This window comes from Strongylocentrotus purpuratus, unplaced genomic scaffold (genome assembly GCF_000002235.5).
Source record: "Strongylocentrotus purpuratus isolate Spur 01 unplaced genomic scaffold, Spur_5.0 spur5_contig_837, whole genome shotgun sequence".
Classification (NCBI taxonomy): Eukaryota; Metazoa; Echinodermata; class Echinoidea; order Camarodonta; family Strongylocentrotidae; genus Strongylocentrotus; species Strongylocentrotus purpuratus.
In genome coordinates, this window is record NW_022145543.1 from 1,318,881 (window position 1) to 1,458,820 (window position 139,940).

Consider the following 139,940-nt stretch of genomic DNA (forward strand, 5'->3'; position numbering starts at 1 on the left):
ACTTTGAAATTGGGTATTTTGTGACAGAAGGTGGCAGATATTTACCTCGCATCCATCCTGGAGCCACATTTCTTGCTCTTCGCTCCAGTATGAGCAGCCTGAGGAGAGAACTCGGAAACCGTACGGGAGTGAAAAGTTCCGGCTCGTGTTTCCCGCCGCCCACGACAGCTCGAGTTCGTCTGCGGAGGACAGATCTGGGTAGTCATCGAAGAGCTGATCGCAGTCAAGCTCGAGCAACAGGGCATAATACTTCCGGGCGTTGTTCCCGACGACGGAGCTGCTGTAGAAAGCCTGGTGGATAACTGTGTCAGTTGTGGCTAGAGTGTGATGCAAAGGCAATAAACGCGAATGGTGCTCGTTAATGAATTTAAAGCAAAGCAAGACATTATGATGTATTTTAATCGCCTGTTTTTACCAATATTCTGTTAGTAAAGAACAAAAATGAGGATTTGACAAGAACGAATGATATGCCCTGAAACGTCACATTATTTTATTAAGAACTATAGTTACTTTGTTGATCATTCTAAGGGGTTGTTTCAATGTTGTCAAAGGTGATACAAATTATTTCACACAGAGTGTTTGCAACGGTATACCTTGACCATTTTGAAAGGGGGTGGGGAAGGGTGTTGGTTTTATAAAGACCCAGTCTGCTAACAAGTCATCCAGTATCGTGCCAATGGGTGACAAGCGAAGATATGTACTCCAAATATTTCCAATTTTGAGGACGGACAATCACAAATATTTTCAATCAGCAAAGATATATGTTTGTTAATACATAATCTATATTAATTTAATAATGCAATATTAAAGAATAATAATACGATAGCAACACTTTTCGAAAGATCAACCTAACGCAATTTAAATAGCCCTATGCATCACCAACTGAAATGTGCGAACATGGCAAGGATGTTTTATGTAATCAGGTCATGATTTCTTTGAGACATACAGTAGGGTATTGAAATTGCCCTTGATTTGAATTTTTGAAAATAGTTGTAATCATGTTATAATACATGATGGTAAGATTATCCGGTTAAATCACGAATAAGGGGCAAAAGACTTCACTGTTTTACCATGTCTCTAGTCACTATGTTATCCTAACCAAAACTCGTCACGGCTATGGCAACAAGTATATGGGTGGAGAATATTACATTTGGATTGTCGATACGATTATGAATACATACCATTTTCATTTCTATCGTAGTAGAACAGTTTTATATCATCAAAGCCGCTTATATTAGGGAAGCCGCTAAACCCGAGAAGCAGGGCATAGCATGACATGCGTTCGACTTGCAACTGAACTGTGAAGGCCGTGTTATTGTAGCTGATGTCAAAGCTGTGGTATGTCACATTGGTAACGTTCACTAGAGCGTCGGAACCAAACTCATTCCAGCTTGGTTCTTCCCCACCTGGTCGATCAATCTTGAGAAGGATAGGCGCGTTAGCGTTGGAGATCGTAATGGCCCCGCCTTCCAGGGTTTCGAAGACGACTTCCATGACGCCGGAATCGCGCGAGATACGGTCAGAACTCTCTTCGTAATTGTATGGATTCGTTGGTAAGGAGGTTGTCTGCCGGTTTAGAAGCAAAAATGGAAAGGTTTTAGCCAAATATGAAGTTTTTCACAGCATTCAGTCATGGTATATTACAATTTGTATAGCCACAGAGTTATTTGTTATAAGGAAAAATCTGTAATATGAAGATTTATATACAGATGCCAAGGGGACAATGCATGGTATTTGCAGAAGAGCTTTAAAAAAAAAGATTTATGCTTACGGGTCTTTTGTCTTTTATTATACTCATCATGGTGATCGTAATCGTCAAAACTTTCATCATCATCGTGTACAACCTTATTATGTTCAATCATCGTCATTATCATTATCACCATCGTCATTATCATCGTTATACTCATATTACATCATCATTATCATCTAACTGTAATAACAGTTACCATCACCATTAACTTTATTATTGTCATCATCACTGTCACAATCCAGCATCACTAATTCATCATTATCATCCTCATCACCATCACCGTCACCATCACCATCGTCACAAAATTCTTCATTTTCATCTTCGTTATGATACTTATGGACATTATCGTCACCATTATCATCAACATCGTCACCATGGTCACAACCGGCATCACAATTACAATCAGCATTAACTCCACTATTGTCATCATCGTCGTAAGTTAAATTAAATTATCGACATCATCATCATCACTATTATCTTCTCCATTACTATCATTATCATCACCATCATTTTAACTGTCGTCACAGCTATCATCATCATCACCTTTACTATTGTCATCACCGTCGTCACCGTCATCATCACATTATCGTCAACTTCATTATCGCAATTATCGTCACAGTGACCATCGACATAGCCGTCATTACAGTTATCATCATCACCATTACTCGCCACCACCATCATGCCATTACCTCTCGCGAAATGATGGCATCGTTACCGCAGATTGCCTCGGGATCATCGACGAGCTCGGTCAACGAGGGGAGGAAGACGCTCCCGGAGTCTTCATTGACACCACGATCGGCCAGATCGCTACAGGTGTTCTTTACGTACGTCATTGAAATTGTGTCTGTGTGAATGGAAACAGCAGGCTCCCGGGGTAGGGTGTTCCGTCCCAGGAGCTTCTTGATGGCTTTCATCTTATTTCTGGCTTCAGTTACCACTGCACGACCCTGTTTGGAGAAAAAAGTATGCATATTCAAATTTAAATAGATTTTCCGCGCAAATACAGTTGATGGGTCGTGGTCTAGTGGACACGTCACCGAGCTATGGATCATATGGTTCGTGGTTCGAGTGTCATCACGGCAGTGATGATTGTGGAGCGCCAGGGGTGTCAAGTTTGACAGACTTAAGTGCGATACAAAAACCTTCTTGTATTATCATAAATATGATTATGATTATCAATTTTATTATCATTATTATGATTATGATTATTATCATTATCCTTATTGTTTGTACAATGTAATATATAAAAGTGCTCACACGGGAATCAATTCGGATTTGGATTCCGTGCGCGGGATTTTTTCTACAGAACGGCAGATAAAGTTCTTTTATGGTCGGTACATCCTAACCATACACAAAATAGTTTGTCAGGCGATTCAAGTACAATTAACGATAGATGAACTAGTAGTTCGACTCCTACCTGGTCCCTTTTCCGTTTAAGGTTCTCCTCTTTCTCGGGTGTCCACTCAGTTGTGGTGGCTGAAAGAGAGAGAGAGAGAGAGAGAGAGAGGAATGTGAGTTTCAAAGTATCATTGTTTCTAAATATGTCAGCGTGTAACCTGTCCCACACAACTGAACTCCACTGTGCTAGTCAGTTCCAAGCGAATTACATTTCCAGATAATTTTCAATTTTGGAAAAAAATAATATAATTACAGACATTTTCACAAAAAATAAAAACACCCGATCGTTATGCCTTTCCGTATCCAACCAAGTTAGAGTTCAATTTCTCATAAATGTGATGAAACGTTGATAGGATACATAATTGTTGCGAAAGTTCCATGATAATAAGTGATATGTAATTTCATGAATCAGTATTCTTCTTATTATTTTTATTCAATCTTTTATTTCTATTATTCTGATAATTATACTTCGACAAACCTTCTTCACCCACACTAGAAGTAGCTGCACTGATTGAATCTTGAAGGGAACTGAAGGTTTGGTCACCGTCTGAGCTCTCAAATTCATCTAGGATCGGTAAGGAGTCCTGGACACTCAACGCTGACCCCTAATTTGTTGATGAAAGGGGGAAAAATTTTGATGTTTTTCTTGTCATTTTACATGATAAAGAAAGTTTCAAGCGTTGAAGGTTTAAAGGGGGTGTAGCATGACGAGACTACATGTCGTTTCCGTGGCCTGACTCGGGGCCAATCGGGTATATACGACTACGGACGACGCGACCGCAGTATTCACGTGCGTGCAACAAACACGAAACCGAAGCGTGAGGGGAAGTTCCGTCTGTTTCACGAACGCTAGCGCGCTGACCGTTAATCAAGTTCATTCGTTTACGTGCAGTTGTCCAAACGCAGTTGTCCAAAAGAAGTCGTAGACGGCGTTAACCGGTATTCGCCATGTTACACCCCCTTTAAGACCATGCCCCGTGATCCAGGTTCGAATACAGGTGCCTCTCTCTACCCAGGATGAGTGAATCGGGTGGCATGGCTGTTGGATTGTATTTTAAAATGCACTGTACTACATTGAAAATTAAATAACAGCTGCTGGAGCAATGGAGGATGATGAAACAAAGCTTTTGACAATGCAGAGCGAAAGTTCTTTGGAGGAACAAAGAATATGTATACTTAATACTTATTTACTTGAAATTGTATAACTGATTTCATATAAGTTTAACATTCTATTATCTAAGATTCAAATACTTTATTGAATTGCATGAACTGAATATAGTGTGATATATGCTAATAACGCAGAATATGATTATTGTGAGATCTATGGTAATTAATTCAAAATCATTCCAAAAAAAACAGACTTACCTGAAGTATATTTCCCATAAGTCCTAGCAGCAGAGAGGTGGTTGCGCCCAGTGTTTCTGTTGACACGGTGTCCTGTAGTTCTTCAGTGACATCCAATATGTTTTCAGCTACAGTATTGAGCGAGGTCTACATAGGGCGATATACATTGATATGACAATCATATTTATGATTAACTACATGCTTTTGAAAGTACCTTACTGAGAGACATGTTCTACCTATATAGGATTAAATCATAATCTTTGTTAAAACAAAAGCCTGCTTTAGGTCTTATAGTAGGAGCTGTCCAAGGGTTTAGGGTTCCAAACTCAGCCCGGCACTAATGCCCTTTGGTCATAAATAAATCTACACTCGCCATATACGTGCACGGACTGCGGGAAGAGCATTATTATTAACTCTGGCGACCCATGGTAAATAAGACCCTATTGTTGTCATTAATTATCAGCATGATTATAATTATAATAAACACAGAAAGCCGAGGCATGCTCCGTCCCTCATTCTAAATTACAATTCCAATGATAAACCATATTGACAAAAAGTCTGTTCTCTCAGCATGTCACTTTTTGAAGAAGAAAAAAACACAGTCCCCGATGAATGACATCAAACATCATGAAAGCATTGTCAAGAGTTTTTTTTTCCATGGTGCATGATTATCGACATTAGGGACTTTTAGATTTGCGTGGACTAATACGTGTGACGTCCATTCAAGGCAGTGCAATAAAAGGACGTCGATCGTAGCAATCCACGTTGTCGTTGTGCAAATCTAAAAGTCCCTAATATCAACAATGTCTACCAAACGGAAAAAGGGGGCTTTCCGCACTTGTTAATTTATGCATGTCTCTTACATGATAATGTGTGCAATTTATATTTATCAAGTCTGTAAATAATATATTTGTATTGCTTTGTATTATGCAGGAACATCGGGGGTATCAGTCTGTTAACTGATGAGGCAATCCTCCTTTTTGCAGGAGCATTTGGTTATGCAGATGATTTGACACTGCTGTCACCTAGCGTGACTGCTCTTCAAGAAATGATTAAAACTTGTTTAGATTATGCCATTAAATTTGATATTCTGTTTAACCCTGAAAAGAGTCAGTTAATAGTTTTCAGCTGTAATGGTAAACCAGTTATGGATCCAGGAATCACGATAAATGGAAGACATATTGATATTGCATCAAAAGTAACTCATCTAGGGAATGATATTTCTAAGAATATAAATGATTTTGATATCTCAAAGTGTGTTGGAGATTTCAATCGACAATGTAATATGTTTTTGTTTAATTTCAAATATGCTAACTCTCACATAAGAAATATATTGTTTCATAAATATTGTTCGAGTTTCTATGGCTCACAGTTATATCCTCTGTTTGATAAATGTTTTGATAATATTTGTAGACAATGGCGGGTTGCAATAAGAAGGGTTTGGAAAATTCCATGGCAGACACACTGTCATCTTTTGCCTTATTTAGCAGGTGTTATGGATCCAGAGTTATGGTTTGCCAAAAGATGTTTATCTTTTGTTGTGAAAGCTATGAATTCCAAAAATTATACAGTGGCACATATAGCTGGAATGGCCAGGTATGGAGCTCATTCTGTGTTGGGAGGTAACATAAGATTCTTGAATGATAAGTACTTCATGGATAACAATGAAATTCAAAAGCAGTGGGCTGTGCAATGCCAAGTGAATGATGAGACAATACGCATAGTTGAACAAGTAAAGGAATTGATCAACTCGAGGGATGATTATTTATGTAAGGGTTTCCTTAACCGAGAGGAGTGCGAGGAAATTATCTTGTATTTATGCACACTCTGATCTTACCCTGTTATACATGTATTCTGTTGTTGATGTTGTTTTTTTTTTCTTTACATATATTGTGAATGTGCCTATTTGTAGAATATATTGTATATTTTTTGTTATTTTTTTATATGTGCTTTTTAAAGCGAATAAAGAACTCTTGAATTGAATTGAAACTGTAAATAATCAAAAACAAACATAACAAAAATCTCTGGCAAGCAGACAAAGATAGTTTCGCCAAATTATGGAAGGTTAGGGCTACCCCTAGTCCTCTTAACTCCGCCAATATCACAACTCTACTCACCAATGCACCTTGAGACAGTTCATTAGTATAGAGTGAGAGTTCTAATGCAGATCCGGCCAATATCTGAGCGTCTTCTAAAGAATTGACAGTCATTGTAGCTTGAACCGAAGCTATCTTGCTTCTCAGCTGTCAAGTCGAAATAGAAAGAAAAATAAACTTATATTGTACCGTCACAAATTTTGGCCATTGAGTTCTGAGACCATATAACCTAATAAAAAAATCCAAGTTAAATTCTCACAATTACTTTATGAAAAGAAGTAAAAGAAAAGTCGTTTTAACTTCATGGACAGTATAGTCAAGCCCATTTTATTCAAAACAGCCAATTTAGTCCAAATAGTAGACAAAACCACTCATGTTGTACCGTTACATGTCTAAGGTCTGGTGCACACAAGCGATTATTCATCTCCCGCCAATTGCGCCAAAAGATTGTTGATTAGATTCACGCAGCGAAAAATATTTCAATAGTCAGTATAGAAATTACATACATGTTGTTGGATTGTACAAGCCGTTCTGTTTGTCCTACCTACACTGTACCACCACCACCACCACCACCTCCACCACCACCACCACCACTACCACTACTACTACTACTACTACTACTTCTACTACTACTACCACTACCACTAGCACTATTACTACTACTACTACTACTACTACTAATATTACTACTACTACTACTACTACTACTACCACTACCACTATCACTACAACTACTACTACTACCACTACCACTATTACTACTATTATTACTACTACTACTACTACTACGACTCTTACTACTACTACTACCACTACTACTACTACAGCATGTTTAATTTGAAATTTTGCCTACCTATGTATAACATGTACCATACCAATCCACTGATTAGCATGACTGATACTCACATATGCTCGTGTTGTTGTCTTCTGTATTTTCTCAACTTCTAATTCACGGATAGCTGATGATGACTTGCATGTAAAATATCAGAAAACAAAAATAAATAAATAATTATCTTACAAACAAATTTGAGAATAGTTTATGTTGATGCCTACTTTAGTAATTTAGTTTCTTAAGGTTGCTTGGTTGGTACTGGTTTTGTATAATCTTGTATAATCTCACTTATGAGGTATATCAGTTGTGAATCATATTTTTCGAATAAATACGATTATCCTAATGACTTACCTGCTCTGTGACGGTAATGTTTTCTGTCCCCAGATTCCCCGAGTGTGTTTCAATTTGTCCATCGATTAGAGTATCTGGAACAAATACAAAATTTGAGATAAAAAATAAGAATATATACACTGTACGTACAATCTTCTCTTACGGTCGAGTGCATACGACCCCAGAAAATGCCATTTAAATCCACTACAGCTTTCTTCAAAGGTCAACGGCAATTTTGATTTGTTTTTTGTTTTTTGTAACGTCTATGATCATAGGTTTAACCTCACTTTATCAATTTAATGGACCAGTTGTGTATCTTTACAGATATGTTCGTATTACATGACACTGACTATATGAAAATGGCATCAATATATCGAGAATTCTGAGTTTAGAATTTTCTTCCGTCCCTACCAATATTATATTTTCTTATCATATTTCTTAATAATAATAATAATACATAACACTTATTAGGCGCTTAATACTGATGTTTCTAAGCGCACAGTGTTCTGATTAAGAGAAGACTATAACCCGTAGAATTAAATTAGAAGAAAAAGCAAAAATACAAAAGTAACATAGATAAGGTAAGAAAAACAGTGGCAATCAACTAAATAAAGACAAATACAAATATGGTGCGCACCTCCATTGACCGACGCACAACTGCAATTTACAATTTGAAAAGATAGGTTTTGAGTAGAGATTTGAATTGAGATACAGAGGGGGCGCAGTGAATAAAGGCGGGCAGTTTGTTCCAGAGAGCGGGGGCAATAACTGAAAAGGCGCGGTCACCATACCGGGTGTTAGTGCGGGGTCCAGGTGTTAACAGTAATGTGGAAGATGAACGAAGTGTTCGTGACGACGTACGGGAACGTAAGGATATGAGATCGGAAAGGTAGCAGTGACTACTACAGCAAAAAAAAAAAACTACTACTAATACTACTACTATTTCCAGAAGTACTTCTACAACTACTACTACTACTACCAATAATACAAACACTAATACAAGTAATAATATTTATAATTAATGATAATTAATAATAAAGATTGGAACAGACTTAAGATTGATAAAGATTGAAACAGACTTGACCATCAGAAGGGGAATCATGGAAAGAAAACTTAACTATTTTGGACACATTGTTAGGAGATCTGAAGGTATTGAGAAGCAAATACTGCAAGGAGCAGTCGAAGGAAAACGGGGTAGAGGTCGTCCACCAATATCTTGGACTGATGATATTAAGAAAGTGTCTGGACAAGGAATGAAAGGTGCAACACGAATGGCAGGTGAAAGAGTTGCATGGCGTGCTCTCGTGAAGGCCACAGCAGCGCTTTACAGCGCCACCTGAAGTTGATGATGATGATGATTATAGTGATAAGAAGAAGAACCAAAGAATGAGAAGAGGAAAAACAAGGAAAAGAAGAAGACAGATTGATGAATTGAAACGAAACAAAAGCTCTTCAAGAGAAAATAAATTACAATTAACAACATACTTGTGAAAGTTCTTTCAAGATTCAGGGCTGAAATATCAATCGTAGCTTTTTCGGTGACACTCACTAAGCTGCCTTCAGCCTGGAGTTTATCGTAATCGTCTAATAATGATGTCACAGTATCATCTGCAAGAATAGTCTCGACTATCTCTCCAGGATCCACCTTCATTAAGAGGTTGAAATTTAAAAGAGATCAGATTTTATATGAACAATTAAAAATGCAAAAGCTGAATCATCGAGGATCTGAAAAGTCATTATCTTTAATGTAATCGAAATTTCAAGGGATTTCAAACTTCCTTCAAGAGGTCGCAAAGCCAAATCGGGCCAGAATTGTAGTGATATCAGACCAACAATTCGCTTGTCTACCATTTGAAGCCAAATTGGCATTTTTGTTGACTAGAAATTTTGAATACATTCAAATTAGTATGCTAATTATCATTATTTAGAACCTTAATCAGTAAGATGTTTTTTAGATTTCCAAATCTCAAATTACTACTATTTGTAAAAGACTCGTATAGCAAGAGAATCAATAGTGTGCATTATGGTTTAGTATAACAAGTATTAGTCCGGTTTACTAACGTTTTTTTTACCTTTTATGCACACTTTTTAAACAACGATTGCCCTTTAAAACCTGTAAACTTGCCCGAGGATTGCCTGACAAAGTAACAAGATATGTATGCAGAATGGATACCAAGTATTGCAGTTCCTTCATCAATAACAAGTTAATGGAATATCTCGTCACCAGGTCTCCTAGAGAAACATCTATACATTTGAATATGTAAGTAAACCGGTCTATGTCACGTGATCAGACTATGATTTCTTATTGGTTACTAGTGATTACCAAAACTTACATAGACATTTCCCGCATCGACTGTCACTGACGCACCATAACGGTCTGATATGACGACTGAGATTCCAATGGTGTTGTTTACTTTACCGACCGGGAGCGGCACCAAAGTGCTCGATCGGCTACCCGTATACAGCAGTTGATTGCTACCGTCATCAACAGCTGTAAAACAACAAAATCATCACAAAACCTAATAAGAAATCATCAATGTATATTGCGAGCGTCGAAATGTATTATTGACATGAATCTCATCTTTATGAACGATTAAGTTTCCACTTGGTTACCACAATGCCACACACGGTCCATTGAACATTTTTACATGTTATTAAGTACAATTTCATGAGAATATGACAGTTTAACTGTTTTCTGTTGCATTTGTGGAGGGTCAGTTCTGTAGAATGACTGTACTATACAATTAACAGCGCCGCCGGGATCAGCGTGGTTCTAAGGTAAGTAATGTCCATTGTCATCCCAAAACGACTGTCTCCCTGACTAACACAGTGACATGCTTTACCATAGAATTCGTATGACGATATGCCGTCTTCATCTTCCCAGTCCATGCATGCAATGTACACGGAGTCGCCGAGATCGATGGATCGAGAATCGACGTCGCAGCCATTCCCTGTCGGGAGTGTGTTCAATTGAGCTTCGATCTCTGTGATGCCCTCGACGCCCCCGGTGTTGGTAGCCGAAAGCCGAATTACAAAGCTCGTTCCTGATGACTGTCGGCTGAACGCCGCTTGCTTGATGAAAATTGCATCAGTATTTACACCTAGAACGGTGATTCGAGACAAAAGGCAATTTAGAAACATGTTTTGCAAATATCAAAGATCTAGGAAATAAAATAGGAGCAGCATGAAAAACTATTGAAAAAACACCAATAAAAGGTGCCGTAGAATCCTCTCTCTAGAAAGGGAGGCGAAAAAGGACATTCCCGCGTGAACCGTCTGGTCTTTATACTGATTCACGATTCACGATGGTTCGACAGTTAGCTATACCAACAGTGCCACTCTACTTCAACAAAGGAAGTCAGCAGCCTCCAACTAATTCGTTAATGTTCATTCTTCTTCTCCATCTTCATCATCATCTATACCTTCTATTCTTCTTATCATTATTTTCATGATGCTATTTCTTCTTTTTCTTTTCTTCTACTTTTCTTTCTTCTTCTTCTTCTTCTTCTTCTTCTTCTTCTTTATAGAAAGTTAAACAATTGAAATGAAAGTATTTTATTCCTGCACTTCTGTATTGTTTCTTTCGATCAGCTTCAATTGTGATTGTGCTTTCAAAGACGTATCCTCCCTATATCTGTAAATAGGGGATGTTTCAACTCAAGGTACCGGTAGCTTACCTGTCGCATAGCTCTCCAAGTCCGGTAAGGGCATTGTATGTGTCCCGTTAGTAACATACACCTCCCATCGGTAAATCACACCGTCGCAATCAACGACACAGTCCGATCTTAAGCGAAGGTCAGCCGAAGGGTTGATCTTGACCGAGTTTGACTCGGGCGTGAATGGCGTTCCCTGGGCTAAACTGAAATTCAAGATGACATGATGGAATGATATCAAAACGAGGGTAAATATTGGTATTTAGAAATTCTCTAAACAGATTTAGCTCAGTACACTGCGTCGGGGCGCAAATTATACCACGATAATGTTAAGTAGAGGGCTAGCCTTGGTCCACGTTCAATGCTACAGCTTCGTACTAGTCCCCAACAAGAAACATTCCTCACACAGAGGATTTCTTTATGTTGGTGATCGGAGGGAAATACAATGACTTATTGATAGTTTATTGCATTTTCTTTGTTTTTCTTAATTTATGGGGGCTGCCCCCTACCCTAGCCCCTGCTGCGGTACAGTCATGATTCAGTGGCAAAGTAATGGCCTCGTAACTGTGAAGCCCCAGGATCAAAACCGTGTCAACGTGCTTTATTAGTGCCCTTTTGTGGGGCATTAATCATTGTTAACGTCAGTTATGACTTAATGACGTAGGTCCCCTAGTTTTTAGTAGCACACACATGTTTTAGCAATCACGCAAAACAGACACTCGTAAATTATTATTCAATAAAATCTGAGAATTAATATTATTATCTAGATCTATAAGGAATAAATCACTGTCAAAATCATTCCATAAATTGGGGTAAAAAAAAATTATTCCACCTTTATGACCAACAGTGTCACATTCGAATCGTTTCACATCTCCATTTTATACTAGGTAACATTGTTCAGATGATAGAAAATGGCGTTAAGGTGGTGAATTCGATGCTAGATGTACAAAACTGGTCATTCCTAAGTTCTGCCAACCATATTTGTATAATTATATTAAATCTTACGTAAATGGAATCGTCACAAAGCAATGAATTGGCTCTGTAAACCATTCCAAGCACTCAAGTGTTGACATAATTTTAAAAGTCTGTTTTATGTCATGGAAAAACCTCTGGGAGAATTTGCTGTGACGCCTTCAATGAAACCATAAATATCTCTGTGGTTTGAGGTATTTTCAGGATGTTTTGCATGCTAGATGGTTAGTTCAATAGAAGGAATATAATAAATAAATTTTCATTAAAAAAACCTTCAACCATGTTACCGGTTCACTTTAGCGTGGCAACTGTCAAAGGGAGATGTTTACCTTATGACGGGTTGAGGGGGATCCCCGCTGACAATCTTTAGCTCGAACGCGACCTCACCGGAAATAGTTCCTTTCTCGATGACCACCTTCATGTCATAGGTCATGTTATAGTCCATCCACCCGGTGTTGAGGTTAAGACTGCTTTGGTCGTAATTCAGTCTACCGGGACCAGTGCCAAAGCACCCTCCCTCAGAGCCCCCATCGCCTGTTATATCCACTGGTGTGTCAACAAGGGTCTTGTCATTGTTGAGTCGAAATTCCTCATAAAAACGCTTGCAGTAGTACTTGAATACACTGATTCCCTATGTTTGTGTGAAGGATATTTTCAGACAGAAACAAGATGTGATTATGAACCATTTCGAACACTTGGCCCTTGTTAGTCAATAACGGTACCCCTAGACAAGTATTCTACAAATCAATCTATGAACGTGGTACAGGCTTGATACTTGATGCAGGAATTTTTTTGAAAATGTATGGTTTTCTTGTAAAGCTCTGTCCACTGGCTGGCTTTCTATGGAACTGAATAAAACTGCCCAAAACCAAATGCAAGTCATAAGTACACGACGACAGTGATTGGTCGAACATGTCGAAAGTCAATTTGCATTTATTTTTGAAGTCGTGTGTTATCGCTTCCCGTAATGAAAGAAGCCCCATGTATGATAGACATCTGGAATGCAAAATGAGGTTAATATAATACCATTAAGATACCGTCCTATAACTATTTTGGCATAATTTTTTAAGGAAAAATCATTATTGTTTTCATAACCCTTCGACAGTGCTTGATAAGCGGTAAATACAGTTTTACATAAGTGATGACAAATATGAAGAATAAGTATGTTTGCTAGCTCAAGTCCTGGATGACATACCTGGTCAGTTACCGAACTGTCCAAAGAAGGGTCTTTAGAATAGAGCCCGGGATTCAAGTTGAAGTTCTGTCCGTGACCAATTGTAGTTGAAGACAGTTGTCCGTCAACGACCTTAGCTTCCAGACTGAAAGACAAAACATGAATGTACTCTCGAGCACACGCCGTGAAGACAACACCATCTAGCTTACTGCTGTCCATGGTGACACAATAGCTTATGCGGTAGTACCCTGGCGGGTATGTATAGGCGTTCAGCTTGATATCGGCTGTGTTAGCTTCGCCGACGTAGAAGGCGTCAGTCGGGTCAAGATCCGTGAGATTCAGAGAGAGCCCCGGAATGAGTTCGCCACTGGTGCTGTTGAATTCCCGCACTGACCATTCCTTGAAGTTGTCATTGATTTTACAACGGATCGTGGTCGTAGTTTTGAGAGGAACATAGTCGTAGGTCTCTACTCCTCTCGGGTCCATCCATTGTGAGTAATCTTCGCTGAAGGCTACTTCTGGCACGTTGCACTCAAGGTACGTCACAGCGAAGGGTTCCTCGATGACGATATCGGTGACGAGATTGAAACCGTGCACGGCGAAAACGTAACTGCCGTTGTCGGCGTACGTATGCACAAGATTGATGGTATTGGTAAGAGGACCTATGTAGTCCGCCGTGGATGACTTCCAATGCCCCTCGCACACCGTTTCACCGTACATGATGGGTGTCTGGTGGTCGCCGTAGTCAATGGCCAAGCACGAGTTGTATCCGATCTGGCCGATGGTGATGGTGAAGTTCTTGGGCTGGTTTGGAATGGTGATCACCCCTGTTGATACGTCTATTGAATGGATTGTCCTAAAAAGTTGGAATGTGGCACTGATGGTGTAACGTTCGCTTACTGGATTGCTCGCAGCAACTCTTACGGTGTGTTCTCCAGGCTGCGGAAAGACATACATGTAGTAATTAGCTTATCAGAGATCCAACAATGTCCTTTACTACCTCCCCTCAAAAAGGGTATCACTGTACATCGTATCGTTACAACTACTTTATACCTCAATCTAATATATACAATGTACTCATTTGCAAGCTTTTAGTATGACAATGACATCTCATGGCTATTTTCGCAAATACGTAAAGTGTAATAACAATATTGATACTATTACTAGAAAGGAGAATTATTGGACTTTTAGTTTTATCTCAATTCTTAAATGGATTTGTTTTGTTTTGTGTTATTGTTTTGTTCGGGGTGGGCATTTTATGCCTCCTACATACCTCTGTATATTGGCGTGAGAGAGTATCTTCAGTTGTATTTCTAGGCACCGAAGCACTGTCACCAAACTCCAGATATTCGAATGTGATATTAGTTCCTGAAAATGAACATTAAAAGGTGAAATCAGCGGAATGAAGAGTGGCACTTAAAGTATAATGGTTCTATTGATGCATTTCAGTCGTACATACACTGCCATATTCAATGATTTTGTTGATATCATCAATACAAAAAGTATCGTCACGTTCTTGAAATTATAATGGTCTTCTTGAAAAAGGTATTAACCTAAACATGTAGACGGGGTTGTATCACTTTTAATGGCTCACTCTTGAAGAAAAAAATTATCCCTAAACATCATTTACTATTTTCTACAGTATAATAATATCTCGCCAATATCCTCGCTTAACATAAATCCTAGGTACAAACTAATCGCAATTATTTCGCTCTTTTAATCCAAAGTCCTATAATGATTATGGGTTTGGAGGCTTCAGCTTCATGCCCTGTCCAAGCTAAACCTGAGTATCACCACCTCCCCCACACCTCTGGAGCACACGAATCACTTGGACCAAAGAGATCCTCCTTGCTTGGACCAATGCCTCATGGGAAAACTAACAAGCCCCGTACGTTCACAAGGTACCGTCGTAATCATAACTACGGCGAGGGTTCACAAGGGACCAAAACAACGAGTATTCGAAGTTAACTTCAAGCTGGGAAAGGCATTCATTTGAACTACAAGCGAGGTAACCTCAACATAGATTGCGTCCGCACGTCACATAACTCCGAATGAGGACTCGGCCCCTATACCTCCTCCCCCGACTCGTAGTTATCGCTAACCTTAAGATATATCGTAGATTGTAACTTCGAGTTAAATTAAAGGTTTATACTGTTCCCATGGTCCGTAACTACAAGAAATGTACGCACTCAATAAACACGAGTTAACGGACTGTTGTGTGATCATCACTTTTAGGACAACTAGTCCATAAACCCTATTTTCCGGTTGACTAACCTTTAAGATAATTTTCACGTTGTTAAGTTGTCGATTGTATTCTAAGGGAATAATTGTCAAGGGGTATTTTATCAGGGATAGTATCTGTTGTCCTACTGGGTAGTTGTTCTGTAAGGTGTTGTAAGGTGTTGTTACCTGACGAATACACTGGTTTGAAAACGATCGGTCTCTCCAGCGGATAGTTGTCTCCGTAATCCGCAATAGGATCACCGTCAGGGGGTATTTCCGGTTGGTAGAAGACGTCCAAATGGATGTCTGAGGAGATTATGCCGTACAGTTTAACCTAGAGGGTTAAAGATACATGAGAAAGTAACCTTCTTTCGAAAACCTCTCATTCGAATTCGCAATAAACAAGCGTTTCTTACCTTTTATGTCATAATGTCGTATAGAGTAAGCCCTTTCAATTTGAAAGATCTTAAACTGTTATCAGATTACAGTGCATTTCAAGGAATGAATGATCCGACCAGTTTATCATTTACCTAACCTTGGACGAGAGTGGCAATGTAGATTTAATGTCTCGCCAAATGATGTGAGTGCTGTGGAAGAGATTTGATCCCTTTACTTTGTGGTCAACGATCCAGTGACCTATACGCTATGCCACTACACCTCTATATCACATCATATCTTACCTCAACTTCGAGTGTGATTGTCGCAACAAGATTTTTTATAGTCACGAGGACAGTAAAGATGCCTGGAAACTGGACCGGATGGGCGTAACTCTCATGGTCCCCCTCGTTGGAGAGAGTCATCACATGGGTACTATTGTCATAGTAACTGCTACTGAAGGAGATGTTTGCGTCCGTGCCGTAAGGTTTGCCGTTCGACGCGAGAAGCTCTACCGTTATGTTGATGTAACCTAGGAAATAAGGGGCATGGTGAATACCAGCGTTTGTCTAGATTAAAATTGCTCAGGTAATCAACTGTCCCGGAAAGAATAGTATACCCGGGCACACTAAGTTTACCGTGCAAGTTGGAGGTAATAACTGTTCTATTATTAATCGTCTTTCTCTTCCATATTAAACACTCTATCACGTTCAAACTCCTATTTACATTTATAAAATAATAGGTAACTGTGTTCATTTAACATGAATGTCGTAATGATTTCTTTATTTATCTCCGTTTCAATGTGAACATATTTGAACGTTTCCACAAAGTATGTATAAACTCAATTATGACATGAAACAAAGTAATAACATTTTTATACAAAGACAAAATATAAATAATGAAGAACTGAAAAAGAACACGTGAAAATTGTTGACCTAAATGCATATAATATAGGGAGGGTCACGCTAAAGAAGCAATGCTTGTATGATGCAAGCCCCTAAAACTTAGTTACTAAAGAGTTTTGGTCATGAAACTGTATAATAATCACTTTCCTGTTATTCATCACGATTTCTGTTACTGTGGAAACGTCGGAGTGGAAATAAGAAATCTTTAAAGGCAAACCTTACCCTGCTCAGGACTGGGATAAGGGTGGGAAGCGGGAGTGTCCGGCAGGATTCTATAGTGCTCCTCGAGTACAGGATTTTGGATGTAGATGGTTTTGGATGCTGTCTCGTTTCCATGGAGATTAGATGCGGTGACCGTAATAGTGACTAAGCCGTTAGAGTCATCGTAGAAATGGTTGAATACCGGTAGAGCCGCTGTACAAAAGACAAGCAAAATAATGGACCATTGTGGTAACAAAAGGCTGGAAAAAAAATCGACATAAGTCTTACTGTTCTCTGTTCAGAGTGCCAACCATGTTTTAAAATTGGGCAGCCTCTCATGACGCCGCCTTTAGTACTCGTTTACCGACATCTAAACAAAGTGAGCGTATTATTAATGGCGGGGTGTCAGCTATTTTAACTTGTACGCTACTTAATATGATGTTTCATGAAAAAACCTCGAGGTATCTGACATGCATATTACTCTGCTTTGTCTTAAAAAGGTCAGGAGTTAATTTGGAAACGTCAATAATGTGTTCCTATTTATAATTTTGTTTTAATAGACCAGTTAATACCCAAGAATGTATTAGGTTCCAGGGAATGCTTAAATACTTTATGGATTAGCATAAAACTTGCCAAAATTTTGCCTGACAAAAAGTAACTAAGGCCATGAAAGCATTCAAGCTTCGTTCTTACGCTCCGATTGTTCAAATAAAATAATGATTTACTTATAAATGCAATGTTTGTCACATTAACACTGGCAGCAGGGTTTCCTGGCATAGGGCCTCCAGCAGTTTACTTTAATAGAAAGAAAAAGACGACGATCGTCTAGAAAATGCATACAACTTATTTCATTTTCAAACTATCTTTATAGAAAAGCTGTCAAACCACCAGATACTTTCGAGGTACTACGTAACACATACAAATTGTTTCCAAGGGTTGGATATACAGATGTGTACAATTCTGCCTTCGAAGTATGACATTTGTCTGCTTGAAAAGATCACAGCTTCACATGGGCGAACTCAATTCAACTTTGAGTTAAACCCGACTCTTTTCATGCTTGGAGTACGTCATGTTGAAGAAAGTGAAAAACATAGGCCAATTTTTACAAATTAAGTTAAACCAGACCCTGAGTCTAAGAGCACGCTTAACAATGAAAAAAACTTTGAACTAAGACCAACTTCAGTTTTAAACAAAAGTTCAAGCCAAGTGTCGGGTGTAAATTTTTAATAGAATACGAGCCGTAGACTTCCTTGGTTAATTTCGACGGAAGGCCAAGCGTCGGGGTTAAAGTTTAGTACGATACTTGCTACTGTGAGCAGACGTTTGTCTTACATAAGCCAGCAGACACGTTTGTTTCTCCATCTCCCCAGTCGATTTCCAAGTCTATGGGATCCCCTGAATCGACCGATAGTGTCATTGAGATGTTAGCCTCTCTCGCAAAGTACGGCTGGTCCGGGGTGAGAGTTATCTCCAGATCTACAAACGGTAATCACAGCAAAGGAAAATATTGATCAGATCAGTGGGAGTGTGTCACTGATTTTGTTATCGGAAGTTTCAAAATATTACTTTAACCTGTTATGTGTAAAACATATATATATTCTGCCAAGTGCAGAGGGGGTGCGGGGGGTCATATTTAGATACTTTATGAATATGCTGAAGCGGGTTCTTCTATTAAAAACAATAGCCCGAATTTTAAAAAGGAGATTTAAATCTAACCCACGGTTTTTTAAACCGTAGATTATTTAGCCTAAGTTTAAATTTAACCCATGGTCTAAACCAGATTTAAACCATGAGTTACCCCTCCTTTGTGAATTAGGGCCAGTAAGATTGTTTTACTACAAGATGAATGAACACATGTACAACAGTTGTAAACATGTTTGCTTTTACTGATTTCCCACAACAAGCATTTGTTTAATATCATTGGGTTGCTTCTGTTTGTTACTGATTGAATAAAATCCTTTTTTGGAAGAAAAATAACCCAATTCATGAAAGGCTTTGCTATATTTATGGGACATAATAGGGCGTACCATCCCAGTTGAATAAACAAAAACTACGGATATGGCCTTTTCGTGGAAATCAGCGTTCTCCGGCTAACCCCCCTCCCCCCTCCAAGATTTATAAAATAATAACAATTCCCCCCCCCCTCCAATTCCGACGACACTGATGTAAGACGATGGCCGATGTAAGTATCAATATTATATTAATATCATTCTAAATCCCGCTGAGTAGGCAAGTGTTAAAATGTTTGTTATTATTTCTGTGTACAATATTACCGTATTTTTTTTTTTATAAATTTTCAAGGAAAATATAAATATCCAGGAAAGAAAGAGATGTAGGAAAAATGCGAGAGCTTGAGAGATAGAGCGAGAGAGAAAAAATCGACAAAGGATAGGAAGAGAAGTGCGAAAGAAGGGGAGGGGGTTGGGAGTAAAAAAAAAGTGAAGAGAGAGCGTGTGTGAGTGTGTGACAAATTGTGAGAGACAGAGAGAATGTTTTACTCACTGAGAATGGGGATCTGTACCTCGACCACACTTTCAGCCGTGATACCTGCAGAGTCCAGTGTGTTGTTTACTGTCACTGAGATGTTGTTCGTTCCGATATTAGGGTATACGTGCTCCAGAATGACAGAAATGGGATCAATAGCGGTCAACCGAATATGGAACCTCTTTGCTTCTGCGGTAAAGCCGGAGGAGTACGGCGTCCCTGCCACGGGTATCGACGTCGCTAGACTGAACGCCACCGCTTCATCGGTATCCGCAGTTTCATACCTAATTATAGCGGTCCCTGTACTAACCGCGTAGCCTAAGACATCTCCGATTTCTGCAGTTGCGGTTCTGTCTGCGAAGGGTATCTCGAAGTAGTTGTAACCGGTAGTGGTAGCTGTCTTGGTAATGACGTGTCTGACCCTGTAGCTTGCACGACTAGCGTCGCCCGTGGATGAAGCGTACCGGTCCGGTTCTGCATCGCAGGTGGACTCGTCGGATTTCGATGCGCAACGGTGTTCGGATAAACAGAAGACGTGCGTGGACGAATCACAGTAGGTATGATACAAGGGATTGGTCGGCATCGAGGAATCGTAGCCACATTGTGACGTCGTGCACTGGTTGTCAGTTAGGCAGTAGGTTTCACCTGCGCCGCTGCAGAAGGGTTCTAGGATCTATTTTAAAGAAATCGTTAATTTTAAGAAAATCGCCCATGGCCTTTGCACCACAACCATCCTCGTAATTTCCAAAATCATATACTGATATCACAATCATCAAAACAGGTATTAGCGTATAGTGTTATTGTTGTTACCAGTTCTAGTTAAAAAATATTCATTATTGTATGTAATTACAGGTATGTTATTTCCCCGTTGGGGGAGGGGGGCGCAGGGGCCATTATTACATTATTACAAGCAGGAGTGAGTTAAGTTGAGTTAATCCCGTGTTTTAAAGTTTTAAAGTTTACACGCATTTCAATGGGATTTCGGCGAACTTGTACATGTACTATTATGACGGTTTCGGTAAAACGAGTCGAGTACTTTTGTCATTTCTTGAGAATTCGTCTGCTTGAATAATCATCCTCTCACACGAATGCTCAAAAAGTATAAACAAAATTACATATTAAAATAGATAATGTTTACCCCTAGTCCCTACCTATTGTTTTATTGCTAAACGCCACCATGCTTGTAACAATGGCCCGTCCCCCCCCCCCCCCCTCTCAAAAAATACTAAATACTAACTTTAACATTCCAGTATAAACATTATCATAATAAATGTTTTGTTAGTACGATTCGTAACCCTTTCCCTATTAATAAGAGTACCACCATTGATAGTCATGATCGGTATCATCATGCTATGCAGCACCATACTCATACCAGAAAGTTAATCGTCCCGATAGCTTCCACGTTGACCTCCACCGATCGGATGACCCCATTATCAAGAAACTCCTGGCCCGGTAAGATCCATACGGTGTCTGATAAAACGGCGTCACTTTGTAGGGTGGACAGGGCATGTTGCGAGACAGTTCCTATCGAGAAGGTATTTGGTGCTGCGGGGGAAAAAAGGTGGAAAAACATGCTAGATATTAGTGGCGAATCCAGGATTCAAATGGGATGGGAAAGTGCAAACGTGGATATCTGCTCGTGTGTATTTCGGAATAGACCTGTTCAGGTTACAAACGTTTAAATTGTATGCGTACTTTGCCGACAAAGGTTGTTCTTGACAACATTTGTTAACTTTGTCCGAGGCTTGCCCGACATAGCAACAAGTTTTATATGTAGACTGGGTTCCGAGTTTTATCGTTCATTCAATAATAACAGGTTAATGGATTAACTCATCACTACGTCCCCAGGAAGGAAACATCCATACATTTGGATATGTTAATAAACGGGTCTTTTAGAAAAAAACATTGACTTAAAGCTAGAGTGCATCTCTTTTAACCTCTCATATTTGCTCTCTTCTAGAAAGTAGGTCATCATGAGAAGAAATACATATATATATATATATATATATATAAATGAGGTACCGCGAAGTATTTAATCCGTTTTTAACACGATCGCTACTACTTTAGAAAATTCATCTCAATGGCACTTTCAATACCCTATTGTAATGTCCCATAGAAATCAAGTCCAGACTACGTAATGCCATTTGTCATTTGTTAAATAAAAAATGATTTTAAACAATTTGAAAGTAAACCCCTAAAAAGCGTTTGGAAACACCAGTAGGATCGCCTATATCTCTCTTGTCATGGCATAATCATCGCTATGGAAATTACCAATATAACATGGGTTTATTCCTTTTAAAAAATTATAACCCATTCGTTATGATTTCTCAGTCATGGAGCGTGCAGTAGATCTAAATAAGGGCCAAGGTCAAAAGTGAAAAAGTTGCAAAATGCACTGCTCTTGTTCGACTATGCACTTTGATTACCCTACTAACCTATGCATGATGCTTCAGAAAGTTGATGGTAGCGAATCTTATCTGACATGTTACCATAGTGCACGAATATCAGACTTCACACATCACACTCTCTTTTTTCAAAGAAAGAAGAGTGCTCTGTATTACAATATTAATGCTAACCAGTTCATTTTGCAACTTTTCACTTTTTTTACCCTGCCCCTCATTCTCATGTACTGCTTACTGGCTGAAAATCACAACAAATAAGGTACCATTTTAAAGAGGAGTAAACACACTTTCCAATGATAATAATCAAAGTGATGCATGATTATGCAATGATAAGAGAGCATTTATCGATCCAACTTTAGTCTATTTTAAGGGGTATAATTATTATTATATAATACTTGAATTCAAATACTTGAATTCAATAAATAGATAAATAAAGCAATTGAATGTATTGCATTTTCCCATCACAATACACTGAAGTAACATCATCCGTAATTCTGAACCTACTCCCAATGTGGTATGAACTTCCGATGTTCGTCGACAGGGTCATATCAGAACCGTCGGTAACGGTGATCGAGCAGGTGAACGATGTCGATGGTTCGACTACCTCCGGGCAATCCATCTGGACATCGGTAATACCCATGTAGGCAGTGATTTGCGCACCGGCGAAGGCACTCTGTGCAAGGGATATAGACAAAAAATAATCACCATCACCATCATCATCATAATAGTAAGTTCTTATAGAACGTTCATGCCTGTCGAACTTGACTCCTGGCGCTCCACAATTATTATTACCCCGGCTTTGCATTGTCCAGCTTCGTATTTGCCGAACTTTTCGGGACGTATTTCTCGGTCCTTCCTGAGGACAAAGGACAAATTGGTGATATCCCTGTGCCCTGTTACCTGATGAAAGAACGGGATAGACCCTTACACTTTCTGAATTATTGTGGATCCAATATCTGGAATAACGTTACGTATTACAAAATATAGGGTTATAGACGCAACATAAATTTAGTTCACAATGATAAAGGGAAAACTTACCTATTTGTAGTTTTCATAAGATTTAAAACCTCATTCATACCGCGAATCACACTCCACACTGAATCCAAAAACAGACTGATTCTTTAACCATTGGGGGGGGGGGGGGGGGTAATATCATTATTTGTCCAGTCTGTTGTCGGTCTGCTGTTGGTCTCATCAGTCTGACTTGGGTATAAGTCTATTATAAAGCTCCATACATCTTTCAAAAGTTGGTGATAACCCATACAGATAATTAATACTTAAACTCAATAAAACAATGATATTAAAAAGCAATCGAAATATTTCATGTACATAAAAAAGTATTTTATGAGTACATTTCTTTGTTTAGTTTACCGGAAAGTGAAAACTGTCAAGCACCTGAAACATTAAACTGTTAGATTTCTTATCATCTAATTTCTGTAGGTCTGCATAATTGTATGAAATTCAAAGGCAATGCAGAGCAGGAGCACACCCTTGACATTGATATATACTCAACATGAGGGGTACCCCCCCCCCCTACATACACACACACACACACACACACACACACACACATCCCCGCGCACACATGCACAAGCACACTAACATCCTCATTTGCAAAGAAAACTCACCGAGTAGCTGTTCTTAGCAAAGATGCTCGCAACATATTGACCGGGGACTGCATACACGTGATTCATTGTCACCACTGCGTCGTCAGCCGTAGCATGCGATCCGTCACCATAGTCGAACGACGTTGTCACTGAAGCTCCTGTGACGTCGGGTTGAAGGGACCGAGGTTGCCCAACAACGAAGACGTCACTGGTGCTGTTGAGCTGCACCGCTGCGCGCGTCAGGACGATGCTGAGTACCGTGTCGCTCTCGGCTCCCCCGCACTCCTGAGAGACGTCACCGCTGCATGTGCGGTCACAGGTGCTCACTATGGAACTGGAGTAGGTATTGTCACTGCACAGACAATAGCGACCCATTGTAAGAGCGGCATACTGGTAGTCGAGGACTGCACAGGCATCCGCGCAGGTATCATGGTCAATATCGTCCGGGTCATAGTCACCAGCTGACGTCACAAAGATGCGATTGCTGACGTCGACCTTGTAGCATCCTTGTATGTTAAACGCCGCTGAAAAAATGAACAAATCGGAAAAAGAATTGTGGATTTAGACTTAGCAAGCTAGGTCAGGCAAGCTTGTAATTCAACTTTCTTCCCATAAATCTACCTCACTCCTGCCCCACTGCCAGTTACCCCTGGACTACAGCTTTTCCGCACATCTACCTCCGGAACACTTTACCAAAGAAACCCCGGGACTATCGCCTTGTGGGACAATTACCACCTGCACAGCTACCCGCCGTACAAGTACTGTCAAGATCAACTTTACCCCCCATATAAAAAATACTGGCGGGCAACTCCCCCCCCCCCCCCCCCCCCCCCTCTCTTAAAATACCTCACTTACACACTCGAAAAGAAGTCTTAACATAAGGATACAGATCTCAAATTACAAGAAGAAAGTGTTCACTGAGTCAAAAACATCAAGAAAACGAGAGTAGTGTTCATTTATTATCAAACTTAATTTTGGGCAAAGAAAATGTTTCAGTGGTAAATAGATTTGCCTCCCCTGAAGCCAAACTAGAGAAGGCTGATGGTTGTGTTGCAGAAATAGGACGGCGCATATTACTTGGAAAATACGGCAATGTCCCGGCGTGATAACATAATGAAAGATAAAGATGTATTATAAGCAAAACAACAAAGATGAGGATGACAATCATCGTTAGTCTTCCCCATAGTGCTGTATGGAAGGCAATACTGGACAGTAAAAACAGCAGAAAGAAATTAGACTTATTTAAAATGTAGTGGTGGATTAGGATGCTAAGAATACCACAGACAGTCTGGAGAACAAACAGATCCGTGCTTGATGACCTACAACCAAGCTGTTCCTTGGAGGCTGTGAACTATAGACTTGGTTGATTTAGGCGGTAGTTGTATGGGGGTAGTTGTCCAGGGGGTAGTTGTCCTAGGGGTAGTTGTCCGGGGTGATTGTCCGGGGGGAGTTGTTCTAGGGGGTACTTTTCTGGGGGTAGTTGTCCTAGGGGTAGTTGTCCGGGGTGGTTGTCCGGGGTAGTTGTCCTAGGGGGTACTTGTCTGGGGATAATTGTCCGGGGTAGTTGTCCTAGGGGTAGTTGTCCGGGATGGTTGTCCCGGGGGTACTTGTCCTAGGGGGTACTTGTCTGGGGATACTTGTCCAGGGGTAGTTGTCCTAGGGGTAGTTGTCCGGGATGGTTGTCCCGGGGGTAGTCGTCCTAGAGGGTGGTTGCCCTAGGGGGTGGTTATCCGGGGTTGGATGTCCAGGGGGTAGGTGTCCTGATACGGATTTAGACACACTTTAAGATAAAGAGTATGTAGTAGGATAAAAGGGTAAAGAAAAGAAGAGGAAGGTAAAGTATTAGATGGATAGAATGTGTGACCATAGAAACATACAAGTCCTTTAAAGCTTATCTGCCGTAGTTTACAGGAGGGATTAGACTGCCCTGCAAGGTCACTGGACAGGTGGTTATCTCATCAACTCAGCTCTCAATTAACATAAGAAAAAGAGGACCATGGGGGACCAATGGTCACCGATTAGGCATTGTTTGGTATATAGAGGGCGCAAGTAGCTACAAGTAGTGCAGAGGGCCTTTAATGTGTTGTGCAAACTTTCATCACAAAGTAACCTGTAGAAAGTTTGCCACGGCGGCGTGACCAGGAGTCGGGGACGACTCGATAGCACCTCACAATAGATGTCCTACTATATAGCTGTAATGGTTAGGGATAATTGGCCTGTTTTTGTTTTAACTCTCGAACCATTACTCTCGCCATATGTGATTCCGATGGATTTGATATATTTACAGCCCCACGACAACTTGTGCATGCATATTTTTACTATAGGTTTTCCCGCCCAACTTCGCAAACTTAGCATCCGAATTAACGTTACGTTCATTCAAGTTCGTGCGAAATTGAATGACTATGTAGATCAACATTCAAAAAGCTAATTGCGTCATTCAATTTGGTTTAGTGGTATGCGATTTCATACTCTTGTCACGGAGAAGTGCAAAACGAGCATTCAATTTAGAAAAGCGTGCAAAGAGCATTCAAATTCGCGCCGGACAGACGGTGGTATGTATTCGTGCATTCAATTTCATGATTAGGCATAATTATGTGACATTTGTGCATTGCTTTTCATTTGATGTTAATTAATTTGTCACTCAATATACTTCTTTTTGAATAATTTTATGCAAAGTTTACTTGGAGGAATGGCATGCGTATTTGTAAGTAGATATATGTCATTATTACACAGGTAACTGTCCCCAGAGAAGGTGCACAATTTGTGACTTCTCTTATAAGCACCTGCTATACAGTATATGAACAGATCCTGGACAGAGGTAGAGTTCAGCTTTAATAGACATGGACATGATGGAAACAATACAATGATGAATAAAGAAAAAGATGTTAAATGAAAAGAAAGAACGATCACGTACTCAATCAAGATTGATAAAACAAACCATTAAAAAAATAACCTCAAAGACATTTATAATGAAAAATATGAAAATATGAATAAAAAGATGTTTCAACGAAAATAAAGAATGTCGAAAGAAAGAGAAAACATAAAATGCAATATTAATATATCAGACAAATGAGAAGATTGTATAATGTGAAATCATGTCAGAAAAGATCATAGAGAAAAAGAATAAATAAATGAACATGAAATACTGAATATCCGAATAAACATCGAGCCTCATACAATGATTATGAGGTCTAGTTTTAATTTGAATGACCCGATTGCGAAAGAGGTTGCCCATAGACGAAAATGAAATCGCAATTCGCCATAGAATTCTCCTCCCGCTCAACATTGGCGAAATTAAATGACCCTTATACGCATTTCCAAATTGACTGAACCAAGCTTTAATTTGAATGTGCATGTTTAGACAATTTGGTGACTCGAAATTGAATGCAACAAGTTTAAAAATGAAACAGGGGAGCAACGAGTGAAGAAAATTTGCTCGAACATGAATGCACGTTAATGAAATGGATTGCTGCTTTGACGAAATTGGCCGGGAAAACCTATATTAATTCTACAGATGTTATATTTGAATCGACTCGATTTTGAATTATTATGCATATGAAATACGTAAATAGACAATATTGAAGTACACGTTAACTACACGTGGATTGACATAAGAGGACAGTGCTTTATGCTTTACTTTGTACATACTATATTGAATTTCAATATGGATTTTTCATTAGTGCTGGGGTTTTTCATTGCTACTATTTACATGACAACTTACATTTGTTAAGGTTAACTTAATTATACATGTAATAATATCATTAGTTTAGTGACGGGCTACCCAGGGGCCCGTTTCATAAAACTTGATATCAATAACAAGCTACAAACTACTGTTATAAGCTACTGAAATCATGGCATGTAATTGGCTGAGAGCAAATTTGTCATAGAAATTTAGCATTTTTTATAGATAAACATTTTTATGAAACGGGCCCCTAGCCCTGTACCATAAGGGTTACCTTATTATATTTTAATGAAAGACGACCAGGATCGTAAATCGCATGAAAATGTTTTCATATTCCTAGTCTGATATAATATACATTTAAAGTGAGAGAGATGGAGAGGAAGAATGATTGAACAACATTTTGTAATTCCAAAAGAGAAAAACTAATTGGATATCAAATGTCACCACTATATCAAATTAACTCGTTACGTTAGATTTCATATATACATTACCACAACTGTTTTTATTCATGAATAAACCACGATCCAATTCATTCGCATGCGCATTTTTGTATGATAGCCTTGAAATATATTTTCGAAAGGTGGGCTCTTTGGAGAGGCAACAATGTTATAAAAATTTCTCCGAATTACATCAGAAAAGATATGAATGACTTATTTAGGATCAATTTTACCGCGTTACAAATATGATATGCTTTTAAAAACGAACTTTCCTTTTTTTACCGACATATAACCAAAGCAGACCAGCAAGGCCGACAAAGATTGAACAAGAAAAATAATCACTTTAACCGGAATGACCAAGAAACGGTTGGCTTGGAGTCGGTTAGTAATCAGTGTGGAGTCGGTACGTGTGACTAAGTTATCATACTTTATAACGTTATTCCTTTCTTTCTGTCCTTTCTAAATTTTCTACCTAGCGGTCTCATTGTCTATATTGTAAGCCAAATCATTGAACATGGAATGACTTCCACGACAATGTCAAATGTCAAATAGTGACTTGAGTTGTAAGAAAGCGTAATACTGAATATGGCTTAATGATTGTTGAATATGAATCGGCATTGTGTCTCTTGTCTTTTTAATTTGTTTGGTGCTGTCTAATAACAATAATTAAAAACAAACCTCTGACGTGATTGAGGCATATTTTCAAATACATCCCGCGTCTGATTTGCTATAATGAATTACTGTATAACAATAACTCACAATGAACAATGCTCACTATTTCTATCGTTCGCGCCAAGTTGAGCCATGCGGGATTACGAAATAATATCATCAAATCCATGCAATATCAAATTTTAATTGTTCACGAGCTCCATGACGTGCGGAGTTTAATATCCCAGAAGGCCAGCATCTAGATAGATCGAACAAACCAGCCAATTTTATTTAATTTCCTGGCAATCAATAATCTCCATGGTGAAATTGGAAGCTTGAATAATGACCCAGCGGCAAAACAAAGTGCGGGAATGACAATAATGGATCTTTTTGTGATCTGACTGCAGAGCTGGTTACCATGCAGGCGTGTAATTAAGGGCCAGGCTATTGACTGGAAATCGATAGTGATTTATCGCGCTAGTGATCGTGAAATCGTTTAATGAAAGAAGGGGTGGAATCGTCATAAATTCAAGATGTTTATATTTCCTACTTATGTTTACATAATTCTACCTTTTATTACTGCTGCGCTATTTCCCCCCTTTTCTCCATACCTATCTTTTCTTTCCTAACAGTAACAATGCTTAAATTCTTCTTCCTCTTCTTCTTTTTCTTCTTTTTCTCCTTCTTCTTCTTCTTCTTCGTCTTCTTCTTCGTCTTCTTCTTCTTTTTCTTCTTCTTCTTCTTCTTCTTCTTCTTCTTCTTTTCTTCTTCTCCTTCTTCTTCTTCTTCTTCTTCTTCTTCTTCTTCTTCTTCTTCTTCTTCTTCGTCCCCCTCTTTCTCTTCCTTCTTCTTCTATTTCTTTTTTTTTCTTTGTACTTCTCCTTCTTTTGGCGGAACTTAGTGAAGTAAAGACAAAAGTTTTCATTCAATCCCTTTCTAACGATCCTGGGTCTGCCCCACATGCATTAGCATGAGAAGGAGGAGGAGGAGGAGGAGGAGGAGGAGGAGGAGGCGTATAGGATGCGGAGAAGGAGGTTTTGAGGAGGAGAAACATTAGTAGAATAACAGCAAATACTTCTACTACTGCTCTTGTTGTTGTGAGTTACCTTGTAAATTTAATTTAAATTTTAAATTACTAAAGGGCCTGCTGCACTATTTTCACGGTACTAAACCATATTAAAATCAGCAATCGTCTCAAATTTATGTCAAATGCATACTGCCTTGAATAAAGAATTATACAAATCGCGTTGTATACAGTTTCTGATGAGCATATTGCTATAAATTTAAACAAGTTATGGCACAATTTCGTGGTGTGAATACACGAACCTCAATCTAACTGTGTAGACCATATCTTCATTTTTTTTTTTAAATTCCGTTTGCTCTTTTTTTTTATTTGTTGAAAATGCAGCCATTGTTCTCAAATGCGGGTTCGTGTTTCATTGCGCCGTATACACCCACTTTTTTTGGAAAGGTCATTAGCAATTGATTCAAATTCATTATTCTCTATTCACTTCACTGCCAGATCGATATCATCGGAGCAACTGTAAATATGGAGAAAAAAGGGCCCTGAGAAATGCAAAGAATAGAAAATGATAAAACCGTTGCCTGGTAACGTTTTATGGCGGCGCTAAAAGTGACATTTCTTTATACATATTTTATGACCATGTTTGTTCTAGGATGGGGGCTTTTAAAGATGTGTATTGCCAAGTATTTCTTGTCTGGAAGCGCTGGTCTTTGAAAGGAAATTTGTAATGTGTTGCAGTTTACCACGTCCCGGGTTCAAACAGATAAAGCGGGAACTGGTTAAGCCCGCGTCCTTAAAAGTTACTGTTTGAGCGTATCTTTTGGCATTAATCATTATCCACTCATACATAATCATAGATTCATTTGTACATTTAAACAAATGTTTTAGTTTGAGTACGGGTAGTAGTAGTAGTAGTAGCGGAAGTAGAAGTATTAGTAGTGGTAGAAGTAGTAGAGGTAGTAGTAAGAGGAGGAGGAGGAGAAGGAGGAGGAGGAGGAGGAAGACAGAGGAAGACAGAGGAAAGACTAAAGAAGACTGAGTTTCATTTAGGCATATCAAATAGCAACATTCGATACATACAAGTTTAGAAATTACAATCATTTACAGGCAAAGCTACCATTATTTACGGAGCTACCAAATACACAGGTGTACACCCCTATCTCTCCTCCCTTATCGAATGGCGAAAAAAGGGGAAAACAATAAACAGTGAAAGGAAGGGAAGAAGGGGTAGAAGAAAGTGAAGTGAATATGATAAAACTCCCTTCCACACCCATGCACTTAAAAATAAAAATTATAGCATGTTTAATTCATATTTAATTGATTTAATAAAAAACATGGACCCACTATTAAACAAAACAACAACAATAAGGGCAGTGCCTATTTTGACTTTCCTAAGGGTAAAAATTACCCTCTCCAATTATCGAATAAAACCTGAAAATAAAGTAAAAACAAACACCAAAAATGCAAATATTTCTTATATCATACCCCGTGAGTACATAGCAAATTAAATTGCCATCCATGGGTATGGCGTACCCGGGCAAAAGGCAAACACTGTCTACTGTTTGAAATCTGGTTTTGTTCAAACATTCATTGAAGCTTATGACGCCATTTATTAGACAGAGGATCAATACACGGGACAGTGGAAGCTAAACATTTCGAGCAGAAATGTGGAAAATCGATGGGTTTGAGACGACATTGTTGCAAATTTACAAATAGATGGTGAGAGAAGTGACAAAGAAAGTAACCAAATATAAATGATTCATAAACCAATGCAGTAGTCAGTGTAATACTGACGCGGACAAATTAATCCGATAGCTAGGCTATCATAAAATCTAATTAATTAGAAAATATATTTTTATATCAGAAACATCGTGAGGAATTTCAATATTTGGATTACTATTTTGTGTTACTATCTGTCTACCCCCATGTCTGTTTATATACCTTTCTTCCTACTGTCTTTGTCTCTTTCTTTCTTTCCCTGCCTGTTTTTCTCTCTCCCTTACTCACTCTTTCACTCTCTCTCACTCACTCTCTCTCTCTCTCTTCCTCTCTCCCTCTATCTCTCTCTCTCTCGCACTTACTATTCTTTCTCCCTTTCACTCTAAAATTAACTAATACTAAAAAAGCTCTCTGTATACTCTCATCTTTAAATTCTTTATCATTTTCTCACCCCAACCTTCCCGATCAACTCTCTCTCTCTCTCTCTCTCTATCTCTCTCTATATATCTCTCTCTCTCTCTCTCTCTCTCTCTCTCTTTAGATATATCCTTCTCTGTCTCTAGATCTCCCCCAATCTTCACCATCTCTTCCTAATAAGCCAACCAATATTAGTCACTTCTTCGAGACACTCTCTGCTGGATATGGTCTCTCCATGATATCATCGATCAGTCCTAGCCATAAACTAATGACAGACCACCTACCAGTCAAGTGTCTTTACACAGGGTGCTATGAAGGATAGCATAAGCACCTAGCAAGATCGATGTATGTATTAATGATCGCGTATGGATGCTATAGGAAATGCTATTCATACTCTTGCAGTCAGCGGTGTCGCAGGACATTTTGAAAGATATTATGGGGGCGGGGTGGGATCGGGCCAAGGGTACTTGGAAGAGGAGCAACAGTATAATCTCAGTGTGCTAACTAAAAATCGTTCCTGCCATACGTTTGCAGTCAGGGGCATAGCCAGTGCGTTTTGAATTTGGAGTGTAATGGATATTCGAAAAGGGTGTTTGGAAGAAGAAATGTAAGGGTATGGAAAACCTTTCATACTTAAAACGACGAAAACGTAAAGCTTAAAATGAGTTTTAAGTAATAACATAAAAACTCATTAAAATGCCAGTAAAATCAAATCCAATTTCGATGTGATTTTGATTTGATTAAATTTTATTTATAGTTGGCTACGTTTTCAATATTAAACCTTTTTCTTTTAAACATAATGACAAAGACTTTAAAAAATTACCCTAAGGTTCAGCTGCATTGTGCATAACAATTAGAAAAGAAGCGAACTCTAAAAAGATGTATACAATTTCCCATCACAGGTTGCTTTACATAGTTAGGGTTAGGATTAGGTTTTACGAAAACAGTAATGATATTGCGTTAAATTTTATATCAAAAGTAAAAATCCATTCTGCTCTGAATTGCTTTTAGTTATCACATCGATCTCAATTCCTCCAAATAGGTTCAAGTTAAATTGTAACTGTATCAAACCAATTGCTTGTAAAATCGTGGGGAAAAAAGGAAAAAAGAATGTCAATGCTTTGTTACAATCTGATACATTGCCAGGATATAAGATATACATTAATTCCTTGAAATGCTATAGAGCGCCGTAATGGCAGCCATGCTAAAGCTAGGGTAATAATTTCTAAAGCTCTTTGGAAGCGCATAGAGACAATATAATGTGATTTACGCTAATCAATGTAATTTTCATAATAATATCTATAATGTTCTTTCGGTAACTGTGTTAATTTATTATGGGCGTTCCCAACTCAAGCTACGCTTTCCGGGTTTTCGCCTCCTTCCGTATCTGAATTAATTACTGTATACTCTATGTTGAAATCATTGTTACATATATCACGTATATATACATTGTGTTTTATATTGTGCTGTTGAGAAGGAAATAAATGTTAATAAATACAAATACAAATATTGTTATCATTTCATTCTAAAATGCTAACAAAATCATTTAGATTGAGTGAGTACTTACCATCAGTTTGAGCGTACAGCGTCTGTAAAATATAAAGAAAAATAAGTTTCAGCAGGATCAATTTAATTTCTTTGAATTAAAGCTACATTAAATATAGCTCGTGTATAAAATATTTAAAATATTTATTGCCACATCATCGGGTTCTTTCAAATGCTATTTCAGAGGATTGCGCTGAATATATTTTAAGATGCGGTGTTGCATATGCTATTCTCCCGATTAGAATGATTAGGATACTACTGAATCGAAATGTAATTCCTTTTTAAAAGAAGATCAATCAAATCATGAATTTCATCTTCAGATTATTTTACAGTGGAACCTGTAAATAAAGACCACTCAAGAGAAACATGAAAAGTGGTCTTTACAGGCAGGTGGTGCTGATGTACAGGTTCCTTCAGTGCATGTTTAAATGTAAAACCATACTCAAGGGGAAAAAATATTGTGGTCTTTATAGACAGGTGGTTTTTCAATACAAGTGGTCAATAAAGCAGGTTTGACTGTATCTAAACAATGTCAATTATGTCATCAATCTCATATATATATATATATATATATATATATATATATATATATATATATATATTCACTTTCTACCCTATTTGCGTTAGCTTGTTCGCGAAGGAAGACCTGCGGGTTAAAATGATAATAATAATGAGTATTTATAAAGTGCTATTTCGCAAAGAAATGTACAGGGCGCTTTGGTTAGTAAGTGAGCCGTTTCCATAGCAGTGAAACCATACTAGGACAGATGGAGTTTTTAATCAATTTTCTCTTTTTGTATATGAATATATTGTTTATCTTGATATAGGCTATATTGACAACATGAATATTCGGCGTAAATATTCATAATTGAATGACACACGCCGTTAAAACTAAAACAACAACAACAACAACATAATACAAACAAATTAATAAATGAATAAAATAAAAACGATATACAAGTTTTGCAAGGAAGAAACAAACTATCTCATAATAGGGGAATCGTAAAAAGTGCCAAACAAATGCTTGAATGTTTTAGAAATATCCCATTTACAAAGAAAGCATAAGTTATAACAAATCGTACAAAATCGAATAAATTATCCACATTTTAAACAGAACCAAGAAGAGAAAAAATTCAATTTGTGAAGCATTCAAAATAAATGTTAAAGTAGTCTATTCTAAACCACTATGAAAGATTGTTATAAATTTGGTCGAATACATTATTTTACAGTCGTCGATTTTTCCTCTGTCTGACTATATAACCTCTAATGGCTTTGTATTAAATGTTAGTTACACAATAATTATTTTTTCATTTTATGGTTATATAACTGCAACTGTCATTTTTATCATTATTATTGATGTTATTATTATTATATTAGGCATATTATCATTAGAAGTAGAAGTATTTATGTTATTATCAGTATTGTATTCATTATCATTATTATTACTATTACATATAATCATTATTATCATTATTAATAGTGTTATCATTATTATCATTGACATTAATATCTTATTGTTTGTTTTTTGTTCAATTGTGAAGATTAGAAATGAGTTTAACCATCCCCTTTTTACAAACGAAATACAAAACAATATTAATACATAGACTAAATGAAATTCTTAAACATTTATTTGTAACGGATTGTCATAAATTAGATATAGACAAATTAAAATGAATAAATAATAATTTCAACTTACCAGGCTCCAAACTATTACGACAACAAAATTTTTGACTCCCATGATTTGATTGTATTCTCATCAACAAAAAATCCACAGATACACATACAAATATTGAATATTCTAAAGTAATATTCCAGACATGATTCTCTTCTGTCAACAAGTTTTTCTTCTACCTATCCCGTATTCAGCGTGAATTTGTCCTGATATGGCCAGAGAATACGGAGAATTCAAGCTATGTTAACTTGCCAGATAGGACGAGCGAAGTGATGACTCGAGAATGAATTGATTATCATGTCGATTTGACTTTCGATGCGTTTACAAAAATTGCAACGATGCTCGTCGACTTGTGCGCGCTATATTCAGATAAAAGAACATCCTCTCTCATCTCTCTTTCTCTCTCTCCCCCATCTCTCATTGTTATGCGCAACGCACACAAATTCACACACTCATCTTTATTTCGATCTCTTTCATTGGCTAAATCCCATTTCTCACTCTCCCTCTCTCTTCCTGTCTTATAGTGATTTTCTTGAAATAAAAAAAAACATTTACAAATTTATAGTTCCTAATATTCTGTTTTCAATGTTTATTACGAAGCTTTTAGCTATGTCGAAAAGGTAATTACTTGCCCTGTAGAGTGATTAAGATTGTTTAAGATTGATAAAGATGAATACTATAGAGGGTTTAGCTTCGTTACAAGAATAATATTCATCTTAAAATGAAATCTGCTTTAGTCTACATATTTACTCTGTCCCCACTTGATGCATAGTAGGCCTACCAATTATATGCATGAGTGGTGATATGTAATAATGTAACAATGCTACGAGCATCGCGGTTGCGAGACCGAGCGTAGGGACCAAGTTTTGGGCGGTCGATTTTTAAGGTTTAGAGGGCTATGACGAAATATCCATCCTAAATGTATAAGATTTCAAAAGGTAGCAAAACATGAAAACGTCGTTGAAATTGTCTTTCTCTAAAGTGTACCAATCACCTGAAATGAATTTAAAATAAAAGTTTACTTGGCATTCTATAGGTAAACGGTTATGTAGTATGAATAAGAACTTTAATGATAACATAATAGGGCTAGCACGGAACCCAGTCGGACTTGGGTTCCGTTAACGCCTTATCTATGCGAGTGTGTACGCGCGCGTTAAATAGTCTTCTCAGACAACAAGACGTTTTACTGTTTTTAATATAATGTATCTATTATTGCAATATTTCAATGTAGAAGTAATATTTGAAGCTCAAATTTCAGCCACATGAAAGCCCATACATCAAAAGCAAAACCTGTTTCGGTGAGTGGTACACTTTACATTTTCATTTGTATATCAAATGAATTAGGCGTTTTAAATCACAAGTTTGTTTACGACACGTACGCACTCTCAAAAGAATCCATTCTACTCTTCGAGAACAAGTTTACCTGAAGCTTTCCAATAAGTATTTTCTCAAGCAGTTCAAAGTAAAGCTATAGGAAATGCAACGTGGAATATAACAAGTTAGATCTTTATGAAAGGAGGTTGATAGTGGTTACGCTCAAGCGATTACTCAAAAAAGACTTCCTTCTATTTCCATAAATTATTTTGAAAGACAATTTGTACAAGTACCCAAAACTATTTCCAAATACATTTCTGACTCAAGGCCGGCTTAAACGATTCAGTGAGATCCATCCGTTAACATGTAAGGAAAATCCGTGGCATTTTTTTAATTCCAGGCACATTTTTCCAAACCTACCTCTCAACAAAGGTTCATTGCACTTGTTGATAGTGCTGTTAAACGTTTAGACACAATTGTGAAATACCATATTGAAAAATTGAGTCTCGCATATTGTCAGCGTGTATTTTGTTTTGTCGTGCTCTGTTGTGTTTTTCCATTATGTTATTAACATCAGAACCAATTGCTGAAGACCTTCAGCCTGTTGTTCTGGTGACTTGCAAACTAATGATACACGCACATATTTGATTTCATTACAGACACTTAATTAACTCCAATCAAATGCAGTGCAATATTATGCGGCATTTGCGAAAGTAGGTTGTTAAATTTGTTCATTCAGTATGTTAAATCTACATTAATGTTTAGGGTGCGATTAAAAAATATACGCATGTGATGACAGTGTCGGATTGAAAGGGTATACCACTACTGTAACCACCCCCATACTTTGGTGGCAATATCTTGCCATGGACCTAGGTCCACGATCTTGCATACCGAAGTGGGCCTACAGTTACAGAAAAAGAGGGCCTTCTGATCGTGTTATTGTGCCCTCTCCTCCTTGTAACAGACTTCTGGATCCGCCCCTGTGCAAAATATGACAACTGCAATGAAATAACCAAGTGGTGGAAGAGAATAGTAATTGATATCGTTGGTAGAACCTTGCAAAATAAGTGGTCCGTGTATTTAAGCTCACATCCGAACTGGAGCGTTAATATTGACGAATCTGGTGGAGCTCACTTGGTAGCTGAGGTATTCGTCGCTATGGAAACCATTCAAACATTTAGCGCCATTATTTGTATCGGGCGACGCGACAACGACTAATTGAGTAGGCGCTCCCGTTGAATATTGATTTTATTTTCTCTGATGCCCCCTTTCTCTCTCTCTCCCCCTTCTCTCTCTCTCTCTTTCTCTTGGTTTGTCCTTCTCTTTCTAACTCTCTCTCTCTATCTCTCTCTCCCTCTCTCTCTCTTCATCTCCGTTTTTTCAATTGTCTCTCTCTCCCTTTCTCTCACTTCTAGTTTCTGTCTATCTTTCCCGATTCTACATCCCAAAACCTATTCACTTCCCTCTCTTGTATTTAATACCTCTATTGTTTTCTCAATCAATATCCTTCCTTCCCTGTTTCATATTTCCCCTTTATATATACATCAAAAAGTCTACCTTGAAACTTGGCTAATATGTCTTTATTGTTTATTTTTCACCTATATTCGTAATATTCATGTAATTCCTTTTTTATTTATTTCCCTTTCCCTCACTCTCAAAACCATCAAAACCATCTTTGTGCTTTGAATCATTGTTCGAGACTGCTTTGTTCGATTTAATTGCGATTTGATTAGTTTTCAAATCCTTTTGTGAATCACTGCGTTGGTTTTATTCCGCCGTTTTATAATTATATGCATTGTTTATCTCATCTATAAATAAAATGGTCTGGTCCAATTAGTTGCGGACGCTTTGTGAAACCCCTACTGCAAATCTATTTACGAAAGATGCATCTATTTATGATCTTCTGCTTTCTTTTTATTTGTATCGTCGATGGTTTAGTACTAGTTTCAAAGTTGTCTGATTTGTTGTTCATTGAATCAGGCGAATAAAGGGCTTGCATCGTTCTTTTCAGATCGTGGATTTTAAAGTATTCAGTTCATTTTGGCCTAGACACCGTCTGGGCCATTGTGTTCTTAAAGCGAATTTTGAAAAACGCATGATGGGTGACTTCAACATAGACTTGTCGACCACAGACGCTTCCCCCTATGACACTATTTTACAAGCGAACCCGCTCATGGGCACCATTTATAAACCAACAATAATTACGAAAAACTCATCAATATTGATTAACAATACCCTTGCCAATGTAATTACTTAACGTAATAACTGTGAATGCTGGTCATACTCATACGTATATATTTAAATATCTTATCACATTCCCAGATTTGTTATTTGTCATAAAGGCCCAATGTCCAATACAGAACCAAATAAAACGTCAATGTCTCGTAAATGTACAGCAGAAAATATATTAATAGATGTATCCCCAAAACTTATCATAAGTGGACTATAAGAAAAATTCCAAATTCCTGGATAATGAAAGGATTTTTTATCTTTTGATTTAAAAAAATAAAAAAATAAAAAAGTTGTGAATGAAACCCTAAAGAAAAAATAGACCTGAATGTCATATTATCAAAGAAGTATACGGGCTGCCAAATAATGCCATCGCCCAACTACTCATACAATTTATTCAGCAACCACAAAGCCTGGATTTGAACCTTACGTTGCCATCTATTGAATCCTCTTACAAAACAAATTACAATACCCCCAAATATTTGGCATTCAGCCCTCACGAATACCAAATATTGTATAACAAAGAGCACCTCAAAACCGTTCCGCTCTTAACTTCTGTATTAGTTTCATACAAAAGTTCTTTCCCTACAGAAAGGGCTGCAGGGAATGCGTGAATGGTCCGGTTCGTTTTACCTCCATTTTTCTTGCGCCCTGACTTCAATAGAGAAGTTTCTTTTCTTATGTGCTTCATACTTTTCGGTATAGCTTTTCACCATTCGATTTGGATTTCAGTGTAACCCCATTTCTGAAGCAACATGGAAGGGAAATATACAGACAAGGTAAGGATATGTTACATGTATTTGATCGGATAAAACCCTTTTTAATCTACATCTGAGATTTCGATGGAGGGGAGGGCATGTGTTATAAGAATTAAGAGAAGGTAATTAATAATGTGGTAAGAATGATGATTATCGTCAAAGGAAAAAAGAAATAAAATCATATTGCATTTTCAGTTACTGTCCAGGAAAGGTTCCAACCCTCTTACGTCCTCTCTCTCTCTCTCTCTCTCTCTCTCTCTCTCTCTCTCTCTCTCTCTAATGTCTTTCTATAAACTCGCTGCAACCTGAGCGATGCAATGTATGTAAGTCCTTCTGTGTGCCAATATTGTATGAAAGTTCTCGTCACTGAATAATCTTAACTGTCTTGTTATCGAATTATTTTGCAACCTTAGTGCAGGGGCATCGCTCGCTATACTTAGAATTCGAAGAATGCTACAATTCGAGCCTGCCATTACTGTAATAACAATACATGAATACATAAACGATATTGTAACATGGATAACATTCCTTACATCAGGCCAAGATGAACGAAGGGTATGATGGTCCGTCCACATCGACATCGCCTCCATCAGGTAGTGATCGTCCATCGAAATCGGACGATGATGTAGTCAACGTGGACACGCATGTCAAGGAAGCTAGTAACGACATCGTTTACGATGGCGACCTCGAGAAAGGCGAAGGGAATTCTCGAGTTTGTTACGTGTGTCGTATCGTCAGTGTTCTGGCGTGCATTGCCATCTCAGTCTTCATGGTCGTCTGGTTCTCGGCAATCGAAGGTAAAATTCTAAACCTAATACCCCGGTCATACCGACGAGCAGGCGCGGATCCACGGGCCGATTCTACCGGCCCGGCCCCCTCCCCCTAGCCTCCCAAACCGGTAAAAAAAGAGGATAGTACCGTAACTTTTACCTTTTAAAAAAACACCCAAACGCCCCCCCCCCCCAACCCTCCTGACCTGGCAATGACATAAATGCGGCCTCAAAATATTTGTGCTTCTCTGACCGTAATTAAATGCCTAAAAGTCCTGAGCTTCCGGGGTTTCCGCCCCCTGAATCCCCCTCACCAATTTACGCTCGCTACCCTCACTATGAACATGACTGACGAAGAAAGCGGACAAAATATACAGTTCCTCGGGTAGACAAAAGAACATCCCTTCACCGCTATTATGTAAAAATGTGTAAAAACAGGTGTCACATGCATATTCACTTTTTACATAATAGCAGTGAAGGGACGTTCCTTTATCTATCTGAGGAACTGTATATTTTGTCCGCTTTCATTGTCCGTCATATTCATAGTGCCTCTACCTGATCGTAAATACTTTAGCCCCCCCCCCCCCCCCCCCCCCCCCCCACTTTGATAAACGTTCCGCGGGGCCTGTGTATATAATAAATACGCATACAACACTGATCTTTATGATGTCTTTAACGTGACATATCTTCTTCTCCCCTTGCAAACGAGAAAGAAAACAAGGTCATTAAAAGGGATTAAGCGACAAATAATGATTGTGATTCAAATTGATGCGTATATTGTTTGAATAAGTAATGTAGATTCCATAACTCTCCTTCCTTTTCCTGTTCCTCTTCTTGCCACCGCTGGGCCGAGGTGCCTTGACTGCCTTCTTGGAGCCTTTCTTAGCAACTTGAGCTGTTGGAGCCATGATGAATTCACCAGAATCTTCTTAGTAAAAACAGCTTTTACAAATCTCAGCCATGCTTAACTGAGTTGAGACATTCCATTCAAATTAAAATACTCATTAAAGAATACACTTCTCCTAATCTGAAAGTAATCTTACAACACAGTGGCAGAATTGCATGGCTGAGATTTGTAAAAATCGTTTTTACAACGAAGATTCTGGTGAAAAGCATTGCTTATTCAAAAAAAATCCTTGCATCAATTTGAAATACAATGTTCATTTTGCGCATGATCCTTTTAAGTTTGATTAAATAACCTTGTTTTCTTTTTTGTTTGCAGGGGGAGAAGAAGCTATGTCACGTTAAGAAATCATAAAGATCAGTTGTATTATGCGTATATTACATTATGATAACAGAACAAAATGTTGATTATCAGAATGTAATTTTGGAATACCTCTATACAAATACCCGATCTTACTGTGCCGATACCACATTATCTTTAGCCCGTTTCAGTATTAGTTTAGAGCCAATAAAAAGTTACTATTCTTTATTCAGTTCAATAATGCTTTTCCTCAAAAATAGTTTCGCTATTTTTTTAGGGTTGAGACGCTAAGAAAAGGTTTCAAATGTACATTACACAAACCCTGAACCATTGCATAATGATGGTGGTTCTCTCTCTCTCTCTCTCTATTTAATCATAAGCATTATCAACTACATATAAAGCAGCAACAAAAAACGTAGGGCTATCTGGGGTAGGTGAAAGTGAGAGTTAAAAGGAATGTCATGCTAAAACGGAGCTTCACCCCCCCCCCCCCCCCCCCCCAAAAAAAAAAAAAAAAAAAAAAAATAGTGGTCCTCCTCCCCAGCATCCACCCCCTCCCCTCCCCCCGCTCATTCGCCGTTCGCCGGCTGGCTGATTTTCTCAAGATTTGCCCCCCCCCCCCCTCTTGCCGCCGGCTGGATCCGCCCCTGCCGACGAGACCGATGCCAGACCGACAAAAGACCGAACAAAGACTGACATTACCACAAATGGCCAAGTATCGGTCGGTTTGATTCGGTTTGGAGTCGGATTTGCTGACTGACGCATTATACCTCAGGGCTCAGTCACATCTATGAAACCGATGCCAAACCGACAACAAAGACTTTCTTTACCACAAACCGCGAAGAATTAGTCGATTTGTAACCGGTTTGGAGTCTTTTTCGTGGTGTGACTGGGATATTATAACTGAGTAACATCTACGAAACCGACAGACCGACAGCAAACCGATCAGAGTCTGGCTTTACCACTGATACCCAAGACTCGCTCGGTTTGAAGTCGGTTTCGCGGTATGACTGAGATATTAGAGACCGTAAAAAAAACATTTTGGGTCGGTTTGACCATTTCCAAAACGATCCGTTAAAGAGGAAGTCCACCCTGTTATTAACTTGGTTTTAATAGAAGCAGAAAATGAGAAGAAACAGGTCAGTGAAAGTTTGAGCAAAATCAGATTAAAATAAGAAAATTATATATAATTAAGTTGCGATCAATCAATCAAGCAACGTATTTTGCGAGGTTACCCTTTATTCATTGTAAAAAAAGGATTAAGAAATGTCTCATTCCCTCTCCTTTCATTTCTCTCTCTCTCTCTCTCTCTCTCTCTCTCTCTCTCTCGCTCCATCCCCTTTCGATCATTATATCTGTCTATCTGCCTCTGTCTCTTTCCCACCTTTATCTCTCTCCCTCAATAATATCTTATCCACCTTCATCTCCCTCTCTCTCTCGTTTCAATCATAGCTGGCCTCACTCGCACTCCATCAGTGGAAATGTCGCCCCCAGACAATCCTTAACTGGTCAGCATGTATCATCTATACGTCATTGCAACAGATACCTTATACCACTCATCTGTACCTGTCGCAGACATCATGGCAATAGTGGCGTGCATAGTACACCAGTAACCGTGCATATTAATGGAAAAGAAAAACTAATTATTATATTCAGTTGGTTTGATAATTAATTGACTGACTAATCAATCAACTGATCGATTGATCGATGGACCGGCCCATTATTGCAAATTATGATGTGGATGTAGACGTTTGTCCGAGAGTCTGCTTGATTTTTTTTGTTACATAAGTTTTGTTTTTCTGTCCAGGGATTTATTAATTTATGGTTTAAATAACCAACTTTTCATTTAATTGATTGGTAGATTGATATACTGATTGGTTGATTGGCCAGTTTTAGGCTACTTGGTTAAATTGATTCATTGATTGATTGTATTGATTGATTGATTAATCGGACCGGCTTAGAACTTGATTAATCAGACCACTCACGAGTTTATTGACGGGTTTTATTGACTGATTGATTCATTGAAGAAGATGGTCAGGTTGATGAACGCATTAGTCCATGACCTCGTTAATTTATATGCATATAACCTGATTAGACAATGATAAACGAACTTATGCATGTAAATGGTATACGAAAAAGCACAAAGCCGGTATAGACTTGATAGCAAGGACTTTCGAAAAAATTAGCCCTATTGTAATTTCAATACCCTATAGCCTTATCCCATAGATATCATATTCAGATTACGTAATACTTAACGCACATTTCAAGAGGTTATGGGCAAGGCTTTTGAAATTGTGTTTGTAGTATAGGCCTATCAGCATATTACCTTTTTACTGTCATCATTGTTGTTTTGTAAGAGGAGATCATTCTCAAATAGATCTCTGCTACACAATGGATACACCTTGGTTAGGTATTGTTTGATTTTATTGTTCTGCATGAAAAACATATATTCATATACACATATGAACATAAAGACGGCTGATTGCTCTATTCAGAGCCAAAGATTTGATGACTCTGTTCTTCTCAGAGGTCAAGTGTCCACTATAGTATATTTGTAAAGCGCTTAGAGACATTTTTATCAAACGCTATATAAAAATTAAATATTATTATTATTATTATGTGCAGTAATCAACAAGGTGATTACTGTCACTCATGAAGAAGAAGAGGCATGGATTAATGATCGACATTTCTAATCATGAGTGAAAAAGAGAAAGAAAAAAATGAAGAAATGGGCTTGGTTAAAAAAAAGAAGATAGATGTAGAGAAATATAAGCATGATAAGACACCCTTAATTTATTTAATAAATATGAAAGAAGCTCTGTATTTTCGAATTTATTTCTTTGTTCGCAATTAGTAGACCTATTACCTGTTTCGGTTAGCTCTGTATCTCCTATACACTGATAGTTCTTTGCCTTTGAAAAACACTATGTTCATGGTTCGTTGATCAGCAGCCTTTCGGGGGCAGTCATGAATATCGTCCAATTGTCGTTGCGTTCCCGTAGATCTTTTTATAATTTGCAAATTGGGTTAACAATTCATGAGTTAGTATAATCATGGTGACTGGGGGGTAATATCAATGATGTTTACTCCGTTTCTCATCCAGAGGGAGGACTGAATAAATAAAATAAAATTCTCCTATTTGCGCCAGCTCGGTGGTTTTGTAAAGGAAAGCGATCAAATTTTCAAATGTCAATGTTCCTGTCCTTGGATACGTTCAATTGGTATCTCATTCATTATTTACGAGCTAGGAAAAGGATGGATGTTGTAGATACATGTATATTACTGTGCACAGAACTGGAATCATACAAGGCTCATCATTCTGCGGTATGCTTGGTAAAGATGATTCTCTTCTATTTTTAGGCACGTTGTCTCATTGTGTGGGAGGGATCTATTTTCTTAATTAGGTGAGGATGCCCTCAAATGTTTTATTCTCGTATTTCTGTACCGTTTCTGTATCATTCCTGCCCCTCTTTATCCCTACTTCTCTCTCCTTCCACCTTCTTCCTTCATCTTTCTCTCTCTCTCTCTCTCTCTCTCTCTCGCTCTTTTTTTTTCTTCTCTCTCTCTCTTCATCTTTCTTTCTATCTATCTTTCTCTCTCTCTCTCTCTCTCTCGCTCTTTTTTTTTTCTCTCTCTCTCTTCATCTTTCTTTCTATCTATCTTTCTCTCTTGCTTTGTTTCTTTCTTACTTTCTTCGTTTGATTTTACCCAATGTCTGTCACATCGCTCATATATTTCCATCGGCCAGACGTATTCAGTGCTTCCGTAAAGTTATATAATTATAACACAACATTAATATGTGTACGTTTTCCACTAATTAATAGGGACTTTTAGATTCGCACGAAGACAATAGGTCTATGCTACGATCGACGTCCTTATAAAGCACTGCCTTGAATGGAAGTACCACGTATCAGTTCACGCAAATCTAAAAGTCCCTAATGAATTTTCATGAACTATACAACGACACATTTGAGGAAGGTGAACTGTTTGACAATTGACATTTTATTCACTTTAACATAAATGTCTAGGCCTTTGCGGCCAAATTTGATTGATTTCAGTGCAATCAGTTATAATGGTATCTGTGTTATAAAATAGGAAATTTGATTTTTCCCGTTATGTGATGTCAAACTGATTGTAATGCTTTATCTGCAACTCGTAATAACTCTTGAATAACTAAATATCAATTACTATTTTTACAAAACTAACTTCTACGTTCTATGTATAAACCTCTTATAGCATCTCGTCGACACAAAGAGTGTTGATCTCTAATTCTTCGATATAAATCTTACAAAATTTAAAGTCCAGTAATTTCGGAGAACTATATTTACAATTACTAGAGCTATAGTTTATTAAAAGAAGAGAATATGAATTCATGTATACATAATACAACGATCATATATTGAATTAATTTGTATATTTGTTAATTATGATAAACATGTTGATTTTGTTGAAAAGGAAATGAATAAACCGGAATTTGGAAAATGAGCAAAACTCTATATTATTGCTTGATTTGTGAACCTCGTCTTTATTATAAATTGGCTCAAAAAAGCCAATCATAATTTGTATATTTGTGAAAATTGAATGGAATTTACCCTCTTATTACTTATAATAACCCCCTCTTCATGTTACGCGCTTTACAATTAACTGACAGTATCATCATTACCTCGGTCAGTGAATTCGAGTACTCTTCTGCACATTACAGTGCACATTCTCCGTTCCCTCCGGAGCATTCCAAATAGTCGCCGTTTTATGGGTGCGCTCATGCTAATCCTACCACAATGATGTTCGCATACGACCCGGTAACCAATTAACAGAGGAGAGGAGTAGTAGAATGCCTCACTCAAGGACATGCACACTTACATGCTTAATGATATTTACGCATAGTATTTAGAAAGATATCGCAGAAGAACTGCCTCAGACTACTACTTCTACTACTACTACTACTACTACTACTACTACTACTACTACTACTACTACTACTACTACTACTGCTGCTGCTGCTGCTGCTGCTGCTGCTGCTACTATTACATCGTCAGTCTCATGTCTTGCGTGGTCATTCATGTATATCTCACTGAAAATGAATAGTAAGAACAGTACTATGCATTTTTGGTATGGCGCCATCTATCTAGAAATGCTATTCCGCGGTGCACAAGGAGGATATAATGTAGGTGCATAAGTGTCATATCCCCATACTGAGCATTGATTTAAAAAAAAAAATCAACTGGGCCTTTGAAACTCTCTAATGGTGTTATAGTTGTCATCTTCAAAAGGTAATTTGTTCATGAACAGAAATGGTGCTACGGCCGAGAAAGCAATTTCGCGGCAGGCGATTCTTGTCCTTGTGATATGAAGCAGATGTTAATGTGATGATCTTAGACTACGAGATGGTGTATGAGGTAAAATTATATCTTGAGCGTGGATCCGTTTACGAAGGATACCGTTTTTATTCATATCTTCTTGTCTATTAGTCACTCGGCGTTCCATTCCGTTGATTTATGATTTCAGTCACGTTCAAAACAAAGAGAGAAATTCTTCATTCAGCATGTTAAGCAATCAGTGCAAAATAATAGTCTTTCAAATATAGCTTTTCTTTTCTTCAAATCGCGGAATCACATATTGCACGAGGCGTTGCCAGGGCTTCCTTTCGCTTGGCAATTGCTTGATTTAGCTTTCTCCTGGGACCCAAAGGCAGCTTGAGATCGAGAATATCTTGGTCCGTCAGAAGCTCCAGGGCTTTCATGTCAATGTCCTCATCAAAGAAGACAGGGATGTAATCCTCGAGATCATTGACAGTGAGGAAGAGTTCGATGGCCGACGATGACGCGTCGACGTCGTCTTCTAAATCGATTTCGAATTCCGCCCACATGGCCTGGTCGCCGCGGAAGACGGTACTGATGGAATCACCAGGTTTGGCCGTCCTGGAGTGATGGCTTCCGTTGTCTCTATCCAATGGCTTCCGTCTCTGTTTGGCTGCTTCTGACGGATCGCCAGTGGCGTCATCGATGCTGTTATCAAGGGTTGCTAGGGCATCGTCGATATCCACCGACTCGCCTTCCCTCGCTAGCGACATCATAGCGTTTGAGTTGCGATTCGGCAGCCAGAATCGCGAATCCTGGTAATTAGCGAGTGTCTCCCCATTCTCAGAGTTTTCGACGCTGCTCGAATCTGACGCCGGCAAACCCGTAGAAGACGTTCCGTCACCGTCGCCTCTTTTCCGATTTGACTTCGATGCTCCTTCTGATGGATCCGAAGCCATCAATGAATCCCGCTTGGTGACTCTCGAGTTCAGTACGTCGGAGAAGCTGGATTCTGAAATACCTTGGCTAGGGGTTTTGATGGTTCCACGGCCACTTTTGTTCTTGCTCTGTTTTTCATCCTTCTTCATCTGCGCCTCGTGTTCTTTCACCATCTTGTCGAGTTTCTTTACCCTCTCATCTGCGTCTTTAATGGCTTTCTGCTTGGCCTTTTGAACAACCTTCTTGTTAGTGGCAGCCTGTCTTCCTGCAACGTCATCCAAGACTTTAACGATCTGTAATAAACCACACACATAAAAGAATTATGTCACTCGTTTGAAAATAAATCTTCCTAGTCGTGACATCTCCGTTGGTAAAGGCGGTCGTACGACACATACTCCGACGACTCCGCTGTCTATATCCTACACTGACCGAATGTAACCCCTGGGCCAAACATTATATTTTAACTTAATAGCCCTTCATACCGTAACCCTAAATGCAACCTATAATCATAACCCTAATCGTAACCATAAAAGTAACCTAAAACCAACTACTTTAGTTTATGCAATTAAAAGGATTTAAGAATCCCATTTTAATAGCTCTTCATATTCAAGTCATTCGTAAAATTAAGCGTAACTTTACGCACAGCTTTATGAACCCCCCCCCCCCCGGTCTGTATAGAATGATATATGCCACAAATATGTTTAGGTCTTTTTAAAAGCAGAATAAATGTAATTGTTTTGTAATCTGAGGGCTGATCGATATGCACATGTGTGGATTGAAGCGGTAACATCATCATTCTCTAACCGAATTTAGTCTCAGTCCTCCTTCTTCGAATTAATTGGTTGTTGCTGGTGCCATTGATATGATAAGTATTGTTGATTATGCTGCTGTTGTTGTTGTTGTTGTTGTTGTTGTTGTGGGTGTTTTTATACTAGGATTAGCTATTGTGCATAACTCCCCCTTAACATTATTGTCAATCTGAGAGTAAAGGTTAATAGTAGTTCCGTGGTACAACAGGCAAATTCAGTGGCACATCCAGTAATTGATCAGGAGGGGGGGGGGGGGGGGGGGGGGGTCGCAATGTATTCGGGCAGTCCATGCATTACACCATTCATTTTGTTTATTGGCCTTTAACCGTGGGGCGTATGCCTGATATCCCCTTTATCGGATACGCCACTTGGAAATATTATGTTTGTGTTTTCGTTTTCGTTTCCTTATTTGTGATACCAAAAAGAACATTTGATGTGTATGGGTGAATCTGGAAGCGTCATAAAAGTATCCCAGTTCCCAATTTTTAAACCATTGTTACATATAAATCATACAGTAGTCAGTACTTATTTGATTTATGTATTTTATTCGATAAAGTAGAATTCTTCTCTTGAGTTTTACCTCGCCATAGCCTCCTTCCATAGCTAAAGTCATGGCCATTTTATAATCATTGTTCAGAGCCCACAGATTGCAGCCAAAAGAGACCAAGTACTCGATGACCGTACTGTGACCGTAGAGGGCGGCAAAGTGGAGCGCTGTGTGTCCTTGTAAATCAGCTTTGTCTGGGTCGCCCCTGGATTTAAAGAAAAATAGGAATACAAGATTGATTTCATTTATATATTGCCTTACTGGAGAACTTACATCACTATCTGGGGCGATTCGACCATTACGTCCCCCCCCCCACCCCCTTCTCTCTCTCTCTCTCTCTCTCTCTCTCTTTCTCTCTCTCTCTCTCTCTCTCTCTCTCTCTCTCTCTCTCTCGGGGGCTCAGTGAGACTTGAAAGACTCAGTCATAGTTCTTTTCACTCATAATTGTCTGACTCTTTAAAGTATTATGTACAACGCTTTGTTTCTCTCAAAGATATCACATTTTACGATCCCCAGACAAAATAATGATTACAAATTTGGCAAAGTGTTTTCCATTAGTATATAAATTTCATAAATTAACACACTGAATGCTTATATTACATTAGATATAGGAGGATGTGATCGTAGTCCTCAGATTATACTCATGAGGATTTATAACTTCAAACTTTATCTTTAGCTTTAAACTCCGGAAGCTTAACAAATAAAGTTTGTCAATATCTAAGAAATCGATTGATAAGATAGCTAAAGCAAACATTGTTTTAATGACATCAGCAACTACTGCACCATTGTATTATATAGATAGATAAATCAACAATCGGACCTAGTTGAGAGACTTGTTCACCTCTCACATCACGTGATTGATCGGAGTTGCCGGCTCTTGAACAAGGAATTATCTGCTTCCAAAATACTTCTACATATACAATTCCCAAGAACATCGTGCGAACAACTTATTAACTCCTTTAGTGAAGCCAGGTGCATGTAGCAGTTACAGCCTCCGGCCCCTCCCCAAAACACAAAAGCAATACAAACAAATAACTGGTATTTCACAGGCGCATCTAAGATTGGTATGGTAGTCAGTATTCACTTGTCACATGACTGTGGGCCTATTATTAATTTCCTTCCCGAAAAAGCTTGGGCTCTGCCCGTTCCCTCCACCGCCTCTCTTTTAAAATAAAAACCGTTTTAATACTCTAATAAGCAACGCTAAGATAAATTCCACTACAAATATTTTGACACGATTTTGTCTTTTATAATTATGTTGACCAGACCCAACATATTTTAATAGACACTACATTATTTTACTGTACAGTCGTGATGGAATAAAATAACCTAGCTAGACCTTTAAACTAAACGGGGTGTATTCTCTACAGGCTGATCATAGGTCGAAGTCCTCTAATACTTCATCTAAGAAAAACATGTAATATCTCCCATGGCTAATACAACACCAATATTAATTTGCCAAGAACTGCTCTCAAATAAATATTGACATATAATGGCGTCAATTCATATTCAAACATAACATAATACTGACTAACTTCAAAAATATACATATAATATAACGGGGTTTTTTTTTTTATTGTGGGAGGCCCTCGCTCTCGTCGTTGTAAAACACATTTAAGGCAAACCATTAAAACGAAATCTACGTTCATAGGCACCGCAGATAATGAGGGGGCAGGGAACACGTTCCACCCATGCTCCTCTCGAATGCTTTTCTACTCACTAGCTACATTAGCCTTAGACAGGGCGCTGAACCCCGCCCCCATTGAATGACAAGGGGTTTTTAAGCAAAAAGAGGAAAGACAGAGAAAGACAGAGGTGTAAAAAAGCATGAACATTAAACCTTAGTTTAACTAGGGGACAAATGCAGCAGACATATTAAAATACAACAAATTAAATGCGCATATAATGACAGAAATATGACAACATTTACATGGTTTTTGTTTTTGTTTTGTTTTGATTTCAGTTTTTTAACATAAGAATTGAATTGTTCAATCGTATTATTAAATATTCTATACATATAGCAAAATGTACAAGGAAAAAATTACTGATTTTTTTTTGTAAAGATGCAATATATCTTTTTGTTAAAAGCACTTCTGCAACGCATGTTGTGGTTTGTAGTATAACCTTCTTAAAGGGGAGGTCCATCCCGGTATTTATGAAAAGACAAGTAATAGTGAATATTTGAACAATATCCGATTAAAAATAGGAAAGTTATGCATTTTTAGAAACAAATTGGCAACACTTTGACTCATCTTGTGAGCTCCTCTCCAATTTGCATTGTAAAGAAAATGTATTTCGTTTTCTAAGTTATTGATGATGGAATGTATTTGTTAATCCAGGGGTTATACGAACATAATATGCAATAATTATACTTGGATGAGTGTATGATTAAAAATTATCATAAGGGGAAATATTTGTTTGTTGCAGTTGTTTGGTTCAGGGCAAATGTGAGGGAACCTCGCAAGATAAGTCAGAGTTGCTAATATGTGTTTGATTGATTGTTCCTTCGAAAATTCATCACTTTCTAAATTTTTTAATCTTTTTTTGCTCAAACTTTTCCTGACCGGTTCCTCTCATTTGTCTGCTTCTATTAAAACAAAATTAATATCAGAGCGGACTTAGTCACATTGCCAGCCTGACTCCAGACCAACCGATTCTCGGCCATTTGGAAGGGGGTGGTAGCGGTGGTAGAGTATGTTGTTCCGTTGCTCGGTTTGTTGACGGTCTCGTCGATGTGACAGGGCATTGGGTGTTACCGTGTTATACAGTATAAATAGGCTAACATGTGGAATCTGGCTAGTCATATACAGACTGACTTTAGGGAATGAATCCGGTATTTCCCATCTGCTGACTAATTCATCTGCTATCACCATGTAAATATTTGAAGATGGATTGGGGAAAATGTGGATGGTTGGAAAATAGATGACACACGGGAAATAATCACAATGGCAAACTAACCAATAGGTCAGCACGTAGAAATAGGTACTGTAAAAAGTCGATGGGATGAATACTGACTTAGTATATATACATGGTATAGCACAGGGGCGTACGCAGGATTTTTTCAAAGGGGGGGGGTTTTAAAATATTTTGCTCCCGAAAATTTGAAAATCGCGCCAGCCGAAAAGTCGCTCAGTGGGGGGGGGGGGGGGGGGGGGGGGGGGGGGGGGGGGGGGGGGGGGGGGGGCGGACACTTTTTTTTTTTTTTTTTGGTCTCAAAATTTCAAAATTTGACATTTTTTTTTCGTTGGGGGGGGGGGGTAAGGTCACCTTATTTAGGTTAGCCGTGGGTATAATTTTTTTTTTTTTTTTTTTTTTTTTTTTTTTTATAATAAAAAAAAAAAAAAAAAAGCCAAAGGGGGGGGGGGGGGGGGGGGGGGGGGGTTTCGGTTTTTTAGGGGGGTTTACATACATTAAAATTCCAAGGGGGGGGGGGGGGGGGGGGGGGGGGTAAGCGGACACTTTTTTTTTTTTTTTTGGTCTCAAAATTTCAAAATTTGAAAAAAAAAAAAAAGCCAAAGGGGGGGGGGGGGGGGGTTTCGGTTTTTTTAGGGGGGGTTTACATACATTAAAATTCCAAAGGGGGGGGGGGGGGGGGGGGGGTAAGCGGACACTTTTTTTTTTTTTTTGGTCTCAAAATTTCAAAATTTGACATTTTTTTTCGTTGGGGGGGGGGGGTAAGGTCACCTTATTTAGGTTAGCCGTGGGTATAATTTTTTTTTTTTTTTTTTTTTTTTTTTTATATAAAAAAAAAAAAAAAAAAAAAGCCAAAGGGGGGGGGGGGGGGGGGTTTTCGGTTTTTTTAGGGGGGGTTTACATACATTAAAATTCCAAAGGGGGGGATTTGTACCCCCAAACCCCCCCCCCCCCCCCTGCGTATGCCCCTGGTATAGCAACAGCATTTCAATCAAATATATTCATGGGCAGTAGCATTGCTAGACAAAATGGGGATGTCCGACCAAATTCGCTTGCAAGTTAGCCGAAAGTTTCCAACAAGTATAAAGAAAATGGTGTTTCCATTTTTTTAAATAGCCGACAAAGCTCGAAATATTGCACATTTGCCGGTATAGAACGATTGAATTACCCCTACACAGTGCCACTGCGTTTTTCTTGCGACGTCCTATAATGTTGAACACAAAATTTTAGAAAAATGTTATTCCCGGGTGTGTTCTTTTGCTTAATAGTTATCTGCTGCTGTTTAACACCCCCCCCCCCACATCCGGATCTGGCTATATTTGTAAACCTTGTGACATTAAACAATCAGTCATTATTCAATACAATAATACCAGCACCATTCAGTCAAGTGCGTTATCATACAGAGCAATTCTAAACACCAAAAACCCAGACATATAATTTCGTATCAATGTTTCTTTCACGTGTGAAACATTAAACATTTAAATAAATGGCAATCTATTCAGGGTTACCGTACTCTTTCAAAATAAATTCTCTAATTTTCATCTGGTGTTTGTATAAATTTCCATTTGCAATACTTTGCATTCTTTTTTAATTTGCTTGTAAAATGTGAACAAATCAGCTAATGGCTGCTAATCACGCTTTGTATTATACCATGAATAAATAATACATAACATGCCATAAAAGATAACAATGCGCTTTTAAAAAAAACACCGTACATGCCCTTCGTACAGTTATTAGACACCTATCCACAATATTTCTTAAACTAATTGTTTAATACAAAGTGTGCTTGGTAAGTACACAATGGAGGCCAAAGTCCTTCTCGATAGCTGTCTATGACATAGCAGACTACGTCTGGCTGTATAGATTTTACGCTCAATGCCTCAGCATATAATATATCGATGTAATTTTGTTTTCATGCATATTGTAAGCATTTATCACATCTCGATCATTCACAAAAATTAATGCAGTATAAAGATTAAAGTTCAAAAGCTCGTCAGTGCCCTGTTTCTTTCCTCTTCACATCTTTTCATATATCATAAAACTATATGTACTTTCAACTATCATGTTTCACACGCATGGTCCATCTCTATGTTTCCCAAGAGCCATGTCACGATTATTGATATATCTATTTTACTGCAAACAAGCTGATTTACGACATCAACGGTAGCTAGAGATAAATATCACACTCCTTTTTATATTGCAATATGGACGATATAATGAGCCGTTCCCATCTTGGTTAAACTTTCATTAAGAAGAATATGAATATTGACCAATTCTCTTTTCGTCTTGAAAATGACATAATATTGAATGAAGTCTGGTGTAAGATTAAATAGATTCATGTCGATATTTTCTTTAAATAAATAGCCCTAAAGAAAGTGGAAGGTCTGTGCCTCTGTGCCCATTTTCTACTTCTAAAGTAGAGAAAAGATGTAATCATAATCTCACTCAAGCGGGTGTTATCAAAAGAAACTTTGATCATATATTTTAATGTTCTGTCTATATGACATCTTAAGGGTTTTAGTGCATGTTAATATCCGAAAGCAATTATAATTATGTCTTTATGGAAAAAACCTCCAGTACACGCTGAATGGTAAGACAAACTATTTGCTCAATATTATCAACGCCCAATACTTTAATGTCGATTAACTAGCATTATATTTTGTATTGGAGCTCATTAATCTGTTCATAGTCGAAAGTGTATGGTTCAAAAGGTTATCTATTCCCTACCCAAAGGGCTCATATTTCAGGTTCATTTCTGTTAATATATCACGAATATCAAATATCATAAATGTTTTTCGATTACAATCAATGTTTCATGATTGTGATTAATGCCCCCATCTCTTCCTCCCCTAGCCCCCCCCCCCCCCCTCTCTCTCTCTCTACCTCTCTCTCACTCTCTCTCTCTCTCTCTCTCTCACTCTACCTCTCTCTCTCTCTCTCTCTCTCACTCTACCCTCTCTCTCTCTCTCTCTCTCTCTCTCTTTCTGACAGAAAGCTATATAACTTTGAAAATGGAGCCCATTTTATCAAAAAACATTATCTTTTATGACATCAAAGGTAGCTGAAAATGAAAATCACACTCTTTATTCTAAACTTCCCTATAAAAACTTATCTCTTATAAGTGTCTAAACGCGATGGTATTTTACTTTGGGAATTTTATTGGGCACTTCTCATTGGGTATATGCGCATAGATAACCCTGAAAATATAGCAAAATCTCTGAGCTTAACATTATGAGTGAATCACTGAAAGACAGTAAAGAGTATCTTTGGGTCCCCTAACCAAATTTCGGTTGAACAATTCAGCCTCGATTTATCAACATCATTTCCTCCTAAAATGGTAGCATTTTAGCTTCAGCTTATGTCCTTTTCTCCATCTCTTTGGGCTTGTTATATTCGAGGGAATATTCTCCACCAAAACAAAACTAATCTTACCTTCGTGTTAACGTGCCTATAACATAAATGCTTTTGACAGGGTCATGATAATTTTCACTTCATTGTGAAGAATTTTCATGTTCAAAGCTTAACCATGTCATTGTCTGTGCAGCGTCATAAATAATATTGTTGGCAGGTAATGTAGTTAATATCTAACGCGAAGCGCCATAAACTCCTTTCGAAAAGAAAAAAAGAGTATCCAATGTTTTCATATTTACATCAATATATTTCACAGTGCCCTCCTACGTGAGTAGACGTATTGATCAAGCATGTTAATTATCAAATGCAATAAAGTTGAATTTAATGTATAACACTTTGACATGGTCGTGATAGTATTACTACTCAACTCTGCCTTATAATATGTATATCTATAACTTTTCCGAACGAATTATAAATCATACGTCAAATACTCAGTATCAATTCTTAATGCTCATTTATAATTAGGATTATTAGAAATATTCTCATTGTACCATCGTATATATAATCCTAAAACCATAGATCTATGTCAACCACATTTCCTCTATACATCTCATAACTCTTTCAGCAGCAGAGAATATCATATTTACTTTGTTCTTCATCAGCTCCTTCCTTTCTCATTTCCAAATCCCCAAAACGGGCTGGTTTTTAATCATTTTAGTCAGTGGCCCCACATCTACATTTCTAAGAAATAGTATTTTATTTGACTTCTTCAAAAATATATAACATACCTATTCTAAATGTGTCCTTAGACTGAGGAATATCATCTTGTTTATATTCCTCACGTTGTTTCCTCTTGATATATAAACCTAATCACTATTATCATTATTATTATCATTATTATTATCATTATTATCATCATCATCGATATTATAATTATTGTAATCATCAATATTATCCTTATTATCATCATTTTGATCATCATTATTTTAATCATCATTAAATATTATGTATGTGTTGTGTGGGTTAGCTGTCAATTCAACATAAATGGTTATAATGATTCGACTCTTGTAAACATGTTGCTGCAGTTGTAACCATTTTATCAGGTCCAAACAGTTTAAAATAAGTTGTTGCCTTAAAAAGGCCACTCCACTGCGATGTATTTGCCTGATTAAGTTTGTTAAGAAACGAATCGCGTCAAAACAAGTCATTCAGTGGTCTCAAATATCAGAAATCGATATGCTGCGAGGACGTGTTGTGGACTGTATGACTCAAACACACGGGAACACATGTAGGATTCAACTTTCTAACGCGAAATCAATGTTTACCGGTTAAAGGGATACTATGAGCGTGCGCGAATTATAAAGTGATGACATGTAGAGCAATATAAATATATATGTGATGATCCCCCCCCCCCACCCACCTTCCCCCTGCTGGCGAATCCAGCATAAGGTGAAGCATGGTACCCCCAGTCCCATCCAGTCCCACCCAACCCCCAATCCGGCTTCAAGACACTGGTAGTATACAACTTGAAATAGGGAGTATCCACGCCCGCATCCCCGCCCCCCCCGGCCCCATCAGTTTAGCGATTTATGGATATGCAATTGACCCAATTTTCCCTTTCCCTCTTTCATTGTGCATACTCTCTAGGTCATTACATCAAACGTTTCATGTTTTGTTCTATATCAATTTTTCAAAGCTAGTCTATGAATATTATCTGCCACAAACAGACATACCGCCCCCCCCCCCCCCAAAAAAAAAAAAACACCCATCACCAAAACGACTTCCCCATCTCTTCATGACCATGTCATTGTGTGGACCTGCCATAGAGGGGACACTAGCATCATCCTCATTGGGGACACGTCTACCCCATAGTGAATAAAATATAAATCAATAAGGCCGTCGATTAAAGAGGGGGAATAGGAGGGAGCTTATCATATTTGTTGTCTACATTTCTTTTCCACTTCCATTTACCTCTTCTATATTAATCTCTCTCTCTCTCTCTCTCTCTCTCTCTCTCTCTCTCTCTCTCTTTCTCTCTCTCTCTCTCTCTCTCTTCTTGCCCCGTGCCCCCTGAAGCTACGCTACTGCATGGTCATTAATACATACCCTCTGCTAACAATCAACCGAAGTGCATCGATGTGACCGTTGGTTGCAGCCCACAGTGTCGGGGTCATGCCCGTCTCATCGGCCCGGTTGCAGTCTCGCTTGGTGGCCTCACGGAGGGGGTCGAGATGCCCTTCTTTCGCGGCTGCGTGGAACTTCGTAGCCATGGTCAGATTCACGAGATCAGTGACGACGATGACGATTATGGTTGAGACAATACGATAATGAGGATAAATGATCGTTATTCTCAATTCTTGGTACCTTACAAGATGAAACGACCTTGTTGAAGCCCAGGCGCAATTGAGACGCGTTGTCCGGTTCCGATCGCTCCTTCTAAAATGAATGATTCCAAGGCAATATTCTATTCTCCTTGGCCTAACTCATCACAGGGAGTGTTGGCACGATGGTCCTCTCAAGAGACTACTATTAGATGCTAATATAACCTCTAGAAGTGCTTTTATATATAAAATGCCGCCAACAGGCTATAGCACGAGTAGAAAATATCAGAAGTCAACAAGACGAGCGATCGGTAGAATAATATCACCCGCAGCCCATGCAAATATACCTCGATTAAATATGAATTATACGGATCTATGGCCGCAGACTAGGAGGGTACAACGTGTGGGCGTCACTCATGTAGACTTCGCCCCCATCTCAAGTCGAACAACCCTTCAATCACCCGCGCTTTGGTACATAGATGAGATATTGAACAACGATGAGATTCAATATTCATAATCTATATAAGCAACAGAGGTCCATGATGTACCCATTAATCAAGACAATGTGAGCATTAGACTTTTAGAGCGGTTCCGTCGTTTGATTGTTCAGATACTTGGATCGTACTCGCAAGTTTAGGACCGGTCACACAAGACGGTTAGGCCATACGATAGACATGACCGATAGGCCTACAGCAATGTTCGCAAGAAAGTCCGTATGGTTTCGGTCATGATTTTTAACTTCGAGGTTATCGTGTAGATATAGTCCATGCGGAAACGCTTGGGCTTTTACTCCAAATGTTTAACCACGAGCGATTGTGTGGTAAGTGCGATTAGGGGTCCTAGATCACTCGAAATAGGTGATATGCGAACTCAATTAATCACTTTGAGGTTTCACCAGCTTGTAATTAAACGACTGCTTGGCTGACTCGTAGTCTTGATACTTGTTGTATCGCTCCTGGGTGACCCTCGTCGTTGTTGATAGATCATTGGTATGGCAAACTTAAAGTATGTGATTAAAACTAAAGAGGTTCCGTATGAACATAGCTATTAGCAATAGTAAACAAATAATACACAGCAGTGAGGCCATTAGTAAGAATTACCCACACAAGGTACCTTGGAACAGTCTAACACGCCTGAGGCGATAGCCGAGGGTATTTTGAAGGTACCGAGTGTGGGTAATTTTACTTATGCCCAAACAAAATGATATCCATTATTTGTTTTATAAAATAATATTTTATAACATGATTTTACTAATGGCCGGTCATTATCAAAATTACGTGTTAGGCAAAATAAATGCCTGGTCACGTGTACGCTCTTAACCAATCTCGCTTGCACAGTGAAAAATGATCCACGTCATCATCTTGTAAAACCTGAGAAAATCGCCCTGCCACTGATGCCAGCAATGAAATCGATCCGAGAAACTGGTGCTGACGGCAAGATTAGCTCAGAGATAGGGTGGAATACGTGACTCTGAAAATGCATTAACTTTGAAATAATTTAGCTGTGTAGAGAAGCAAGTGGGAAAGGTGTGTTGTAAACGGCATAAGAAATAGTGTATTCTGTGATGTTTCAAACCCATAAATGAAAAGAAATTGATTCAATCTTGCGGAAAAGTTATCTGGACTGCACACAAAAATAGGTATAAGCCATATTGGACTACACACACGGGCATGGAAGTTTGGTCCAAAATCATACTTCGAATATGGGTCAACAGAAAGATTTTTTTTTCATAAGACATTCCTTTCATAATAACAATATCTTACCTTTAAAATCAGTGAGATATGCAACACCAATATCTAAAAGCAATACACACTCCGCATTACCTCCGTCATCGTTATCCTCATCATTAGGGACTTTTTGATTCGCACGACGAGAACGTGGACCTCTATGTGTGACATCCTTTTATTGCAATGTGACGTCCTTTTATTGTCAGTGCCCGGCAGTGCCTTAAAAAGATGTCACACGTAGCAGTCCACGTTCTCGTCGTTTAAATCTAAAAGTCCCTATTATCGGCTAAGTGGGACCTGCCCCTTAGGCAAATTGAACCTTTGTACGTCGCCCTCGCCCGTTATGTCTACAATAGTCATTATAGATTTTACGCGTTCTGCTCTTCAAAATACATGAGAGGGTGTTTTATACATAAAACAATGAAGTGATTGAGCATATCAATTAACGTCGTTTTTATCTTACGCATAGAAACTGTCTACTTTTCAATTGAAACACAAAATATTTCCAGTGAAACTCGGATCTTAAAATACGAGCATTTTCGTGTATAGCATATAGATTCAGGGCTTTGTCATAGTGTTTATCTGAGAGAAACGTAGATTTATTGTTTAATGTATCTCCAACAATTTCCTTTTTTTAAATGCAATTGGAGGGATATCAGTAGTGAAGTATATATTCCTTATATGGTGGTATTTTTCTCAGTGCGATAAAAGATCCTTAAAATGTATTTAACCATGTATTCTGAGAATGATGTCATCAAGACACGCCTATTTTTTTGGGGGATAACCTAGTTAGAAATGTCGTTAGATATCACTCCCATCCTGTTCAGAAAATTATATATCTCTCGATCAAACAGTGAACTAAATCCTAATGACCTAATGACCCTAGTCTAAAACCCAATAGACAATTTTCGCAATGTAACTAAATGTAATTAGGCATATGGCGTTATGAAGTGCACCAATAAAAATATATATAATTCACCTGTAATGAATACATGTAGTTGTATTTCACTATTCAGAGTTCAAAATACATATATTACGTGTTGTTAGGTAGGGTAACTATATAATGTCTGTCCTATACCTGTCAACAAAAGTGTATACAGTTCGCATTCGGACTATTGAAATAATTTTTAACGAGGCACTTCAAAAATGTGTATTAGATAGGTCACATTATGAAAATGTCAACCCTAGTCCCAATCCTATATACATATATCTTTGACGATATAAGGCCCGGATCTATCACTGCAGAGACTGTAGGGGCATTCACACCGACAAAAAAAGTGAGTTTTTGTCTGCGTGTCAAAATAACTTCACTAATCTTCGCGATTCGCATCGCAATCCAATTAGCACTTGCGATTTTTAAGAATAATTGCGATGGTTTGCCGGGCGCTGTGTGTGAATGGCATTGAGAATTTAAAAAAAAAATCGATTTATTTAGGATCCCAAGCTCACATACACCATCGAGATTCACGCATGCGCAGTTCGGACATTCTTGCCGTCGAGCGAGAATTCTCCCTGTGTGTGAATAGACGCCCCCCCCCCCCCCCAAAAAAAAAAATCAAATCGATCTTTGCATCGCGATTCAATTCGCACTAAATTGTTAAGTGAGAACGGGCTTACTATACTGCGCAATGTCATTTATTCGAAACTACACATCGATAAGACTGCTGGATAGGCCTACGTGTTCATGCTTTGGCAATGATTGTCTAAAATGCACAACGTTGGACGCCCATGTTTAAATGAACCAAAGGGGCTCATTCAACACATGATTGTGGAGGAACGGGTAATGAGGCTGGTTACGATCACTCATGCAATCACGTTGTCAGGTTTGAGCGCTTTCGTAGATCTAATCTGCGAGGTGTAAGGTTGACACTTCATGGGGCGGGGTTCTTACAGGCCGGTAAATTACGAGTACTCACGCATTTGTGAGTACGCGACGTGAAGGTTTTTGTACTCATCGTACACTTTATCACTTGAAAAATTAGAAATGCTTGTTATTGGGACAATTTATGTATAGATATTATGTATATTGATTAGAAAATTGAATTTATATTGCTTTTTTAAAAATAAGTTTACATGAACTCTTGTCTATCATCAGTTCCTTCGATGGAGGAAACCGGCCATTGACTTTCAAATAGAATCGACCTTTATGAAGGCGCCCGAAATCATGGCCAGTGAATCATGCATGAATCTTTTACAATGATAATGTTAACGAAATGTTGAGTCGCGTATTTAACCAAATACTGTGTAGATCAGACAGCGTGTTTTACGAAAATGCTCAAAAGGTGATAACATTAGTGATCGTCACCAGCATGAACTTGATCCTGTGAAGGGATTAATAATTACTACTCAATAAACACATCATACATAACATGTATACACAACAGAGTTAGAAATCAACTCAGAGCAATTAGACAAAAAACTAATTATAAGAATGAGAGATCAACAAAAAAGAGCAGATAGCATTATAATCTGTTGACCCCTAAATAAACAATACATTTATGAGTAAATCCGTACCAAGGAGTGGGGGGATGATCGGCGATAGCCATCACATACTAGCACTAGCACACGCCCACACCCAAACGCACATACACACACACACGCACACCCACACACACGCGCTCGCACACACACACACACACACACGCACACACGCACACCATGTATTTATGCATGTATTAAAAGTATAAAATGGTCTACGTAAGGGTTACATAAGGATTTATACAGAGAGGGAGTAAAAGGAAAAGCGAAAGAGAAGGAAATGGATAGGGAAGAGAGAAAATGACGAGAAATTAAACTCCTAGACCGCTTCCAATACCTCTTAGGGAAGTCAATTTAAATTTTCAGAGTAAAACCAGAGGTTGAGGTAGGGTTGAGGGGTGGTGGAGGGGTGGTGGAAGTAGGGGTGAGGGGTGGTGGAGGTAGGGTGGAAGTGTGGTGGATGTAGGGTGGAGTGGTGGTAGAGGTAGGTTGGAGTGGTGGTAGAGGTAGGGTGGAGGGGTGGTAGATGTAGGATGGAGGGGTGGTAGTGGTAGGGTTGAGGGGTGGTAGAGGTAGGGTGGAGGGATGGTGGAGGTAGGGTAGATGGGTGGTAGAGGGAGGGTGGAGGGGGGGGGGGTCGAGGTTGGGTGGAGAGGTGTTCGAGGTAGGATTGAGAGGTGGTAGAAGTGGGGGTGTAAGAGGTAGGGTAGATGGAGGGATGGTAGAGGTAGGGTGGATGGAGGGGAGGTAGAGGTAGGGTGGATGGAGGGGAGGTAGAGGTAGGGTGGATGGAGGAGAGGAAAGGTGGAAGGGGAGAGGAAAGGTAGAAGGAGGAGAGGTAGGGTAGATGGAGGAGAGGTAGGGTGGATGGAGGAGAGGAAAGGTGGAAGGAGGAGAGGTAAAGTGGATGGAGGAGAGGTAGGGTAGAGGGAGGAGAGGTAGGGTGGATGGTAAAGAGGTAGGGTGGATGGAGGAGAGGTAGGGTTGATGGTAGAGATGTAGATTGGATGGTAAAGAGGTAGGATAGATGGACGAGAGGTAGGGTCTAGGGAGGTGAAATGGGTTGGTGGTGGAGGTAGGGTGGATGGAGGAGGGGTTGGGTAGATGGAGGAGAGGTAGGGTGGATGGAGGAGGGGTTGGGTAGATGGAGGAGAGGTAGGGTGGATGGAGGAGAGGTAGGGTGGATGGAGGAGAGGTAGGGTTGATGGTAGAGAGGCAGGGTGGATGGAGGAGAGGTAGGGTGGATGGAGGAGAGGTAGGGTTGATGGTAGAGAGGCAGGGTGGATGGAGGAGAGGTAGGAAGGAGAGGAGGTAGAGGTAGGGTGGATGGAGGAGAGGTAGGGTAGATGGAGGAGAGGTAGGGTGGATGGGTGGTAAAGGTATAGTGGATGGAGGAGAGGTAGAGTGGATGGAGGAGAGGTAGGAAGAAGGGGAGGTAGAGGCAGGGTGGATGGAGGAGAGGTAGGAAGAAGGGGAGGTAGAGGTAGGATGGATGGAGGGGAGGTAGAGGTAGGGTAGATGGAGGAGAGGTAGATTGGATGGAGGAGAGGTAGGTTGGATGGAGGAGAGGTAGGGTGGATGGAGGAGAGGTAGGGTGGATGGAGGAGAGGTAGGGTAGATGGAGGAGAGGTAGGGTAGATGGAGAAGAGGTAAGGTAGATGGAGGAGAGGTAAAGTGAATGGTGGAGAGGTAGGGTAGATGGAGGAAAGGTAGGAAGGAGAGGAGGTAGAGGTAGGGTGGATGGCCGGAGGAGAGGTAGGGTGGATGGGTGGTAAAGGTATAGTGGATGGAGGAGAGGTAGAGTCGATGGAGGAGAGGTAGGAAGGAGGGGAGGTAGAGGTAGGGTGGAAAGAGGAGAGGTAGAGTGGATGGAGGAGAGGTAGGAAGAAGGGGAGGTAGAGGTAGGATGGATGGAGGGGTGGTAGAGGTAGGGTGGATGGAGGGGTGGTAGGGTTTAGTGAGGAGAGATGGGTACGTGGGAGGTAGGTTGGATGGAGGAGAGGAAGGGTTGATGGAGGTAGGGTGGATGGAGGGGTGGTAGAGGTAGGATGAAGGGAGGGGCGGTATAGGTAGGTTATAGGGAGGAGAAGTATGGTCTAGGGAGGTGAAATGGGTTGGTGGTGGAGGTAGGGTGGATGGAGGAGGGGTAGGGTGGAGGGAGGAGAGGTAGGGTGGAGGAAGGAGAGGTACAATGAAGAGTGGAGGGATGTGAGGAAAGGTGGAAGGAGGAGATGAAAGGTTGAGGGAGGAGAGGTAGGGTGGATGGAGGAGAGGTAGGGTAGATGGAGGAGAGGTAGGTGGATGGAGGAGAGGTAGGTGGATGGAGGAGAGGTAGGGTGGATGGAGGAGGGGTAGGGTGGAGGGAGGAGAGGTAGGGTGGAGGGAGAAGAGGTAGGGTCTAGGGAGGTGAAATGGGTTGGTGGTGGAGGTAGGGTGAATGGAGGAAGGGTAGGGTAGATGGAGGAGAGGTAGGGTGGATGGAGGAGAGGTAGGGTAGATGGAGGAGAGGTAGGGTGGATGGAGGAGAGGTAGGGTGGATGGAGGAGAGGTAGGGTGGATGGAGGAGGGGTAGGGTAGATGGAGGAGAGGTAGGGTGGATGGAGGAGAGGTAGGTTAGATGGAGGAGAGGTAGGGTGCAAGGAGGAGAGGTAGGTGGATGGAGGAGAGGAAAGGTGGAAGGAGGAGAGGTAAAGTGGATGGAGGAGAGGTAGGGTAGAGGGAGGAGAGGTAGGGTGGATGGTAAAGAGGTAGGGTGGATAGAGGAGAGGTAGGGTTGATGGTAGAGATGTAGATTGGATGGTAAAGAGGTAGGATAGATGGACGAGAGGTAGGGTCTAGGGAGGTGAAATGGGTTGGTGGTGGAGGTAGGGTGGATGGAGGAGGGGTTGGGTAGATGGAGGAGAGGTAGGGTGGATGGAGGAGAGGTAGGGTGGATGGAGGAGAGGTAGGGTTGATGGTAGAGAGGCAGGGTGGATGGAGGAGAGGTAGGAAGGAGAGGAGGTAGAGGTAGGGTGGATGGAGGAGAGGTAGGGTAGATGGAGGACAGGTAGAGTCGATGGGTGGTAAAGGTATAGTGGATGGAGGAGAGGTAGAGTCGATGGAGGAGAGGTAGGAAGGAGGGGAGGTAGAGGTAGGGTGGAAAGAGGAGAGGCAGAGTGGATGGAGGAGAGGTAGGAAGAAGGGGAGGTAGAGGTAGGGTAGATGGAGGAGAGGTAGATTGGATGGAGGAGAGGTAGGTTGGATGGAGGAGAGGTAGGTTGGATGGAGGAGAGGTAGGGTGGATGGAGGTAGAGGTAGGAAGGAGGGGAGGTAGAGGTAGGGTAGATGGAGGAGAGGTAGGTTGGATGGAGGAGAGGTAGGGTAGATGGAGGAGAGGTAGGTTGGATGGAGGAGAGGTAGGGTGGATGGAGGAGAGGTAGGGTAGATGGAGGAGAGGTAGATTGGATGGAGGAGAGGTAGGTTGGATGGAGGAGAGGTAGGGTGGATGGAGGAGAGGTAGGGTAGATGGAGGAGAGGTAGGGTAGATGGAGAAGAGGTAAGGTAGATGGAGGAGAGGTAAAGTGAATGGTGGAGAGGTAGGGTAGATGGAGGAAAGGTAGGAAGGAGAGGAGGTAGAGGTAGGGTGGATGGAGGAGAGGTAGATTGGATGGAGGAGAGGTAGGGTGGATGGAGGAGAGGTAGGGTGGATGGGTGGTAAAGGTATAGTGGATGGAGGAGAGGTAGAGTCGATGGAGGAGAGGTAGGAAGGAGGGGGAGGTAGAGGTAGGGTGGAAAGAGGAGAGGTAGAGTGGATGGAGGAGAGGTAGGAAGAAGGGGAGGTAGAGGTAGGATGGATGGAGGGGTGGTAGAGGTAGGGTGGATGGAGGGGTGGTAGGGTTTAGTGAGGAGAGATGGGTACGTGGGAGGTAGGTTGGATGGAGGAGAGGAAGGGTGGATGGAGGTAGGGTGGATGGAGGGGTGGTAGAGGTAGGATGAAGGGAGGGGCGGTATAGGTAGGTTATAGGGAGGAGAGGTATGGTCTAGGGAGGTGAAATGGGTTGGTGGTGGAGGTAGGGTGGATGGAGGAGGGGTAGGGTGGAGGGAGGAGAGGTAGGGTGGAGGAAGGAGAGGTACAATGAAGAGTGGAGGGAGGTGAGGAAAGGTGGAAGGAGGAGATGAAAGGTTGAGGGAGGAGAGGTAGGGTGGATGGAGGAGAGGTAGGGTAGATGGAGGAGAGGTAGGTGGATGGAGGAGAGGTAGGTGGATGGAGGAGAGGTAGGGTGGATGGAGGAGGGGAAGGGTGGAGGGAGGAGAGGTAGGGTGGAGGGAGGAGAGGTAGGGTCTAGGGAGGTGAAATGGGTTGGTGGTGGAGGTAGGGTGAATGGAGGAAGGGTAGGGTAGATGGAGGAGAGATAGGGTGGATGGAGGAGAGGTAGGGTAGATGGAGGAGAGGTAGGGTGGATGGAGGAGAGGTAGGGTGGATGGAGGAGGGGTAGGGTAGATGGAGGAGAGGTAGGGTGGATGGAGGAGAGGTAGGGTAGATGGAGGAGAGGTAGGGTAGAGGGAGGAGAGGTAGGGTGGATGGTAAAGAGGTAGGGTGGATGGAGGAGAGGTAGGGTTGATGGTAGAGATGTAGATTGGATGGTAAAGAGTAGGATAGATGGACGAGAGGTAGGGTCTAGGGAGGTGAAATGGGTTGGTGGTGGAGGTAGGGTGGACGGAGGAGGGGTTGGGTAGATGGAGGAGAGGTAGGGTGGATGGAGGAGAGGTAGGGTGGATGGAGGAGAGGTAGGGTGATGGTAGAGAGGCAGGGTGGATGGAGGAGAGGTAGGGTAGATGGAGGAGAGGTAGAGTCGATGGGTGGTAAAGGTATAGTGGATGGAGGAGAGGTAGAGTCGATGGAGGAGAGGTAGGAAGGAGGGGAGGTAGAGGTAGGGTGGAAAGAGGAGAGGCAGAGTGGATGGAGGAGAGGTAGGAAGAAGGGAAGGTAGAGGTAGGGTAGATGGAGGAGAGGTAGATTGGATGGAGGAGAGGTAGGTTGGATGGAGGAGAGGTAGGGTGGATGGAGGAGAGGTAGGGTAGATGGAGGAGAGGTAGATTGGATGGAGGAGAGGTAGGGTAGATGGAGGAGAGGTAGGGTAGATGGAGAAGAGGTAAGGTAGATGGAGGAGAGGTGAAGTGAATGGTGGAGAGGTAGGGTAGATGGAGGAAAGGTAGGAAGGAGAGGAGGTAGAGGTAGGGTGGATGGAGGAGAGGTAGGGTAGATGGAGGAGAGGTAGGGTGGATGGGTGGTAAAGGTATAGTGGATGGAGGAGAGGTAGAGTCGATGGAGGAGAGGTAGGAAGGAGGGGAGGTAGAGGTAGGGTGGAAAGAGGAGAGGTAGAGTGGATGGAGGAGAGGTAGGAAGAAGGGGAGGTAGAGGTAGGATGGATGGAGGGGTGGTAGAGGTAGGGTGGATGGAGGGGTGGTAGGGTTAAGTGAGGAGAGATGGGTACGTGGGAGGTAGGTTGGATGGAGGAGAAGTAGGGTGGATGGAGGTAGGGTGGATGGAGGGGTGGTAGAGGTAGGATGGAGGGAGGGGCGGTATAGGTAGGTTATAGGGAGGAGAGGTAGGGTCTAGGGAGGTGAAATTGGTTGGTGGTGGAGGTAGGGTGGATGGAGGAGGGGTAGGGTGGAGGGAGGAGAGGTAGGGTGGAGGAAGGAGAGGTACAATGAAGAGTGGAGGGAGGTGAGGAAAGGTGGAAGGAGGAGATGAAAGGTTGAGGGAGGAGAGGTAGGGTGGATGGAGGAGAGGTAGGTGGATGGAGGAGAGGTAGGGTGGATGGAGGAGAGGTAGGGTAGATGGAGGAGAGGTAGGGTGCAAGGAGGAGAGGTAGGGTGGATGGAGGAGAGGTAGGGTGGATGGAGGAGAGGTAGGGTGGATGGAGGAGGGGTAGGGTAGATGGAGGAGAGGTAGGGTGGATGGAGGAGAGGTAGGGTGGATGGAGGAGAGGTAGGGTGGATGGAGAGGTGGTAGAGGTAGGGTGGATGGAGGAGAGGTAGGGTGGATTTAGGAGAGGTAGGGTGGAAGGAGGAGAGGTAGGGTGGATGGAGGAGAGGTAGGGTGGATGGAGGAGAGGTAGGGTGGATTTAGGAGAGGTAGGGTGGAAGGAGGAGAGGTAGGGTGGATGGAGGAGAGGTAGAGGTAGGGTGTAAGGAGGAGAGGTAGGGTGGATGGAGGAGAGGTAGAGGTAGGGTGTAAGGAGGAGAGGTAGGGTGTAAGGAGAGGTAGGGTGTAAGGAGGAGAGGTAGGGTGGATGGAGGAGAGGTAGGGTGGAGGGAGGAGAGGTAGGGTCTAGAAGGAGAAATGGGTTGGTAGTGGATGTATGGTGGTGGTAGATGTAGGATGGTAGTATAATTAGGACCATTGTAAGTAAAATGATAGTTGAAGTAGAGGTATGACTGTGTCGGGAAAGGGTACGAGATGAAGGAAGGTAGCTGAAAGACTTTAACATACACAAACACACACATGCTCTCATTATGAATATCTAAAACGTTTGAGAAGCTTATTTTATCGGAAATAAAAACAGAGACAGTAGTAAGCATTTTAAAATTACATTTTATCTTTGAGCATTACATTTTGTATTTCAATTCAATTCGTTTTATTAAACCATTTCAAATAAAAAAATCAATATACAAATTAGGCATGTATGAAAATTATTAATACAGTATAAATGGTCAGGGTGCCCCTAAAAGCCAAGGCTTGATTAATGGGGTGCCCAATACATAAAGAAATATACATACAAAAAACATGAGATACAAAACAAACTTAATTAAAATATATAAAAAACATTAAACACTAAACATACAGGCAAAGGGAAATAGAAAAAGGGGAAGTAAGAAAACGTAGGGAGAAAAGATGAAATTACATGTTTATTTGACATAGGTAATTATTATTAAACGTTTGAGTTTGGTTTTAAAGGAAGTAAAATTACTGCTGGAAGTTACATCAGAAGGGAGGGAATTCCATATTCGAGGACCAACAGATTTAAATACATTAAGAGTTGACTGATTGAGTGCTAATGGATAATGGAATTTAGAGTGGTAACGGGTATTATACTGATGGTAATCTTTATTATACTGAAATAAATTCATTATATTAAGAGGTGCTTAATTACATAACATTAGTTTTCTCATAATCAACAATCAATTTGTAAGCATCGAACCAATCGGCTATTTTACATAATTCATTATTGTTTTTTCTAACAAAAACATAAAGTTGCGAGCCGTTCTTAGGATTTCATTTAATTTGTTTCGATATTTCTTATATTTAATTTCAATGGATTTAGTACGTTTTGGCAAAATAATGTATGTAGACGACTCTTTCTATTAATACACTTTAACAATCCTTGATTTACCCATGGGTTTTTTTAGCTGATATTGATAACCTTGTATTTTTCTTCTTTACCATTTTACAGTTACCATTAAACATTAGTTTGAATACTTCAAGGAAATTATTATATGCATCGTCAATATTGTGTACTGATAATATATCAATCCAATCAAATGAGAGTAATTCTTTATTAAAACTATCAATATTTTCTTGTATTACATCACAAAGGGTAATAATGACAAATCATTTTATTTATTAATTGAATTACGTTTATATTCTTTCTCACAAAATTGGTAATTCGATCATAGTGTTATACATATCGTTACATTATTGCAATATGTCATGGGAAAATATCAAAATATTATACGAATGACGTATATATAACATTTGCATTTTCGAGAGTTTCAATGGCATTGACATTGTTCAAAACAAATAGTCTCAGTAAACAGTGTAGAATGCATCACTTAATTCAGTTATGAGTATTGTATTGAGACAAACAATGATATTACCCAGGGGCGTCAATCCGAAGGCTAGCAACTAATTTCAGAAGTGTATGTATACAGAACATAATAATGGAATGTTTGCTCCCACCGATGGATTGACGCCCCTACCCACATCGATGTGATTGGAGATGTCATGAAGACATTTGATAAATGTCTCCTCTCGTCATCATACCTGTCATGTGGGTTGTACATGGTACATAACGTACAGCTACTATGGTTACAGGTGGCAAGAAGAGTATACCTTTATAGATAACTACACTATCATGCAATAGTACAGATAATGGATGACTGTTGGACAGAATGAACATTATTATGCCCAATAAAATAAACATTATCCTCAAAATCGAATTCTTGTATCATTAACCGACTTTGATAGGATGAGGACTAAGCTATTGATACAATTAGAAGGGGGTATATGATGGGGAAGGTTATGATACTCCTTACGTGATTCTTTGCCCCTCCCATATGAGTCGAAGGTGGTATATCTGGGAATACGTACATTATTGTCACTCCCTCATAGTGTAATAATGGGAGGAGCCCATCAATGTAGGAGCACTGCATATATATGCCACTAGCTAGGCTCCTCCCTGTCACTGTATACCTGCATGGGTATGCAGGGGAGGGACCCATTTGAAGATGATGTTCCGCGTTTCCCCTCCCCTTCTAGCTTACAACAGATAATGAGAGGAGCAATTGATTGAAGCTCCTCCCTATCTGTATATATGCATGGGTATGCAGGGGAGGGACCCATTTGAAGATGTTCTGCGTTCCCCCTCCCCTTCTAGCCTTCAACAGATAATGAGAAGAGCAATTGATTGAAGCTCCTCTCTATCTGTTGTGTTAAAGGATGGTTATACAGAGGAGGGGTAAATTCTGACACATTTTGCCTTTTTTATCATCCATTGACTCAGGATGAGGGTATTCCCTACCACTGTCCTCTAATTACTTTTGTTTAACTCAACTAGGAGGGGCTCCGTTCTCCCATACTCACCCCCTTCAATTTAAAAAAAAATGTTGTTTTGACCAAACGCCCCAGCCCTCTAAGGGCAAAGGCCCTATAATTCCAAAAGAGAATCCCAGTATACCTTGCTTGCCACCTGTAGTAAACAATTTAAAAAAATGATTGAAAAAAGGTGCAGGTATTTCAATGCTAAACCATCCACTGTATGCAAACGATAAGGATATTTCTATCCTAAAACCACCAAAAACCAGTGGGGAGAAAAGGTGCAGAAGAACAGGCTACATACTTGCCTGGCTGCACCAAGCTGGTATGTCCTACAAGATTAATGTATCTTCATTGTTATGTAAAAAGCATCAGTTTAATTGTCGTAAAGTGAGAGAGAGGTGATGCACTGACTTGATAAAAACATATAAGCCAATTTGAGAAAACACTATACATTTCTCCTATTCCCCTCTCCCACATATTCTGCTAACATCTTTACATCACATCTTGAACATAGAAATGTGTTGTAATAGTAGAACATTCATTACCAATACGACAAACATTGTTGTATGGTAAGAAACTGTCTACCAAAAAAAATATATACTCTCTCCTATAAATATACAGTGGATGGCACTATACCAGTCATACATTCTTTTAACCATGGAGACCAACACATTTTATTCATGAAAGCTTTCAGCCATTATGTAACCCCGTTTCTCATATATCATATTTCTGTAAAGTGTTTAGAGACATCGCAGATGTGTAGACACTATAGTATTATACCATCTGATGATCACCATTATAGTGCAAAAATCTGTTTTGAGATGAACAAAACAAGGAGCACTAAAAAATTGCCAGTTACATGGACAGGCACCTTGCCTGTTATCTCCCGGTATAAACCGCAAGATGAAGCAGATGAGACTGCTTAGTGGGAACGTGATATTGTATGGCATGGTTAAAAGAATGAATGCAATTTGCGATATAGCTACGCTTGTGACAGTTCCTAACTCACCAGTGGTACACACGTATGCATCCATGAATATGGTACATACACCAAGCCAAGCTAACAAGCAAGCTTAGGCCAGGCTTCAGGAGGACTACAGCCTCTATCCTCATCGAAATGAGGGCTCCAGGATCTATTAACAGGAGAATGTGGGGACCTACAATCAAATTATATTACAGTATATGAATTGTTACTAACAATTATAGAATTATAGAATGATATGGGATAAAAGAGTTCCCAACATACCATGGCAAATTAGAAGTGTCGTTAATACAATATCAGGTATGGCAATCATCCCTTTAAAGATATAAGTACAAGAATAAAGCAGGAAACTTGCGTTGCCTTTTAATGTGTTCATATTCAAATTTAACAATGACATAGCTCTTTCACAACAAAGGATTCAGCTTTTTGTATATATTTTTTGTATATCAATCTACATTATGATAACAAGTATAGCATGATAACTAGTATGACAACCAGCGAAGAACAGAAAGTATGATAACAACTTAAATATGACAACAAAGTATGTAGTGCTCTAACTGAGTTCATGATATCAATTATCAAAATATCAATATCAATATTGAAGAAATAAGAGTTCATCAGTTTTTGTACAAGAGCAAATACTGGAATATATAATATACAAATTGATGATAAAAAACAATACATACAAAATTTCCCACTTGCAAGGTACAATAAAACTTTTCATGCCAGAAATATTTTTTTTCTTTTCTAGTTCTCTCACAACACTAGGAATTAAAGCTTGGCACAATGATGCACAATTGTTATCATTTGTTATGGTATTATTACTCAACTTAATTAACACTTCCACGTCTGGAAATGAAAAAATAAGTTGCTGATGCAAAAGAGTTTACTCACCCACGTCTGGGTTCATACACCCTATTGCATATTCAGGATTAAATTACCTGCTGAAACAAAGAAAGATTTTGAAAAACTGTTTTGTTTGCAATTTAACAAACAGTTCTTCCATGTATAATTCCATATTATTGTGCTGAGACTCATAAGCAACAAGTGACTGAGAATAAATTCTATCTTCGTTCCCGAGATGGAATTTATCTCAGATTAGTGATTTTTTCATTTTCCTTAAATTCCTCTATCTGGAATTCTCTGCTTAAACATTGCAAGTAGGATGCTTAATAAAAAAAATCCAACTGATCAAGCTTTAGATGCAAGACAAATGAGACATTTCGTACAATAAGAAAATTCGTACATTCATATAGAACATTATACATTTCAATGTAATTTGCATAGCCTTAGCAAAAATACTTTAAAAATGCATACATATGAATATCAATTTCTAGAATTTTGCAATACTGCTACAATAGTAAGAAATACTGTTCAATTATATCAAGTTCAAGTTCATTTTATATAATGGCACTGATACTAGTTACCATCCATTTACAGATATATAGAATGAAAGAATACATGGAAAATATAAGCCATAATTATCGAGGTGATCATGAAATAACATCACATATTCAAAACAATCTCATCAATCTGGTTTAGTCATTTCATGCCTTGTTTACACTTTCTTGATTATTTCAAAACGGTTTATTAAACAATAAATGTCACAGCCATGTGACCGAATTGACCAGTTCATGGTTAGTACAATATGTCTGAAATGACCCCGAATATCCACAGATCTCCAAAACATGAAGAGGTCCCACTTCGTACATTTTGAAATATTTAATCCTACAGCGATGGAGGTGATACATGTACATATTTGTTTCGCCTTTTCAAAGAATACTTCAACCTGTGTATCATGGAGTGCACTGCTTGTGCATGAATGAATAATGATTACATAACTTTCATGAGCAACTATCCAGTATTTAGTCTCCGTGTATTTCACAATTTGTTCTGCAATGACCTTTATCTGCTCATGCTTAGACTGCAACCGTGAACTGGCTTAATGCACAATTATGTCAGAGCTACAGATTATCTTACGATATGGTGATTGTGGCAGGAACTGTTACCTATTATCATTAATAATGCAACGTGTACTGTGAACAAAATGGTACTCTTTTCAATAGGAATTTACAGGTTGCTCTAGCATAAATCTGTATTTGATTACTGATTTTAAAGTATTTGTTTCTTTGTTTGTCTTGTATGTGTAACATTAATTACTTGAATCGCTTTTATGACACTGAAAAGGCTATGCTTTAAACAAATTCCAGATATATTGGATTGAGTATATACGAGCAATATTTACGTCCCAAATATAAAGAAAATATGTAATAACTAAATAAAAAAAATCGAAAAAAATCGAAACATTTGAGTTATAATTACAAAGAAATAAAAGGAAAATGGAGGGGTTGGTGCTGTGAATATAATGTAAAATATTCAAAACATGAAATCGATGTTAATGAATCAAAAATAGTCCATGCATTGGGATACTAGCAAAATTTCCATAATTTTGATGGAATCTACATGTATAGGAAAGTTTTAAAATATAATATCTAGATTTAAAAGTCCTAGATTACAAAAAGTGAGAGAGAAAAACAGGGGAGTGGCTATTACTTAATCTGAAACCTAAATAGCAGTTTAAAGTTGATATATTTCTATAAGTATAATTATAGTGTAATGGACAGAGAGAGAGAGAGAGAGAGGTGGGGGCACATTTTTGATTTGAATATGATGTGCAATAAACAAGGAAATCTTACGTTTAAAAGTCTTAACTATAAACAATAATAGAGAGATGGTCGTTCCTTTCAATATACCCCATTCACAGTGGTTTTGAAATTTGTAGCGGCGTTGTAGCGGAGCGGCGACACCGCCATAACACCGCTACAAATGCATTCACAGTAGAAAAATTATCCCGCTGCAGCAGCGGGATAAATATCATGTACCCATTCACGCTGCAGCGGGTGATTTTTATTACCTCCGTAACAAACACGTGTATGCATGGCTCATGACCCGCGAGTGACCCCGATATGACCGGAAATACTTCAGCGCGGGGTTTTAGGGTAAACATGTCAAGTTGCTTTTTGTATCCTCGATCATATTACTTTTTAAAAAACTAGCATTTTTATTGCTTCCAGTCAGAATATTTTAATTTTTTGAAGTGTGAAATATTTTTATTTGGATAATTATAAATCTACATAATAATAAAATCAATTTGAATCCACTGGTTACTTTATTTCTATTTCACTTTATGTTCCCTATTGCTGGAGAAAAGAGGTCAGTGATAGGTAAGTAAACAAATCACACGTGTTTGTCGCGGTGTTATAGCGGAGAGCCTTCACACTGAGTAAACACCGCGACAGCAGCGGGACTGTCCCGCTGCTGTAGCTAGGCGAGCCTAGCGATAGTTTGTCGCGGCGTTATCGCGAGGCGGTGTTATCCCGCGATAGTTTATAACGGGTCCGAGCCTTCACACTGAAGACAACACCGCGACAGCAGCGGGACAGTCCCGCTGCTGTCGCGGTGTTTGAGGCCACTGTGAATGGGGTGTATGTTGTACAGTGTTCAAAAACAGTAGAAAATGAGAAAAGAGCTTGCTGTGAATCCGCTAGAATGTACTATTAAAGAAAATATTCAAATGAGTAAATCGAAATTCAAAATCATTAAGACTAATGTAATACATTTTAGACATTAGATTTTGTCTTGTTCACTTATCAATGTCTTAAATGGATAATAGGAATACTTTTAAATAAACCGGACATGTAACATCCACAAATTAAAGTAAATCAATTTTACAAGTAAGAACTACACAAGTTAATAGAGGGAGACAATGGGAATACACTACTTCCTGAAATGAATCGAAAAAAAAATATTTTAAACACGTAAATCTTTACCTCTAACAAATAATAGAGTGTCAAACAGAAAACAAGGATAATTTGTCTTGAGTCTAATTAACAGTATTCAAAGAAGCAAAATCAAGAAATTTGAGAAATAATCATTAGCAAAAAAAGAGAGAGAGAGAGAAAGAGAGAGGTATCTAACCACTGTATTGGAGTATTCAAACAAGCAAATCAATGTAATAATTATGAAATATAAGAGAAGAGGGAAAGCCATGTGTATTGTTATTTGAACCTGATATACAAAGCAGAAGAAAAAGAAGAAGAGATATAGAGAGGGAGGAGGAATAGAGGGAGATAGTTCTTGTTTTGAACATGGTATTACAGTATTCAAACAAATAAATCTGACGGTTGAGAAGGAAAGAAAAATGATTCTAATTTTAAATGTTATGTTTATGATTTAAAATACCATTCTTTTCAGACTTTACATTTCTAAGAGTGCTCTAAATAATTATGGAAATGAGCAAATTAGATCGTTAAAGTCACGAGTATGAGGTGTATGGCTTAAAGAAAAAAACAGAATCATTCCTTTTCTCTTCGAACTTGGGTTACTGTAAACGTGTGATGAATATCACTTTGTAAAAAGTACCATTGCTTTAATATTCAGAAAATTTGATCGCAACTACACTACAAAAATGAACTCAAGGGAAATGTCAATACCCTTTAGTATGCCCAATATAGTCAGGTGGCTTAGCGAAATTATCGTTACTCGGCGGATAAAAGCGCCATTTTTGGTACAGGGCTTCCTTAGCACCTACTAAACAATATTAGCCTAGAAGCATTCGGTACAAACATAATATAAAGATGTGGGGCGGGGGCGTCATCCCGGAGCCCCTAGATAGTTTATAACGAAAAATAACATTGATTTGTTGTTGTACGAATGTAATTTTTGGTACAGGGCCTTTTAGGACCTTCTGAACAATGTTAGGGTTGGAGCCATCAACAAAACATTTATATAGGTGTGCTTGGGCGCGGGGGCGTCGTACCGGAGCCCCCATAATATATATCATGTAAGATCACATTGGTTTGTGGTTGTACGATAGCCTGTTTTTGTACAGCCAGGGCTTCCTTAGGACCTATTAAAAGATAGTAAGGTAGAACATTTACAGGAATAATAAGACCCTATCCATTCAAATAAAATAATATCGAATACAAGAAATACAAAGATGTGCATTATTTCCGTATTAAATATGAACAGTGATGCCACAGTTTATGATACATTATTCAAACAAATAAATCTAGATAAAGTCATAAACTAAGATTCAAACGAGCAAATAATTAAGAGTAAGACGATAAGGATATAATGATTTCTTGTGAAACTGAGAAAATACTATAACAAAACATGCTAAAACAGTAACTTTTAGTAAATGAAACAAATTCGGAAATCAATTTTTTGAGAAGAACGAAGATCCCAACACTTACGCAGACCCTTTTCAGTTTTGTTAAGATGAAGATGGGGTATGGAACGGGTCTCTAACATTCCTGGGTGAAAGTCATGTAAAAAGCTTTCCAAATTTGGTTCCTTTCACACAGATTCCTATTGGCTTCATTTTACAGTTCTGTATTGAATTATATATCAAACAATAGCATAATAGAAACAGATCATAATTGATTTGAATCTGGCATTAATAATATTAATAAAATAATAATAATAATAATAATAATAATAATAATAATAATAATAATAATAATGGAATCTTGTATAGCGCTCAGGTCAGTCAGACCCTAGAGGTAATTGTATAATCTTACAAACAAGAATCAAATTGGAAATCATAATTCATTCACAGGGCACCATCTCCCAAAGACAAACACCATGAAATACAAAAACAGATACAATTTAACGGAAAGAAAACTAGCAACTGACAGGGAGTGCCTTTCGCCCACAATTTAAGGGACATTGCCAAGTAGGCTCATAATTCAAAGATCACCATCTCCCAGCCAGTGAAGACCTAACATAGCACCATTAATACCTCCCAATAAAAAAGCTATATCTTAAAATGAAAGAAAATTATCACATGAATGGGGGTGCGGTTCGCCGACAATTTAAGGGACAGTGCCCAGTAGACTCATGATTCACAGGTCACCATCTCCGTGCCACTGAAAACATAATCTAGCACCATGAATACCCCCCCCCCTAAAAAAATGTAATATCTTGAAATAAAAGAAAATTTGCCCATTACTGGGCGTGCCGTTGGCCCACTATTTAAGGAAAAGTCCACAGAAGGCCCATAACTCACAGGTCACCAACTCACAGCCAGTGAAGACCTAACCTAGTACCATGAATACCCCCCCCCCCCCTAAAAAAAAAATTAAAAAAAAAAAAGAAGAAAGATGTAAAATCTTAAAATAAAAGAAAATTAACACATGACTGGGCGTGCCGTTCTCCCACAATTAAAGGGACAGTACCCAGTAGGCTCATAATTCACAGGTCACCATCTCCCAGCCAGTGAAGACCTAACCTAGTACCACCATACCCCCTCCGCCCCCCTCCCCCTAAAAAAGAAAAAAAGAAAGAAGTAAAATCTTAAAATAAAAGCAAATAAGCACATGACTGGGCGTGCCGTTCTCCCACAATTTAAGGGACAGTACCCAGTAGGCTCATAATTCACAGGTCATCATCTCCCAGCCAGTGAAGACCTAACCTAGTACCACGAATACCCCCCCTCCGCCCCCGCCCCTAAAAAGAAAAAAAAAAGAAAAATGTAAAATCTTAAAATAAAAGAAATTATCACATGACTGGGCGTGCCGTTCTCCCCACAATTTAAGGGACAGTACCCAGTAGGCTCACAATTCACACGTCACTATCTCCCAGCCAGTGAAGACCAAACCTAGTACAATAATACCCCCCCCCCCCCCCCCCCCCCCCCCTAAAAAAAAAAAAAAAAAAAGAAGAAGAAAGATGGAAAATCTTAAAATGAAAGAAATTATCACATGACTGGGCGTGCCGTTCTCCCACAATTTAAGGACAGTACCCAGTAGGCTCATAATTCACAGGTCACCATCTCCCAGCCAGTGAAGACCTAACCTAGTACCACGAATACCCCCCCCCCCCCCCGCTAAAATAAAAGAAGAAAAAAAGAAGAAGAAGAAAGATGTAAAATCTTAAAATAAAAGAAATTATCACATGACTGGGCGCGCCGTTCTCCCACAATTTAAGGGACAGTACCCAGTAGGCCCACAATTCACAGGTCACCATCTCCCAGCCAGTGAAGACCTAACCTAGTACTACGAATACCCCCCCCCCCCCCCCCCCGCTAAAAAAAAAAAGAAAAAAGAAGAAGAAAGATGTAAAATCTTAAAATAAAAGAAATTATCACATGACTGGGCGTGCCGTTCTCCCACAATTTAAGGGACAGTACCCAGTAGGCTCACAATTCACAGGTCACCATCTCCCAGCCAGTGAAGACCTAACCTAGTACCACAAATACCCCCCCCCCCCCCCGCTAAAAAAAGAAGAAAAAAAAGGAAGAAGAAAGATGTAAAATCTTAAAATAAAAGAAATTATCACATGACTGGGCGTGCCGTTCTCCCACAATTTAAGGGACAGTACCCAGTAGGCTCACAATTCACAGGTCACCATCTCCCAGCCAGTGAAGACCTAACCTAGTACAATAATACCCCCCTCCCTCCCCTAAAAAAAAAAAAAAAAGAAAAGAAGAAAGAAGTAAAATCTTAAAATAAAAGAAAATTAGCACATGACTGGTCGTGCCGTTCTCCCACAATTTAAGGGACAGTACCCAGTATGCTCATAATTCACAGGTCAACATCTCCCAGCCAGTGAAAACCTAACCTAGTACCACGAATACCCCCCCCCCCCCCCCCCCCCCCCCCCCCCCCCTAAAAAAAAAAAGAAAAAAGAAAGAAGTAAAATCTTAAAATAAAAGCAAATTATCACATGACTGGTCGTGCCGTTCTCCCACAATTTAAGGGACAGTACCTAGTAGGCTCATAATTCACAGGTCACCATCTCCCAGCCAGTGAAGACCTAACCTAGTACCACGAATACCCCCCCCCCCCCCTAAAAAAAAAAAAAAAAAGAAGAAGAAAGAAAGATAAAATCTTAAAATAAAAGAAATTATCACATGACTGGGCGTGCCGTTCTCCCACAATTTAAGGGACAGTACCCAGTAGGCTCACAATTCATAGGTCACCATCTCCTAGCCAGTGAAGACCTAACCTAGTACACGAATACCCCCCCCCCTCCCCTAAAAAGAAAAAAAAAAAAAAAAAGATGTAAAATCTTAAAATAAAAGAAAATTATCACATGACTGGGCGTGCCGTTCTCCCACAATTTAAGGGACAGTACCCAGTAGGCTCACAATTCACAGGTCACCATCTCCCAGCCAGTGAAGACCTAACCTAGTACCATGAATATCCCCCCCCCCCTAAAAAAAAAAAAAAAAGAAAGAAGAAGAAAGATGTAAAATCTTAAAATAAAAGAAATTATCACATGACTGGGCGTGCCGTTCTCCCACAATTTAAGGGACAGTACCCAGTAGGCTCACAATTCACAGGTCACCATCTCCCAGCCAGTGAAGACCTAACCTAGTACCAATAATACCCCCCTCCCTCCCCTAAAAAAGAAAAAAAAAAAAATGTAAAATCTTAAATAAAAGAAAATTATCACATGACTGGGCGTGCCGTTCTCCCACAATTTAAGGGACAGTACCCAGTAGGCTCACAATTCACAGGTCACCATCTCCCAGCCAGTGAAAACCTAACCTAGTACCACGAATACCCCCCCCCCCCCCCCGCTAAAATAAAAGAAGAAAAAAGAAGAAGAAGAAAGATGTAAAATCTTAAAATAAAAGAAATTATCACATGACTGGGCGTGCCGTTCTCCCACAATTTAAGGGACAGTACCCAGTAGGCTCACAATTCACAGGTCACCATCTCCCAGCCAGTGAAGACCTAACCTAGTACCACGAATACCCCCCCCCCCCCGCTAAAAAAAAAGAAGAAAAAAGGGAAGAAGAAAGAGTAAAATCTTAAATAAAAAGAAATTATCACATGACTGGGCGTGCCGTTCTCCCACAATTTAAGGGACAGTACCCAGTAGGCTCACAATTCACAGGTCACCATCTCCCAGCCAGTTAAGATCTAACCTAGTACCACAAATACCCCCCCCCCCGCTAAAAAAAAGAAAAAAAAGGAAGAAGAAAGATGTAAAATCTTAAAAAAAGAAAATATCACATGACTGGGCGTGCCGTTCTCCCACAATTTAAGGGACAGTACCCAGTAGGCTCACAATTCACAGGTCACCATCTCCCAGCCAGTGAAGACCTAACCTAGTACAATAAATACCCCCCTCCCTCCCCTAAAAAAAAAAAAAAAAGAAAAAAGAAGAAAGTAAAAATCTTAAAATAAAAGAAAATTAGCACATGACTGGTCGTGCTGTTCTCCCACAATTTAAGGGACAGTACCCAGTATGCTCATAACTCACAGGTCAACATCTCCCAGCCAGTGAAAACCTAACCTAGTACCACGAATACCCCCCCCCCCCCCCCCCCCCCCCCCTAAAAAAGAAAGAAAAAGAAGAGAAGTAAAATCTTAAAATAAAAGAAAATTATCACATGACTGGTCGTGCCGTTCTCCCACAATTTAAGGGACAGTACCCAGTAGGCTCATAATCAAAGGTCACCATCTCCCAGCCAGTGAAGACCTAACCTAGTACCACGAATACCCCCCCCCTAAAAAAAAAAAAAAAAAGAAAGAAGAAGAAAGATGTAAAATCTTAAAATAAAAGAAATTATCACATGACTGGGCGTGCCGTTCTCCCACAATTTAAGGGACAGTACCCAGTAGGCTCACAATTCACAGGTCACCATCTCCTAGCCAGTGAAGACCTAACCTAGTACAATAAATACCCCCCCCCCCTCCCCTAAAAAAGAAAAAAAAAAAAAAAAAAAAAAGATGTAAAATCTTAAAATAAAAAAAATTATCACATGACTGGGCGTGCCGTTCTCCCACAATTTAAGGGACAGTACCCAGTAGGCTCACAATTCACAGGTCACAATCTCCCAGCCAGTGAAGACCTAACCTAGTACCATGAATATCCCCCCCCCCCCTAAAAAAAAAAAAAAAAGAAGAAGAAGAAAGATGTAAAATCTAAAATAAAGAAATTATCACATGACTGGGCGTGCCGTTCTCCCACAATTTAAGGGACAGTACCCAGTAGGCTCACAATTCACAGGTCACCATCTCCCAGCCAGTGAAGACCTAACCTAGTACAATAAATACCCCCCTCCCTCCCCTAAAAAAGAAGAAAAAAAAAATATGTAAAATCTTAAAATAAAAGAAAATTATCACATGACTGGGCGTGCCGTTCTCCCACAATTTAAGGGACAGTACCCAGTAGGCTCACAATTCACAGGTCACCATCTCCCAGCCAGTGAAGACCTAACCTAGTACAATTAATACCCCCCTCCCTCCCCTAAAAAAAAAAAAGAAAAGAAGAAGAAGTAAATCTTAAAATAAAAGAAAATTAGCACATTACTGGTCGTGCTGTTCTCCCACAATTTAAGGGACAGTACCCAGTAGGCTCATAATTCACAGGTCAACATCTCCCAGCCAGTGAAAACCTAACCTAGTACCACGAATACCCCCCCCCCGCCCCCCCCCCCTAAAAAAAAAAAAAAAAAGAAGAAAGAAGTAAAATCTTAAAATAAAAGAAAATTATCACATGACTGGGCGTGCCGTTCTCCCACAATTTAAGGGACAGTACCCAGTAGGCTCATAATTCACAGGTCACCATCTCCCAGCCAGTGAAGACCTAACCTAGTACCATAGATATCCCCTCCACTAAAAAAAAAGAAAAAAAGAAGAAGAAAAAGCAAATCTAAAAATAAAAGAAAATTATCACATGACTGGGCGTGCCGTTCTCCCACAATTTTAGGAACAGTACCCAGTAGGCTCATAATTCACAGGTCACTATCTCCCAGCCAGTGAAGACAAACCTAGTACAATAATACCCCCCCCCCCCCCCCTCCTAAAAAAGAAAAAAAAAAAGAAAAAAGAGATGAAGTAAAATCTTAAAATAAAAGAAATTAGCACATGACTGGGCGTGCCGTTCTCCCACAATTTAAGGGACAGTACCCAGTAGGCTCATTATTCACAGGTCACCATCTCCCAGCCAGTGAAGACCTAACCTAGTACCACGATACCCCCTCCGCCCCACCCCCCCTAAAAAAGAAAAAAAAGGAAGTAAAATCTTGAAATAAAAGCAAATAATCACATGACTGGGCGTGCCGTTCTCCCCACAATTTAAGGGACAGTACCCAGTAGGCTCATTATTCACAGGTCACCATCTCCCAGCCAGTGAAGACCTAACCTAGTACCACGAATACCCCCCCTCCCCCCCCCCCCCCTAAAAAGAAAAAAAAGAAAGATGTAAAATCTTAAAATAAAAGAAATTATCACATGACTGGGCGTGCCGTTCTCCCACAATTTAAGGACAATACCCAGTAGGCTCATTATTCACAGGTCACCATCTCCCAGCCAGTGAAAACCTAACCTAGTACACGAATACCCCCCCCCCCCCTAAAAAAAAAAGAAGAAAAAAGAAGAAGAAGAAGATGTAAAATCTTAAAATAAAAGAAATTATCACATGACTGGGCGTGCCGTTCTCCCACAATTTAAGGACAGTACCCAGTAGGCTCACATTCACAGGTCACATCTCTCCCAGCCAGTGAAGACCTAACCTAGTACCATGAATACCCCCCCCCCCCCTAAAAAAAAAAAAAAAAAAGGAAGAAGAAGAAAGATGTAAAATCTTAAAAAAAAGAAATTATCACATGACTGGGCGTGCCGTTCTCCCACAATTTAAGGGACAGTACCCAGTAGGCTCACAATTCACAGGTCACCATCTCCCAGCCAGTGAAGACCTAACCTAGTACAATAATACCCCCCCCCCCCCCTAAAAAAAAAAAAAAGAAAAGAGAAAAGAAGTAAAATCTTAAATAAAAGAAAATAGCACATGACTGGGCGTGCCGTTCTCCCACAATTTAAGGGACAGTACCCAGTAGGCTCATAATTCACAGGTCAACATCTCCCAGCCAGTGAAAACCTAACCTAGTACCACGAATACCCCCCCCCCCCCCCGCCCCCCCCCCCCCCCCTAAAAAGAAAAAAAAGAAGAGAAGTAAAATCTTAAAATAAAAGAAAATTATCACATGACTGGGCGTGCCGTTCTCCCACAATTTAAGGGACAGTACCCAGTAGGCTCATAATTCACAGGTCACCATCTCCCAGCCATCGAAGACCTAACCTAGTACCACGAATATCCCCTCAACTAAAAACCAAAAAAAAAAAAAGAAGAAGAAAGAAGTAAATCTTAAAATAAAGAAATTATCACATGACTGGTGTGCCGTTCTCCCACAATTTTAGGGACAGTACCCAGTAGGCTCATAATTCACACGTCACTATCTCCCAGCCAGTGAAGACCAAACCTAGTACAATAATACCCCCCCCCCCCCTCTCCTAAAAAAAAAAGAAAAAAAAAGAAGAAAGAAGTAAAATCTTAAAAAAAAAGAAAATTAGCACATGACTGGGCGTGCCGTTCTCCCACAATTTAAGGGACAGTACCCAGTAGGCTCATTATTTACAGGTCAACATCTCCCAGCCAGTGAAACCTAACCTAGTACCACGAATACCCCCCCCCCCCCCCACTAAAAAAAAAAGAAGAAAAAAGGAAGAGGGAGAAAGATGTAAAATCTTAAAATAAAAGAAATTATCACATGACTGGGCGTGCCGTTCTCCCACAATTTAAGGGACAGTACCCAGTAGGCTCACAATTCACAGGTCACCATCTCCCAGCCAGTGAAGATCTAACCTAGTACCACGATACCCCCCACCCCCCCCCCCCGCTAAAAAAAAGAAAAAAAAGGAAGAAGAAAGATGTAAAATCTTAAATAAAAGAAAATTATCACATGACTGGGCGTGCCGTTCTCCCACAATTTAAGGGACAGTACCCAGTAGGCTCACAATTCACAGGTCACCATCTCCCAGCCAGTGAAGACCTAACCTAGTACAATAAATACCCCCCTCCCTCCCCTAAAAAAAAAAAGAAAAGAAAAGAAGAAAAAGTAAAATCTAAAATAAAAGAATTAGCACATGACTGGGCGTGCCGTTCTCCCACAATTTAAGGGACAGTACCCAGTAGGCTCATACTCACAGGTCAACATCTCCCAGCCAGTGAAAACCTAACCTAGTACCACGAATACCCCCCCCGCCCCCCCCCCCCCCTAAAAAAGAAAAAAAAAGAAAAAGAAGTAAAATCTTAAAATAAAAAAAATTATCACATGACTGGGCGTGCCGTTCTCCCACAATTTAGGAACAGTACCCAGTAGGCTCATAATTCACACGTCACTATCTCCTCCAGCCAGTAGTAGACCAAACCTAGTACATAATACCCCCCCCCCCCCCTCTCCTAAAAAAAAAAGAAAAAAAGAAGAAAGAAGTAAAATCTTAAAAAAAAAGAAATTAGCACATGACTGGGCGTGCCGTTCTCCCACAATTTAAGGGACAGTACCCAGTAGGCTCATAATTCACACAGTCACAATCTCCCAGCCAGTGAAGACCTAACCTAGTACCATAGATACCCCCCCCTAAAAAAAAAAAAAAAAAAAGAGAAGAAAAGAAGTAAAATCTAAAATAAAAGAAAATTATCACATGACTGGGCGTGCCGTTCTCCCACAATTTTAGGAACAGTACCTAGTAGGCTCATAATTCACACGTCACCATCTCCCAGCCAGTGAAGACCTAACCTAGTACATAATACCCCCCCCCCCCTCTCCTAAAAAAAAAAAAAAAAAAAGAAAAAGAAGAATGAAGTAAAATCTTAAAATAAAAGAAAATTATCACATGACTGGGCGTGCCGTTCTCCCACAATTTAAGGGACAGTACCCAGTAGGCTCATTATTCACAGGTCACCATCTCCAAGCCAGTGAAGACCTAACCTAGTACCACGATACCCCCTCCCGCCCCCCCCCCTAAAAAAAAGAAAAAAAAGAAGTAAAATCTTGAAATAAAAGCAAATTAGCACATGACTGGGCGTGCCGTTCTCCCACAATTTAAGGGACAGTACCCAGTAGGCTCATTATTCACAGGTCATCATCTCCCAGCCAGTGAAGACCTAACCTAGTACGACGAATACCCCCCTCCGCCCCCCCCCCTAAAAAAGAAAAAAAAGAAAGATGTAAAATCTTAAAATAAAGAAATTATCACATGACTGGGCGTGCCGTTCTCCCACAATTTAAGGGACAGTACCCAGTAGGCTCATTATTCACAGGTCACCATCTCCCAGCCAGTGAAAACCTAACCTAGTATCACGAATACCCCCCCCCCCCCCCCGCTAAAAAAAAAAGAAGAAAAAGAAGAAGAAGAAAGATGTAAAATCTTAAAATAAAAGAAATTATCACATGACTGGGCGTGCCGTTCTCCCACAATTTAAGGGACAGTACCCAGTAGGCTCATTATTCACAGGTCATCATCTCCCAGCCAGTGAAGACCTAACCTAGTACGACGAATACCCCCCTCCGCCCCCCCCCCCTAAAAAGAAAAAAAAGAAAGATGTAAAATCTTAAAATAAAAGAAATTATCACATGACTGGGCGTGCCGTTCTCCCACAATTTAAGGGACAATACCCAGTAGGCTCATTATTCACAGGTCACCATCTCCCAGCCAGTGAAAACCTAACCTAGTATCACGAATACCCCCCCCCCCCCCCCCGCTAAAAAAAAAAGAAGAAAAAAGGGAAGAAGAAGAAGATGTAAAATCTTAAAATAAAAGAAATTATCACATGACTGGGCGTGCCGTTCTCCCACAATTTAAGGGACAGTACCCAGTAGGCTCACAATTCACAGGTCACCATCTCCCAGCCAGTGAAGACCTAACCTAGTACCATGAATACCCCCCCCCCCCCCCTAAAAAAAAAAAAAAAAGGAAGAAGAAAGATGTAAATCTTAAAATAAAGAAATTATCACATGACTGGGCGTGCCGTTCTCCCACAATTTAAGGGACAGTACCCAGTAGGCTCATAATTCACAGGTCACCATCTCCCAGCCAGTGAAGACCTAACCTAGTACCACGAATACCCCCCCCCCCCCCCACTAAAAAAAAAGAAGAAAAAAGAAGAAGAAAGAAGATGTAAAATCTTAAAATAAAAGAAATTATCACATGACTGGGCGTGCCGTTCTCCCACAATTTAAGGGACAGTACCCAGTAGGCTCATATTCACAGGTCACCATCTCCCAGCCAGTGAAGACCTAACCTAGTACCACGAATACCCCCCCCCCCCGCTAAAAAAAAGAAAAAAAGGAAGAAGAAAGATGTAAAATCTTAAAATAAAAGAAATTATCACATGACTGGGCGTGCCGTTCTCCCACAATTTAGGGACAGTACCCAGTAGGCTCACAATTCACAGGTCACCATCTCCCAGCCAGTGAAAACCTAACCTAGTACCACGAATACCCCCCCCCGCGCCCCCCCCCCCCTAAAAAAAGAAAAAAAAAGAAGAAAGAAGTAAAATCTTAAAATAAAAGAAATTATCACATGACTGGGCGTGCCGTTCTCCCACAATTTAAGGGACAGTACCCAGTAGGCTCATAATTCACAGGTCACCATCTCCCAGCCAGTGAAGACCTAACCTAGTACCATGAATATCCCCCCCCCCCTAAAAAAAAAAAAAAAAAAAAAAAGAGAAGAAAGAAGCAATCTAAAATAAAAGAAAATTATCACATGACTGGCGTGCCGTTCTCCCACAATTTAGGAACAGTACCCAGTAGGCTCATAATTCACAGGTCACTATCTCCCAGCCAGTGAAGACCAACCTAGTACAATAATACCCCCCCCCCCTCTCCTAAAAAAAGAAGAAAAAAAAAGAGAAAGAAGTAAATCTTTAAAAAAAAAAGAAAATTATCACATGACTGGGCGTGCCGTTCTCCCACAATTTAAGGGACAGTACCCAGTAGGCTCATTATTCACAGGTCACCATCTCCCAGCCAGTGAAAACCTAACCTAGTACCACGAATACCCCCCCCCCCCCCCCCCAACTAAAAAAAAGAAGAAAAAAAAAGAGAAAAGAAGTAAAATCTTAAAATAAAAGAAATTATCACATGACTGGGCGTGCCGTTCTCCCACAATTTAAGGGACAGTACCCAGTAGGCTCACAATTCACAGGTCACCATCTCCCAGCCAGTGAAGACCTAACCTAGTACAATAAATACCCCCCTCCCTCCCCTAAAAAAAAAAAAAAAAAAGAAGAAAAAGTAAAATCTTAAAATAAAAGAAAATTATCACATGACTGGGCGTGCCGTTCTCCCACAATTTAAGGGACAGTACCCAGTAGGCTCATAATTCACAGGTCACCATCTCCCAGCCAGTGAAGACCTAACCTAGTACCACGAATACCCCCCCCCCCCCCCCCCCCCCCCCTAAAAAAAAAAAAAAAGAAGAAAGAAGTAAAATCTTAAAATAAAAGAAAATTATCACATGACTGGGCGTGCCGTTCTCCCACAATTTTAGGAACAGTACCTAGTAGGCTCATAATTCACAGTCACTATCTCCCAGCCAGTGAAGACCTAACCTAGTACAATAATACCCCCCCCCCCCTCTCCTAAAAAAAAAAGAAAAAAGAAAAGAAGAAAGAAGTAAAATCTTAAAAAAAAAGAAAATTAGCACATGACTGGGCGTGCCGTTCTCCCACAATTTAAGGACAGTACCCAGTAGGCTCATTATTCACAGGTCACATCTCCCAGCCAGTGAAGACCTAACCTAGTACCATGAATATCCCCCCCCCTAAAAAAAAAAAAAAAAAAAAAAGAAGAAAAAGAAGCAAAATCTAAAAATAAAAGAAAATTATCACATGACTGGGCGTGCCGTTCTCCCACAATTTTAGGAACAGTACCCAGTAGGCTCATAATTCACACGTCACTATCTCCCAGCCAGTGAAGATCAAACCTAGTACAATAATACCCCCCCCCCCCCCTCCTAAAAAAAAAAGAAAAAAGAAAAGAAGAAAGAAGTAAAATCTTAAAAAAAAAGAAATTAGCACATGACTGGGCGTGCCGTTCTCCCACAATTTAAGGGACAGTACCCAGTAGGCTCATTATTCACAGGTCACATCTCCCAGCCAGTGAAGACCTAACCTAGTACCATGAATATCCCCCCCCCTAAAAAAAAAAAAAAAAAAAAAAGAAGAAGAAAGAAGTAAAATCTAAATAAAAGAAAATTATCACATGACTGGGCGTGCCGTTCTCCCACAATTTAGGACAGTACCCAGTAGGCTCATAATTCACACGTCACTATCTCCCAGCCAGTGAAGACCAAACCTAGTACAATAATACCCCCCCCCCCCTCTCCTAAAAAAAAAAAAAAAAAAAAGAAGAAAGAAGTAAAATCTTAAAAAAAAAAAAAAATTAGCACATGACTGGGCGTGCCGTTCTCCCACAATTTAAGGGACAGTACCCAGTAGGCTCATTATTCACAGGTCACCATCTCCCAGCCAGTGAAGACCTAACCTAGTACCACGAATACCCCCCCCCCCCCCCCGCTAAAAAAAAGAAGAAAAAAAGGAAGAAGAAGAAAGATGTAAAATCTTAAAATAAAAGAAATTATCACATGACTGGGCGTGCCGTTCTCCCTCAATTTAAGGGACAGTACCCAGTAGGCTCACAATTCACAGGTCACCATCTCCCAGCCAGTGAAGACCTAACCTAGTACCATGAATACCCCCCCCCCCTAAAAAAAAAAAAAAAAAAAAAAAGAAGAAGAAGAAAGATGTAAAATCTTAAAATAAAAAAAAATTATCACATGACTGGGCGTGCCGTTCTCCCACAATTTAAGGGACAGTACCCAGTAGGCTCACAATTCACAGGTCACCATCTCCCAGCCAGTGAAAACTAACCTAGTACCACGAATACCCCCCCCCCCCCCGCTAAAATAAAGAGAAGAAAAAAAGGAAGAAGAAAGATGTAAAATCTGAAAATAAAAGAAAATTATCACATGACTGGGCGTGCCGTTCTCCCACAATTTAAGGGACAGTACCCAGTAGGCTCACAATTCACAGGTCACCATCTCCCAGCCAGTGAAGACCTAACCTAGTACCACGAATACCCCCCCCCCCCCGCTAAAAAAAAAAAAGAAAAAAAAAAGGAAGAAGAAAGATGTAAAATCTTAAAATGAAAGAAATTATCACATGACTGGGCGTGCCGTTCTCCCACAATTTAAGGGACAGTACCCAGTAGGCTCATAATTCACAGGTCACCATCTCCCAGCCAGTGAAGACCTAACCTAGTACCACGAATACCCCCCCCCCCCCCGCTAAAATAAAAAGAAGAAAAAAAGAAGAAGAAGAAAGATGTAAAATCTTAAAATAAAAGAAATTATCACATGACTGGGCGTGCCGTTCTCCCACAATTTAAGGGACAGTACCCAGTAGGCTCACAATTCACAGGTCACCATCTCCCAGCCAGTGAAGACCTAACCTAGTACTACGAATACCCCCCCCCCCCCCGCTAAAAAAAAAGAAGAAAAAAGGGAAGAAGAAAGATGTAAAATCTTAAAATAAAAGAAATTATCACATGACTTGGCGTGCCGTTCTCCCACAATTTAAGGGACAGTACCCAGTAGGCTCATAATTCACAGGTCACCATCTCCCAGCCAGTGAAGACCTAACCTAGTACCACGAATTCACCCCCCCCCCCCTAAAAAAAGAAGAAAGAAGTAAAATCTTAAAATAAAAGAAAATTATCACATGACTGGGCGTGCCGTTCTCCCACAATTTAAGGGACAGTACCCAGTAGGCTCATTATTCACAGGTCACCATCTCCCAGCCAGTGAAGACCTAACCTAGTACAAAAATACCCCCCCCCTACCCTAAAAAAAAAAAAAAAAAAAAAAAAGAGTAAAATCTTAAAATAAAAGAAAATTATCACATGACTGGGCGTGCCGTTCTCCCACAATTTAAGGGACAGTACCCAGTAGGCTCATTATTCACAGGTCACCATCTCCCAGCCAGTGAAGACCTAACCTAGTACCACGAATACCCCCCCCCCCACCCCCCCCCCTAAAAAAAAAAAAAAAAGAAGTAAAATCTTAAAATAAAAAAAATTATCACATGACTGGGCGTGCCGTTCTCCCACAATTTAAGGGACAGTACCCAGTAGGCTCACAATTCACAGGTCACCATCTCCCAGCCAGTGAAAACCTAACCTAGTACCACGAATATCCCCCCCCCCCCCCCGCTAAAATAAAGAAAGAAAAAAAGGAAGAAGAAGAAGATGTAAAATCTTAAAATAAAAGAAAATTATCACATGACTGGGCGTGCCGTTCTCCCACAATTTAAGGGACAGTACCCAGTAGGCTCACAATTCACAGGTCACCATCTCCCAGCCAGTGAAGACCTAACCTAGTACCACGAATACCCCCCCCCCCCCCCCCGCTAAAAAAAAAGAAGAAAAAAAGGAAGAAAAAGTAAAATTTTAAAATGAAAGAAATTATCACATGACTGGTCGTGCCGTTCTCCCACAATTTAAGGGACAGTACCCAGTAGGCTCATAATCACAGGTCACCATCTCCCAGCCAGTGAAGACCTAACCTAGTACCACGAATACCCCCCCCCCCCTAAAAAAGAAGGAAAAAAAAAGGAAGAAGAAGAAAGATGTAAAATCTTAAAATAAAAAAAATTATCACATGACTGGGCGTGCCGTTCTCCCACAATTTAAGGGACAGTACCCAGTAGGCTCACAATTCACAGGTCACCATCTCCCAGCCAGTGAAAACCTAACCTAGTACCACGAATATCCCCCCCCCCCCCCCCGCTAAAATAAAGAAGAAAAAAAGGAAGAAGAAGAAAGATGTAAAATCTGAAAATAAAAGAAAATTATCACATGACTGGGCGTGCCGTTCTCCCACAATTTAAGGGACAGTACCCAGTAGGCTCACAATTCACAGGTCACCATCTCCCAGCCAGTGAAGACCTAACCTAGTACCACGAATACCCCCCCCCCCCCGCTAAAAAAAAAAGAAGAAAAAAAGGAAGAAGAAAGATGTAAAATCTTAAAATGAAAGAAATTATCACATGACTGGGCGTGCCGTTCTCCCACAATTTAAGGGACAGTACCCAGTAGGCTCATAATTCACAGGTCACCATCTCCCAGCCAGTGAAGACCTAACCTAGTACCACGAATACCCCCCCCCCCCCGCTAAAATAAAAAGAAGAAAAAAAGGAAGAAGAAGAAAGATGTAAAATCTTAAAATAAAAGAAATTATCACATGACTGGGCGTGCCGTTCTCCCACAATTTAAGGGACAGTACCCAGTAGGCCCACAATTCACAGGTCACCATCTCCCAGCCAGTGAAGACCTAACCTAGTACTACGAATACCCCCCCCCCCCCCCGCTAAAAAAAAAAGAAGAAAAAAGGGAAGAAGAAAGATGTAAAATCTTAAAATAAAAGAAATTATCACATGACTGGGCGTGCCGTTCTCCCACAATTTAAGGGACAGTACCCAGTAGGCTCACAATTCACAGGTCACCATCTCCCAGCCAGTGAAGACCTAACCTAGTACCACGAATTCACCCCCCCCCCCCTAAAAAAAGAAGAAAGAAGTAAAATCTTAAAATAAAAGAAAATTATCACATGACTGGGCGTGCCGTTCTCCCACAATTTAAGGGACAGTACCCAGTAGGCTCATTATTCACAGGTCACCATCTCCCAGCCAGTGAAGACCTAACCTATTACAAAAATACCCCCCCCCCCCTACCCTAAAAAAAAAAAAAAAAAAAAAAAAAGTAAAATCTTAAAATAAAAGAAAATTAGCACATGACTGGGCGTGCCGTTCTCCCATAATTTAAGGGACAGTACCCAGTAGGCTCATTATTCATAGGTCAACATCTCCTAGCCAGTGAAGACCTAACCTAGTACCACGAATACCCCCCCCCCCCCCCCCCCCCCCCCCCTAAAAAAAAAAAAAAAAAAAAAAAGTAAAATCTTAAAATAAAAAAAAATTATCACATGACTGGGCGTGCCGTTCTCCCACAATTTAAGGGACAGTACCCAGTAGGCTCACAATTCACAGGTCACCATCTCCCAGCCAGTGAAAACCTAACCTAGTACCACGAATATCCCCCCCCCCCCCTAAAATAAAGAGAAGAAAAAAAGGAAGAAGAAGAAAGATGTAAAATCTGAAAATAAAAGAAAATTATCACATGACTGGGCGTGCCGTTCTCCCACAATTTAAGGGACAGTACCCAGTAGGCTCACAATTCACAGGTCACCATCTCCCAGCCAGTGAAGATCTAACCTAGTACCACGAATACCCCCCCCCCCCCGCTAAAAAAAAAGAAGAAAAAAAGGAAGAAGAAAGATGTAAAATTTTAAAATGAAAGAAATTATCACATGACTGGTCGTGCCGTTCTCCCACAATTTAAGGGACAGTACCCAGTAGGCTCATAAATCACAGGTCACCATCTCCCAGCCAGTGAAGACCTAACCTAGTACCACGAATACCCCCCCCCCCCTAAAAAAGAAGGAAAAAAAAAAGAAAAGAAAAAGTAAAATCTAAAATAAAAGAAAATTATCACATGACTGGGCGTGGCGTTCTCCCACAATTTAAGGGACATTACCCAGTAGGCTCGTAATTCACAGGTCACCATCTCCCAGCCAGTGAAGACCTAACCTAGTACCACGAACCCCCCCCCCCCCCCTAAAAAAAAAAAAAAAAAAAGAAAAGAAGAAAAGTAAACTCTTTAAAAAAAAAAAAAGAAGAAAGAAGTAAAATCATGACTGGGCGTGCCGTTCGCCCACAATTAAAGGGACGATTCCCCGTAGGCTCATCATTCACACATCACCATGTTCCAGCCAATGAACACCTAACCCATCACCATGAACCCCCCGTTCCCCAACAAAAAATGTTATATCTTAAAATAAAAGAAAACTAGCACCTAAAGGGTGGTGCCTTTCACCTACAATTAAAGGGACAGTGCCCGGTATGCTCTTCATTCACAGGTTACCATCTCCCAGCAAGTGAAGACCTACACCTAACAACATGAATAACCAAAAGAGATACAATTTAATGTCTCAAAATGAAAGAAAATAGCAACTGACTGGGCGTGCCGTTCACCTACAACTTAAGGGACAGGGCACCGGAGGCTCATCATTCAGAGGTCACCATTTTTTCCCAGCCATTAATGACCTAACCTAACACTATGAATACCCCAAAAAGATGCAATTTAATGTCTTAAAATGAAAGATAACCTTTGGATCTATGATGTTCACCTACATCGTGTTCCCGTCCCTTCTGTTTCATGGTATAGTATTCGAATAACCAACTATAGATTTAAAAATAATTGAATGTAAAGAAAAATAAGGGAGGAATCACAATTCCTGCTTTTAATGCGATATGCAATAGTATTCCACTAGCTATTCAATATTTAAATCAGATGTACAGTATTCCATGAACAAAGAATTTTCAATCATAAATATATATATATAGAGAGAGAGAGAGAGAGAGAGAGAGAGAGGGGGCTACAGACAGAGGAGGGGGGATAGGGGAGAAGGCAAATAAAATTCTTGCTTTGAATTTTATGTATCCTATTCAAACAAGCAAATGTAGATTTGATAAGTCAGAATCACAAATAGTGAGCGAGAAAGTGTGAGAAATTGTGAGAGAAAGGGAGTGAGAGAGAGAGAGGGGAACAGAGGATGGGTCTTGATTTGGAGCTGATATACAGAAAGAAGAGAAATAAAGACCAAGACATAAACAAATAAACAAATAAATCGAAAGATAAAATGATACAGAAAGAGGAAAAATGATATAAAAATAACACGAACTGTCTGTATTCGAACAGGTCTTTTCAGAATTACACTCTTCACACTTTTTAACCTTCGTGATCTCCTCCCAACCTTCTCAATCTCGATTTTGTTTTAGCCTCAATTTTACGGAATGACCTTTAAAGATTAAATATTGTTAGAGGATGTAAGGAGCTATTAGAAAATTCTACAATATCGAGAAACATCCCTGCTGCAATGGAGAGAAGGGTAAATCAAAGAGAGCATTGGACAAGATAAACAGCTGTTAAAAAAATACTGAGAATTGTTGGATATTAACAAAAGACTGAAAGAGGGAATCACAACTTCCGTAGATGTTATATACAGTGTAATACTAATTTGTCTATTTTATTTTTGTTAAGAGTTATAGAGGGAGGGGGATGTATCAATAGGAGATGGGAGGGAGTTAGTATATTCACACATGCAAGTGAGAATTTGATAGGTCATTTTGAAAAGGATAGGGTGTGTTTGAAGGTATTTTTGTTAAAACCTGAAGTAGGGCCTACTGTATTAAATAATTTAATTTATTTAGTAAAGAATTGAGAAGAAAATCAGAAAAAGGTTTGTAATATATTTAAAGACATGTAAAAGGAGTCCTATCCTACTAGACGAACAACAAAAACAACCCACAATAAAAGCTATTGTATAATATTGAAGAGACAAACTGTAAAGATTAGCGGAGAAGGAAAAAGGATAAAAATATTACATTTCACAGAGAGTATAACCAATCATATTAGAGACCACACATGGGATTTACTGGGGCCGTATACCTGAAAATAGTGAACACGATATATTTTGTGTCCGATGTCATGCTACTACGTATTATGGTAACTTTGAATAATATACTAAAATCAACAAATTAAAATACTGTCTCATACTCAACTATTAATGGACAACTATTTTACCCCAGCCACGCATTAAGGTGAGAGGTGACTTAAGTTACGTGATTTCTTTTTTACTTTAAATTGTAAGATGTCGGCAATATGCACCCTTTTAAAAGATAGGATTGAGAACAATCCGCGACAAAAACAGAAACAGAATGGGATTTGTTATAATTGAGTAGAACCTATATATGCATAAATTGGATATAATGTATAAGAAAATTTAATCAAGTAATTGCAATTAGAAGCTGAGATTTAACTTATTTGTTTCAATGCACTGGAAAACTTTTATGATCAATAATGCTTAATGATTAAAGTGGTTTTACTGTTTGAAACTTCGCATTTCTAACCCTTTTTATAAAAAAGAATGTATTCTATTCAATTAAATCATTTTTTTTCATTTTATATTTTTATTCTTAATTTTTCTTATCTTTTTTAATTTGACATTTTTTAATAGTATTTCATTTTATTAGTTTGAAACCATTTTTCGTATAAGATCATTAGTTGTTGGAATCTTCTTTTCTAATTCTTTTGCGCATTTTCTGATATTCCACATAAAAGTACAATCTTTCCACAAGTACCGGTACACATCCTAAAACAAGCCGGTTTGTAATTGCAGTCTAAATTTGTTTTTGGTTTTAAAAATGTGGAAAAAAATACTGGATACATGCTCATGTTCAAATATTCATTTTTATTTCATGCACCATTGATATTTCATGATACACAGGTAAAGTTGTCTCTAAATGGAGATAAAGGACATTCACGTGACCCCTCCACTTTAAGGATCATGTTGGGTCTCTTCATGTTCAGATATTCAGTGGATATTTCGTGCTAATTACGAACTGGGTAATTGGACAACTCCTGCCAAGTGTAACTCTTACAACAAGATACAATTTGAAATATCAGTACAACTGCTTTTATAAGAGGGATGATTGCAAAACCCGATAACTAAGACTTACAAAAGAAGACAACTTCTGAATCCTTTGTTAAAACAATATAATGTAATATAATAATTTCAAAAAGATTTTCGACCAAATATTCACAACTTAGTAACCAACGTGTCAAACTCATAGATATACATACTCCCATTAGGAGGTATGGGGGTAAACAGATCTGGTGAATAGGAACATATTGTCACAAGGTAGACATTGAAATACCTGCATACCTACGACGTGTGTGCGCGTCCCACGGTGAGGCCTGATCTGTGGAATAAAGAGATGAACAGAATGCTGTATTAGGCATCTCAAACTCAAAGACAAATTATGACATTTTGTTAGGTATAGTATATAGCAAGTTTATACATTCATTTCAAAATAAGATTTATTTCAATATTTGTTCAAGATACTTGGAATTTCCAAGTATCTTGAACAAATATTAAAATATTTTTCACCTTTCGGCCCTACATTTACTAATTATAAAATAAAGGAAACATAGCAGTTGCATACTCTCCAAAATGATGAGGACATATGCAAACAGAAGCAAACATGAAGACCCACCATGTACTGCTAGAATGTTATAAAGAACTAATTACTATTTCAAACATACACTGTATGAAGCCTAATAATGAATAATACACATACCTTCTTGGAAATAATTTACAGGCGGTCAAAGAAAGAGAATGGCCTCCGGCGTCTACCCCGACTGACCACACCCAGTCTTTCTTGACCACGATAGTGCAGCGGGCCTTGTTTGAGTGACCATGCACTACCCGTCTCGGCTTCCTCCCTACTATTCCTATAGCAAGGCGTTTACGTCCCGAGAACCTCAGCAGTGTTCGACCCAGTATCCCCCCTCGGTCTCCCCCCTGCTGCTTCTGCGAATCAGTCTGTAGGAAAGAAGAACAAATTGAGTTTTAAAAAAAATCATTCATACTAAAAGTGGAAGTCCACCCTGATATCAAGTTGGTTGTAATTAAATCATAAAAATGAGATAAACAAAGTAGTGCAATATCAAATTAAAAATATGAAAGTTATGAATGTGTTAAGCTGTCATCATGTAAGCTCCTCTCCTACTTGCTCTATACAGATATATATATTTTTTTAATTCTCTTAGTTATTGATGACGAAATAGAAACGTTTCATACAGGGGTTGTATAAAACCAAATTTGCAATGATTATACTTAGGGTTAATATATGATTGAAACATTTCTTAAGTGAAAATATACGTTTTTAGGATTTTGGGGGAAAGGACACCGGGAGGCGGGCTCACGTCACGTGAAACGTCAGAATCGCCAATTGTGTTTGATTGCTTGCTCCCATAATAACTTTCTTATTTTCAATCGATTTAATATGCTCAAACTTTCACTGGACTGTTTCTCTCATTTATCTGCTTCTATTAAAACCAACTTAATATCAGGGAGTACATACATCCCCTTTAATTTCATTATGAGCCAGATCTTTGGTTGCATACTTCTTTTTAACGTACTTAACAACAGAATATGCATTCAGTTTAATTCATTTTCAGAACCCCCTATATATAAGTGGCAAATAACATGTTGCTGTTAAGGCCCTTTAGGGATCGATGATAAAAAAAACATTGAAACCACCTCGGCTCACTTTGTTTCAACTAAAGATAAACAGTTGCTGCTATGTTGGTAAAGTTTGGGCAGATTCACAAGTCTTCAAATTTGAGATCTTTTGTTTAGGTACATAATTATACTTTGAATACATTGTATGCTCGTCTATTTTGGGGGGAGGGGGGGGGTATTGTTATAATTATAAAAATAGGCGAGCGTAGAAATAAAGTAATTTTACTTACCCAGGCTATTATCACACATTGCCTCGCCTCGCGGCAATCCGGGCCGACCTCCGCAGGTTCTGGTTTGCCCGATTGGCGGCACGACGTTGCTCTCTCTCAGCGGCGAGTTGAACAGCGGCGGCAGCTGCGATCTCTCGCTCTACCAGACGCGGTGACCTGCGTCTCGGGTGGAGTTGCTCACGCTCCTCCGCCCTCCTACGCTGTTCATCCTGCTGTTGGCGATTAGCAGAAACGACCTCCGCACGACCGTTCTCGCGATGCAACTTGTTGACTGTATAAACCAAGCAAAATATAAATGGTTAGGATGTGCTTCATGGCATTTCACAGATGACATTAAAATACACGATTCTCCATTGATATTTGTTATATAGATCTACTCCCTAAAAAAAGGCCAAATGGTGGCCCAACTCCTTAACCTGTCACAGTACAAAACGTACACTTTGAATGATCCATCAACTTACATACTTATAAGTTACAGCTATAGGGGCAGTGTAATTAGTCTCAAAATATTTTCGTCATGAATCAATATTCACGATTCTATACATACTATTTTTAACCAGTAAAGGTCTAGGGTCCACAAGACTGTCTTTTAAACAATTGAGAAGTAACAGTAATTTTGAGAGGTTTACTTTGAATAAATACATACCGTGTTGCGTGCAGTAGAGTTCAACGGCGTTTTCGTCTAGCGTGTGACGTCCACGCCGGCTGCAACGTCTGCCATTCCCATGAAGCCCAGTATGTGCAGAGCACTGGACCTCGGCTGGCTGTCTGTAATACAGGAAACATACAACAAGGACATATTACTACTAGATTGCCAATAATAAGAGATTGCAAATAATTATAAAGTGCACATGTTACAATTTTTTAACACTTTTGATTAGGTAATTTGACAAAGGATGACTCTAAAGAAACCTATGTCAACCCATTTAGGGGTCATTATACTTCTTGAATGTATAATCAACTATGGTTGGTAAATTGGGTTTTAATTTAGGAGATTATTGTGTACTTACTGACGGTGTTGCCAGCACTCTCCTTCAATTCCTAAGGCTAGGGGTACCTTCCTCAAACAACGCGTACCCTTCTGGGTATACTCCACGCAGTTATCGTTGTACCGGTTAGCAATCATTATGACACTAAGCAATACGACGACGACGAATTCAATTACGAAGCAAAAACTAAGTAAAAATCTCCAAGCGACTTGTCTAAGACAGAATCTAGCAGAGACAGGCAGATTTCTAGCTCCTCATCTTACACGAAACCTAAAATTCGATTTGCGCGGGCGGTTTCTTTGAATGCATCACGTGATTTGAGCAGACGAACGAATCACATTCACCCAAGACAAAGGCATTTAATAATGGCAACGGGTTCCAAAAATATACTGGTGATAACTGTCATGCTATTGAGCCCACCGTGCTAAAATCTATTGTCATGCTAATATAATGTTGGAATTCCAGCGAACCTCGTACTTTCTATCGTCTGATTTGTAGAGGAATTGCTTGAAGCTATCGTCTTCAGCTGTTGATTGATAGAGCATTATAAGGTTATTCATGTACTGGACATACTATTGTGCTCCTGCATTGGTGATCAGTAGAGTGTGCCCCGTATGACGTGAACGCCTTTCTTTCATTTTGATGGACACGCAACAATAAACCTGCAAACAAAATCGATGTCAGAGGCAGGCACGTAGCCACGGAGGGAGGGGGGGGGGCATTTGCCCCCCAATTTTTTTCTCCAAGAACGGTTGACATTTTTAGACACCTTTTTTTAACCTCGATCGATTACATGTTCATGTATGTGCCCCCCCCCCAAACAAAAAACAAAAAACATCAAACTCTGGCTACGTGCCTGGTCAGAGGAGACAGTTAGAAGGAAAAGAAGAAGAAAGTGAGGAAAGTGTGATAAATATTTCTTTTTTTTATATCACTAAAATCGTCAAACAATCAGACCGCATAATAGACTTACATGTATTTCCCCTATTTCGTCAATGTGTACAATCTGTTGAATTGGAATGTTGTATTGATTTGCCATGAGACAAACACAGATTCACCCTTCTATAATCACCCAAACATCACATCACCTGTGTTTTCTACCCAGTCCGGATTCTACCAATAGACCAATTTGTAATTAACACATGGTACGAGTTTAAATGACCCCAATTTCTAACAGATTTTGGAGATGGCGCTTTTTTGATTTGAGAATAATCGCTGCTAATGTGATAGCGGTGCGTTACGATTCCCCCTTTTGAAAATAATACTTTCACTTGTGTAGGTACCATGCATGTCATGGAATTCACTTTTGATTACGTAATTTCCATGACCTCTATCTGTTGTAGATCGTAGGCTATCATCAAAATAACTGCATACAAACCAGGAAGCTGTAATGAATGGAGACTCCGTCTCGAAAGAATTTCCCGAGGAAAAAATATTCAAGATTAACTTGGCTTAACAAAAAGAAATGTAACCCTCTCCAGCCATCAAATCCATCTACAGCTGTCCTTATCAATGCACAGTTTCCCTCTAGTATTCCAAATATTACGAAATGTTACGCAACGCCGTCTGCTTCCCGAAGTTCTCTATTCACTCGGTCGTAAAAATATGCAGGCATCGAGCTTTGAAGACATGCGTGGCACCGACAAATTAGGTCATGTTCAGTGAAGATGTATTTAGCTATAACATATAAAATACAGAATTCCCGACATATGACCAATGAAACTTCATTTTGGTTATCAAATGTTTTTTTCGTGCTGGGATAGCTCTACTGAAGACGAAACCATTTCAACCAGCAAAATCGACCAAGGAAATCGTGAGTTGGAGCGAATGTAAGGTTTTCATCATCAGGATTTTCTCATCTAATTATTGACATTTTCCGAAAATTTCCGAAATTTGTATATAGCTAGGAAGGTAGTCCAAAGGTTTATCTCCCTAAAGAACTAAATGAAATTGTGTTATATGTTTGCGCATTTGTTGGACGATGGTTAGAAGTTGTCAATTCATCACCACTTTTCACCCCAAGTACGGGCCGGCAACGCATAAGCCGCCGTGCTCGCTGGCCTGGACTGTTGGTGGAACGGGAGGACTTAGAGCCACTAGGGAGCTGTATGGTCTCGGAGAGGGATTAAGGGGATTACGGTAGGGGAAACAAAAGACGCGCGGTGCCACGGATGGCTTCAAAGGGACCTCTTGGACGGGATCTCCATTCATTACAGCTTCCTGATACAAACATACAAAACAAGCCCCGCGAAACGTTTTAAAAAATGTGGGGGGGGGGGGCTAAAGTATTTACGATTAGGTAAGTTCAAGTTCATTTTATTCAAAACCACACAAAACATGATACGATCTTTTAACTAAAAAAGAGACTGGTAATAGTACATTAATCATCATATATTAACTTGATCACATCATAAAATAACAAGTTTTAGCACCCCTTTACAAGTTAAGCTTGTGAGCGGGGCCCTATATAGTCAACAAAAATACATTAACAATAAGGTGAACAAATAGAATGTAACGTAACTGTATATACAAGGGATGAAATTACTAAGCTATAGAATGTAGAAAACACACACACATACACACACACACACGAACAAACAACAAACACACACATACCCAAACACATGTACATAAATTTATACATGCATACATACACAGATCCAGGATTTCTTAGGGGGGGGGGCCCAAATTTAAAATTATGCGAGCCAAATATTGGTACGTAATGGTGACCAGCATTGGCGTAATGGGGGGGGGGGGGGCAGGGAGGGGCGATTTCCCCCTCCCTCCTCCGCAAAGCGCCGAAACTTTGAAGTTTCATTAAATTATTAGAGAAAGAAGACGATTCGTTGTACCGTTCTCGAAAATAATCCTCGTCTGAATTCAGTCCCCCCCCCCCCCTCCCCCTCCCTCCCGCGCAAAGCGCGGAAGCTTTTGCGTTTCATTAAATCATTAGAGAAAGAAGACGATTCGTTGTACCGTTCTCGACTTTTAATCCTTATCTGAATTCAGTTTTTCCCTTCCCCCCTCCCGCGCAAAGCGCGGAAGCTTTTACGTTTCATTAAATCATTAGAGAAAGAAGACGATTCGTTGTACCGTTCTCGACTTTTAATCCTCATCTGAATTCAGTTTTTCCCTTCCCCCACCCGCGCGAAGCGCGGAAGATTTTACGTTTCATTAAATCATTAGAGAAAGAAGACGATTCGTTGTACCGTTCTCGACATTTAATCCTCATCTGAATTCAGTTTTTCCCTTCCCCCCTCCCGCGCGAAGCGCGGAAGCTTTTACGTTTCATTAAATCATTAGAGAAAGAAGACGATTCGTTGTAACCCGTATTATTTCAAATGCAAGAAAATATGATCATGTGTCTCCCTTGTTAAAACAACTACACTGGTTACCTGTTCATAAGAGAATAATCTATAAAGTTTCACTATTTGTTTATAAATCCATGTATAACCTTATCCCATCCTATATTTCTAGTCTGTTTTGTCCCATCCAGCAATCAAGATATCCATTACGTTCAAGGTCAGACCCCCTTCTTCTGCAAATCCCCCGCATCAATTCAAAGAAGGGTCAACAAAATATAATTTTTTCTGGTCCCACTATTTGGAATAGTCTCCCTTTAAGCATTCGTTCTTGCACCTCAGTCGCATTATTTAAGAAACATTTAAAAACCCATTTGTTTTCTTTGTAATTGTCATCTTTTTTTTGGAGTGTAATGCACTTGGAGAGTATATAACTATTATGTTTGTATTTTAAAATGTAAAGCGCCTTGAGCATGTTCATGTAAAGGCGCTCAATAAATACCAATATGTATGTATGTATGTATGTTGTACCGTTCTCGACTTTTAATCCTCATCTGAATTCAGTTTTTCCCTTACCCCTCCCGCGCGAAGCGCGGAAGCTTTTACCTTTCATTAAATCATTAATTTAGAGAAAGTAGACGATTCGTTGTACCGTTCTCGACTTTTAATCCTCATCTGAATTCAGTTTTTCCCTTCCCCCACCCGCGCGAAGCGCGGAAGCTTTTACGTTTCATTAAATCATTAGAGAAAGAAGACGATTTGTTGTACCGTTCTCGACTTTTAATCCTCATCTGAATTCAGTTTTTCCCTTCCCCCACCCGCGCGAGGCGCGGAAGATTTTACGTTTCACTAAATCATTAGAGAAAGAAGACGATTCGTTGTACCTTTCTCGACTCTTAGTTTCTTTAAAAAGGGGGTGGATTTTTTTCTCTCTCTCTCTTTGGAATCCTGAGAAATGTAAAAAGAAGGTTATAGAATATTTTGAATTTCATAGAAAAATTGATCAAATCCCGGGGTCAAATTCCTAAAATTCCTGCTAGCTTTGAAAGCTCATTCAGGATTATTTCATTTTAAAAAGTAAAAACATCGGCCCCCAGTCCCCCTCGATCGACTAGAGCTCACCTGATTTTTTTTTTTTTTTTTTTTTTTTGGGGGGGGGATGTGGTACATTTAGCAGTGTTCCGGATTCGGGGGGGTGGGTCTCCAAGGCAGGAAAAGCCAGCGAAAAGCCGGCGAAAGGGGATTCAGAAATGTTGGCAGTCCTGAGATAGGGTGGGGGGGGGTGCTCTCAAAGGGAGGGAACGAGCATACGCGTACCCTAAATAACACTTAATGGGGGGGAGCCGGGCATCTACTGTACATGATTGCACTTTTTAAGCGCTCGCGCGCTGGCGCACTTTACGTCTGGGCTATAATAATACCTTTCAAAATAACGAAAAATTATTCTGAAGTTTATGAAGTGCTTGTTCGCGCACGTCGCGCAACTACTCTTAATGATCGTGACATACTGTATACGTGTAGGCTATACAGTTATACATACATACAAAAAAATAACACATTTCTCATGCATTATGCTGAAATTGAAACAATCACATTTTTTTTTCTTTTTCTTCCTTTTTTTCTCTCTTTTTTTTTGTAATATCAGGGGGATGATTGTACAGGCCATCCCCCCTACTTCAAGCCGGGGGGGGGTGCATCCCCCCGGGATTTACGCCCCTGAGTATAACAAACAAACAGACAAACAAATTAAACAATGAAACAAACATGCAGTATGTAACATTTTACATTACGAATACATTTTTTTTAAGATGGGATCTATAAAACCGTTTAAAAGAATTAAGGGATGGGTTGATTTTTAGTGCAAGTGGAACATTGTTCCATATTAAGAAGGACCTTTCAAAAATATTGAGTTATAGGAAATTAAAGTTTAACTTGAGGTGAAAGATAATTATATGAATTACGAGTATTATGTCTATGTATTGTTAAATTAAGAAAAAACTTAAACATGCCTAACTGGGGTATAAGACCTTTGGAACACAAAAACATAAAAATTGCATAGTTAAATCTATTTAAATCATACACATTGAGTAATTATAAATTATGAAAAAGTGACAAAGTGGGGGCATTAAAGAAAGCACTGACATTATTCTTAAGGCTTTTTTGTGAAGTAAAAACAAATCTGTTGATAAAGTAGTCGGATAAATTGGACCAAGCCATATTGCAACAATTGATATGAAAAACAACCAAAGCATAATATAACACGATCATGATATATTTCGGAATTATGTTTAATCTATAAAGGATTCCCACACCTCTATAGCTGTACGATGAGAAACGGCACAAATGTGTTCATGATAACGGCTACGTTCTCCAGTAGACTATGACAGATGTCAGGATGCGTGGTGTTACGTAAATAGATATACATCCATTTACACAATAGCGGGTGTGGTAACTCCACATTGATACCTCGTTCTGGGGAATTCCACCTCGGGCGTAGATACCTGGAGGTAAATGGTCCCCCCCCCCCCCCCCCCCCATCTCTCCTGCTGGTAGGAACGTTTATGTGACAAATATTTTGTGTTTTAAAACGAGGGTATTTAAATCCCGGCTTGTTGCTGCTAACGACTATACGTTATTCTAGAAATTAATGTTGTCTAATTTTGAGAATTAAGCATGAAGTATATTGAAGAAAATTCTCTCGCGTCTTATGCTTTCGTTAATTATCTGAATCTGTATGGAAGGTTGATGTTTGTGTACCTAAATGTTCTATGTAACCCTGTAGTTTTATTCCATATAAACAAAAATTGCACTCCTATAATTTCGGTAATCATAGTAATATATCATCATGAAATATTTTTGTATTTCTTTATCTTTTATAATCTTTATAGATCATCATGAAATTATAGTAATAACCAATCTCATGGCGATTTTCCAGCAATTAAAAAACAACAACAACAAAACAAATTGCGAGGTATAAAGTTCCACGGAGTTTAAGCACTCCATTTTAATCAAGCCCGAGACTATCCTTTATTTTAAAGAGCATGTCTATGCCCCTGATTTTTTACGATGAGTTCCTATTATTTATGAAAAATCAATAGACTGTGATGACGTGGTCAAAAATACAGCACCGCCTATAAAGGCAGTAGTCTTAGTTATACTGTATAAATATGTCGCTACGTAAAACACATCTTTTTGTGAACAGCAGACCTATCAGGACCTCATCTCTGGTAAGTGGTAGCATTTTCCTTGTCAAATATAAAGCTCAGTACAGTTACTGGTCACGTGGATACATAGAGAAAATACTGTTTGGAAGCAGTTGAGAAAGGTTGATTATCTACATTAGAATTGATGTATAAGCCTATATTTTTGGAACGATCGAAATGAGACTTAATACATGCAATGTACACTAAATAATTGGAGGGCATACTTACGCATGTTCTATTTACTATTGATATTCAGGCAAGAACTCTAAGTTGACAATAGTTATTACTTTAAAAAATAAAAATTTGAGGAAAGTCAGAAATGGGAACGGTTGTAGATATATTTTTAGCAATACAGAGATGTTAAAATGGAGAAAACTGAATGCATCTATATTTTGTGTGTGTACCATTAATATTAACTGTTACTGATAATGGTGGGAAAAATGCAAAGTGCAGACATACTACGCATCATGTATTTTGAAATTTGTGTCACCCATCACGTGTTCACTGTCATCCTTAAAAGAATCCGGACTACAAAAATATTTAACTTGTCAGCCTACATATTAATCTTGGGAATATGAACATACCATAGGCTCAGGTAGAATTTCAATTCTCTTTCCTTGATCTCTTTTATTCAGGATTTAAAAGTGAGACAGACATGGAGAGGAAACGCAAGGTATCATCACATCCAGATGTGACGGAACATCTCATCTGCGCTATCTGCACTGATATCTTCATTGATCCCCGCATTCTCGTATGTGGACATGTATTCTGCAGGAACTGTCTGGATAGGCTCAACAACGAAAAATGGCAAAATTCTATTGAGTATGTACATTTATTTTCTATTTCCTGTCCCACTTGCAGACATCATACCAAAATACCAGAAGGTGGAATGAATAGACTTAGTCGAATTATACCAATCGTGGGGATCCTAGACCAGGACTTGAGTGAAGAGCCAGGGCCTTCGTGTAAAAGGTCCAAGAGAGCTGCCACATGCAGTGAGCACGACCAAGAACAAAGAGTCATTTACTGCAGTACCTGCCTGGATATGATTTGCTTTAAGTGTTTCCAAGAAAACCATTCCGACCATGTAATCAAGACAAGAAACGAATTTCTAGGAGAGCTAAGTCAAAGGGCCCAAGATGCCAAACAGAAATATCAGGTTCAATTGAAAACCGTTGAGAACAATCTCCGTGAAGCTGATCAGGGAGAACAGCAGCTGCATTCTGCACATACCAGGACGAAGCAATCAATTGAAAACGAGTATAAGGCTAAATTAGCAAGACTGAGCAACACAACAAAGCAACGGAAATCAGATTATGCTAAATTCAAAGTAAAAGGGGAACAATTTAAAACGAGTCTGGCGATTGCTGTTCCAAAGTTGGAAAGCAAAACTTTATTAGAGGATCTAGATGACGATGACCTTAAGTCCTACGTTGAAAATGTCGACAATGTGACGAATCTTCTCCAGACTGATATTGGTGTAAAACATTTAAATCACTGGAATAAATCATATGCAACACCTGCAGCATCTAGACCTCAGTTCGGCTCTGTTCCATCAACCAGTGGCGGAACCGCAGGGCAGGCTTTTCAAATAGTCCCTTTAACAAGTCGCTCTAAAGTTCCAAACAAGGTATTTGGGGCGCCTAGATAGGTGGCTATATATATATTGACGCTATACGTAACTGTTATTTTAGACGAGAGAAGGAAAGTGTTCAGCTAGAGAATGCTAGAATGTATTCATAATCAGCCACGTGAAAGGTAACTACGAATGATGATCATGATGATGTAAAAGGGGGACACAGTTCAAGTTTAGACTGAGCAACGGTGATGTTATACATTTCACTTCGTGAATACAATTGTAGTAGCATTGAAGAGGATATTCATAGTGTATTCTATTTCATAATAATGTTTAATTTGTATTGCATACATATGACACAACTACATGTAGATAAAAGAGAGAATGGCTTATGTTCTGTTAAGTTTCCACACGACACTGTGTCTAAGTGAAGTAAATGTACGGTGTAAAATAAATACGGTGACAAAAATAGATTTTCCGCACCTATAGCCTATACACGTTGTCAGTTGAATAAGAAAGAATGACAACTTTTAAAATACTGTTCAATGTATCATACCGCTATCATTTTCATAGTGACTATTTGGATATACATCCATACTCAGTTGTGTCTTTTTCTTTATTTCTTGAATCATATTGAATTTAATTTGTTTTATGTGAAAGCCCTTTTCATAAGCAATTTACGTCTTTGTGGTCATTACCATATACTTCCTTTGTATTTTTTATACGTGTTATGTATTCCATTTTCTATTGTATGTTTTGTTTTAACATACATAAGGTTTCAATAAATTTAACTCAGTTCGATTGTAGAAGGGTTGTCGGATATTGATCTTAGGCACACACAAATATTATTAAAAATTGGATTTTCTTTTTGGTGAGAGATACTTCAACCTTGTACCCAAAAAATATTTGGATTTTTTTGAGGGTGATTTGGGAGTAAGTAAGTCTAGAGGAAAGCTCAGTTTTTTTGACTAGCTGTCATTAGGTGGGAGTTCATATGGGGAAAGGGCACACAATATCCACAAGTAAAGGTAGGGGGAGCGTAATAAATTTGAGAAAAAATCCAATAGCCAAAAATTTAAATTGAAACAATATTTTTATTCAGGAAAATAACCCTTATTGGTATGATATCGGGCATTCTTTAAATATGATGGTTTCGTTTTCACTGGCTGCCTGCCGTAGCAACAAACATCAAACTCCGTTTCGTTGACGATCAGGCATGCATGAAGTCTTACGTCTTCTTTGTTATTAGGGCAGACAGCCAGTGGAAAGGATTCGTTTAATAAAACTATAGAAATGCAAGCATTACTTTAAGCCCCACTTCACTACTTATGGCTACTTGCGCCCTCTTTATAACAAACAATGCCTAATCGGTGACCATTGGCCCCCCATGATCCCTTTTTCTTATGTTAATTGTGAGCTGATTTGATGGGATAACCACCTGTTCGTTGACCATGGTGGGAGGTCTAATACTCTAATCCATCCTGGCCAAACTAGTACAGAGGGGCTTTAAACAAACAGAACTTTTGTTATTCCTGGCTCATTTCATATGAAAGGGCAGAAAATATTTCTAGAAATGTGATTTTTCTCTTTAAAATTCAGATACCGTTCGCCAAATGACTTTTTAGTACCCTTTCTTCAAATCGTTTTCAATCACACCTGCGTGGAATATGCATCATATGAGTTGCATCAAATTAATGAAAGAAGAGGATCTAAACTTTACTAAGCTATGTGTCATTTATTAATTATAATTGTGATCAAGTTATCATAAAACATCGATAAATTTCAGTTTCGTTTTGTCTTGGAGGCACTGTACAGAAGGAGTGGAAATTGTGCACTGGGTACATATTAATGAGATTTTACAAAGTGCTAATAAAATATATACGTTTGCAAATTACTACTAAACTTTTCGTTGTTTCTAAAATTCTAAGCTTTTCCGGCAAGCTATTCGGTAAGTAGGCCCGACACCATTTGTGTAGTCCCATACATCTTTCTGTGTACAGTGCTTGTTACTTTACCAAGACTGAACCAAATTTATTATGATTTTGATTATTCCACAACTTTGCAGAACGCACCAATACTTACATGCTACATGATCAACTTTTTCTGATCCATTCCACACCTTTTCTTTCACAATGCAATCACATGACCAGAACTCAACTTTATCTTTTAACCTTTTACACTTTCATCTTATTCTTGAAAACGCATGGTCAGATTTTAACCAAATATCTTTATAACTGATTCCCTGTTCAAATGCATTCAATCTTAATATTCTATGTACGTACTTTCCTCATAACCAGATAAACATTAACAAAAATCTAAAATATCAAGAAAAATTGAAATTCATATATGCAAACCTGATCACAAAATTGAGTTTCAAATTCATTTTCCACAATGTCCTCAGGACATGTACGAAGTACAATATACAGACCTTTTTAAAATATACATTATGATATGGAAGAAGGGAATATAGCCTAGTAGCTTACGTCTCGATATTTTGTGTGATAAATTGCTGAGATGTTATGACGGCACTTATTTTTACCCCGACAATTTTGTTGTACTTCTGACGTTTTACTTACACCTCTGACATTTCTACCTGGCACCGAATTCCCGTGCTTTGATTATGTAAAGAAGTCACCAGATTAAGACACATTGAAGCAAAGCGATGCAATGCGGGAGTTTACAGATAGCACATGGTACAAATGACCCCAAATATCCACAGATCTTTTACACATGGAGAAGTTCCACTTTGAGCATCTGAGGGCGCGTTCATGCTTGATTTTGAAGGCAGGATGAGCGATTTGTAACGCTCATCGTAAACGCTCATCGTAATCGCAGTTCCACGGTGCACTGTTCATGCTCACTTCTCCAGGCAATTCTCCTTGGGTGGCCTTCAGCTGGATTCGCAAACCTGTGTGCGCATGCTACGTAGACCCACCAGAGGTCAGTGCGTTGACCCCATTTAAACGCGTTTACAAATTGTAAACGCATCTTTTTGTGAGTTTACGATCGGCGATCGTGATCGCCGTTTTTCGGTGATTCTACAAAAGTGAGCATGAACGCAAGCGTGTTTTAAACTAAACGCGTAACAGATGCCTGATTCTGGCCGTCAAAATCAAGCATGAACGCGCCCTTAGAATAATAACTGCCAAAGTCCTAGATGTGCTTCATGAATACCTTTTGTTTGCCCTCTTGAAAAGAATACTTTCACCTGCGTATCTTAGAACGTCCCGTTGGTACATAAATGAATAATGTTACATAACTTTCATGAGCGCATATCCAGTATTCATCTCTGTGGGTTTTACCTTTTTGGTACAAATGACCTTTATCTGCTCATGCTCAGACTACAACCGTAAACTGGCTTATTGATTTTAGTCAGGACATACCGGTAGACCGACAGCCCACTTGAAACAAAGTCGATCTGGTCAACCCTAAAAATAGCAAAAAGTGCTGTAGTCTCTCTTGGTACGAAACAAATAATATTGCTAGCAAAAGTTCTTGCGCAGAAAGCACTATATAGTCCTCATACTCAGGAACAAAGATATCATACACCTCCATGAAAGCAGCCCCTTCCTTGCTGATTGTCGCACCAAAATAAAGGAATGGGACTACAACGGCAACAACCTTGAGCAATCGAAGCCCCATTAAAAATGGAGCAGACCGCCGACAGGATATTGCCATTTCGTGTGTGGCTCTACATCATACCACAGCACGCAGACAAACCTGAGCGTTTGATATTGTTGTGTTTTAAAGAAATAAAAGGAAATATGCTCCAAAGTGATCAATCACATGTAATCGCAAGCTAAAACTTTTCCAGGCTGTATTTTCAAAGAAGGTAGAAATTAGATGTTTTCTATTATAACAAACTAGTGCGTCAGGGGTTAAACTTGACGATGACGTTTCAAAAATATAAATACTTACTTTTACTCTACGAGGTTGATAACAATGTGCTTGCCAAATCTGAGCAAGAACGTTTGAGGAGGAAAATTTAAAAAGGGGTTCTTACATTTTCTAGGGGGCCATAGTATGAAGACTTAACAGAAAGGCACACGCACAAACAGACTTGTTTGTGTGTTGTTCTCTCTCTCCTCTCGCCTACTTCTTTTGATTTGGCTTACCTACTTAGAGTAGCCTAGCTATGGCAAATTTAGTTTTGTTGGAGGGGTCGTAGAAGCAAAATGAGAGGAGGAGGAACTAGAAATGCAATCGTGTCAGAACGATGTGAGTGCAATGACGACGCATTTCTAAATCCAAAAAGCGTACGGGTTTGCCAAGCCATTATGGAGATACGGCCACAGAAAGAAAGCCAATTCCCAGAACTTTAGAGGGCGCTATTTATGTTGTGCAAAACCATTGGAGCGTGAAATTTGGCATGACTACGTGCAATTATAAGATATAGAAACTTTGAGATTTAAATACAAAACGGAATTTATATGAGAAAGTTATGGCAGTTTTAGATTATTTAGGGGTAAATTTTTAAAGAATTTGAGAGATTTTTGACGGAGTCGGTTTTAGATTTGAATTTTGAGTATGAAGATAGCGTTTTGAAGGGCAGGTTATACGTCGCAGATGAAAAAACATCTCTTAGACTATCTAAAGGAATTTGTTAGAAGTTTGTAGGATCTAGGATAGTGGAGATAGGAAGAAAGATAGAAAGGCCTTAAAATGGACCAGAAACGGACAAAATGGCGCCTGGACGTTTACGCATGAGCGATTCGAGAATCGAAGAACGTAGTGACCTTGATGAGATGTTAGAGACTGTGCCTATGAAGTTTGAAATGAATCGAGCAAGAGGAAGGGACCTAGATAGGAATAACAAGCACTACGTGCAAAACGAATGGGATTCCGGACGACAAAAAGAAGAAGAAGAAGAAGACCAAGAAGAACCAAGAATATTAATAAGAAGAATGTGAACGAAAACAAGGTAATGACGAAGGTCGTCATTGCAATAATTATAGTTATATAACCTAGCCTATATCAACCACAAGGATAGGGATATAGACCATACTCCACCAAGGACCGGTGGAGATTATGTGCCCTACCCCCCCCCCCCCCTTACACTTCTCGGGGTTGTTTTTTTTTATTAAAGCTTTTTCTCGAAAAATTTCCTCCTCAACAGATTAATCTCCTCGAACATATCGAAAAAGTCTACCTTGATTAAAGCTCTTTAAAAGTACAAGTTGAAAAAATGACTCGTGCAATTCGAGAGTGCACCAAGTCTAGGCAAAGAATAGGAAAAGAAAAGCCTAAATGTGTTTTAACAAGTTAACAAAACATTCTCCTTTTCCAGACTGATTGCCTGTTTGACACCATTAACGCGACAGGCGCTACGCGCCGTAACAAGCTAAAAATATATATGTATGAACCCCCCCCCCCCCCTTGGCAGCCGGAATGAAACTGCCTACCACATCTTTTATAAATACTCTTCATAACAAGGTATTAGTTTTGGAGCAAGTCATTTAGAACCCGACCCTTTGTAAATATAACACGATTGCAAAGATTGTTTTTTTAAAAAATCAATTCAAGGGTAATATTATTGTAAGGCCCTTATGCGTATCCTATTCAAAAAAATATGTTAGGACATTGTAATACGCCATTGTAATATTCGCATGTCTGCAATGGTGTTATGTGAACAAATACTCACTGACGCACACACACAATAGCGGGAGGTAACTTCACAACAAAGTCTCGTTCTGGGGGATTCTACTTCGGGCGGAGTACCTGAAGTTGAATGGGTACACCCCTCCCCCCCCCCCCCCCCCCCACCCCCTACCGCTTGTACAACATAATTTATATATATATATATATATATATATATATATATATGTGTGTGTGTGTGTCCTTTGACAAATATTAAGTGGTTTAAAATGAGTGTATTTTGATCCCGACTTTCTGATGTTGTATTTTTTGTCCGTTGTTTCATCAACTTAGGCCCAAGACTAAACGTTATTTTAGATCTTCATTTTGTCCTGTTTTGAGAATCAGGCATATTTTATATTTAAGCAAACTCCTTCGCATCTTATAACTTCGTTTATCATCTTTATCCTATAGTTTTAATCCATACAAAGTGTTAAGCATTTCTAGAATTTCGGTAATCATGGTAATATCCTCATCAAACATTTTGCCATTCGTTTATCTGTTATTGTCTTTATCTTTATCATAGAATTAGTAATGGTATATCCATGACGATCTTTCGGCTATGAAGAAGAAGAAGAAGAATATTAAAGGAGAAAGAAACAACTTTCAGAGTTATTAACTTTCACTGAGTTTATGTACAGCATTACAATTAAAGTAGATATTCATAGATTTTAAAAACTAACTTTATTTTCATTATTGCAAAGTTGAAACTTTGATTCGACAAGGTTATCAAAATTCAATGCTTGGAAACATTCGAAGTAATGATTATATAAATTACAAAAAGCTTAAATACAGCCCCGGCATAGCACCTGAAGAGCTCTCCAAACGCTGCTGAGATGTGTGAGATCACAGTATGGACATGATTTGCACAAGCAGACGATGCCCCATGACATATCACACATTTTCATGCCTGTGTTTTCATCTTCTCGTGAGTTCTTTCTCTTACTTCACTATCGTCAGGCTAAATGTATAATCTATTGCCTCACTATAAACCCCGCGCATGGTTTTATTTTGATGACAAATGCAGCGATACAAAAATAAAGAAATCTGTCGCTTGTAAACAAAATAAGCTGCCATTGTATATTCAGCTGCACACACCGGGGTATGTTCGGCGTTTCAAGAGGGAACAAATGCCGTCCTTAATATCATTCCGGGGGTTTTCAATTTGAAAGTCTGGTTTCTTTGATTGTTAATTAACCCCTATCCTGTGTATTTACAAGCACAAGATTTTAGTTATCAGAATCGGGTCATATCGCCTTTTGAATGGTTTGACATGCCATAACATTTATAAACACTAAATTCATTATAATTTGAGAAATAATAGCTTTACAATTATGTTCATTCTCTATGGGATGTCGTCTGCTTGGGCAGTGTTGGTCCATATAGTGACGTCATTAAAACATCGTTATTTTTCTAGTGAATCTCTCGTATCCCAGCTGCTATGGAGGTGGTTGTATTTTTATTTTTTATAAATCACCCGATATGTAGTTGACCTATAACTTGTACGATGGCCATTTGTTAGCTTACCAGTTTCTAGTGATACATTAGTTGACATATTTGTGATTTTCTTTGAATTTCACCTTTAAAACCAAGACTAGGCGTATCCTTTATTTTTAAGAGCATGTCTATGCCCCTGATTTCAACTATGAGTTTCTATTATTTATGAAAATCAATAGACTGTGATGACGTGGTCAGAAAAACACAGCACCGCCTTTATCAAGGCCTCTATTAAAGCGGTAGCCCAATTTCTACTGTATAACTATCTCAGTACGTTGCTTAGATTAAGCCCGAAACACATCATTTGGTGAACAGCAGACCTATCAGGATCTCATCTCTGGTAAGTGGTATCATTTTACTTGTTGAATATAAAGTTCAGTATAGTAGCCTAGTCATGCGAATACATAGTGAAGAAACTGTTTGGTAGCAGTTGAGAAGGTTTATTATGTACATTATAATTGATGTATAAGCATATACTTTTGGAACAATCGAAATGAGACTCAATTTTGCTGAAAATCACATGCAATGTACAAAAGAATTGGGGGGGGGGCATACTTACACACGTTCTATTAACTATTGGTGTTCAGGCATGAACCCTAAGTTGACAATAGTTTTTACTTTAAAAAAAGGAAAAGGAAATCGGTTCCAAACAGTTTGAGGAATGTCTGCAATGGGAACGGCTATGGATATTTTTTTAGCAATCCGGAGATGTTATAATGGAGAAAAAAATAATACATCTAGATATATTGTGTACAATTGTTATTATTTGTTAAACTAAAAACAGTGTGAAAATGCAAAGTCAGAAATAATAAGCATCCTGTTGTATGTATTTTGTTTATACATCATGTATTCACCGTCATCCCTAAAAAAAATACGAAATGCAAAAATATTTCTCATTCGTAATATTTCGTAAACAAAACTAATCAGCATACAGAGTAATCTTGAAAATGTACACAGACAATTATATAGGCTCAGATAGAATTTAAATTCTCTTTCTTTATTCTCTTTCATTCAGGATTTAAGGTATGACATGGAGAGGAAACGTAAGCTATCATCACATCCAGATGTAAAGGAACATCTTATCTGTGCTATCTGCATCCATACCTTCAATGATCCCCGCAGTCTCGTATGTGGGCATGTGTTCTGCAAGAAATGTCTGGATAGGCTCATGCGAAAAAAGCAAGGGTTGCTACAGTATGGAACTATTTATTGTCCCACTTGCAGACATGATACCGAACTACCAGAAAGTGGAGTGAATGGACTTAGTCGAATTATACCAATCGTGGGGATCCTAGACCAGGACTTGAGTGAAGAGCCAGGGCCTTCGTGTAAAAGGTCCAAAAGAATTGCCACCTGCCGTGAGCACGACCAAGAGCAAAGAGTCATTTACTGCAGTACCTGCCTGGATATGATATGCTTTAAGTGTTTCCAAGAAAACCATTTCAACCATGTAATCAAGACAAGAAACGAATTTCTGGGAGAGCTAAGTCAAAAGGCCCAAGATGCCAAACAGAAATATCAGGTTCAATTGAAAACCGTTGAGAACAATCTCCGTGAAGCTGATCAGGCAGAACAGCAGCTGCATTCTGTTCATACCAGGGCGAAGCAATTAATTGAAAACGAGTATAAGGCTAAATTAGCAAGACTGAGCAACACAATGAAGCAACGGAAATCAGATTATGCTAAATTCAAAGTAAAAGGGGAACAATTTAAAACGAGTCTGGCGATTGCTGTTCCAAAGTTGGAAAGTAAAACTTTATTAGAGGATCTAGATGACGATGGCCTCAAGTCCTACGTTGAAAATGTCGACAATGTGACCAATCTTCTCCAGACTGACATTGGTGTAAAACATTTAAATCACTGGAATAAATCATATGCAACAGCTGCAGCATCTAGACCTCAGTTCGACTCTGTTCCATCAACCAGTGGCGGAACCGCAGAGCATGCTTTTCAAATAGGTACTCTAACAAGTCGCTCTAAAGTTATAAACAAGGTATTTGGGGCGCCTAGATAGGTGGCTATATATTGACGCTACGTAACTGTTTTTTTAGACGAGAGAAGGAAAGTGTTCAGCTAGAGAATGCTAGAATGTATTTATAATCAGCCACGTGAAAGGTAACTACGAATGATGATCATGATGATGTGAAAGGGGGACACAGTTCAAGTTAAGACCGAGCAACAGTGATATTATACATTTCCTTTCGTGTATAAAATTGTAGCAGGATTGAAGAGGATATTCATAGTTTATTCTATTTCATAATAATGTTTAATTTGTATTGCATACATATATGACACTACTACATGTACATAAAAAGAGAATGGCTTATGTTCTGTTAAGTTTCCACACGATATTGTGTCAGTCAAGTAAATGTACGGAGTAAAATATATACGGTGACAAATTGATTTTCCTTTTCAATCTTTAATAGACCGCACACATCGTCAGTTGAATAATAAAGAAGGACAAATTTCAAAATACGGGCCACTCTGTTCAATGTATCATACCGATATCATTTTCAAAGTGACTATTTGAATATACATCCATACTCAGTTGTGTCTTTTTCTTGATTTCCTGAATCATATTGAATTTATTTTGTTTGTTTTTTATTTGGGAGTAAGTAAGTCTAGAGGAAAGCTCAGTTTTTTTTTACTAGCTGTCGCCAGTGGGGAGTTCATATGGGCACACAATATCCCCCAAGTAAAGGTAGGGGGAGCGTAATAATAAATTTGTGAGAAAAAAAATCCAATAGCCAATTGAAACAATTTTCTAATTAAGGAAAATAACCCTTATTGGTATTGATATCGGGCATTCTTTGAATATGGTGGTTTCGTTTTCACTGGCTGCCTGCCGTAGCAACAAACGTCAAACTCCGTTTCGTTGGCGATCAGGCATGCATGAAGTCTTACGTCTTCTGTGTTGTTAGGGCAGACAGCCAGTGGAAAGGATTCGTTTAATAAAACTATGGAAATGCAAGCATCACTTTAAAGCCCCACTGCACTACTTATTGCTACTTGCGCCCTCTTTATATCAAACAATGCCTAATCCCTCCTGGCCAAACTAGTAGATAGGGGCTTTAAACAAACAGAACTTTGTTATTCCTGTCTGATTTTCCTGATTGAGATGTAATATGAAAGGGCAGAAAATATTTCTAGAAATGTGATTTTCTCTTTGAAATTCAGATACCGTTCGCCAAATGACTTTTTGGTACCCTTTCTTCAAATCGTTTTCAATCACTCATGCGTGGAATATGCATCATATGAGTTGCATCAAATTATTGAAAGAAGAGGATCTAAACTTTGCTAAGCTATGTGTCATGTATTAATTACAATTGTGATCAAGTTATCATAAAACATCGATAATTCTCGGTTTCGTTTTGTCTTGGAGGCACTGTACAGAAGGAGTGTAAATTGTGCACTAGGTACATAATAGTGAGATTTTACAAAGTGCTAATAAAATATATACGTTTGCAAATTACTTCTAAACTTTTCGTTTGTTTCTAAAATTCTTAGCTTTTCCGGCAAGTTATTCTAAAAACAATGGCTGCATAATTATGAACATGACCTAAAGAATCATGTTTTAGTACTTTCTTAGTAAGTCTTAGAGTTAGAAGTTTGAGCTAAAATAAAACGAATTATTCTTATAAAATTAGAGGTGCAATTTGTGTATATTCTCAATCAGCACAGGTGCGGATATACGGGGGAGGGTTAACCCCCCCCCCCCCCCCCCCCCCCTGGGCTGCCTGCCAAGTGAAAATGTGATGTGCATAGAAAAACGCCATCATGTGTCCAGACCCACACAGTATTAGTAGATGTTTGTAGATGCCAGGAAAATATCACTTATGGGAGTTCAAAAAAAGCAAAAGAAATTAGTGTTCACTACCCCCCCCCCCCCCCCCCTACTGCGCGAAATATTGGTCGGCGCGATTTTCAAATTTCGGGGGGGGGGGCAAATGAAAAAAACTATTTAGTGCTCACTAAATTATGAACATGACCTAAAGAATCATGTTTTGATACTTTCTTAGTAACTCTTAGAGGTAGAAGTGCTGAAATTAAACCGAATTATACTTATAAAATTAGAAGTGCAATTTGTGTACATTCTCAAACAGCAAAGGGGTGGATCTACGGGGGGGGGGCAGGGATAGAGCATAAAAAGATAAGGAAATCAAGGTTAGTAGGCCCGACACCATTTGTGTAGTCCCACATACATCTTTCTGTGTACAGTGCTCGTTGCTTTACCATGACTGAACCAAATTTATTATGATTTTGATTATTTCAGAACCTTGCAGAACACACCAATACTTACATGCTACATGATCAACTTTTTCGGATCCATTCCACATCTTTTCTTTCACAATGCAATCTCATGACCAGAACTCAACTTTATCTTTAAACCTTTTACACTTTCATCTTCTTCTTGAAAACGCATGGTCAGATTTTAACTAAAGATCTGTATAACTGATTCCCTGTTTAAATGCATTCAATATCTGTACTTATTTCCTCAAAACCAGATAAACATTAACAAAAATCTAAAATATCGAAAAATGTTTGAAATTCATATATGAAAACCTGATAACAAAATATGAGTTACAAATTCATTTTCCACAATGTCCTCAGGACATGTACGAAGTACAATACACTGTATACACAGTCCTCTTTAAAATATAGCCCTACATTATGATATGGAAGAAGGGAATAAGTCTTTTGCAGGCTTATCTTAAAAGAAGGTAAAAAATAAGATGTTTTTTATTATAACATACGAGTGCGCCAGGGGTTAAACTTGGCATTGACGTTTCAAAAATAAAATCATTTACTTTACTCTACGAGAATGATAACAATGTGCTTGCCAAATCTGAGCAAGAACGTTTGAGGAGGAAAATTTAAAAAGGGTTCTTACATTTTCTAGGGGGCCATAGTATGAAAACTGAACAGGAAGGCACACGCACAAACAGACTTGTTTGTGTGCTGTTCTCTCTCTCCTCTCGTCTTCTTTCTTTTGATTAAGCTTACCTATTTAGAGTAGCCTAGCTATGGCAAATTTAGTTTTGTTGGAGGGGTCGTAGAAGCAAAATGAGAGGAGGAGGAGGAATAATGGTAGTATATAGCCTAGCCTATATCAACCACAAGGATAGGGATGTAGACCATACTCCACCAAGGACCGGCGGAGATTATGTGCCCTAACCCTCCCCCCCCCCCTCACACACTGTTTTTTATTAACGCTTTTTCTCGAAAAATGTCCTCCTCATAAGATTAACCCCCTCGAACATATCAAGAAAGTCTACCTCGATTAAAGCTCTATAAAAGTACAAGTTGAAAAAAATGACTCGTGCAATTCGAGGGTGCACGAAGTCTACGCATGTGTAACAAGGGTCTTAAGCAAAGAATACGAAAAAGGAAGCCTAAATGTGCTTTATCAAGTTAACAAAACATTCCCTTTGTCCAGACTGATTGCCTATTTGACTACCTTAACGCGGCAGGCGCTACGTGCCGTAACAGGCAAAAGATATATATATATATATATATATATATATATATATATATATATATATATATATATATATTTATGTTTAACTGAACCCCCCCCCCCCCCTGGAAGCCGGATTGAAACTGCCTACCACATCTTTTACAAAGACTCTTCCTAACAAGGTTTTAGGTTTGGAGCCAGTCATTTAGAACCCGACCCTCTGTATAAATATAACACGATTGCAAAGATTTTTTTTTTAAATCGATGCAAGGGCAATATTATTGTAAGGCTCTTATGCGTTTCCTATACAAAAAAAGGAATATTAGGATAATGTAATACACGATTGTAATATTCGCATATCTGCAATGGTGTTATGTGAACAAATACTAACAGATGCACACACACAATAGCGGGAGGTAACTCCACAACAATGCCTCGATCTGGGGGATTCCAGTTCGGGCGTAGTACCTGAAGTTGAATGGGTACACCCCCCCCCCCCCCCTACCGCTGGTACAATATTTGTGTCCATTGACAAATATTAAGTGGTTTAAAATGAGGGTATTTTGATCCTGACTTTCTGATGTTGTATTTTTTTGTCCGTTGTTTTATCAACTTAGGACCAAGACTATACGTTATTTTAGATCTTCATTTTGTCCTGTTTTGAGAATCAGGCATATTGTATATTTAAGCAAACTCCTTCGCATCTTATAACTTCGTTTATCATCTTTATCCTATAGTTTTAATCCTTACAAAGTGTTAAGCATTTCTAGAATTTCGGTAATCATGGTAATATATCCTCATCAAACATTTTTCCATTCGTTTATCTTCTGTCTTTATCTTTATCATAGAATTAGTAATGGTAACAAATTCTATGACGATCTTTCGGCTATGAAAAAAAAGAAGAAGGAGAATAAGGAGAAAGAAACAACTTTCAGAGTTATTAACTTTCACTGAGTTTATGTACAGCATTAAAATTAAGACCAAGACTAGGCGTATCCTTTATTTTTTAGAGCATGTCTATGCCCCTGATTTCAACTATGAGTTTCTATTATTTATGAAAATCAATAGACTGTGATGACGTGGTCAGAAAAGCACAGCACCGCCTTTATCCAGGCCGCTATTAAAGCAGTAGCCCAATTTCTACTGTATAAATATCTCAGTACGTCGCTTAGATTAAGCCCGAAACACATCATTTGGTGAACAGCAGACCTATCAGAATCTCATCTCTGGTAAGTGGTATCATTTTACTTTTTAAATATAAAGTTCAGTATAGTAGCGTAGTCATGCGAATACATAGTGAAGTAACTGTTTGGAAGAAATCGGGAAATGTTGGTTATGTACATTAGAATTGATGTTTAAGTTGAAAGCCGGATCGAAATGAGACTCAATCTTGCTGAAAATCACATGTAATCCACACAAAAATTGGGCCTTTTTACACGTGTGGTATACTCTATATGAATGTTTAATATTCAGGCACGAGCAACAATAGTTATAACTTTTATTTATACAAAAGGGGGGGGGTTGGTTCTACATAGTTTGGGGAAGGTCCGAATTGGAACGGTTGGGTATATTTTGTTAGCAATACGAAGGTGTTGATAGTAACCGCAGTGACTTGGATGACGGCCATATGTTTTGTACACGAATTGTTTGTACTTATACTATTTGTAATTGACTCGTATACAAAAGTGTGCAAGTTTAAGCTCAGATAGGTCGATTGCTGTACAACATGTTGAAAAAGAGTTAAATTTGTCATCTATATTATTAGGGTTGTCTACGAAGTATTCTATGTCAAGGTGATGTCAAGCCTTAATTGTCGCTTCCATCTGGACCCTCCGTCTCCGTCTTCTTCACTGTCATCGTCATTCTTATCCTGATAACTGGAATAACCTCTTGAATTGTGTACCATGTCTTGCTAAGACTCTTTGCACGGCTTTCTGAAGATTCATGCCATTTTCTACTTTTTCCGTGAGACAAGACATAATTTCATGATTTATTTCAGCTCCTCCAAGGTACATGTTCTGCTGCAAGAACTTGGAGTAAAGATCGAAAAAGGTGTGTTTGACGGTCCATAGAACTTTCACGTGAGCCTTTTATTTAGCTTCTTCTTCGTCCATTCCCTCGGAGATATATGTTTGATATTTTCGTCTCTGAGCTCCTAGGTGGTTGTCATGAGCAAGATTGTCCTTAATCTACGTCGTTACGACGTTATGGCGTCAAGTTGTTATATTACGTCAAACTACGGTATTGTGTTATCAAATAACGAAATATGCAAAATGACAAACTATATTATTATAAAGATTCAATTTCCTTTGTATCAATTCCGAGCTAGACATCATTAAGTCAACATGAATACTTTCGATATGTCAAATCGCTACGCTTGTTCTCTATGCGATAGGACCTATAGTCGCAAGTTGAGGCACGAACAGAATGTACATCCTAATATGAAAGAGCATGTATACGAGACTGAAAATTCCAACAGTGGTGCATAAGCTAGTGAAGATGATTTCTCCGAACCACCCTCTAAAAAGCAAAGAGTTGTAAAATCTAGCGATGATGCTGAAACAAGTGATTCAGAAAGTGAAGGAAAGGATAAATCGTCAAAGTCAGAGACAACTAACATGGAAGAACTTTAGGACATCTTTGTCAAAACAATATCGAAACTAAAGCATGTTATAGGTTGAATATTGGTTATGATTGTATATCAGGCTAATCGGAAGAGAATAACGAAGGATTCTCTGCAGTCATTATTTCAGCGCTGTTTTATTTATTCCTTCTTTAACTTTTATTTACATTTCGGCCCGAGATTAATGATCTTGAGAATTTGAACAAACTTTAGGCTCACACAGCATTTCAATTCTCTTTCTTTATTCTCTTTTATTCAGAATTTCAGTTATAAAAGTGAGACAGACATGAAGAGGAAACGCAAGCTATCATCACTACCAGATGGGAAGGAACATCTCATCTGCGGTATCTGCTCCAATATTTTTGATGATCCCCGCAATCTCGCATGTGGACATGTGTTCTGCAAGAAATGTCTGGATAAGTATGGATTGTACGGCTGTGTAATTTCTTGTCCCACTTGCAGAAGAGATACCGTACTACCAGAGAGTGGAGTGAATGGACTTAGTCCAAACCTAATCATCGAGCCCCTCCAACATCATGAATTGGGTGAAGAGCCAGGGCCTTCGTGTAAAAGACCCAAAAGAACGTCCGCATGCACTGAGCACAGGAAAGAGCAAAAAGACATTTATTGCAGTACCTGCCTGGTCTTCATATGCTTTAAATGTTTCAAAGAAAATCATTCCCACCATGAAACCAAGACAAGAAGCGAATTTATGGGAGAGCTAAGTCAAAGGGCCGAAGATGCCAAAGAGAAATATCGGGTTCAGTCGGTAGTCTTGGAGAACTTATTTCTTGGAATTGATAAGGACATACTACTAGCAAACAATACAATACAATTGATTGAATCTGAGTATGAGGCTAAATTAGCAGAACTGAACCAACACAAATTTGAACTCTTGCTATCATTAACTAAAAAATCAAAGAAAATGGAATCAGGTGTTGCTCAGCTAAGAAACAATGGGGAACAGATTAAAAAGAGTCTGGCGATTGCTGTTGTAAAGTTGGAAAGTAAGACTTTATTAGAGGATCTAGACGACGAAGATCTCAAATCCCACATTAAAAATGTTCACAATGTGATGGATCTTCTCATTAGTTTAAAACATTTAAGCTCTGGAATAGACCTCAAAAACGAGCTTTATCGCAGTATGCCATTGGCTCACGCTAAGTAATAAGGAGTATTGAGAAAATCAAGAATAATACATATCTGCGCACATGGACCCTTAGTCCGGCTTGGGTTCCGTGCGGCCCTATTTCATGCGATTGTGTTCAACTTGCAAAGTCTCTTTTTAGAAATGATATTTGAAGCCTATGTTTTCAATACATTATTATTATATTATTACATGAAACTACTAACATGCAAAACATTTTTTAGTAATTGGTATACTCTCGTGATTGGAAAAATATAATATTTCTTGGTGTTACAATTGATGAGTCTTTGGATTGGAATGTGCAAAATAAATTGGTATGCTCTCTAAATTAAAATTCATGTTGCCTTATGATATTTTATATATATTCTTTACAATAGCCTTGTTTTACAAAATCTAAGCAACTGAAACTATATTTGGGTAAATACTTATAAATCACATCTGAAACAAATTAGATATTTTACAGAAAAAGTTGTTAAGAAATATAACAAAGCCACAAATGAAAAGTCTTAGTATACCACTCTTTAAACAGATGCAAAGCTTGCATTAAATAAGATTTGATTAAATTGAATACTCTCAGTTTTGCGTCCTCTGTGATACATAACAATGTTTTTCTTAGAAGTGTAGTAAGATGTTTTTTCAAAACTCAAACATCCATTCATATGATGCTACTCGTCATCAAGATCAATTTCATCAACTCAAAGTAAGACATATTTCTTCATTTAATTCATTAATGTTGCTAGCGTGAAGAAATGGGACCACTTGCCCACTTCTATGTTCAATTGTATCCTCTTTTACAAAGCTTTGTCGCAAATACCTATTTGAAAATGTGTAACAATATACAGTATTACGGTGTATAGTTTAGGAAAGTTAATGTTTTCATGTCGATTACTTTGTACAAACGCTTTCGTGTGGGTGTGTTTGTATGTACTGTTTTGTATGTGCGTGTGCGTGTATGTGAGTGAGTGCGTGTTTGGGTATGGTATCGAATCATATTTCATTTAATTTGTTTTATATGGGGACCATATTTATAAGCAATTTGCTTTTCTGTGGTCCTGATCATATACTTCCTTTGTATGTTGTATGTTTCATGTAGGCCTATTCTATTTGCTGCCGTAAGTTATGCTCTTACATGAGTTTTGTATGAGGTTCAATAAATACAATTCAATTCAATGGTAGATCAGTATTGCCTAAAATTGATCTCGGGTGCCAACAATTTATTTTAAGAATTGCGATGTGGGTTTTGTTGAGAGAGATACTGCAACCTTGTTTTGTGTGTGGTGATTTTGGAGGAAGTAAGATGAAAACTCACTTTGTGACTAGCTGTCATCAGTGGGGAGTTTTTAAGGGCACGGGCACACACTTTCCACAAGTAAAAAGGTAGAGGGGGCGTATTATATTTTTGACAAAAATCCGTACCCAAAGATCAGGATTAAAATAAAATAAATTATTACGAATATAACCCTTGTTGGCATTGATATCTGGCATCCTTTGAATTTTGGTGGTTTAGGGATGAATCTGGTGATTTTACCTCTACCATCGGTATATTTGTACCATATAATGTCTACTATTTATCTTTACTAAATCATTTTAAAAGATGTAATGAAGAGATAATATTGTGCTTTATAAAACTGTACTGGAGTTCAAGTCAATGGAAACGGCTAATGGCATTGTAAAAATAGCAGTTATGCCAATGACAAAGATCTGGATGATAGGAACCAACCTTATAATTAATATAATTGTAGTTGACACGGTTGGTTATTTTTGTTTTAAGTAGTCGAGAGTTTAAAAGAAAGATGTCAAAGAAATCAAGACAATAACATCGTGACATTCATACAAGTCAGCACAATACGCAGTGAACAAATAATAATAAAAATGAAAGCTTACTTCTAATTTGATTTAATACGTGTACCTTGTTTTATTCTTTTCAAAATTATCATTGTCAACATTCTTTTAACTGAATCATGAACTTGAATTGTTGCTTGTAATTGCAGTATTTGCTTATAGCATGGACCATAGATAAGACATTGAACCAATATATTAAAACGATATCTAGATGAATTCCTCTTTAGCCATTGAAATTGAAGCATCAATGTCTTGACAATTCGAATGCTGAAAAAATACATTGTTAATAGATTTACAAATCTCTACCAGTCTATGATTTGCTGGGCCAAGCACTTTATGTTATATGTGTTTAACTCTTAAAGAACAAGACATCAGGGGTGTTTCACAAAGACTAAGATCGATTTAAGTTGGACTTTAACTAAGGAAGGCCATTCATGCCCCTGGTTGCTATCACCATTGGTCTCTCAATTATGATCTTTAGATAATATTTTTTCCTTCATTAATGAATTCTCAAAAATGTAAATTCTGTAGATTTGTGATCGTGATATTGTGTACGTCTCTTGAGAGACGAATGCCAGTAAAAGGTGAGAGCTAACAGTGGCTTGTATGATCTGTCATAGTTAAGTCCAACTAAAAGTTGAGATTAGTCTTTGTAAAACACTCCCCTAATATAATAAGGTAATTTTTAGGTTCTCAATGACACGTCATAACGGGTTTCTACTTCATCATTTATGCTCTCATGTGGTTCTATGACACATACTCTGTTAACAAGTCCTCTGCAGTAAAGTCCCATTACTAGTCTTGACTTCAACCATGTCACTAACACTACCATGACTATTTCTCACCGGACAAACCATAACCATATTCCTAAGTCTAACGTAAACCTAGTAGCTACCCTGACACTCTGCCATTAACGGGAAAGACGTAAACAAAGTAGCTACTACGACCCTACGCCATAGAAATGGACGTAAACCTAGTACAATACAGCTACCCCAATTCTCCGCCATTGGAGAAAAGGACGTAAACCAAGTACCCAACCCTCCGTCACTAAAGCAAATGACCTTAAACTAGTAGCTATCCCGATCCTCGGGCGTTAAAGAAAAGGAAGAAAACCTATTAGCTACCCGACCCTCCGCCATTAAAAAAAGGACGTAAACTTAGTAGCTACCCTCCGCCATCAAAAAAAATATATAAACCTAGTAGATCTCTCTAGATCTCTCTATACTCCGCCATTGTAGAACAGATACCCCGACCCTCCGCCACTTACCCGATCCTCCACCATTAAAGAAAAGGGCGTAATCCTAGTAGCTACCCCGATCCTCCGTACTGAAAAAAAGATCGGGGTAGCTACTTGGTTTAAGTGTTTTTCCTTAGTGAGGAAGGGTTAGGGTAGGTACTAGGTTTACGTCCTTTTCGTTAATGGTGAAGGGTTTGGGTAGCTAGTAGGTTTAGGTCCTTTTCGTCAATGGTTGAGGGTCGGGGTACCAAGTAGGTGTACGTCCTTTTCTTTAATGGTGGAGGGTCGGGGTAGCTAGTAGGTGTACTTCCTTTTCTTCAATGGTGGAGGGTTGGGGTAGCTAGTAGGTTTACGTCCTTTTCGTTAATGGTGAAGGGTTGGGGTAGCTAGTAGGTGTACGTCCTTTTCTTCAATGGTGGAGGGTTGGGGTAGCTAGTAGGTTTACGTCCTTTTCGTTAATGGTGAAGGGTCGGGGTAGCTAGTAGGTGTACTTCCTTTTCTTCAATGGTGGAGGGTTGGGGTAGCTAGTAGGTTTACGTCCTTTTCGTTAATGGTGAAGGGTCGGGGTAGCTAGTAGGTGTACTTCCTTTTCTTCAATGGTGGAGGGTTGGGGTAGCTAGTAGGTTTACGTCCTTTTCGTTAATGGTGAAGGGTTGGGGTAGCTAGTAGGTGTACGTCCTTTTCTTTAATGGCGGAGGGTCGGGTAGCTAGTTTAGAAATATGTGCTTGTGTCGGATTAGTCTAAAAGTTTAAGTATGTTGTATCAAAGGTTGTTACACTTTAACTATGTCTGCCTGAGACGGTTATATTTGTTTAGTGAGGAAAAATATCTGACAAGCATAGCCAAGAGGATGCTTACATTTACCAGGGGGCCTTTAGTATGAAGAGGCGGGCACACAAACGCATTTTCAAGTGTGATTCTCTCTTCTCTCTCCCTCTGTCTTTTGATTTCAGTTTAATTCAGTCTTTATTTCACTCTCATCAACATTACACACAATGCGTACACAACAGAGCAATATAAATAGAATAAACACAGACCAATTAAACAGAAACAAATTAAGACAATGAGGGGACAACAAAAAAGAGCAAATAGTCTTATAATACGTTAAACCGTAGTGCAGGAGGGCCATTGTTCCATAGAGAAGGACCTTTAAAAAATATTGAGTTATAGCAGATCAAAGTTTAACTTCAGGTCAATGATAACTGTATGAATTACAAGTATTGCGTCGATGTATTGTTAAATGAAAAAAAGATTATACATGACTAACTGGGGTATAAGACCATACGAACACAAAAACATAAAAATATTGTAAGGTTATATCTAATTATAACATACACATTGAGTAATCGTACATTATGAAAAAGGGGCAAAGTTAGGGGGGCAATAAAGGCAGCATTGAAAATTATTCCATATTCTTTATTTGAAGTATATAAAATAAATCTGTTGATAAGTAATCGGATGAGTGGGACCAAATAATATTGCAATACTTGATATGAGAAACAATCAAAGCATAATCAAGATATATTTCGAAAAAATAAAAGGAGAACTAACCACAATCAAAAGGTGTAAGTATTTTAAAAATCGAGATAAATTCCTGCCTATTGATGTTCAACTAATCTTACGAACGTGTACAACAGATATAATATACATGATGATTTCTTGGCATGGTGTAATGCCTTTTTGTGGGGAATCTTGTAGATTGATTGGCAAGAATGCAAAATTCTCTTAGAACAACTCGAGTTATTTTCTGGGGTTAGTTCTCCTACACTGTCAAAAGTTTGGGCAATATTTTCCGACACTTTGCCCAACGTTGTGCCAATAGTCAACCTAACCATCTATCGGGTAATAATTTCACATTTTCCCCAACAGCTGGTCGAGATTTTCCCAACAAGTGGGCTACCGACCGTAGTCGGGCAGTTGAAGGGTCATATCTTTGCCCGATTTTTGGTCAAAATACGAAACAATTATGCACGTGTGAAGTAGGGTACTTACGTTTACCAATACCACTGGGCAAAAGATTGCCCAAAAGATGGTTGGGTTGACTATTTGCACAACGTTGGGGAAAGTGTTAGAAAAATATTGCTCAACCTTTTCACAGTGATAGGATTCCCACACCTCTATAGCTGTACGATTAGAAACGACGCCAATGTGTTCATGATAACACCTACGTACTTGAGTAGACCATGTCCATGATCGATAGACTATGCCAGATGTTATGTGAGCAAATACAAAGCCATACACACAACAACGGGTGTGGAGACTCCACAACAATGCTGGTGGATTCCACGTCGGGCGTAGATACCCGGAGGTGAATGCCCCGCCTCTCCTTGCTGCTAATTTTGTCGTAAATATGACAAATATTATGTGGTTTAAAGCGAGTTTAAGTGGTGCAAGAAGAAGAAGGAGAAGGAGAAAGAAAAAATACCGAGGTATTAACTTTCACAGAGTTTAAGTGCAGCATTTTAATGAAGACCAAGACTATCCTTTATTTTTTAAGAGCATGGCTATGCCCCTGATTTCAACGATGAGTTTCTATTGTTTATGAAAAATCAATAGCCTGATGACGTGGTCAGGAAAGCGCAGCACCGCCTTTATTCAGGTCGCTATTAGATTAATTTCTATTGCATAATTATTTCAGTACGTTGCTTATATTAAGCTCCAAACCACATCTTTTGGTGAACAGCAGAGTGTTAGGACCTCATCTCTGGTAAGTAGCATCAATTTCCTTGTCAAATATAAAGTTCAGTATAGTGACCTAGTCATGCGAACACATAGTGAAGAAACTGTTTGGTAGATATCGGGAAATGTTGATTATGATCATTAAGAACTGATGCTTAAGCTTATAAATACTGTTAGGTATTGGAATGATCGAAATGAGACCAGATCTTTGCTAAAGATCAAATGCACTGCACACAAAAATGGATATATGGGCCTATTTAGACGTTTGGTATGAACGCTTGATATTCACGCGATAATTCTAGGGTGACCATTTTATAGTTAAAAAAGCGGATAGCCAAAGTCAGAAAAGAGGGTTTGCCTGCCAATACCACACAAACTTAGCTCAACTTGTTTATTTGAAAGCTTTAATAATAATACACAATATGTCAGAGGTGTTTTTTTAATATTTGTAGCGGTCACCCCTAAATCGGAGGGGGCGTCCAAAAAAGCATCCCTTTCGACGAGAAAAGTATTCTAAACATAATATTTCATCTCTTTTCAGTGAAAAGTACAGTAATCCAGAATTATTTACTTGATTTCAACAGAAACGACATTTCTGCCCATATGCGTATTAACTGTATGCATATATACGTGTATCAGTGTATTGGGGACGTGTGTTTCAAATAAACAAGGTGTGCTAAGTTTCTGTGGTCGCGATGGCAACCAACCCAAAAACTAACCATGATTGTTGCCTTCCGTTCATTATTACTTTTTCGAAAGAAAAAGAAATACAAATCGGTTCTAAACAGTTTGAGGAAGTGAGAAATTGGAACATCTCCATACTTTGTAGCAATATGGAGATTTCATCATGGTAAATATAATACATCTTAAAATAATGTGTACCATTATTATTATTTTGTTACTAAAAATAATGTGAAAACTCAACGCGTAGACATGTATTCACTGTCATCCCTATAAGAATTGGAAATACAAAATATCTCACTCGTAATATTTCGTCACCTTGACTGATCGGCCTACATATCAATCTTTACAATATGGACAGACCATGGGCTCCGAAATAATTTTTATTCTCTTCTTTATTCTCTTTTACTCAGGATTCAAGTTATATAAGTTTTACAGACACGGAGAGGAAACGGAAGCTGGCATTACATCCAGATGCGATGGAACATCACATGTGCGCTATCTGCACCGATGCCTTCAATGATCCACACAGTCTCTTATGTGGGCATGTGTTCTGTAAGAAGTTGCTGGAAGAGCTCGATAAAAGTCACCCCGAGTCGCAACAGATTTCTTGTCCCAGTTGCGAACTACAAGAGAGTGAAGTGAATAGTCGAAAGCTACTCATCAGGAAGCTCCTTCATCCGGACTTGAGTGAACAGCCAGAGCCTTCGTGTAAAAGACCCAAAATAACTCCCACATGCACTGAGCACAGAGAAGAGCAAAGCGACATTTATTGCAGCACCTGCCTGGTCTTCATATGCTTTAAGTGTTTCAAAGGAAATCATTACCACCATGAAACCAAAACAAGAAGCGAATTTCTGGGAGAGCTAAGTCAAAAGACCGAAGATGCCAAACAGCAATCTTGGGTTCAGGTGACAACCTTGGAGAAAAATCTTCTTGAAGCTGATTTTAACTTACTTTCTATTCCTAACAATATAGAGCAATCGATTGAAGCTGAGTATGATACTAAATTAGCAGGCCTGAACCAAACCAGAATTGACCACTTGCTATCGTTAGCTTACAAAACAAAGATCTTGAAAATACTTGCTGATAACGGCAGAGAAAGATGGGAACAGATGAAAGGGAATCTAGCGATTCCTCTTTCAAAGTTGAAAAGTAAGGCATTATTAGAGGATCTAGACGACGAAGACCTCAAGTCCTACGTTAAAATTGTCGATAACGTGATGGAATTTCTCTAGACTATCATAAGTATACAAATAATGAATATTTATGAGTTCAATAGTGCGAATATTTTCACGAGTAAAATAGAACTTTCATCTTTCAACGAATGAAAATATTCGCACTATTGAACGAACGAAAACATTCAATTTTTGTTTTTCATAACGTGATGACCCAGGGCTTTTGCTTGTTAATGTACGTGTCTAAGATTTTGCTGCAGTGCAACGTCACAAAGCGGAAAACAATACGGGTCGCATATATTAAACCAAAATGCACACTGACAAAAATGCAGGCTCAATGACGTAGTCGTTCAATATATTACTTATTGAATATCGTGCGACCAACAATCTGCCAATCAAATGACAAGGATCTACTAAGATGTTATATAAAGTAAAATATTTAAAGCTCTTGAATTAACTCTTAAAGGTAATACAAAGTTTTGGTATGTGGTCATGAATTCTGTTCAAATGAACATATTGGAAGCCTATGCGATCCTACAATATTCTGTGATCGTTGTCGCGGTTGAAATCGAGTCTAAAGTTATGAAATTGTAAATAACATACTCTTTATGTTGTATTTTCATGGTCGCAGCTACCATCGTACGGCCGTAGGCGCAATTTGAAATTCATCAAAATTTAACGGGGCACCGGTAAATTTTTACATTCAATATTTCTCGGAAGCAGAAGTGTTTTAAGGGCTGATTTTTCTAGTGCTTATAATACATCCACAGGGGCATCCAGGTATATCAAAATTGTAAAGAATCACTATCCAACTTATTTTCAAAATTCCCCAAAATGTTGTATTACCTTTTATAACATCAGCCACATCTAGACCTCAGCCAGGCTCTGTTCCATCGACCAGTGGTAGAACTGCAGGGCTTGTGTGCGTTTGCGTGTGCGTGTGGGTATGGTTACAAAATCATATTGAATTGAATATGTTTTATGATGGGGATCCTTTTTATAAGCAATTTAATTCTTTGAGTTCCTGACAATTTACTACCTTTGTAGTTTGTATGTGTTATGTATTCTTTTTCCAATTTTCAATTTACAAATATAGTGTTTGGTAAAAATTTGAGAGTAAGTCTAGAGGAAAACTCTTTTTTTTTTTAAATACCTGTCATTAGTGGCGAGTTCAATGGGCTTTGGGCACAAAATATCAACTAGTAAAGGTAAGGGGTAGCATATTAAATTTGTTACAAAAATCCAACAGCCAAACATCTGAATTCAAATAAATATCCATATTACGAGTATAACCGCTTATTGGGATTGATATCGGGCATTCCTTGTTTGTTTTTTTCTTTTGTTGGTGATTTTACCTTTACCATGTATATTTTGTTTACCATATGTGATATATCTGTACTATTTCCCTATAACAAAGTAGCTTTAAAGTTGTAATCAAGAGCCAATATTTTATAATATAAAACTGTACTGGAGTTTAAGTCAATGGAAATGGTTAATTAAATATATATTGTAGAAATGGCGATTATGTAAATGACAAAGCTCTGGTTGATAGCAACCAAACTTACTGTAATTAAATTTGTAATTGACATGGTTCATTTTTTCCCGGAGTAGTTGATAGTTTGAAGAAAGATTTCACAGAAACCAAGACATTAACATCGTGACTTTTATTCATTTAAGCATTATGTGGAGTGAACAACTAATGCTAAAAATTAAGGGATTTGATTGCAATTTGCTTTAATAAGATTACCTTTGGAGTGTCGTGGTCGAGTGGTTTAAGGCGCTTGACTCTGAGATGCGAAGGTCGAGGGTTCCAATCCCCACACGGCACTAATATCCTTTGGCAAGATATTAACCTGCAATTGCTACTCTCCACCCAGGTGTTAAATGGGTACCCGGTAGGATGCGACCGTCATTGTTGGTCAAACAGTTTTTGAGCGTCATGTAACGCCTGGCTGGAATGCTCCCCAGGGAGTGGAGATTGTGTGCGGGCAAGCACTGAATCCAATGACCGGGGTAATAGTATATTTGTAAAGCGCTTAGAGACATTTGTATTAAGCGCTATATAAAAAATTAAATATTATTTATTATTATTACCAACAAAATCACCACAACCTCCACTACAACCAACGCCAACTCTCTTTCTTTTGTTGCAGTCCATTTTATATGACAAATGCCCGCTACGGACAAGCAGGACGAAAGACATGTCGTAAGTTACACAAATACAATTAAATAAAGCACGTGTCTTTGATCATGTCTAATGTTTACTGCTGGAATTTATTGTTAACAATGTAATATAATTTCATCTATCACTGTTTATTGGTTGTAAAGTGTGTGAAATTAACAGTTTGTATGTAGACTGACATCGAAACAAAATATTGGCTAAAGTGCAAAGAGGTGTTAGACTGTATTTTTGAGTCAATTCTTATGTTAAAAACATAACATGGGGTTTCCCAGCACGAATTGGCGTAAAACCTAACTTTACTATCTTTCGAATTCAGTTTAATGAGGTTTTAACAACATTATGTGAAGAATGTCGACTCTGTACCTCAAAAAACGATATATTGGCCAACAACAGAAATAAGGGGAATTCTGTTTTGAACATGAACATCCTTCCTTATTTTTTTTAAACCAAATGAAGTTTCATGTATCTTACGAATTGTGGTTATTTTGATTTTTTTTCATGAATGACTCATGTTAGCTTATTCAAACTTCAAAGCGCACGTCTTTATCAGATCATTATTGGAGGTGGTTTATAATAACTTGTGATTTTTAAGCATGGTACCCCTTTCTTCGCTTTAATGAGTAAAAATGTGAGTGTAAATATAACTGAAGCAGTTTATCTTCCATAATAGTTATGATACCTATGAGTCCTTGCAAATTTTGAAATATTTTGTTCATGCTCATATATATTTTTGTTCTCCTCCCCCCCCCCCCTTTCAAAGGGTTCCTTTATTAAATAGTATTGTTCGCATATGTATACAAGAAGAGAGATATATATATATATATATATATATATATATATACATGCAGAATTTCAAAATGATATTCTTGGCCTTTCAAAAATATGATAAGAACAAACATTTATAGATATCAGTTACAAATTGCAGTTCATTTTAAAATATCACAGATTAATTTGGTAAAATAATTTAGAAGAAATAAACAATCAGAAACATTTTGCAAAAAGAAACAATTTTTCATAAATTTCTTTTCTTCAGATTTGTTTTACATATATGCTTTTCCATGTCATAATAACACTTAATCGCTTATATTATGTGTTCATAAACTGGCAAACACTGTTTGCATTTTGCTGCAAAAATGTCTTTCCTTAATATAATCATATAATCGTATAATCATATACCGGAGTGTTTGCTCAGTCAGAAGAGCGTCCGCCTCACAACCGGGAGGTCGTGGTTTCGAACCCCAGCCGCGTCATACCAAAAGACGTTAAAAGACGGGAGTTGTTGCTACCTTGTTTGGCGTTCAACAATAAGGGATAGAGCAACGTCGATCTGGCGCTGCTCAGTGGCTGCCGGTCTCACGATCAATTGGGCAAAAAGAATTTCTGTTTCGGTTTAATTAAATTTGGAGTGAACTATTAGGCTATTATTATTATTAGTATTATTCTTACAGTTGAGGGCACTGTTATTATTTCCATGAAACCCAAACAATTTATTTTTATTTCTAAACTTAATAGGTACATTATTACGGGGTAGCCAACTCTCAAGAGTCAATGTTCTTTTCAACCACATCGTCATTTGACGGTTAATCTCTTGAACCTTTTCTTGATAACTATTATTAACCATTTCTGATAATTGTATTGAAAAATCTATGCCCAAGTACCTAAAATATCCTTCAGATATCCAGTTAAGTTTGTACTCGTATAAAATTTCTTATTGAAAGTTCTTTTCTTCCCAATCCATATCACTTGAGTTTTAGTTGTGTTGATTTTGTAAGTATTGTAAGGGCACATTGTAAATCCTGCATTAAACCGTTTAGCGTCAAAAGGGTATCATCGGCATATTGCAACAGTTTAAGCGTTTTCCATTCATATGCAATCAAACTAAAAAATGCGAGTGTCGTATTAGGATACAAAGTATCTCGCTGACTAACAAAAAGAGGTAGGGAGACATCATCCCGTTTCAAATCTATCTGTACAGTGTCCGTTAACTAATACACAAGAGGATGCATTTGCATAAAACAAGTTGATCCATTTCTTTACAGCTGGACCGAAGCAAAAGAAATCCAGGACATTGAATAGAAAATTATGAGATACGGAATCGAAAGCTTTTTCAAAATCAGCAACAAGAAGCATGCCAGCCATATTATGTCATTTAGTATAAAGTAGCGTATCATGTAAAAAATAACGTATGTGTTCGCCAATAAAGCGACCACTCAAAAATCCTGTTTGATTTTCATGCATTAAAAAAGACAAAACGCCCTTGAGTCTGTTTGCGATACAACTGGATGCTAATTTATAAACTGTATTCAGTAAGGAGATTGAGCGCCAATTTTAAAAAATGTCTAGGTTTGTTTCCTTTCGGAATCAAAGTTATTATTCCTATTGTTTGTGAGTTTGACAATTGCCCTGTGAAATACGCATAATTCAATGATCTTACCAGAAAGTATTTAAAATCTTCCCAAAAGTAACGATAAAATTTTACAGTAAAACCATCCTGTCCGGGAGATTTATAGTTTTTCATGATTTTTAAAGTGGAATAGATATCGTTAACACGAAGTGGGCCTTCCAATATTGAGGACATTTGTGAGGACAATTTAGGGATGTTAGGATATTTTAATAATAATTCCAGATTAATTCCACCAGTTTCTTTTTCTGCATAAGAGTAAAAATTTAACATTTCCTTGCAAATGTCACTTTGTCTGTGGATAACTGACGAATTCTTTATTGGTATTATTTTGTTTTTCTAAATTTAAACAAGATTTAGAACACTTTTCCCGAAACTCCATCCATTTAATCCTGATTCAATCGCAATTCCTTCATTAGATTAAAAACGGGATGCTTCCAGGTCAATGCTAATATATTGTTACGGACTAGGACAATACAAAAAAAAAATCCAATAAAATATATTGAATTTAACCCAACGAAAGAAAAAAAAACGTTTATAATTCATCCATTCCAACCATAACTTTGATTCTATAATATTATAATATGTTATCACTGTTCATCGTTGTGATCTTTCACCAGTATTGATTGATGCTTTGGATGATCGTGTGAGAGTGAGAGAGCAGCAAACCTTTTCTTGTTGTTATCCATCAGCTTAACCCACTGGAAAAAGAAACGGTATATTCAGATAAACAAATGAAAATAATGAAAGAAAGAAGAAAAAACGAAAACGTTTAAAACAATTACAAAAAGTAGGTGGCTACATGTACTTGTATCGCTCTTATGCCCCCCCCCCCCCACCTTCCCCCTCAGCACTCCTACTTTATATATAATGATTATAGCCCAGCGGCTAAACTATACAGCGCTCTACCATTTTCGATACCCGATAGTAACGCCTTAGTAGAGAATAGAAAATGTAGATTAAATGTCTTGCAAAAGAATTTTTGAGAGTGGGACCACCAACGTCTTGATAAAAAAAGTAAGCGTACGAGGTGATTATGAACACATTGGGAGACCCTCGAACTTTCGAAAATTTGTTACAAAAAATAATGCGTTAGATTTTCATTAATCTAATTTCTGATTAGTTAACGTCCTTCCAAATCAATTTGCAAATTAACGTGTGGGGGTGGGTCTTCTTCTTATCGAGTCACTACACAAGTCCCGTCCAGTGGTCCACACAGGCTTTGGCACGTCATCTTGGGTGCATGGCTCTGGCAGGAGTGGGCAGACTAGCAGGTGTTCCATTGTCTGTTCCTGGCCGCATTCACATGCCGTTTGTTCGTCTCCTAGACCCCATCTCTGCATTAGGACTCTGCATCGACCGTAGCCAGTTGGGGGTGGGTGGGGCTGGGGTTCTACTGGGTATGAATGGAAAGTCTAACTAAAAGGAGAAATAATATCAGAAAATCACAAACATATCAGAATGGTATTAAAATGTACAACTTACCTTGGCACAAGTTCTCAGAACACCCACCAAGGTAGCCGTTAGGGCATTTGCTACAAGGCGTCCCTTGTTCGTATGGTCTTTCTCCTCTGTAGTTACCTCTAAAATATCATTTTGTAGAAGAAGCAAAGATATGGATATTTACTGTGTAAAAAATCCATTATTATTAAATTTGAATATTTTGCGTTTTTATCTAATTGCAACCATGGTAGCTCTTGAATCATCATAAGCTAGGAGGGAGTAGTATACATATATACAATGACACTCGAGGATCTAGCTGAAACTATTCGCATCGAAGGAACATCAACTAGTACTTTTCTCCCGAGGGCCATCGGCCCGAGGGAGAAAAGTACTAATGATGTTCCTGAGTGCGAATAGTTTTAGCTTGTTCCGAGAATGAGTCATTTTATATTTGTTTTATATCCCTTCCATCTGTATTCATTGTCTTATATCAATTTATTAAATTGATATCAAGATTATTTTCAGTAATTCATTAATTCAGATATCAATTTACTGGTGCCAGTTAATTTCTTTTTTAATTGCTTCCATTAATTTCGTCATTAATTATCGTTTTAATTAATATTATCGCTTTGTTTTTGATTATTATTATTATTATCATCATCAATATTGTTATTATCATTATCATCATAATTTTTCTCACTATTGTCGATAGTGTTATTTTGTATGGATTAACAATAATTCTATTTGTATTGTATATTTCACAGTGTTTAATTGACAAATTCAAACTGATTGTAAACTTCTCCAATACCCCAATGTGGGTGACATGAGAATAAATTGTCATTGGGAAAACGCATAGTTCAAGAATATGCGTATTTTTTATTGTGACGTCACGCATAGTACCTTTTTTTCCCTAGGGAAAAAAAGGTACTATGCGTGACGTCATCAATAAAAAGGTACTATTTCGATGTAGGCGGCAGGAAACGTCTTTTATAGTAAAACTATTCATTTTCTTGTTGTGTACACTCCTAATGCAACAATCTTACGATAAGGGATATAATATATACTATTCAATGGTCTGTAGTTACTTCTAAAATGACATGATCATGTAGAAGAAGCAGATATAGGGATATTAACAAGAAGGAAAACATGCAGTATTCAATTATGGAAGTTGTTCGATAATTTTGCGTTTTATTTGATTACAACCATGGTAGACCTTAATGGGATTATTATAGGGAGTTGTAAATATATATATATATCGACATATTGATTGCCTAAGGGGCATATAAATACCATGCACTGAAAGTCTTTATATAATCAAGTACTTATAGTTAAGTTTCTGATTAAACTATGGTACCCTCTGTTCGGTGGTGACAGCCATTTTTATTCGGACCGCGCTCCTCTTAATAGTCACGTCGCCTCGGGCACCATAGTTTAAACCAGACCCTCTTACCTCGGCACAAGGTAAAAATGTCAGTGGTAAAAATGTCAGAGGTTATAATGTCAGATGTAAAAATGTCAGAGGAAAAATGTCAGAGGTAAAAATGTCAGAGGTAATAATGTCAGAGGTACAAAAAAAATGTCGGGGTACAAATCAGTGCCGTCATAATATCTCAGCACTTTATCACAGAAAATGTCGAGACGTAAGCTACTGGCTAGTCTATCATATTTCTTCTTTCCATATCATAATGTATATTTTATAAATTACTGTGTATTGTACTTTGTACATGTCCTGAGGATAAGAAAACGAGGAAAATTATTTTGAAACTTTTGTTTTGTGATCAGCATGCATAAATGAATTTCTAACATTTTTCGATATTTTAAATTGGTTGATGTTTTAATGTTTATTTTGGTATGGGGGAAGTAAATACATAGAATATTAACATTGCATGAGATTTTTTTTTTTTTTAAGTGAATCAGTCATAAAGATTGCACAGAAATTCCATAAATGTAGTCATCAGAACCATCTTTATGTTCATCCCAGCAAAGAGTTTTATGACAACAAAACATTAAGCAAAAGACATGGATGCATTTCCCCCTCATCAATACTATATTACAAAAGTTTAACAAACAATATCAATGCTTCGCTTGCAGAATGTCAAATAGTAGGCATACATTTAGTTGAGACATATCTAGCCAGTCATTCTTTCATGGAGATTTGTAAAATGTACCCCCTAAATAAATTAAAACCCCTCGACCATATTCCCTAAGCACGGTCTATCTTAACTGAATCTCTATGAAAGTAAATGTTAGTAAATAGATAGATCGCGACCCTTGATTAATATAACACGATCGCAACGATTAAAACGAATCAATCCAAGGCAATATAATGCTCTCTTGCGTATCGTATTCAGACACTCATCATCAATAGTGATCTGTCAGTTTATGACAGGTTCAGTGACCTATTATATTAAATTCTATATCAAGTGTCTCTCCAAGTTTCTCTCCAAGTTCCTCGGTCTTGAGTAAACCGTTTCATCGTTTCATACCCTGTTGCTCCACATTGTGTGATTACATCGTCTAGAAAGCCTTTACGAGGTCTTCCCCTCTTCTTCTTTCCATGAATACGTCCTTCTATGTCTCTGTCTCTGAGCATCAAGACCTCATCATGCCGCATTATGTGTCCAAGCCATTTCTTCTGTCTCTCTCTAATCGTTTGAATCAGCACCCGCTTTTCTTGAGCTCGTTGCAACTCCTCTTCATTCGAAATTCTCTCCCTCCAAGACACACCTAGTAATTTGCGCCAGCACCACATTTCGACCGCCTCCAATCGCTGCATGTCCTTTTTAATGAGTGTCCACGTCTCAGCCCCATACAACAGTACACTCCATACTAGAGCCTTCACAAGACGCTTTCTCAAACTAAGGTCAATGTTGTGGCTCATCAGGATATCTTGTCTTTGTAAGAAGGCAGCTCTTGCCAGAGCTGAGCGCAAGTTGACCTATTTGGCAGACTTGCCATCCTCAGTCAGCACACTGCCTAGATACTTGAAGTGGTTGACATGCATTAGTCTGTTGCCATTTAACATGATAGTTATTTCTTTTGTCTTGCCTTTACTTATCATCATCACCTTTGTTTTCTTCTCGTTGATTCTCATGCCATAGCTCCTAACCACTTGATCCATCTGAACCATCTGTCTTTGAAGACCATCGGCAGTGACAGCGAGCGTGGCCTGATCATCAGCATACCGTAAAGACCTAATCAACACTCCTCCAACGATCACTACTTCTTCTAACATTGCC

At 38.8% G+C, this 139,940-nt stretch overlaps 3 protein-coding genes and 1 long non-coding RNA gene across 4 annotated transcripts; 1 reads left to right on the forward strand and 3 right to left on the reverse strand.

The window, feature by feature from the left end:
• Positions 1-2,427: 2,427 nt before the first annotated feature.
• Positions 2,428-33,961, reverse strand: LOC105439963. The gene is made up of 22 exons (XR_004064205.1): positions 33,953-33,961; positions 33,241-33,262; positions 23,768-24,270; positions 22,644-22,812; positions 21,110-21,282; positions 19,756-20,410; positions 18,586-18,729; positions 17,275-17,466; positions 16,453-16,679; positions 15,959-16,106; positions 14,823-14,917; positions 13,571-14,488; positions 12,705-13,006; positions 11,428-11,609; positions 10,594-10,851; positions 10,084-10,241; positions 9,236-9,395; positions 7,772-7,845; positions 6,610-6,735; positions 4,514-4,639; positions 3,640-3,753; positions 2,428-2,697 (listed from the first exon to the last, which is right to left on the reverse strand). It is a non-coding gene; the product is annotated as an uncharacterized LOC105439963 (long non-coding RNA).
• Positions 33,962-39,028: 5,067 nt separating this feature from the next.
• On the forward strand, positions 39,029-44,179 carry LOC577984. Its single transcript, XM_030986424.1, has 3 exons — positions 39,029-39,212; positions 39,730-39,988; positions 42,618-44,179. The coding sequence occupies exons 1-3, from the start codon at positions 39,189-39,191 to the stop codon at positions 42,668-42,670; spliced, it is 336 nt and encodes a 111-aa protein (XP_030842284.1). The 5' UTR covers positions 39,029-39,188; the 3' UTR covers positions 42,671-44,179.
• A 2,197-nt stretch (positions 44,180-46,376) lies between these two features.
• Positions 46,377-57,505, reverse strand: LOC578061 (Usher syndrome type-1G protein homolog). The gene is made up of 3 exons (XM_778250.5): positions 57,128-57,505; positions 48,791-48,962; positions 46,377-47,694 (listed from the first exon to the last, which is right to left on the reverse strand). Exons 1-3 carry the CDS (start codon positions 57,289-57,291, stop codon positions 46,762-46,764), a joined length of 1,269 nt encoding a protein of 422 aa, XP_783343.2. The 5' UTR covers positions 57,292-57,505; the 3' UTR covers positions 46,377-46,761.
• A 38,454-nt stretch (positions 57,506-95,959) lies between these two features.
• On the reverse strand, positions 95,960-98,869 carry LOC115924112. Its single transcript, XM_030985888.1, has 5 exons — positions 98,639-98,869; positions 98,275-98,396; positions 97,629-97,899; positions 96,452-96,696; positions 95,960-96,073 (listed from the first exon to the last, which is right to left on the reverse strand). The coding sequence occupies exons 1-3, from the start codon at positions 98,752-98,754 to the stop codon at positions 97,640-97,642; spliced, it is 498 nt and encodes a 165-aa protein (XP_030841748.1). The 5' UTR covers positions 98,755-98,869; the 3' UTR covers positions 95,960-96,073; positions 96,452-96,696; positions 97,629-97,639.
• Positions 98,870-139,940: the final 41,071 nt, after the last annotated feature.

What these genes read in the sequence shown, in the direction of transcription:
- LOC115924112 (XM_030985888.1), bottom strand. Translation starts at nt 98,754, where the DNA reads ATGATTGCTAACCGGTACAACGATAACTGCGTGGAGTATACCCAGAAG. An exon ending in GAGTGCTGGCAACACCGTCA is followed by an intron (nt 98,397 to 98,638) that starts GTAAGTACACAA and finishes CCTGTATTACAG; the next exon opens with ACAGCCAGCCGAGGTCCAGT. An exon ending in ACTCTACTGCACGCAACACG is followed by an intron (nt 97,900 to 98,274) that starts GTATGTATTTAT and finishes TGGTTTATACAG; the next exon opens with TCAACAAGTTGCATCGCGAG.
- LOC577984 (XM_030986424.1), top strand. Translation starts at nt 39,189, where the DNA reads ATGGAAGGGAAATATACAGACAAG. An exon ending in AAGGGAAATATACAGACAAG is followed by an intron (nt 39,213 to 39,729) that starts GTAAGGATATGT and finishes TCCTTACATCAG; the next exon opens with GCCAAGATGAACGAAGGGTA. An exon ending in CTGGTTCTCGGCAATCGAAG is followed by an intron (nt 39,989 to 42,617) that starts GTAAAATTCTAA and finishes TTTCAATCATAG; the next exon opens with CTGGCCTCACTCGCACTCCA.
- LOC578061 (XM_778250.5), bottom strand. Translation starts at nt 57,291, where the DNA reads ATGGCTACGAAGTTCCACGCAGCCGCGAAAGAAGGGCATCTCGACCCC. An exon ending in CGGTTGATTGTTAGCAGAGG is followed by an intron (nt 48,963 to 57,127) that starts GTATGTATTAAT and finishes CTTTAAATCCAG; the next exon opens with GGGCGACCCAGACAAAGCTG. An exon ending in TGGAAGGAGGCTATGGCGAG is followed by an intron (nt 47,695 to 48,790) that starts GTAAAACTCAAG and finishes GGTTTATTACAG; the next exon opens with ATCGTTAAAGTCTTGGATGA.